Raw genomic sequence first — 144179 nt, forward strand, 5'->3', positions numbered from 1 at the left:
TCTTCAGAAAGTAAGTCTCTAACCCGGAGGATGAGGAACCGCTGCTGGGAGGGGCGAGGTGGGCGGGCTTTCTAGGACTCTGACTGCTTCTCTCACAGGTTCCCAGGCTCCTCCTCACGATCCTTGCCTCTCCTGAGCCTCGCTAGGGTTCCGGGGCTGGGTTCCCTGGCGCACACTGGTTGGCTTCGTTTCCTGCAGGTTAAGGTTTTGATCTCCTAAGTCAGGTAACTTTCAGCGCACGTCTGCGACGTTTTTGCCAGATTTCTCTCAATCGCCTACTTTGAAAAAAAAAAGAGAAAAAGAAAAAAGCTTAGGGGTGCCTGGGTGGCTCAGTCAGTCAAGCCTCCGACTGCAGCTCAGGTCATGATCTCATAGTTTGTGAGTTCGAGCCCTGCATCGGGCTGTGTGCTGACAGCTCGGAGCCTGGAGCCTGTTTCGGATTCTGTGTCTCCCTCGCTCTCTGCCCCTTCCCCGTTCACACGCTGTCTCTCTCTCCTTCAAAAATAAATCAACATTTTTTTTTAAAGTGTAAAAATCGCTTATTAAAACGGAAGGTAATGTTATGCTCAAAAAACCGAAGGTGACTTTCACCCAGCACACTCCTTGTCTTGTGCAACAGCGTCTGAACTGAGGAGCTTAATTTGGGGGAAGCAGGTGGGGAGCCGGGGACCTTGGGCTCATGTCAGGCCTTGACGGGCTGGCTGTGTCCCCTGCAGAGGGAAGACTTGCGACTTACTTGTTCTATTTGAGTAACACTTACCGGGCGCTTACTGTGTGCCAGGCACTTCTAGAAGTGCCTTCCAGACATTAGCTCTTTTTTTTTTTTTTTTTTTTTGAGAGAGAGAGAGAGAGAGAGTGCATGCAAGCAGGGGAAGGATCAGAAGGAGAGAGAGAGACAGAGAGAGAATCCCAAGCAGGCTCCACCCTCTCATTGCAGAGCCCCACATGGGACTCGATCCCACAACCCTGGGGAAACGACCTGAACCCAAACCAAGAGTCGGATTCTCCACCAACCGAGCCACCAGGTGCCCCAAAACATTAACTCTTTGAGTGCTCGGGACGAGTGTGCAGAGGGTCGTGTGAGGATTACCCCCTTTTCATCAACAAGGGAAGTGGGCCCCGTGGAAGGTCAGCGACACGAGGGAGTAAATCATCTTCTGGTTCCATTCACATGAATTTTGTGAAAGAATCATGGACTAACAAGACTATAAAGTCCAATTCTTGTTTCCATGAAAAACAAGACAAAACAAAAATCTCGGGCCAGGGGGTTAATGGCCAGAGCAGCCGGAACCCAGGCAAAGGCCCAGAGCTGGGGCAGTGACACCGCTGGGCCATGGGGGATGGCGTGACTCCAGAAGCCCTAGGACCCTGCTGGGGATGGAACAGCCCTGGACTGGGAGCCTCAGGTTCTCAGGTGAGGTGGCTAGGGCTTCCGGCTGCCCATGGCTTTCCCGTCAGTGCCCGACCCACCTCCCACCCCACTAGGCCCCCTCTCTGTCCCCCCTCCCTCCCTCTCTCCCTCCCCTCTGTCCCTCCTTCCCTCTCTCTATCCCTCTCTGTCCCCCCCACCTCCCTCTCTTTCCCTCTCTCTGTCCCTCTCTCCCCCCTCCCTCTCTATCCCTCTCTGTCCCCCCTCTACCTCCCTCTCTTTCCCTCTCTCTGTCCCTCTCTCCCCCCCCCATCCCTCTCTGTCCCTCTCACCCCTCATCCGTGCCCTAGATCAGCTCTGTCCAGTAGAATATTCTGTAATGATGGAGATGTTTTATAACTGCATAGTCCGATAGGGTATACACTAGCCATCTGTGACTACTTAGCTCTAGTAATGTGGTTAGTATATCCAAGGAACTGAGTTTATTGTTATTATTATTATTAATAGTATATATATATATATATTTATATTTTTTAATGTTTATTTTTGAGAGAGACACACAGTGAGAGTGGGGGAGAGGCAGAGAGAGAGGGAGACACAGAATCCGAAGGAGGCTCCAGGCTCTGAGCTGTCAGCACAGAGCCCAACAGGGGGCTTGAACTCACGAACTGTGAGATCATGACCTGAGCTGAAGTCGGAGGCTTAACTGACTGAGCCACCCAGACGCCCCTAGATAATTTGTATATATTTTTTAAGTTTATTTATTCTGAGAGAGACAGGGAGAGAATGACAGGCTGAGGGGCAGAGAGAGAGGGAGAGAGACAGGATCCCAAGCAGGCTCCTTGTCGTCAGCGTAGAACCCAACGTGGGGCTCAAACTCACAAAACTGTGAGATCGTGACCTGAGCCGAAATCAAGAGTCGGGCGCTCAACCAACTGAGCCACCCAGGCATCCTTTGATAATTTATATTTAAACAGCCACATGTGGCTAAGTGACTACATATTGGACAGTCCAACCTTAGATGTTTCATCTCTTAGAGAAAGACTAGAATCACCCACCCCAGATTCCCCTAACATCCTCCCCAGCGTACCTGACCGAGACCTTCGAGCTCCAAGCAATGGGGTCTAAGTGTTACTACTCTCAAGTATGTTTGAAAACATGATTTTCTTTTCCAGAAAAAGAACCTGAGGTAAGGGCAAGAACAAGCACAGCGCTCCACGCAAGAAAGGTAACGCCATCGCCACGTGGGAAAACACAAACGTTTTACATCTTTACTGGGGAGTTGTTACATCCGCAGAACCATTTTTCCAAATTTTCGAGCCAAGATTTATGCATTCCAGTGCGTTCAAAGCTTATCTCCAGCAAAACTGTAAGTAATAATAATAATTAACAACAACCAGTGGAGATGGGGTGGGGTGGGGGGAGCTGTGAAACAACAGGTGAAACAACACTGGCCAAATGTTGACAATTTTTGAAGCTTGGTAATGAGGACACGGGGATTCTTTATACTGCTCTGTTACTCTCTGTGTGTTGAAAAATTCAAAATAAAAAGTCTTTAAAAATAAGTATCCTTAGCAGGGGCTCAGTCGGTTGAGCATCCGACTTCGGCTCAGGTCATGATCTCACAGTTTGTGGGTTCAAGCCCCGCGTCGGGATCTGTGCTGACAGCTCGGAGCCTGGAGCCTGCTTCAGATTCCGTGTCTCCTTCTCCCTCTGCCCCTCCCCCGCTTGTGCTCTGTCTCTCTCTCTCTCTCTCTCTCAATATAAATAAACATTAAAAAAAATAATAAGTATCCTTAGACCTCACACATAATGTATAGAACAAAAGTGCTGGAAAGATGTAGCACAGAACAGAGAGTGGATCTAATTTTTAACATCACGTACTTAATTTTCTTTTTCTTATTTAATGGTTTGAAAAGGTGATACATTCAAGTACTAAAACAAAACGAAACAAAACCAATCTACACTGCATCTCTATCCCTGTCTCCCAGTTCTAGCTGCCCAGACCCCTTCAGAATTTCTCTGCAAATATACACCTGTATTTTCTCTTTTTTTACTCCTAAAGCAGCACACTGTAGGATTATTCTGTATGTTATCTTATACTTAACAACATATTTTCATTTAATTAAGTAATTAATTTATTATTATTATTTATTTTAGAGAGAGAGAGAGAGCATAAGTGGGGGAGAGGGGCAGAGGCAGAGAGAGAGAGACAGAATCCCAAGTAGGTTCCATACTCAGTGCAAAGCCTGACGTGGGGCTCGATTCCACGACCCTGGCATCATGACCTGAGCCGAAACCAAGAGTAGGACGCTCAACTGACTGAGCCACCCAGGCACCCCTGTTTTAAGAAATCTTTTTTAAGTAATCTCTATACCCAACATGGGGCTTGAACTCATGACCCCAAGATGAAGAGTCATACGCTCTGCCCACTGAGCCAGCCAGCCACCCCTCTTAACAACTTACTTAAGACATGTTTCCACCTCGGTACCTGGAGAGGGCATTCCTTTTTAAGCTGCATGGTATTACACTGTGCATGCGCACTGAAGTTTGATATGGTTCTGGGTAGTTTCCATTCCTTTGCTGATACAAACACTGCTTCAGCGAAACCCGTTCAAATATTCTGTGTTTCTTCCTTCTTCTTTTCCTTCTGGTATTCTCATTATGATATGTTACACTTTGTTTTTAATGTTTATTTGTTTTGAGAGAGAGAGAAAACATGAGTAGGGGAGGGGAGAGAGACAATCCCAGGCAGGCTCCGTGCTGTCAGCTCGATCCCAGGACCCATGAGCCAAAATCAAGAGTCAGATGCTTAATCGACTGAGCCACCCAGGGGCCCCTGTTACACTTTTTACAGTTGTTCCTCAGTCCTTGGATATTCTGTTCTGTGTTTGTTTAGTTGGTTTTCAGTCTCTGTTTTCCTTGCTTTTCGGTTTTCAAGGATTCTGTTGATACATCCTGCAGCTTTCCTCAACCAGGTCCAGTCTACTGAGAGGCCCATCAAAGGCGCTCTTCATTTCCACTGTGATGTGGGCTTTTGTGAGTTGCTTTTATCTCTAGCATTTTTTTTTTTTTTTTGGTTCTTTCTTAAGATTTCCATCTCTGCATTACTGCTGCCCATCTGTTCTTGCGGGCTGTTTTCTTTATCCGTTAGAGGCCTTAGCATTTTAATCATGGTTGTTTTCAATTCCCAGTCTGTTTTCAATTCAATGGACCCTGTCATGTCTGGTTCTGATGCTTGCTCTGTCTCTTCAAATTCTGTTTTTGCCTTTTGGGACGCCTTGTCATTTTTTTCTTGGTGGCTGGACATGGGGTTCCCGGGGAAGAAAGGAACTGCTGTAAATAGGCCTTTAGTGATATGGTGAGTGGGGGGGAGCAGGGCTGTACTATCCAATGACGAGGTCTGTCTTTAGTGAATTTCAGGAGTGTTTCTCACCTGTTTTCGCCCCCCTCGGGTGGGACAGGCTGGCTAGAGTGGGCTGGGATTGGGTATTCCCTTCCCCAGTCAGCTAGGCTCTGCTAATGCCCCAGGAGGTTAGGCTCTGGTTAACTAGTCTCCCCTGAGGGCGGGCCTTGTTAAGAAAAAGAGTGCTCAACCCTATTTCAGGAAGTACCTTGCCCCGCCCCCTGCTGGAAGCCTCTGGATATTTTCCTCTGATACTAGGAGAACCTAGAAGGAGGTATATTTCACAATATGGTGGGTGATGAAATTTGAAGTGGGGTTCGTGAGCTAAGAAAGAATTCTTGAGACTACTTTAGTGCAAAAAGGTGATTTTATTAAAGCACGGGGACAGGACCGTAGGCAGAAAGAGTTGCACTGGGGTTGTGAGGAATGACTGATTATATACTTTTAAGTTTGTGGAGGGAGGGGAGGGACGTATAGATAACAGAGGTCTCCAAGGAGTTTTTGGATGCTGAAAGCAGGGTCTCCCAGGACACTGAAGATTTAGCTATTGTCAAGGTAAGGTTGCTTTTAGTTTTTAAGGAAGTGTCAACATTAAGCATTAAGGCAGCCATGAACGTCTTGGGGAGTATTACACTGACATCTATCAATGGGCTGCAGGCTGTAAGGGCATTTAATTTAAATGACATTTTTCTTGCCTTTGTTTCCCTCATCAGTGGGGGTCCCCCTAGAGTTAACTCTCAGAGTTTTGGGCACTGAGCCTCCAGTGAGCGTTCAGATTTCTCTGCCCCAGCACTGGTTTCTACCCTAAACTTCTTTCTGCTCTAGTAAGATAAGACATCCTGTATCTGCCAACTGGTCTCTTCAGTCTGGGGGCGGACCCCACCTGTGCCCCACCCCCACCCCCACTTGTGGATCCAAGAAGACTGGCTGCTTTTTCAGTCTCTTCAGCTTTTACTTATCAGGACAGAGGGAGACTTCTGGGCTTACATCCAAAACCGGAAACTAGAAGTGTTCTTACAAACTTATTTACAGGGGCCTGGGTGGCTCAGTTGGTTTAGCCTCTGACTCGTGGTTTTGGCTCAGGTCATGATCTCACAGTTCGTGGCATTGAGCCCTGACTTGGGCTCTGTGCCAACTGTGTGGAGCCTGCTTGAGATTCTCTCTCTCTCCTTCTCTCTCTGCCCCTCCCCTGCTGGCTCCCTCTCAAAATAAATAAACTTTAAAAAATCTGATTCGTAAATCACATAAGTTTACGGAGTAAATTTAATTTAGGAAGTATGCTAATATTTTTGTAGAATAAATCTCCAGAAATGGATCGTAGGGTCAAATGGTTTGTATAGTTCTGTATTTTTTAAAATGTTTTATTTATTTTTGAGGCGGGGGGTGGGTCAGAGAGAGGGGGGACAGAGGATCTGAAGCAGGCTCTGTGCTGACAGCAGAGAGCCTGACATGGGGCTCGAACTCATGAACCATGAGATCATGACCTGAGCTGAAGTTGGATGCTTATCTGTCTGAGCCACCCAGGTGCCCCATAGCTCTGTAATTATTTCCAATCTGTAAATATCACCAAAGTGCCAGTGACCCAGTTTACTGTAATTCCCCCTAGCAATGGCTGAGGCTACACGCACAAATATTTTAGAGACACTTCAACATTGGCGTGGATCCTGTAACTTTGAGGGACATGTTTAGCTAGAGAGGGTAAGTCAACATATTAGGTAAAAGGAATCAAATGTGACATTTAAGACATAAGCTCTTGTCCTGCAACTTTCCTACTTAAATGACACCTACTCACCTGTTTAGAAGGTTCATCTAAACAGCTAAGTGATATGTATCTTCATGCCCAGTGAAATTTCTTCAAGTTTGAGACTGTTTAATTTTGCCAATTACAAAGAATTCAGTAACGTACACTCCAGTGTTAATGGGGCGCCTGGCTGGCTCAGTTGGTGGAGCATGTGACTCGATCTTGGGGTCATGAGTTTGAGTCCCACATTGGGCATAGAGATTACTTAATAAACAAAGAAATAAAATATCTTTAAAAAAACCCAAATTGGTGCTAATGCAAATAATCTGGTTTTATCTATCTCATTAACTCAAATCTGCCACTTTAAGGAAATTATATAAATTATGATATCCTCTGTCAAAACACCATTAACTTTAACAGAATACTTACAACTGTAAATGGATAAAGCTTTGAAATAAAGACTGATCTATACTAGTGAGATGTCAACCATCAGACATAATCCAATAATCTAGCCTACTGGCTCAGAAGCCAGCCCTAGAAGAAAGTCTGTCTGAGTTCAAATCCCATCTAGGCTACTTATGGGAACTCTTTACAGGCTGAATTACTTGCAAATTACTTAACTTCACAAAACCTTAATGCCTTCAGAGACTGATGTGAAGATTAGATAAAATAACCTGTTAAAGGTGCTGTAATCATCGATAAATGGTTCTCCAAAGGAAGGTTTGCATGTTGTTTATCATACTTGAATTTTTTACATGTCAAATATTTTGATTCTCTTTTTTAAAATGTTTATTTATTTTGATATATGTAGAGAGACAGAGAGAGAGCACGTGTGAGCGGGGGAGAATCCCAGGCAGGCTCTGTGCTGTCAGTGCAGAGCCTGACGTGGGACTTGATCTCACGAACTGTCTGATCAAGGATCAGACGCTTAACTACTAACTGAGCCACCCAGGTGCCCTAAATATTCTGATTCTTATTGATGGAGCCACATGTCAAGAAAATTTCATCTTCAGAAAATGTACAAAGAAACACCAATTTGAAAGAATTCTGTGTATTAGTAGTGGTAGGGTTAAAGGTGGAGTGTAGAGAATGTTGCTTTGGCGTTGAACAGACCTGGCCTTGAGCACTGCCTCTCGTGTTCAGTGGGGAGATGCTTTGGCCAAACAGCAACCTCTCTGTCTCTTTCCTTAGCTGGACAAGGACTAGAACAATTGCTATCTTCCAGAGTTACTGTGAGGGTCAAATGAGATAACGCCTGGAAAGGGCCCGGTGCAAACTAGGACCTTCATAACCGAGAACTGTCATTAGTTATTCGAATCATCCAGTCAATAATATTCATTAATCAGCATTTATCAAGTGTCTATGTTATGCCCAACACGGCTCTAGGGAAGCCAATGAGAAAAAATGAAATGCAAATATTCCGTATGTGTGGTGTGAGATTAAAACATACATGTGTTTCTCAACATAATGGGAATATATTTAACATACATATATCTTGCATGTCCCGTACAACTCTGTTAAAGAGTAAAATGGAATGGAGAGGAGGGTCAATGGAACACCTCCTTATCTCTTTTTGTAAGAGCTCTAACTGTCCTATAAGCTCAGAGTGGCTAATTCTGATTTGAGGGGCTACAAGCCAGCTGTGTCACACTGTCTGATTTTTCATTCTGTTTGGGGACTGAAAAAAATGAGAATGTGTCTTATCATTTCATTATCATTATTATCAGGCCCCGCGCACCTCATGAATGACATAAGCATGACAAAGCACACACACACCATCATAGACCGATATTGCTAATGGATACCGATACAAAAATGTGAATGAAGTCTTCATTAGAATCAGGCAGTATATTAGAACAATTATATATTGCAACCAAATAGAATTAATTCACAGGGTGTAAGTGTGGTTCAGTGTTAGGAAATCGATTTTAAAAACTTATCCAATTAATATGACGTAGAAGAAAAGTCACGATGAGCTCAGCGGATGCTAAGATTCATTTGGTATTTCAGAATCCATTCCGGACCTAAAAAAAATTAAAACAACTGTTAGTTAACATGAATAGGGAATCACTTCCTTAACATAATGACCAAAAGCCAATGTCAGGCTTCAATGGACAAATAGGAAAAACGCTCCTACCAGATACACATCCAGTATAATTCCTAATTCTTAGGTAGGAATATCAAGCAAAAAGAGTGATGTAACATAGTTCTGGATGTTCAACTTAATACAGATACTAAGAAAACTACGTAAGATGTATAAAAATTGAAACGAGGCAAAATGATCTTTATTTGCAGGTGATGTGATTATATACTTGAAAACTCCAAAGAAACAACCGGGAAACTATTAAAACTCATAACCTAATTAAGGCACTGGTTGCAATATCTGTAATTAAAAATATATTATTTTTTTTAATGTTTATTTTTAACATTTTTAACATTTATTTATTTTTGAGAGGGAGACAGAGCGATCAGGGGAGAACAGAGAGGGAAGAGGACAGAGGATCTGAAGCAGGCTCATTGCTGTCTGCACGGAGCCTGACGTGGGCTGGAACCCACGAGCCACAAGATCATGACCTGAGCCGAAATCAGGTGCCCAACAGACTGAGCCACCCAGGCACCCCCAAATGTAATGTATTATTAAAATGGCACTTCTAGTCGATGAGGAAAAAGGACAATTCAAAACTGTGAAAACAACGTGTTTATTGTGGGAAAATGGGATTCTTACATCATTCTTTAAAATGAACTATAAGTGGGAAAAAATCAAATATTAAAATGAACAAAAACATGACATTTTTAGAATCTGGGTAGGGTAAGAGTCTGAGTGATAAGGCCTTTCTAAGCCTGATGGAAAACAGAGAAGAAAAGAACCCCAGGTATACCTGGGTTCAATTAAAATTTGCTATACTACAAAGGTGCCTGGGCGGCTCAGTTGGTTGAGCATCTGGCTTTGGCTCGGGTCGCCATCTCATGGTTGGAGGGTTCGAGTCCCACATCCGGCTTTGCGCTGACAGCACAGAGCCTGCTTTGGTTTCTCTCTCTCTGCCCCTCTCCACCTGTGCTCCTTCTCAAAAATAAATAAACATTAAAAAAAATTTTTTTAATTTACTATTCTACGTAAGTAGATAAATAAATGACAGTAGGAAAAACCGACAGCATTTCGTACTCATGAATTTCCCAAGTATTCAATAGAATCCGGCAAAATGGTAACACAAAGATAATCTAAGAATGGCAAAGAACATAAACGGGTAGATTACAAAAATACGAAATTGCTCACCTCACTCATAAAAATTACAAACGAAACTAGGTACTAGTTTTTCACAGATAGGATTAGTAAAAATAAATTTTATTGCTAATAAGAATAATCTGATTATTTAAAACTGGATGAATAAATGTGGACAGGTACTGTACATAGTTGGGACGAGGTAAAATGGTTCAACTTGCCTAATGAGCAATTTGGCAATGTTTGCCTAAATTTAAGGTAGAGTTTGGTAGAGCAATTTCTAGAAATGCATCCTATAGACATATTCACGCATGTAAGCAAAGATATACGTACAGGGAACTTTTTTCAGGAGTTTTTGTAACATAAAAACCTGAGGCCAACAAAGTATTGTAATTGGAAAATGCAAAATCATGATAAATCCATCCAATGTGACTGAATACTGTTTAAATCACGGGAAAAAAAAAAAAAACCCAAAACCCAGTCGGTGTAGCTACAGGTATTCACGTAAGAGTCTTAAAAATACTGAATTGGTGAATAAAAGCAAGATACGGAACAGTAATGTATAGTACAATCTAATTTTTTTTCTTTTTTTTTTTTTTTAGTATTTATTTCCAGGAGCCCTATGTGGGGCTCGAACTCAATGAACTGTGAGATCATGACCTGAGCCAAAGTCGGATGCTCAATGGACTGAGCCATCCAGGTGTCCCCAGTCCAATTTCTGAGGGAAAAAAATGTACGAGAAACTCTTCTGAGTGGCCACCTCTGGTGAGTGGGTCACTGGGTCACCGGGCTTGGGTGCAATGACCCTTTTTACCTCACACCTTTCTGCGTGGGCTCAAGCTTTCTTAATAAGCATGAATTAATGACCCCACCTTTCTTGCCTCCAATATTTGAAACATCTTCCGTGTGTCCCTGCAGCCCATCCTAGCCTGTGCCTCAGGTACTCCCGTTTGTGTCCCTGCTCACCTTTGCTCTTCCTTTTCCTTTGTGCATTTAAATCTTGTCCATCCTTCAAGGGCCAGCTCAAAGGCCAACAAATCCATGAGGACTCTCCAAACTTCTCAAAACAATGCTGCCCTCTTCCTTCTCAGTATTCCCACGAAATTACTGAGCACGAAAATGACAACACACAGGGTTTTGGGGTTTTTTGCAATGCTGTCTGCACTCAGTTATTTAATTGATGTAATTTGCATCACACTGTTGTGTATTTCATTTACTTTCCAACCTATTTTCCAATTTTTTATTCTCTATTTTTTCCAAGTCAAGCATTTCAGAGAAAGCATGCTCAAATTTATTTTGTCCTCCCCACCCCACGTTATAGTCCATGTGAGGCACGGCATTCAACAAATACTTTTACTTTTTAAATCAGTCATATGTGAAAGCTCCCTCAGGATCTATATGTATCAAAAAACCAGACCCTTGTCATTTATGTTCCTAGGTCCTGGGTCACATGGCCGACATTACATTTCCTTCATTTAGGGATGTGCAAATGGCATCAAATCCACTTTTTAGAGCCCATTCACACTTTGTGTGTCTGAAATTTCCCATTCAAGAGAGTCCCCCAAAAACAGATCTGATTTGATCACAATTTGGATAGTAAGCAGAACACTTATTTAAATTAGCTAACAGCTTCCTACCTATCATCCCCATATACAAAAATAAACCAAAAAAACCCCCCAAAAACCAAAAAAAACAAAACCTGGGCTCATAAAACAGTATTTCAGTAACAAGGATGTAAGAATACTGAATCCTAATTAAAGAAGAGAGATATAACATTGTAATACCAATTTTATCCAGCGTAAGAAAAATTTTAAGCTTTATTTTGATAAAACATTTCAGATTCCCTCATACCACAGCATATCAATAAGCAAGATGTACATGTACTGATTTTATCCTACATGTCAAGCCCCAAATTCCCAATCCCAGGTAAGCAAGTTGCAAAATACAAGTGCCGATAATTTAACTATAGGTAGTATTTTAAAGAAAAGTGAGTGTTCAGCACTTTAAATTAAATGAGGCTTTAATCAAAGAGAGACTTAATACCACAGGGTGTCTTTTTTGCAACAGTAATGAATTCAATCAAGTCTGTGATTTCAAGCTCGAGCGACAGTGTTCTGTTTGAGGCAAACAAGCAAAGGCAATCAACTCTTCGGTGGTATATTACAGTATGTACTATATATTTTTGGACAATTTCATTCCATTTTTAGCACTTGGGAATCTAAGGAAACAAGAATTAGAGAAGAGCTCTGATTCCACTTTGGGGAATGCAATGTAATGGCTCTGTCTTGGCACAAAGGTACACTGTAACACTGGTGGTGGTCTTTGATCAACTTCCCACGGTAATTGAATCACCAACAACTATAACTCTGATCAAGGAACACACAGATTTTACCAGAAGAAAATTCTGTACTTCCAGTTTTAAAAAGCAAACGGTTCTATGAAGACGCAACCATTTGAATTATCTGAGTATATACATTTAAGTTTTTACAACTTCATGCCTTAAGTTTTGACTTCCAAAGTATCATTTCCTGGACCCAACATCAAATATTTACACGCTATGTGTTTCACACAATATAATTTTAGAAACCGTAAGTTGCACAAAGTAATCGTAAAAGTTTTTATCAAATTCATGTTTCCAGTGATCTTAAAAAAGACAATTTATAGTTGTTTTTTTGTTATCTAGAAAATCCTAACTGTATGTGAAAAATTAATCAAAGAAAATCTGTAACTCTGATAATTTTCCACCCTTAAAAGGCATCGCTAAAAATAAATAAAAGGGCTCCTCTGCCAATGAGTAATGACGTCAAGGAGCTTCGCAACCCTAAGCCACTCTTGAAAGCAATTTTAAGTTTTACCTAATTTCCAGTCTTAATATCACTATTTTAATTCAGGAAAAAGATATGACCTTTTGAAGTCCGTGGCATCAGAAATGGCACTTTTGGACAAGAATCACAACTGAAAGCTAGTGGAAAAATGAACCTGAGCACAATTTCTCTCCACGGATGAGAGATATGCTCAAGGTACAGTAGAAACAGTAGTTCAGAAACCTTGAGAAGCTCAAATATCTTGAGCCATTTTTGTTTCACTAAACAATCTGAAGTAAGCATTATACTCACTTTTAAGAATAAAGGAAAATATAAAACATGAAACATGCAGTAGGAGTCACCAAAAGTTCGTTTCCTCCCTTTGCTTTGGGCACACTGTCTCACTTTTTTGTTCTCTACTTTGTTACCAAAAAACCCAAAAGCAGATCTCTGCTCAAAGCAGTCATACTTGAGAACACTATAGGGTGTGCATATGATTTTTTCTCTTTTCCCATCCACCCAGACCTGAAATCTACATAAATATTTCCATGTATACTTTTCTCCCATTTGCATGAAGTCTGAGCCACTATATAATTTACACGGAAAAAATCGGGGGAGGCAGCTAAAAATCACTGGCGGTTGCCAGGTTCCTCAGTCTGTCCTGCTTCTTTAATCATTTTTATTTTTTTAATACGATAAAGACAAAAGCTCCAGCTGGAAATTCACACAGTTCAGGAACATGTTGAAAATGTTTTTTACCATAGTCCTTAAGATTCAAGTAAATGCTCCCAAATCAAGTATCATAAAGCTGCTAATTAGCAGCTCAAAATAATCAGCCATTCAAATGACGTTGGAAATGTTTGCTGAACTGTTTTTATGAAAGCTCCCCCTTGTATTCTAGAAGGTTCCAAGTACTGGAGTCCACAAACTAGCCACTTTTAAGAAGGAATTCTTTTGACCAAAATGTACCCTAAAACCAATCTTCTCAATTCCTTTCTTTTCCCAAAGTTGTTCAATCACATTTTAAGGTGGGGAAGTATATGAACCAGGGTGTTTTGTATGGAACTGTACTCTTTAAGAAACCTAACATTTTAGTCAACGGGGAAACTTCACAACATACTTAAACCCTACGTATTTTAGATATGATTTCTCTGTGCTGCATAAAATATACTGTAAGGAAGTGTGTTTTGACTCAAAGGATACACTGAAATGCTGCAGTATGACAACATATTCTTAGCATAACTTAAAAGGAAAGCATGTATTTTAACAATTCCAATGTTTTGTCATTGGGGCTTAATTGGAACTTTCTTTTCTTTTTCCTTTTGATTCTGCATTTCTGTTTGAGAGGGCATCTTTTATTTTTAAGCTGTGTTTGAGACTATAAAGAATATGCTAATGGAACTTAATATATAAATATAAATAATATATGAGCAACATATACGTATACATATACCCACGACGCGAGCATCAGACCACTGATGTTGTACTTTCGGGGTTCACACGAATGAGTCTAGATGCGTTCCTCAGGTCCTGGAGTTGCTTGGCGGGTTTCCCCACACCTTCCTCAAACCTTTTCTCCACCACGGGGAGGACGGTCTCATATAGAAAGGATGCATTCTGTCTGATAAAGGCCTTTTTCTCTGGATCCTGCTCACACCGAAGGCTATAATCCACATGCTGCACAGCGACCAAAATGATCTCCACCAGGCTCTCCAAAAGTACCATGTGCAGCTCGGGGAAATACAGCTTCAGTGCCTCTTCCAAGAAGCCCATGGTCTGTTTGGTAAAAGCAACCACCGTGTAGCTCAGGTTCACCCAGCAGTCGTCCCCGGTGTACTGCTCAAAGTTCCTCACCCCACAACTCTTCATCTCCTCTTTGAGCTTGCCCAGGGCCTCTGGAGTCATCAAGTTCATCCTCCTCCACATCTCCTCAGAGTTGCGATGTTTAGTGGCTTCGATGATAATTTCTTTGTAACTGTGCAAGGCCCCTTGGATGTCTTTCACCAGAAGGGCATGGATGATGAAGGTGAGGTCCAGTCCGATGTCACCCAGTTGCTGACAGTGCTCCTTGGCCACTTTGACACACTCAGCCGCTGTAGAGAGGCTCTCCTTACTATCAAACACCTGCTTGCTAAAAGCATCCACGAACATGCCCATGGCTGATCTCGCCCAGACCACAAAGGCAGAGTAGCAGCCACTGTCAGTGCCTGCAAAATCCGTCTCGAATTCCCTTGCAGTCTCAAGGAGGCTTGTAAAGAAGACGTGGCATAGCTTATGGATATAGAGTAAAGTGGCACCCTCGATGCGAAGCTGGCGGATTGCGGTATGCACAGCTGCTGCCCTGTTTCTCAAAAACAGCTCACAAGCCTTTGTGCACTGGCCAAGCCGGATTAGTTGAGAAACTGCCCTTCGAGTAGCCTTGGGACCACCTCTCAGGGAACGATCTGGGGAGAGTTCAAAAACTAGCACCTCCGTGAGCTGTCGGACGCGCTCATCCACTTTGGCCCTTAGTTCTTTAACAGGCGGTGGGCTGGGCTTATCTTCCAGGTAATGGTTCAATTTGTCCAGCAGGTCAACGGCCCCTTCAAAGTCCCTCTGGGCGATACAGACATCCAGGTCTTCAGGCAACTCCTGGATCCACTCCATTGAGAGGTCCACCTTCTCTTCTTCTACCTCAGGAACAGCTGGTTCGTCGTCTTCTTCGTCCTCAAATGGGTTACTGGCCTTGGAAGGCACCTGCGGTGGTCCTCGTGGGGCCGCTGCCTCCTCCTGTTCCCTGCGTCTTTTTTCACTGAGGGCCCTCTTGGTTTCCTCCAGCACTTCCAGCCACTCTCGTTTGATTTTAGCATTTTCCGCCTGAAAAATACGGCTCTCGGGAAACATTAGCAGCTTGAACATGTCTTTCATGGGCGGGTTGTCCTTGACATTGACCACGGCCAAACCATCCAGGGGATAGAGGGCGTTGTAGCGATACATCCCACGCCTCTGAGGCAGCCAGGTGGCCACCAGCAAACAGTCGTTCATGAGAAAGCCGTGCACCCGCTGCAGTTGGGCCATGTGGTCCGCCTCGTATTCCACCAAATCCCCGTTGTACACCAGGTACTGCCCCGGCGTCTCCAGCAGGTGCCTGCAACCTTCCACCTTCTCAAGCAGAGTGGTAAGAGTGCGCTGCTTCCCTTCCTCGCCCGGACCCGCACCGTCGCGGGAGGCGCCCCCGGGTGTGGGAAAAAAGCCAGCCTGGCCCCGCAGGTGGTCTCGGCCCCCCGCGCCACCTCCTCCTTCCTCTCCTCCAGAGGCCGCGGCGGCCCCGGCGGCGGCGGCGGCAGCCGGGAGCAGGGTAAGCGGGATGCTCTCCAGGCTGCTCTTCTGCTCCGTCAGCAGATGGCTGAGCTGATACATCTCGCTCTCCAGGTAGGAGATCTCGCGGGCAGTCTCTATGAACTGCCGGTAGTTCTGGTAGACGTTGCGCTTCAGGTTCTGCGCCGTCTCCTCCGCCAGCGCCTGGATGCGCTGCCGGTGCTCCTGCAGGTCCCGGTCCCCGTCCGACTGCTGCGAGAGCTGCTTCACGTACAGCCGGGCCTCAAAACCCCCCGATTCCAGCTGCCGCCGCAGACGGCTCGCCCCACTGTCCGACATCGCCATCGCCATTTCCCTCCGAGTCTCACGCAGTCGCTGTCACTACCGCCTCCGCGGGTGCCGCCGCGGTCGAGACCCACCCAAGTCCCGCGGAGCTCCAGGGCTGAGGAAGCAGGACGGAAGGGAGACGAGTACGCCTGCGCCCAGGTCTGAGTTTCAGACTGCGCCTGCGCAGGGGCCGAGCGCAGACAGCGCGCCTGCGCGGGAACGCCAGCGGCTAGGGCTCATGCGCCGGAGGCTCTGTGGCGGAAGAGAGTGGAGGGCGAGGCAGCGAGACGTGGGTACTGCGCATGTTCTGAGCGTGACGTTGGTATTTGAAGTTAGTGGCGAAGCGTAAAGGCGGTAACCGGTTTCTTGAAACCTTCCTCTAGACCAAGGCCTGGGAACCCACGTTTTGAGCCCACTAAGAGGTGTCATGCTGAGTTCTCTACTTTAAGCCGCAGAATCTTGGCTTCGGCGTTTGGGGCAAATTCAGTTCTCGTTCTCGAGCCGGTTATTCTTGAATTCTCGCGAGATCGCCGGGCTGCCTCGAGAGTAGCCCGAGAGCCGGTATCTCCTAGGAGCCGGGTCAGGCCGCCGCCGCCGCTTCAGAGAGGTGGAGTCGCGGCCTCCCCTGGGGGCCCGCTTAACGCCGGCGAACGCCGCCTGGGATCCCGGCAGAGATGGATGAGGATCTGGTGTTGGCACTACGGCTTCAGGAGGAGTGGAACTTGCAGGCGTCGGAGCGCGACCGGGCCCAGGCGCCCCTGTCGCTGGTGGACGCGTCCTGGGAGTTGGTGGACCCAACCCCGGATTTGCAGGCCCTGTTTGTGCAGTTCAACGATCGGTTCTTTTGGGGCCAGCTGGAGGCTGTCGAGGTGAAGTGGAGCATGCGAATGACCCTGTGAGTCTCGAACCCCATTGGGGAAAAGAGACCGGCTGGCAGCTCTTCTGCAGCCGCCGGCCGCGAACTTCTCCTCTTTCTCCGTCCCCAGTGGTCCCAGGGTCTGTGAAATGCGGGGGGTGGAGGGGAGTGTCGGTGTCGGTCTTGTTTTGGGCCAGCATCTCCTGGTGTATCTCTCCCTTCCCTTCTCTCTCTCTCTCTCTCTCTCTCTCTCTCTCTCTCTCTCTCGTGCTCAGACAACTTGAGGAAAGCTGTGTGGGCCATCTCGCCAAGAGTTTGATTTATAAAGGACACAGTGAGGGGCGCCTGGGTGGCTGAGTCAGCTAAGTGTGTGACTCTTGGTTTTGGCTCAGGTCATGATCCCACGGTTGGTGAGTTGCATCCCCCTCCCCCATTGGGCTGACAGTGTGGAGCCTGCTTGAGATTCTCTCTCTTTCCCTCTCTCTGTGTTCGCGCGCACGCGCTCTCTCTCCCGAAATAAATAAACTTAAAAAGCAAATAAAGGACACAGAGAAAAGGATATTCCTTTGTTTTTTGTTGTTTTTGAGAGAGAGTGAGCACGAGCGGGGGGGGGGGGAGGGCAGGGGGAGAGGGAGAGAGAATCCCAAGCAGGGAATCTCCACACTGAGTGTGGAGCCCCAGGTGGGGCTCGAACTCAAGGACCTGAGATCATGACCGGAGCTGAAAGCGGGAGCTACCCAGGGGTCCCGAAAGGATATTTCTCTGAATCTCCCGTCGCTTGAAAATCAATTAACACATTCCAGATTTGTCTTATGGTAGTGCTTTGGGACCCAGGAGGGAGAAGGGAGTCTGCCCCAAAGAAAGAATGCTGAGGACACAGGGAAGCCTCCCAAGGGTGGGTGTTGTCCTTTTCCATGCTCGTTAAGACACCACCACTTAGTAGTGAGCTCAGGTGTTAGAAGGGGGACAGGGTTGACCGTTTCCATATTGCTGGACCCAAGGGATCTTAGGGGATGCCTCTAAAAGGATCCCTTTCCCACCAAGGAGAGAAGTCCCAATTTGAAATCATCTATTCCTGCACACGAATGGAGCTAACAAGTTTAAGATGGGATTGTGTTCTATGTGCTTGTCTTTGAAGTGCTACACGACAGCCTTAAGTAAGCCAGGCTAAGAAAATGATAGAAAACTGTGTGTAAAGAACAAATCTCCTTCATAGAGGCTTCTGTTACCGCTTTGGAGACGTGCTCATGGCGACCTGGCTGTAATCACCGCAAACCGATTACAGTTTGTAGGGAGGAGACTGGGCGCAGCAGAAGAGGATGATCTTCTTTGGGCTCTTGCAGCCTGGCAAGGCCAAGGGACAGTCACTGCCTGGCTGGGGCAAGGGATGTCACTACCATTCACACATCTTTCTCCCTAGGGTGAGATGCAAATATCTCCTGACAAAGAGGGTGTCCTGGTGGGAACTAGTGTGAAGTGATTTACTCTTTCATTTCTATTTCCCTTTTGTGTATATTTGGTAAATAATGCTTTTGTGGTGGTTGTTTTCCAGGTGTGCTGGGATATGCAGCTATGAAGGGAGGGGCGGAATGTGTTCCATCCGGCTCAGTGAACCTCTTTTAAAGTTGAGACCGAGAAAGGATCTTGTAGAGGTATCCTTTGCATAAACTTGGTTCTTACCTCAGTTATTTAAAAATGCTTATTATTGATTTAGACTGATGTGAATTCACCTATACATGTAAAAAAAAAATTGTTTCCTCACAACTTTAATTGCAGGGCCAATAATAATGATTACCTTATATTTTTATGGTTCTTCACAGTTAAAGTTTTTCAGGTATAATACCGGATTTGAGCTTTACAACCACCTTGTTTATGTGCAGTGTGTGTTGTCCTCATTTTTATAAATGAAGAAATTTAAGGTTCAGAGAGCATAAGTAAGCTAGTTTAAGTTACATACTAAGAAGCAGAGAAAAATCAGGACTCATATCTTCCTATTGAGGCACACAAATTTTGATTGTCCTCTGTTCAGCCACAATGACGCTGTCCTCCCAGAACATCTAGCTGAGCTGGTAGAACCAGCCCGCGTGAGTGAGGGCACTTGACTAGCAAAATGGAGCCATAGGAGCTCCCAGATTATGGTTAGTTTGAGTTTAGAAGATGTCTGAAATTCCTCAAGATATACCCAGTGTGACTTGTCTTGCCCCAATTGTATAACTTGAAACGTAGGCACCAAGGAAGATAGAGTGGTAGAGGCTGGATGGGACATACATTAAAATATGCTTGGAAATACAAAAGATGCTGTTTTTAAGGATAATAAAAGGTAATGGGTTGTAGAACACTGTGAATATATTTAACACTCTTGAGCTGTACACTTAAAAATAGTTAAGATGTTAAATTTTGTGTTGTGTTTTTTTTTTACAATTAAAAAAAAAAGTAAATGGCTACTAAACGTAAAATGGTACAACAGGAATACTTGATTAATAAAAAAGAAAGGAGGAATAAAGGAACAAAGCCCTCCAAAAAGAAGGGTAGGTGTGAAGACGATATCAGTAATTATATTAAATGTAAATGGACTAAGCACTGGTTTAAGACATGGAGTGACATACTAGATTAAAAGAGGTGTGCTTAAAGTCACACACACGTTAAATGTGAAAGGTTCAGAAAAAGTATATCATCCAAAACCCTAACAGAAAGCTGTTGTAGCAAACTAAAGGTCTTAAGGGAAGAAGTTTTACTAGAAAAAAAAGTTCACGTTTTATAATGGTAAAATAATCTATTAAATAAAAATACATAATGATTCTAACAGTAATAATGTAGCTTTAAACTACATGAAGCATAAATTAGTAGAAGCAAAAAGAGAAATAATCGACCCATAATCATAGTTGCAGATGTTAAACACAACACTCTTGGTAACTCAGTGAATAAGCGGAAAAAAAACTGTAGACATAAAACAAAAAAGTTGAACATAATTAACCAAATCAACCTTCTGAGGAGCCCTAATTAGAGTAGTAGTTGCATAATGAATATTTATTGTGTAAATGATTAAGGAAACACACGAACAGTGTTCTTTTTAAAGGTAATGGGCGATGGGGGCGCCTGGGTGGCTCAGTCGGTTAAGCGTCTGATTGCAGCTCAGGTCATGATCTCAGTCTGTGAGTTCAAGCCCCACTTTGGGCTCTGTGCTGACAGCTCAAAGCCTAGAGCCTGCTTCGGATTCTGTGTCTCCCTCTTTCTGCCCCTCCCCCACTCACTCTTTTGTCTCTCTGTCTCTCTCTCTCTCTCTCTCTTTCTCTCAAAAGCAAATAAACATTACAAAAAAATTTTTTTAAAGTAACGGGCAAGAAGAGAACGGAAAATGTGTGGTAATGCTGTCAAGTGAGCATTTGCTATTGTTAGAAAGTTACAATCTCAGATCAGTGTAAGAAGGCCCACGGAGGAACAGTGTGACTCTGGCCTGTACATAAAGTAGCGACCCATATTATAATGAAGAGGATTCAGGGAAGGAAAGGACTGAGTCTGGTTGAGGACAGAGAAGAAAAGCTTCATACGCGTGTATTTTATTACTACCTAACATCACCACTCCTGCCTCTCACTCTTTATTGAGCACGTATTATATGCCAGATTTTGGACTAGTGTTCATCTAGTTAATAGCTAATCCAGTGTGTGCCTTTCCCGTAGCCCCGCAAGATTAGGATATCCCCATTTTAGCGACGAGCAGCAAGGTGTAACTTGTCCAAGGTCTTGTGCATAATAAGTGACAAACCCTTGTGGTAGGCTCTAGTTTCCCTGGCCCTAAAGCTCTTGTCCTGTCCCCTCATCGCTACCGCTGTGTAATTGCTGCTGCTGCAAATGAGAACGTGGAGCTGAGCCTCACGGGACAGATCGGATTCTGACAAGGAGAGATGGTACAGGAAAACTACTCTTGGCAGAAGGAATAGGATGCTGTGAGCAAAATTGAGGCGTGAATCTCGGGGCATATGGAGGACTAGAAGTAGTTGCTTTTGGCCAGGTAGAGAACCCAGTGGTGGGACATAGAGGTGTTTGGGGACCGTGTTGAGTAGAACCTTGAATCTAGCCTAAATGTGGAAAATAGAAAATACATACAAATAGAAACGTTCAGTGTGGTGCCGTGTGCCGCTTTCAGGATGCTTCCGTTGAACCCCAAATTAGGGATCTAAATTTATTCCTCCTTTGTGAGAATAGTTACTGATCATGACTTTAGAATGTTGGACAAAATTGAAATGTAGAATGCCCTTTGAATTTGAGTCCTAGTAGAGTGGCATTTACTTGAAAAGATTAAGTTCATTTTCAGAGATACGGAGTCGATCATTGTAAAAGGGGTGTTTTCACAATGACCAGGTTACAGTGCTTGACACACCCGTTTTTCTGTTCGGCATAATTTGATAAGCCTCCAATTCATTAATGGCAATCTGGTTCTTCTGCAGGAATTCTTTTTATAAAAATTATGAACAAGGTTTGTTCTTGAAGACCTCTATGACTTTCACTTTTTAAAAAACGTCTTCCTATCTGTTAGGACCAATTATGAAACAGCAGCTTTAAATACTTTTAATTCTGCACCTATACGTCTGCATTCGTGGTGTGGGAATGAGCAGGAGCGTGGTGATGGTGTTGTTTTAAGTCAGAGATTTTTGGAATTTCTCTAAGTACAAACTCAGACGAAATCTGGGCCAGCCACAGGATTTACCTTCAGATGCTATTCACCAGAGCAGTAGGTTTTAGTGTTTGTTTGTGTGTTTTAAAATTTTACATACTCAGAAATCCCCAAACTATGGAAAGCTGTACACAGAGAAATGTCCCACCCCATCCCTGCATCCAGAACTCCCCAATTACTGTATGATACTCTTGCCATTAGTTTCTTTTTTCTTTTATTGTTGTTTTGCAAATATTTATGTCCATTCTTATTCCCTCTCTTGATCACATAACATACTTCTTACACGATATATTGTGTACTGTCTTCTGCCTTTCGCCTTTTTCATTAAAACCATGTACTCTGGGGGCGCCTGGGTGGCTCAGTCGGTTAAGCGGCCAACTTCGGCTCAGGTCATGATCTCACACTCCGTGAGTTCGAGCCCCGCGTCGGGCTCTGTGCTGACAGCTCAGAGCCTGGAGCCTGTTTCAGGTTCTGTGCCTCCTTCTCTCTCTGACCCTCCCCTGTTCATGCTCTGTCTGTGTCTGTCTCAAAAATAAATAAACGTTAAAAAAATAAAATAAAATAAAATAAAACCATGTACTCTGTAGGTTCCTCCAAATGATTTCAGAGATCTTTTTCATTTTTTTTTTTTAACTCTGTATAGAATTTTGTAAGGATTTTCCATAGTTCAATCAACCAGGTCTCTATTGCTAGACACTTACTTGCATTGTTTTGCTACCATAAACAATGCCACAATGAAAATAACCTTGCACCTATGACCTTTCCTATTAGCCTAGGTATTGCTGGGTCAAGGGATAAATGCTTTTGTCATTTTGTGAGATGTTACCAAATTCTTTTCCGTGGGGGTTTATAAAACATTTTGCACCTCCTGCCAGAGACAGCTGGGAATGTTTGCTTCCCTTAGCTTTACTAATGGGGTCAAACTTGGGGAATTTACTCCTCTAGATAAGCGAGAGGTAGCATGAATTTGTAATTATTTTTATAAATGAAGTCGAACATTTCTTTTCATGTTTATGGGTCATTTACGTTTTTCTGTGAGCCATCTATAACCTTTGCCCACTTAAAAATTGGATTTTAGGTCATTTTCCTGTTGACTTCAGTCGGTCTTATGTTTGAAGAATTAGTAGCCCATGAGAGGCATTGCACGTTGTTCTGAATTTGTCTTTTCACTCAATGCCGCTTTCTCCCCCATGCGGAATTTTAAAGTTCTTATGTAGTTGAGCTCATTGATCTTTCCTTTTGGATTCTGAGTAAGAATTAAAAGGGCTTTCCTGTGACAGGAGTCCTTGACCTGGGATCTGCAGAACTTCAGATATCATGCGCTGAGTTTTGTGAATGTATGTGTATGTAATTTTTCTAGCAAAATGGTTCATGACTTAACAGTTTCTGAAAGGAGCCTGTGGTCCAAGGGAAGTTAGGTCCCCAGGTAGAGAAGGAAAATGCGTTTCTCTCTTCAAAAGCGCCCTAACAAATGCATTTGTATGTTTCTGTTTCAGACCCTCTTGCATGAAATGATCCACGCCTATCTATTTGTCACTAATAACGATAAAGACCGGGAAGGGCACGGCCCAGAGTTCTGCAAACATATGCATCGCATCAATCGCCTGACCGGAGCCAACATAACGGTGTGTAAAGCCGCGCGCGTTTATGATTTTTAGTCGTTAGTTACTCTGTACTTCCTGGGGCTTCACTAAAAATAGACAACAGGGTGGAAACGAATACCGACTTTGAGGATTTTCCACGGTGGGTGGTAAGACAGGCCGAGAAAAGCTGACTGGCTTGTTTGGGCCTCACAGTAGCGCCCTTGCTGTCGCCTCATGGCACATCTGGTGTGACATGTTGTGCATGGTTACCGCAGGCCCGCGGTACCTCTGGGTTATGACATTTGTCTCTTTGTTAACTTAGTTTTCCGGATTACGGCCTCCTCCTCCGATCGTTCCTGTGCTCTGTCGTTTCACGTGTTGTTACACTCACTGAAAGTCTTCCTTGATTCCTCTTTCTGCATAATATTGTAGGAAGCGGAGTCTGGGGTCAAAAAAGTGTGAGGAGTCCTGACTGCTTGGGTTGAGATGCTGGCTCTGTGGATGGTTAACTGGGGGGCCTCCTCCCTAACTTCTCTGCAACCCCGCGTACTCCCGGGCAGCACGAACTCATCTGCGGGTCCTTGGGGGGGGATCAGAGGAGAAAATACAAAATATTGTAGCCTGGTTTGAGCACAAGTTAAATACCAGTTGTTTTTATTACTGATGCATTTTATCAAGTGACCGTAATGTCTTTTTAGTTTTTTTTAAAAATTATTTTGAATGTTTATTTATTTGAGAGAGAGAGAGAGCACAAGCAGGGGTGGGGGAGAGAGAGAGGGAGACACAGAATTCAAAGCAGCTTCCGGGCTCTGAGCTGTCAGCACAGAGCCCGACATGGGGCTCGAACCCACGAACCGTGAGATCGTGACTTGAGCCGAAGTCAGACACTTAGCCGACTGAGCCACCCAGACGCCCCCGTACTGTCTTGTTTCAAAGTGAACTTTGCACCCCCTGTGCCTCTCCTCCTACATCCTCTTCCTAAAATAGGCCATTTCCTCTGTTTTCTGTCAAATGCACTTCATCTTTGCAGTGCGCTAGACCTTCTCCCTCCTTTGAATGTCCTCAGCAGCTCTTGTACCTTTTATAATATTTTATTCTGCTCTCAAACCTCTGAACACCAGGTAGCTCTTGTTTCTCTGTAGACCTCTGTATAAGGTGTGTAATGCAGTGCCCCGACGGGGCCTTAACAAATACCGAATTGGACTGAACCAAATAGAATCTTAGTTCCTACAAAGATTAAATTCTTTGGTGTGTTTGGTTATTTCCTGCCTTTAAAGGGCGGTAAAGACCGGTGTGGTGGAAAATGGAAATGTTCACCTTCTGTGTGTTTTTTTTTCTAGCTATTGGTTTTCATTTTTTCCAGAGCTCTTTTCATTATCGCATAGAGTTCCTTCAACGTCAAGAAAGTAGCTTGCATTAAAAACCAGTCCCATCAAATCCAGATTAGCAGAAGAAGTATGGAGCTGCTAGTACAGTACAAAAGGCTTTTAGTTTCCTCACTGGTGTTTTCACTTTAAGCAAAGTCCTGGTATACTTCCTCTTGTTCACTTGGAAAAAGAGCATCTATTCTTTTATCTCGGCCGTCTGTGTGTTTTCATTTAGGAGGTTTTATCGAGTGGACACCCCTTGCTTTTACAGGTTACATCCTGTTATAACAAACTCCACAGGGCATCCAGTTTCACAATTTTATTTTAGTGACTATGTCGTTAAAGAAGTCACATCCCCATGCTGGAGGAGGAGTTACAGGACTTGGAAGCAAAACAGATCCCACTCCCTGATCTTTTTGGCCAAGAAATGAAGCGAAGAAGCGGCCGGGCGTTCCAGATCTCTTTGCCCCTAAACCTCTGCCCTCCAGTTCCTTCTGTGCCTCATATACTGTGCGTTACTGATATGCTTGCCAAGTGATACGAGATTTTTGCTTAGGATGGAGAGGTGCTATAAAACTAGGTGTAGAGTTATGGAAGGCTTCACATTCCCTTAGGGGAATTTATTAGAAAATTCAGTCTCTGGTTAAGAAAAGTCTCATTGGGGCGCCTGGCTGGCTCAGTCGGTAGAGTATGCCACTCTTGATCCTGAAGTTGTGAGTTCAAGCCCCACGTTGGGTGTGGAGATTACTTAAAAATTAAAATAAAAAAGTCTCATCTACAGATGCTCCTTATCTTGTACAATAGTAACATTCCACTGAGAAGAGAGAAGAAAAAGGTACTCAGGGTTATTTAGGATCACACGCTTTTATTTTTTATTTATTTTTTTAAAAGACACTTTCTGGGGTTTTGTTGTTCTTAAAAAAATTTTTTTAATGTTTATTTATTTTTGAGAGAGACAGAGTACAAGTGGGGGAGGGCAGAGAGAGAGGGAGACACAGAATCCGAAGCAGGCTCCAGGCTCTGAGCTGTCAGCACAGAGCCCGACGCGGGGCTTGAACTCACGAACTCTGAGATCACAACCTGAGCCGAATTCAGACACTTAACTGACTGAGCCACCCAGGCGCCCCAGATTATCGGTTTTTAAATGGTGCCCTGCTATCCTCCAGGCCCCCAAGGTGGTAGGGCTAACTTTCCTTTCAGACCTCTTTGATCTGTCCTCTGCTTGGGTTCTGAGTAAGGTCCCATCTTGAAGGTGAAACGAAAGGATCCCATGTAAGGATCAAAAAGCACATTCGCAGAGAATTTTATTTGAGTCAAGGAGTGAAGCTTTCCACTCACCCAGGCAGCAAGCAGGTACTCACTGTGCCGGAGCCTAGGTTAGCCACTAGGGGAATAAAGATGAAAACGATCCTGGGGAGCCTTTGCCTTAACCAGATAAAATGCTGCCCTATGAGGCTCGTTACAGAGACCGGAGCAAAGAGCTGCAGGGCTGTGGATAGCGGGTGTGGCAGAGGCCGGGACAGCGCAGGGTGCTGGGTGGCGGGGGCCGAGAATTTGCAGCAGGTGGTCCAGGACCCTGTGGTTCTGTCACCTCTGAGGGCAAAGTTGCCACTGAGCAGTGGCAACAGTTCTTCCTTATCATGGCACTATGCACAGTTTTGTCTTTATCCAAATATTTGATCGTTTTACGATTTGGTCTCTAAAACTTCTAGCATGTGATAGAGCTTTTGGCGAGTCAGAAAATATTTTCTTTTGTCTTCCGATCTCACGGTTTTCTATCTTCACACAGTTCCTGGAGTATGAACTGCTGCCCTTCCATTAACGTGAAATTTCGAACAGAAGCTAAATCTAGTTGCCACCTTCCCCCGGGTATCCCTGCAGAGAGCTCTCGGAAGCTGCAAGGTTGAAACCGAGAAAAGGCTGCCCGTGTATTTTCTGGAAATCGTTAACCTGCCCCCCTAACGCCTACCGCGTTCTGTCCGCGCAGGTGTACCACACGTTCCACGACGAGGTGGATGAGTACCGGCGACACTGGTGGCGCTGTGACGGGCCGTGTCGGCACAGGAAGCCCTACTACGGCTACGTCAAACGCGCCACCAACAGGGCGCCATCCGCTCACGACTACTGGTGGGCAGAGCACCAGCAGAAGTGTGGTGGCACCTACGTGAAGATCAAGGAGCCGGAGAACTACGCCCGGAAAGGCAAGGGGAAGACAAAACTAGGAAGGCAGCTGGCGGCCGAAAAGAAAGGTACTTCTGTCTGTCCTTCCGCCTCTGCCGAGACCGCGGCTGATGGCCCAAAAAGCCAGCCCCGGCCTGGGGAGGAGCGGTGTTTAGATGAGCTTAAGGATTGTTGCTGGTGTAGATGTTTGCAAGTGTGGACCTCAGAAGATCACGTTTTTTTCTGAAATGGTGGTAGAAAAACGTATGCTGCTCTGTATGGAGGGGAGTTAAGGTAGAAATAGTTTGCACTGGCCATATCAGAAACTAAAAAGTCCCTTTGCCAGTGTGACTCACGCTGCTCTGTATGGAGGGGAGCTAAGGGAGAAATGGTTTGCACTGGCCATATTAGAGGCTAAAGTCCCTTTCCCGGTCTGGGCTCACCGAGTCAGTGGGAAACAGAAGGCAAAAAGATTGTCAAAATAAAAACAGGGATTCAAATAACAATGCCCGGAATCAGTCCTGACTCCACCCCTTCCTATCAGTTGGATTCTGTCCGAGTGACTTCTGTGGATGGACGTGTTTTCATTGGGAGAATGGGAAAAGGATATGACATGTATGTGCTGGTCCTTCATCTGCAAGATTTATCCGTTTCCTATGAAGTTCAGAGTCACTGCCTCTTGAAGAGGGAACCAGGTCGCTGAGTTAATGCTTCTTCCCTTGGCGAGTTGCTGATTGGATGCAGGAGCGTAATAAGCTGCCCTTCCCGAATCCAAAACATTAAGTGAGCGGAGGCGCTAGAGAACGTCCGTGGGGAGATGACGCATCCTCATTTTGTGCGAGCCGGAGGAAAGCGAAGCATGTGGGAGCCGACTTTTCCCCCTGGGGCGGAACTGCAAGACCGCTATGCGATTTTCAAGGTCCAAGTGCCTTTGCTAGTGGCCCTCGGATGGTAGAACCCCTGATCTAAATAGGAGAGGATGTTGTTTTCTGGCCTTTGCCCCACCAGCGCCCCCTGACTGCTGCAGATCGTCCCCCTCCCGATGAATAGGTAGTTGGTGCGGGGACCGAAGTTACAGAATAAAACCGTATTTCTTCATTTTGAAAAAAAAAAAACCTGTCCATTGGCTCGACATTTGTTACCGTGTTGATCTCGAGTCAGGAAAACCTCTGCTTTCTTTTGCAGATCAGCCCAACAGAGGTGAGACCCAGCTGTTGATCCCTTTCAGTGGGAAAGGATACGTCCTGGGAGACGCGAGCAATTCGCCTTCGTCCGGGAGATTTGTCGCTTCACACGCCGTCAATAAAACCCAAGATCTTTTAAGTCAAGACCGCTCAGCAACAGCTCTGAGACCTAATTCTAAAATGGAGGTGAACTCTGAACAGAATGGTCCAAGCAAAAAAACCTCTCTCGTCGCCCCTGTTCTTGCTGCCAGTCGCCAAAATGTCGTAAGCAACTACTTTCCTAGAGTGTCAGCTGCCAACCAGAAGGCCTGCAGAAGTGTGAGTGGATCTCCACCAAAAAGCGGGGCAGTCGGCGACCTCCCTAAAAACTCCGTCTCTTCCACGTCTCACAGAAGGGTCCCCTCCTCTAAGATAGCCCCGAGAAATTCTTTAAAAGCCCCGGAATCGACACCTGTGACCGCGGCCCTGGACGGGAGCGGGCCCGAAGAGAGATTGCCAAGTAAACGAGCCAGGCTAGAAGACCAGTCTGTTTCTGACGAGCTTTTTATCAAGAAAGAGCAAGTGCAACGTGGTGGAAGTGATTCTAAGTGGAGTTCACATCCTCCAGCTGCGGCTCAGAGCTCCAGCCCTTCAGCCAGTCAGAGCAGAGCGGTCAGTTGTCCTGTTTGTTGGAACGAAGTCCTAGAGTCGCAAATTAACGAGCACTTGGACCGGTGCCTTGAAGGCGCTAGCGTCGATGGCAAAAGTTGAAAAGGTCTTCGGAAAACAGACGGGTGTCACACGCCACCTGTATTACCTCACTAGTCTAGTGTCAGGCCCTCAGGAAGTTCTGGTACATACTCAGATTTGTCGGTTAGAATCTAGTTCTATTTTATATATACACATGAGATTATAATGAAAAATATTTTATGTTTTAAGGCGCTACCGTTCACTCCTGCCTTGTGTATACTGTAGCCCAGAGTTTACTCTGCATGTATACACGTAGAATTTTTAGATATTCGTGTTCTTGCAGTTAATCTTTTTATTTATACACCTTCCTCAGAATACTCCGTGAGGAATCCTGTCCGGTGTTTGGTTCACTGAGCATTTCTTCAGTTACATTAAAACTCAGTCCTAGAACTGATGTTAATTTCATGATGTCAGACATACTGACCATGTGGGGTACACAGCATATTAGTTGTTTCAGGGTACTCAGAGGCTTGTTTTGTTTGTTTTTGTTTTTTTTCAATCTTCACAGGAAGTAAATTTTCTCTGTTTTAAAGAATTTTACTTCTGTCATCACTGAAAGGTGGCAGCTGATTTTAGGCTCAAGTACATAAGGAGTACAGTAAAATAAACCTCTTTTAGAATGTTGCCAGTAACAAATAGCTACTGCAGTTTCGTAGGCCTGGGTTGAGCGGTTTTCTCAACGCGTCGCCGAGTGGATCCGGCGCTACCCACCTGGAACGTACAACGTCACAGAGCTGCCTCGGTGGTGTTCACGGTAGCGCGTTCTCTGGAAACAGTATTATGAGCCGTAAGCCAAAGTTGTAATCGTTCTAATAAAAAGGAATCCCATTTGTGCATTTTGAAAAGTAGAATTCTTTTCGGAAATACTCCTTTCCACCTCTGGCAAAGAGACGAAGATACTTTCGTCTGCCAACTTTCTGTCTCTGGCGACACCTCTAGCACGTTGGTTGGCATATTCCCGAGAGTTTAGTTCACGGGTTCTCCCTTTTCTCGACTTTGTTGCAACACGACCTGTGTGTTCCTAAGGGGCCAGATCCCCAGTGTACAGCGGGGTGAGCTTCCCCGGGGGGGCCCCTGGGTGCCTGCTGCCCAGATCAAGTTAGAGAACGCTGCGGTTCCCGCAGGAGGTGTCCTCAAGGGTGCCCACTCCTGAAGTCCGAACCCACAACCTCCAAAGGTAACACGGTTTTCATCTCCGTCACCGCAGATGGGTGGGTGAGCTTGTTTTTGAACTTCATAAAGGTACTCTCCTCGCTGCTGCTGCCGGTGTAGATGTCTGAGTTCATTGTTTCATTGCTCTGCGGCGTTTGTATGAATATGCCAGCGTTCATTCATCCATTCCGCTGCTGCTGGGCGTGGGAGTTCTTTCCGATCTGGGGCTGCCTATCAGGAATAATGCTGCTGAGAACGTGCTTCCTCATTTCTGTTGGGCGTATACCCAGGATTGGAACTGCAGGGTAGATGTACGTCTCGCTTTACAAAATGCTGCCAGGGGACCCTCGGGCCAGCAGTATGGAAGCGTTTCAGGTATCCATCTGTCTTAACTATTATCTGTTACCATCTATTATCTATTAATAGCTAATACCTTAACTATTATCTATTATTCCTTTTCATTTTAGCTTGTCTGGTGAAGTGTTGACAAGTTTTGATATTTCTTAAGTATGAAGTTAAAAAATAGTACTTAATATTTACAGATAAAGGGCTTCAAATATGTGTATTATGTTGCGTATATGCCGTTATATGCTTGCGTAGAGGATCATTTTCTCTTCATTTGGCAAATTATGTGCAGGTAAGCATTTTTTTGACTCAAAACTGTACAAGGTTCTGGGGCAACTAAGTAAAATGCCCCATGTCCGTAAGTTTTACAGCTTGGTTGGGGAGTGAGACGAGAGCGGATTAATTTGAACACAGAAAGTGCTCTCTGCTGGGTGCTGTGGGGACGTCAGGACTTCGGGGGATGTTTCCTGGATGAGACCACATCCAAGCTGGGTCTTCTAGGGTGAGTCAAGCTAGCCGGGTAAGGAAGGGTGGAAAGGGCCGAGCAGAGCGAAGGGGCACGAGAAAGGCGGTGGAGACAGACCACCACACTGTCCTGGGAGAAGTAAGCTGTTGCGAATGAACAGAGTAAGATGTGAGGGGTAAAACGGCAGAAGGACGGCAGGACGGCAGACAGACCTAGCTGAATAGAGTTTCGGGGGGGGAGACCCTGTCTGTCACTTTCTCCACTTCGTGTGGCCCCTGAGAGTGCACATCTTTTGATTCAGGTGGGGGTGGGGAGGGGGGGGTTGGAAAGATTTGTAAGCCAGAGAGTCAAGGACGTTTGAGAAGCGTTCAGATGGATTCTCCGGGGGCAACATCAATGGGCAGAGGAAGGGCACTGGCCGGGATGAGAGAGGGGTGGGCCGAGAAAGGGCCAGCTGGTAAAATCAAGAGGTGGTCAGGTTTAAGGGATGATGGAAGACTGTTGGCTGGCAAGAAAAGGGAAGTTAATTTTAAATTTGGAACTTAGCCTTCAATTCGCATTAAAACTTTTGAGAAAAAATGTTACCTTAAGAATTGTTACCCCCAACTCTGAGTCATTTATAACAAAGAAAATTTTGTTGTTGGTTTTGTTTTTTTATCCCTTAAAAAAAGCAAACTTCCTACCCTAATACCAGCTGGAAATTCTGGGTCCACCTTTAAATGCTATCACCCTTCATTCTGGGGACATGGGTTGCGGGTGGGGGGGGGAGGGGAGTAGACTTTATAAAAACTCTGTGTTTTCTTAGAGCCAGGGCTATTCATTATCTAGCAAACCTGACTTCAAATCTGGAAAGTCCTGTCTTGCTTTTTAGACTATAAATGTGTATCTAAGTGGAAGACACAAGAGCGAGCATCTCATGCTGTCCCATTGTCCTAAAGCACTGAGCTTGTATGTTTTCGGACTTCATAGGATTTTTAAGTCAATTTCAATGTCAAAGTGGAATAGCTGCTGTATCTTCTTACAGACTTGCTACCTCCCTGGGATCCTGCACCCGGGGCACGTGCAGGACCTCCTCTCATTGGGTTGTTTGGAGAAAAAAGCTGAGCTGTCTGTAGTTTAATTCCTACTGAAGAGCAAGGGTTTCCTGTTATTCTTTGTCTTGGTTTTTTAGCAATTTGTTGTAGTTGTTGTTGACTAGTGAAGTGAAACTCTAATGTGACAATTATCATTACAGGTTAAATTGCCCAGGGAGTTAAAATTAACAGAAAAGGACGTCACGTAATTAGCGCTTTTCTGACATTCCCCCAGAATGTTGTTACGTATCATACTTCATCATCACCTGTCTTTTGAAATGAAGAGCAAAAGACTTGCTCTTCTTAAATGACTCTGGAACCACATCATCATTAAGGCTCACAGTGTTGTATACTGTAGTACAGAAACCAGCTGCCGTTGGCTTGTTTCTGTGCTGGAATTACCCTTGGCCAAATTTACCCTCTCGTTTATTGAACACCAGGGGGCGCTCCTGGGAAGTTCAATATCTGAAAAACTGAAGGTGAAGCCAAAGGGAGGAAACTTGCCAGCAACTGGCATGACAGCTGCCAGTTCTGATTCATAGAAAGGAAAGGACAGGTTATGATCTCAAGTCCTGTGAGAAGGGAACGGCAGGCCAAGAATGTGTGCTTGTTCAAACAAACAAGGGCTGATGCACAAGGCACCCTCACCTCCCCAACCTTGTTTTCAGTTCGCCTTTCACTGGATACACTAACAGAACAGTCTTCTGCCAGAAAGACACCTGGAACAAACATATAGGGCCTAATGGTAATAATTCAGAACAGGAAGTCTTCCAGACAAGGTAAGACCTATATTTTCCTACTATTTCTGAAATTACAGTGCTGTTCCTTTGAGTCTGACATCTAGCACTTTGCTCCATATCATAGATTAGTCTGGAAGCTTCCTGGGACACAAATAATGTCGCTTGACCCTACATCAGCGGTCCAAAAGAACAAAGAGGAGCCTCTCAGATTCTTGGTGTTAAGTGGTGTTAAGTTAGACATTTCTCAAGTTCGTTTTTCTGTGCTTTTTCAATAATCCCTTTATGAACACGGACTCTTTCCGAAGAACCAAAGTTTGTGCATTTTCAAGCTAGAATACTCTTAAGAGATGCAAATCATTCCAGGTTAGCAGCACTGTTTACAAACTAAATATTCCTTACAAACGAAACGTATGAAAATCTGCATTTATACGAAAGAAATGGGGAGGGTATTTGTTTTATTGTTGTTCTTACAAGATTCCTCACAGGATTCTTTTTATGTATTGGTATACATTTTTTTTTTTTTTAATTTTTTTTTTCAACGTTTATTTATTTTTGGGACAGAGAGAGACAGAGCATGACAGGGGGAGGGGCAGAGAGAGAGGGAGACACAGAATCGGAAACAGGCTCCAGGCTCTGAGCCATCAGCCCAGAGCCTGACGCGGGGCTCGAACTCACGGACCGCGAGATCGTGACCTGGCTGAAGTCGGACGCTTAACCGACTGCGCCACCCAGGCGCCCCTGTATTGGTATACATTTAAAATAACAATAGAGGAGCGCCTGGCTGGCTCAGTATGTAGAGCTCTTGATCTCAGGGATGAGTCCCATGTTGGGTGGAGACATTACTTAAAATCTTCAAAAAAAAAAAAAAAAATTCAGTATATAAATGTGTGTACCTACACAGGTATAAATGGTTTCCGGGAACTCATTTATGAAGATAGACCCACCCACACTTGTTCAGTTGCATCCTAATGCCAGATATCCAGTTACCTCCATTCGATCTACAAGGGGAGGCTGTGTATCAGTAGCCTGTCCGTTCTTGTCACTGTGTGAGCACACTTGTGTGCACCCGTTCTGCTTCCTCTGTGTAACTTCTGCTGTGTACCCTTGCCTGCTCTCCTACTTTCCTTCACTGCCCTTCCCTGAATCTGTTCTCCCTTGTTCACCTTTTAATCATGAGATGATTTTGTCTTTTTCATTTTTTTACAGGTCGTTGAAGGTTTTCTTTTTTTGTTTCATTTCTGTGCTGACATTTTGAATGTTCAAGTTCCGGCGTGAAGTTTAATTTCTGCAAAGTCCTGGGTAAGGATATTTGACTCAGCCTGGCTCTTGTGGTTTTCTCTGCCTTCTGGTTGAGGAGAGGCTTTTCATCAGCTGGAATGGACTCTCATTTTGTCTTCTTCCTATGGCAGTGTTTATAAATGTTGTCTTCCTTTTTCTGCTCATTTTGAAAGGCATTCTTTCTCTTGACTTGCAGAAAATTGGCTCTATCTAGGCAGACATGAGGGGTTTGTGCGGCTTACTGGGTATGATTCCAGAGTGTTCTGTTGGTACCGTGACATGCAGTATTCCTCAGAGGGAACACTTTGCTATTTGAGCTGGGAGGGTGGTTCTCTTCTGATTCTGTGATTTCCCCCTGCCCATAGCCCCCCCACCCCTCCCCCCGCTTCCTTCTTGCACTTTACCATCCAGCCCCTCCTCCAACAAACAATACTTTCCCCAAACAGCCACCTGCAATCTCATGAACTTTCAAACTTCTTGATGACCCAGTGGCCAGTGCTCTGGTGAACTGGTGTCAACTTACAGTGGAACAAACCCATCATAAGCTGAAGATGCATTTAATACACCTAACCTACCCCACATCCTAGCTCAGCCCAGCCTTCCTTAGACGGGCTCAGGACAATTATGTTAGCCTGTGGTTGGGCAGAGTCCTCTAACACACAGCCTATTTAATTTAATTTTTAAATTTATTTATTTTTGAGGCAGAGAGAGAGCAGAGAAGGGGCAGAGAGAGAGGGACAGAGAGAATCCCAAGCAGGCTGTGTACCATCAGCGCAGAGCCCAATTTGGGGCTCGAACTCATAAACCATGAGATCACAGCCTGAGCCAAAGTCAGATGCTTAGCTGACTGAGCCACCCAAGCACCCCATAGCCTATTTTATAATAAAGTGTTGACTGTTTCATGTAATCAGCTGAATGCTGTGCTAAACAGATGGCTGTGTGGGTGCAGAACGGTATGAAGTGTGTCGTCGACCCTTGTGATTGCATGGCTGCCCGGGAGCCGAAGCCGCTGCCGTCATCCGGCATCATGAGAGAGTATGTACCTCGTATTGCTGGCCTGGGAAAAGATCCAAATTCAAAATTCGAAGTACAGTTTCTACTGAATGTGCATTGTTTTTGCACCCCTGTAAAGTCAAAAAATCATTTAAGTTGAACCGTCATCAGCCGGGACTGTATTTCCATCACTCGTGGTGGGGTCCCTGCCTTTTCCCCCCGTGTACTGCCACCACTCGGCCCCTCTTGCCCTCGTCCCCTTGTCATACAGTTTCCACCTGACTCTGCCTTCACATGGGTCCTGATGCTGGCCTCGGATGCTTATTTCTCTGCTTTCCTGAAAGCTGAACTTCTGTCTGTGTCTCCCACTTACACTGCAGGTATGCGTTATAGGGAACTTACTTGGTTCTCCTTGTCTGTATGGTCTTGGGAAGATTATGAGAGAGATTCAGATTTAGGTAGCTGCCAATATTTCTTGGAAAACCAGAAGCCCAGCTACCTCCCCTTAAATATGAACGCACAAGAATTATGACATCTGAGCAAAACTTACAACGTGAAAGAGAAAAATTAAACACAAAGTAAGGTTAAATACTGTATCTATTAAATAGAACAGCTTATTGTATCCTACACACACACACACATTAAGAGAAGAAAAGAGAGCTCTTGGAAATTAACACCAAACCCTCACTTGGCGTAACTGGAAAAGAGATGTAAAACAAGTAAAGGACAAAGACACACGGTAACTAAGAGCAATATGCACAAACCAGTCGATGCCCTGTCTGGACAACAGAAGTTCCCGAAAGAGCAAGACAACGGAGAGGAGAAATAATCTCCTAGTTTAAGAAAACATCCTCAAATGTGGGGCGCGAAGGTACAGTCTGCGTGCCTGCTACACTGGCTGAGAAAGAGGATCGTGCTAAAGCATGCTGTAACACTACAGAGACCCGGGGGCGAAGAATCATTCCAGGAGCTTCCACAGAGGACAAGCAGGCTACATATAAAGAGGAGTAGGAACGGCCTCGGATTTCTCTGCAACCACACTGGAACCTAAAACCAGTGAGGCGATGCCTTCAAAACGCTGAAGGAAAATGATTTCCCAACTTGAATGGTAAGCTCCATTCTAGTTACCAACGAAGCGTGAGGGCAAAATAAAGACACTGGTCTTGGGAAATTTACCACCCACATACTCTTTTTCCCAGGAAGACATGTGAAGGACATGCTCCACCAGACCGAGGAAATCAGCCGAGAAAGGGGAAGATAAGGGATCCAGGAAACAGGAGACCCAACAGGGAGTGGTGGAGGGGGTCTCCAGAACAATGGGCAAAGGAGACCTCAGGAAGACGGCTGTCTACCAGGCAGAGAGGACAGCCGCTCCGGACTGCTGCAGGCTAGAAGCCACAGGAAAAGTATGAAAAATCAGGACATCAGGATAAAAGCAAAAACTGTGGAAGAAAAGTCGTCACTATTTCCTCCGTGTAAACCATGCTCTGAGTATCACCAGTAGTCTTGACTATCAACCTGATCTAGGTTACGACAGAATTACAAAAGGAAGATGGGGGGATATGGAGGCGTGCTGTACATGTTTGGCGGGGATGGTGAGGGAGGCCGGATAGGAACCTACGTTTTTATCTTTCATGTGGGGAACCGGTCAGTACATAAGGTCTCACACTGAAGATCCAACATGGAGCAATGGGATTATGTTACTTAGACCTCTTCTGGCCACTAATTAAACCCAAAGAGTCATGTAAGAGTTAAATTCTCAGATGAAGAACAGGAGGGCTGTTTTCCTTAAAAACCCTTACAGAACAAGTTGACTTGGCTACATGTACATGTATAGCTTTGACTATGAAAACAGGGGCGCCTGGACAGCTCAGTACAGCATGTCACTTTTGATCTTGGGGTTGGGAGTTTGAGCCCCACGCTGGGTGCAGAGATTACTTAAAAAATAATTTTTAAAAAGTTACACAAGGAAAGGAAAGCCGATGCTCACTACCGCTTACTAGCTCCGTGACTGTGAGCCAATCACTGCGCTATCCTGTTGCAATTCTAAACGGAGATGAGGTTTGCTCGGCCTACTCTGCTGGTTCGGAGGGAAAAAAATGTAGAGGGATTTTATGGAACTCGATAATAACAGTAATTAACTTTGGCAGGACAGGTCCTAATCCCAATGAAAAGACCTGATCCAGTAACGCCCTATCTAATAAACTTTACACCTTGTTCAGAGTTAAAAGATCACCCGTTCGATAGAAGGCGCTTTGGCTGCTGGCAGCTGTTAGGGCTCCACCTGTCTTGGGAAGTGGTTTCTTCTTGTTTTCTCCTTACAAAACTTTTTCCAGCTCGTGAGGCCAGGCCCTTCACGAACATCACTGGTCCAATGGTTTATCCTTGGGCACTTGCCCTATTTCAAGTGAAATTTACTTGCTGGTGGATCAGGAAAAGAATATGCATTAAAACCAACAGCAGAATTTGGGGAACATATTCCTGACTTCAGATGTGGTAGTGGAGACTGGGCATTTACTCCTGCGTGGTTATAAACTAACAGAGAAACTCCAGTCTACAAGTCCATTATTAAATGTACGGTACAAATACTGACCATCGGAGTCCACAGCCACAGCGGAGCTCTCCATCCTTGGGCCATGTGCACCTTGGGAAATAATCTGTACTTCATTAGGTCTCACACAGCTCTGCAGGTCCGGAGCTACTGTGTTTATTTTCAGATGAAGAAGTCCCCAGCGGTCACATAATTAAGTTCCTGGGCCAGAACTGAAGAGAGATTTGTCAGTCCTGTGCTCTTTTCACAACACTATCTAATTTAATTAGTCTTCGTCTCAGACTCATCTGCCCTCTCCTTTCATCCACCCAGCTTTATTTCGGTACAGTTATCCAAATGCCCCAAGAGAGAGGCTGGAAAATAACGAGAACACCACACTAAAAGTTTCTTAGATAAGAGACAATGGAACGTGTCTACTGATCTCACACAAGAGCTCTTATATTTTAGTCCATGACCACACAAAGTAAACTTTTGTGCACACATAGATAGGACACCTGTGACAATTATAGATCTATGCCTGATGCCCCTTCTTGTTTGTTGCAGAGTGGGTGATACAGATATGCTCAGCAGCCCTGGTGTTAGGGTAGTTTTAAAAATTCTGTCGAAAGGGCAAGAATCCAATTGTTGAGAATCCAAACGGAGAGCTCATGGATCCCATGGACAGGCCAATCACCCCCAGGACGTCTCTAGGATTGTTAGACTCCTGTGTTTACTGTTCTCTCTTTCCCTCGTTATCATTTATAAAAAGTCATCCCAGACATTCTGGACTGAGCCAGAGATGTGTGATAGAAAAGCACATTATCTGATAGAAGGGCCCATTAAGACTGTCCGTGTAGGATAAAAGATTTAAAAACCGAAAGAAAAAAAAAAGACAGCTGGAAATAACAACCATAATTTTTCAAGAACATTTATACATCTTTTTAATTAGATTAGCTTTACAAGCAACTTGAGAGCTCTTTCGTAACGGAACACTGCTTTTCAAATTACATGACTTTCCCGTCTATCTGTATATGAATCCTGAAATTCTTTGCCTGCTGTTGATAAAGGTCTGTGTTTTACAGCCGGTTAATGTATTCAATGAAAAACAGCATTAGAAGCTTTGTCTTTAACTAGGATTAAACATATATAGGCCACAAGTAGTTTTAAATTTTGTTTTAAACAGAGTCCTGTTTGGTGACAAGTTAACGGTCCCGCTAACATGAAACGAACAGGTTTTAAATGGATATTAAAGAAATGGCTCTCCTGGATTCCTTGATCCTTTCACAATGATCTCCAAGGAATTAGATAAAATTTTCCGAAAAGTACAAATGTTAAGACCTGCCTGGAAAGCACAACCCACATAGAGTAGAATCTGACACTTTGCACAACTGCAGAGACACACATGTGAATGACACAGGGGCTCCCACCCTGACAATCACACAACCCCCCCTCCCCCCATCAACAGAACAGTCTCCACTAGACCTAAACATGACAGCGTTTCTGAGTCAAGGCCAAGTGCAGTGTGCCGCACGCAGACCAGATGGCAAAGACAGCTTGCTCTCCCAGGTCCGGCTGGCAGAGGCACTTACTAGAGAGATGTTACATTGCATTATCTGGAACAGAGAGAGGAAGTGGAACAAAACTGAACACGGGCAAGGAAAAACAACCATAAGCTCTAATTTTCTCCTGCAAGTTCTAAGTGAGATCACGATACTGAATATTTAACCCCACCCTAAGTCCACACTGTTGGTCTCACTAGATTTTTTTTTCATGTTTTACATGAATAGCAATCTTTTAATAAAAATTACTGAGCTTTCCATAGAAAAGGTCTCTAATTGAATACAAACTATACAGATACTAAAACTGTCATAAGTTGAAATATACAGAAATATTTCTGTACACACATTTTGGCAAAGATTAAGGACAGAGATAGAAAACTGAAGTGGGCAAGGTCTAGACCCTAATTCACGTTAAATACGGATACCACCCTCTAGGCTCTGCTAAAGACTCGCCCAGGAAAATGAAGTCTTATGTATCCATCCCAGTTCATATATCAAAAAACAGAAGTCTGGGAGGCCTTGTGTGATAGTGTAATATTCCCTCTTCTTCTGAAAAGTAAAAGAAAAATCATAAAACAGAAAAAATCATCTGGTTTTCCACTTCTTTTGTTTTTCTAAGCTAAACACACACTTTCCAGTACTGACAAGGAGGCGAGTATCACGCCTAGGGAATACCTGCCTCAGCACTGGTCTGCGCTACCTCGGCTCAGCCCTGGCGCTCTGTCCGCCCGCCCCCGCCCCGACGCCATCCAACAGAAGCAAGGTTCTGATCTGCACATCACGTGGGTCGCAGGAGGAGGAAAACATAACAGCAAAATTGGAAGTACGACTGACTGGCTGGGAAGAAGAGCTCTTAGGAAGGGGACGTTACCTTCTACATCTACAGAATATACCTGAAAGCGTGAGAAAGCCCTTTATCTCGGGAACTTGATGCGGAGGGCAGATCAAGTTCATTTAGTGCCAGTCACTTTAGTCTTGTAAAAATTCTAACTTAAAAAATAAAGCCTTCTGGGTATTTTTTCTTATAAAATGTGAACTGAAAGTTATTTGTAGTAGTAAATGGTGATGGTTTGTACTGTTATGTTCCATTAACAATGTCAAAAAAACGACAGCAGCAATTTTTAAGAGTTCAAATTAGTGTACAAGACGGGACTACAAAACAATCTGATTTTTTAGTTGGTGAGTAAAGTGCTCCTTTTCTTACGTTAGGTAAAAAGAAAATGAAAGGAATCATCAGTCACTGGCAACAATCATTATGAGAGGTCTTTTAGGGCAAAATTTAATAGTACGAAGAAGTTTACAAAAATAGATCGATGCTATTTTGGGGAATAATACTGTAATTTTTTCTCAATTCAGTTTTGATATATTGTACCTGATCATACAAAAATTACTTCAAATTCAAACTTGACTATATAAAAAAGGGAGCGATGAAATGAACTCATCTAGATGACAGATCTGGCAAAATATTAAGAATGAAAAAATTCTACCGAGGGCACTTATTTCATGTCCAGATGTCAATACCATTGTCAGCTGGTAGCTTATACTCTTCCCGTTAGCAATCACAGGTTTGGAGTCGATCATGCAGTACAAAGTCACGCAGTCCAGATCTTCCTTCTGATGCAACACAAAGAAGTTGTTTCTGTTTCCTTATTAAAATGCCAACTGGTTGTCTATTTGTCTTTATCCCACTTATTTGTATTCACAAGTTAACAAATCGTGTCAACAATTACTGTAGGTGAAGGGGGGTATTGCTGGATCAAAGGCTCTATAAGACGTCTTTACTGATTGAATCAGAAGGCTTATTGAGTTCAACCCTCACACCTTTTTCGCCTGCAAGGCAAAAAAACAAAAAAAAAAAACACAACAATTATTACTCATTCATTAAGCACCAGATAGCTTCTGTTACTGCTTCCCACTGAGCTAACAGTGTGCACCATGCCTCAGCTTTGCAAACATACATCCCCTGAAAACGATCACACTCTCACTCTTAAAATCTACCGGCAGCACTGTTGTAACTGGTGCATTACTCCGAAGTAGTAAACCTTCAAAAGGAAAAGCCATTCTCTACAGCGATCATGATTTTATCTCCTTTTCACTTCAAAAGCAATGTGAATTGCTACAAAATAGCAGTGTGTTGTCACTGAAAGCTCACCACTAGGGTTCTGCCACAAATAAGAACTTAAAAGCACAAACATCCAATGATAGGGTTAAAAAAAATTTTTTTTAATGTTTTATTTACCTTTGAGAAAGAGACAGAGTGTGAGCAGGGGAGGGGCAGAGAGAGAGGAGGAGACACAGAATCTGAAGCAGATTCCCGGCTCTGAGGTGTCAGCACAGAGCCTGATACGGGGCTTGAACTCAGAAGTTATGAGATCACAAGCTGAGCCAAACTCAGACACTTAACCAACTGAGCCACCCAGGCGCCCCCAATTTTATAGTTTTATAAAAGGTTGATGTGGGATTATCGACGGCTCATGAAAATACAGCTAATCAGTAATGTGAGCACTGAGCAGCCTTTGGAGATATAGGGTAGGGTTAAAGAAGGAAGTGGTCCATCTGTTAGAAAAGTAAGACCCACTTCTCCTGGGAGAGAGTCCGTGGTAGGGACGGCGGGGGAGGCCAGCACACCGAAGGATCTTCAGATCTGGTGCAAGTGTGTTTGGTCCATGGACACCACTGGCAGGTACAGACTCAGCACGCCTCACTTAATGGTTTCAGCATTTCAATTCATCTCCTTTGTATTAATGTTCTTCACAAATTCACATTCAATGTGGAAAACCTGGATTCTTTACGTATTCATTAGAGCACGTACTTTTAAAAAGGAAAGGGTACTGGGGCGCCTGGATGGCTCAGTCGGTTAAGCATCCAGCTCTTGGTTTCAGCTCAGGTCATGATCTCATTGTGGGCTGGAGCCCCGTGTCGGGCTCTGCGCTAACAGTGCGGAGCCTACTTGGGATTCTCTCTCTCTCTCTCTCTCTCTCTCTCTCAAAATAAATAAATAAACTTTTAAAAAAAAAAGTAAAAAATAAAAAGGAAAGCATACTTATGAACTGCCTGCTAAAAGGAGCATGAGAGGAAGCCAAATGGCAGTTATCAAAAGTGTTTGGCAGCCTGCGATTGAAAGGGATATAATCACAGAAAAACTCAGCTTGTGTCTGAATACTTTTCTGAAGGTTTCTTGCCTCAAACTTTCCTAATCTTTGAATAATTTTGTCGGTTAATGATAACAATGAAGAGAGCTTCAGAGAAGTCCTCTTTTACCTAAGGGAATTAAGGAATCTGACAGAAACAAGGAGCAAGTCTTTGTGGTATTAATAAAGGCTGTGTCTGCGCTCACACTCACGGACAGCACCGCCTGACTGCGGGCGCTTTCCCTGCGGTAGACCCTGGCCCCAAATAATGTTTACCTGTTAGATATTTTACTTTAGCTCGCGCTCTCTCATCTGCATCAAAATACCAAACAGTTATTGCGTACCTACAAGAAAATTTAGAATAGGGTTAAGAATGATCACACCGGGGGGAAGAAAAAAAGTGGTAAGCTCTTCCAACAGCCTATTAAAACGTGTAATGCCAAAGTAATGCCTAAATTGAATGATCTCAGAGGATAACAACCCACCTCTCCAGGAAGCTCAATGCTCAAGAGTATAGCAGAGGGCAAGAGCACCTAACAGTGATGTTGCCAAGTTGATGAGTTTTTATGATGTTCTTACCACCTACTTAACCTGCTTGATTATCTGTTTTGCAAGCCCACAGTAGATCGGAAACAGACAATCAGAAGGTAAAAGAACTGGCTATTACAGAAAAAGCACACTATCAATAGCATTAAGTTCCGCAGAACAGAACCCCAGGCCTGGGGTCCTGTGGAGAGGAGGAGGGCTAACAGTTTGAACCGCTTCTGAGGACGTCGCTGAATTACCGCAAAGACTGAGGGACGTTTACAAGTTTATAACCTGGAGCCATCAAGAAAGACTTCAAATTATGCTAAGAGTTCTCAGGATTTTTACCAAAACAATTACACTCTGTTTTAACATTTCAAGTTTATTTAGCTAAACTCCATTCCTCTGAAAACTTCACTTAATTGGAAGAGCTCATTCCACAAATAAAGGAAGAATCTCTGGTTTATCAAATACTACAGAGCACAGTTACAGCTTCTGGTACCAATAATGGGCAAAGTGCACACGCACACACAGGAAGTAAAAACACCCTATAAATGGTAATTCCTTAGAACACAACAGTGAAACCATCATGCAGATTCTGGCCAGGGCTCCCTGGTGGGGGAGCAACACGGATCGAATGAAGAGCCTGTGAATGTGAACTGAATGAGAACTGAATCGTGTAGGCGTCTCAAGGAAGGAGTCAAAGGCAGAGGAGAGTCAGAGTCTGGGAGTCTGGACAACTGGGCAAAGTGAGGTTCACAGATCACTCAGCTGCTGAGTGACAACAAGGAGGTCAAAATGAGGCCTCCTGACTTCCAGATTCTGCTCCTTCCAGAGCTCCAGCACCCTTCTAACCATGTAGCCTCTTCTATTTTTCCCAGTGGCCTTGGCAATGGGAAAGGTGCACAGATATTGCCCCAAATTTTCAGTTACTTAGTAATCGGAGTCCTCCCATCTGGATCAACCCCTTCTCTAGCCAGTAGTCCTCACCAGAACACAGCTGGAAACTCACACGCCATTCTATTCTTCTGCCCTGATCTCCCATCAACCTACTCAAGAGTCCTCCTCACATTAACTCTGCGCTTCTGGTCATTCTGGACCCAGCTGAGCTCCTCTCTTCACTGTGACACCTGGCTCATCTAGTCCATCTTTTCCAATTAATGCCACTCTCTCCCTCTTCCAACGTCCTGTAGCATCTACTCTCCACAGCTGTTTGGCATTTACTACCTAAAAATGTCCACTCTCTCTTTATCTAGAAATGATACAAGCAGACCATACTCAAGATTCCATAAAAAGGAAGGTCTATGAAGCCGTTTCTAGGTCAAAGGGGTTTTAAAGAAGCAGCAGGAGCAGAGACGGGCACCGGGTGCCAGCAGGAGAGATGGGAGAGGCAGGACGGGCACATCATCTGATGGGACAGGATCCCCCCTGGTTTCCATCTGTGGCTTCTTAGGATCTCTTACCACAAACTACTAGGTTTGCTACCAGCTGTGTGAATCAGGGTTAAAGGCAACACAGCTCAGAAGGAAGAAAAGAGGGGCACCTGGCTGGCTTAGTCAGTAGAAAATGCAACTGTTGACCTCGGAGGTCGCTGGGTATAGGGATTACTTCAAACAAAAAAAAAGCAAAGAAGGAAAAAGAGAGATGAGAACAAAGTCTTTGGAATTGGAGCCACACCGGGGCTGGCCCACGCCTAGCATCACCGGGTAAAGCCCGCTCTTCTGTTTTATCTGAGGCTAGGCCTCCTCTGCCCCCACCTACCCACTGAATGCCGGTAATTCACTACCATGATGCTCAAGGTCCCTTCCGTAATGAAAAGTGGGTATCTGAAAAACAGTGCTATTTTTCTATAAATATTTATAATGAGGTCCGCAACATCTTCCATTTTAATACTCTTAACATTTCAATGTAGGAAAATGGCAGAAAGAATATATAATAAGGCTCACAGATGCTTACTATTAAAGCTGAAGAGTTACTTGGCTAACGTGAACTCCCACACATGGCAACTTTCTCCTCCTCACACTTCTACTCTGAGTGCTTCTGATTTTTCTGTTTTGTAAAATTTTTCTACATTATCCCTCTTTTTCCTCCCTCACTCTCTTTTAAAAAACTGCCCTTTTCCTTCTCTGTAGAATCCTTCTATCCCCCAAATGACTATCACAGAATTGCAGAATGGATAGTAGTTAGAGATACATAAGACAAGGAGACAGGGCTGGAGACAGATGGCCTGTATTTCCATTTCTTAGCCTAAACATAAGTGGCTGTGCAAAGAAAGTCACAAACGCTTGGCACTGAACTGGGAATAAATCATATAAAATTATCCAAATTAAAAGTTATGACTGAAGCATTATGATAAAGATTACTCGAGAACAGGAAGATAGCAGAAAACTTTCAAGTATATCCTATCTATCCCCTCCTCTTCTACCACAGTCTTTTCCAAATTTTTCTTAAAAGGAATACTACCTTGTAGCATATGCTGGTTGTACTTCATGAGGGTTGCGACGGTCAGACCAGAAAAACAGCAGTCTATCAAATTTGGGTTCAATGTCAGCAAACTGGGCTTTGCCTTCTGGAAAAATTCGAAGTATACCTCCACTTACCTAAGGAAAAGAGCCAAATATTTGAGTATGAGAGTAAGAATACTATAAAATTAAATTGATGGGGGGCAAGGGGAGATCATTTCAGAATCAAAATTCTTAACTGGATTATTCACAAATACATTCCAATTAACAAGGTATGAAAAGGAGCTGAGATTCCAAGTACATGCAATGATATGAGGAAAAATTCATTTTTTTTAGGGACTTTTTTGTAAATATTTGGTGAAACAGATGAATATTCTGAATTCAAAAGGCTTAAACATGACACTTGGAAGTTTTAAGAACTAGTCATTACACCTTTCTGATTTAGGTATGCTAATGATATGCTTAATTAGCCTATTCTTTAAAAATGTGTCCGTTTCAATTACTATAAATGGTTAAGTATGTCAAATAAAGGGCTTACTGTGTTTTAACGTTCAACAGTAATTAACAGGACAGTCACAAATTTAATGGCTCTTACTTAAGGAATTCAACCTATCAGTAGAAAGTGTCCTCATTTATGATCATCACTGCGGTCATTTTATTAGAAATGGGGGCTCTCCCTTGCAAGACTGGGCCTCACACATTGATGGCTAGCAGCTTACAGCACTGGATTCCATCCAGAAAGGATAATTACTATTCACCCAAATACACATCCTTCTCTATCTGGGATCAGATGGACTCACCTATTTATTCCCATACCAACCGAGTGTCTACTGTTCTGGGACCTGTGCCGGGCCCTCAGGACAGAGGAGGGAACAGTGCACACAGATGCTGTCCTTGTGGTACTTACAATCTGGGGGGAATTAAAGTGAGGCAAAACCCACCCAACTGAGTAGCTCTTTACCCTTGAAGAACTGAACTCCTAAGCAGGTAGATTCTAAAACTGAAAGGAACTCATACTTAATCAAGACATCAAGGAGGTTGAGCCTATGCCCAGAATCTGTAGACAAGCTGTTTATCAGGCTCATCCTTAAGTTAAATTTGAGCTACTGTGTACCCTGGCCTGCCTTCCTCAGGCTCTCTTCAGATGGATTCCCGTGGCACTCATGCAAACATCTAAAGAATCTCTAGACTGTGACCAAGAACATATCCTTTCTTCCCCTTGCCCTTTGACTGGAGTCACTGGGAATATCACAGGTGATCTGCTGAAAATATTTGAAAACAGGTAATTAAAGCTTCCAATCCCCCTGTGGGAAACCTTCCCTGAACCCTGAATTAGGTGGCCCCCTACGTGGTCCCACAGCAATCTATCCTGCACTGGGCATAAGCAATTGTTAATGTACTCATCTGTTCCCTCCACTAGATTCCAAGCTCCATGAGGGTTATTTCTATTTCTGGTCTATTTCCAGCATCCAGAATGATGTCTGGCATGCTGTACATACTCAGTGTAATCTTGCAATGGAAGCTTTTAGATCTATATACAAAAATCCTAATGACTTTTTTCTTCTTATGTACTAATTTAGAAACTACGTATTAATGACCTTGGCTAGGTCATATCAAAATTAAAAGGAGATCAGCCTAGAAAGAACCTAACAAAATACAGAAGTTAGGAGTTGTTCAAACATATTTCTAGCTGTCAAGATATTCACAGAATTGGGGAGAAATATTTTTTAAGTTTTAACCGAAGTTATATCAATCTGTTTTGTATGTTGGGCTCAAGGTGAATGACCAAATTTCTTTCTTTTAAACTTTGAAAGCTGTAATAGAAAAACCATGCACGTTGTAATGCCTCAACATCTACTTAGTAGTAAAACTTACCTTCATTTTGAACTTGGGCAAAACCAGAGGAAAATCTTTAAATCAGTGTAACACAGATTACTAGAACAACACTGTGAGCATGCCTTAGGTTTTAGGGTATGATTTAGGATAGGACTAGGTTTTTACATAATTAAGACTTGGTGCTTTCCATTTCTGTGTATATGTTTGTTTGTGGGAGGGAAGTGTTTAAAGGTTATTTGATTTTTAAAAATTACTGGGGCACTTGGGTGGCTCAGTCAGTTAAGCATCCGACTTCAACTCAGGTCATGATCTCATGGGTCATGAGTTCGAGGCCCATGTCAGACTCAGTGCTGACAGCTCAGAGCCTGGAGCTTGCTTCAGATTCTGTCTCCCTCTCTCTCTGCCCTTCCCCAGCTCATGCACACACGCGCGCGCGCACACACACACACACACACACTCACTCACTCTCTCTCTCTCAAAAATGAAGAAACATTAAAAAAAAATTACCCTGGCTATACAGGTGTGTTCCCTCTGAAAATCCACAGGGCTATTATATACAATGTGTTCATTTTTCTATTTGAATATTTTGCTTCAATAAAAGTAAATACAGATTTTAAAAAAATCAACCCAAAATTAGTTTAAACAACCTACAAAGCAGTAACAAAGCATGACATACTTCTGAGGTTTCAATCATTTAAACTCAAGTGAAACTCAGGCTAATATAAGGAAATAAATATTTAAAAGAGAAAATGTACTGTAAACTCTAGTAGGTTTTACAGGATTTGTCAGCACTGATAAACTTCTAGTTTTTCCATAATCAGGAGAGAAGGAATCCTGCCTCCAATATTCAATTCAATAACCCAATGCCAGACAGTATCTCTGCAACAAGAAGTAGGAAATAACCCATAATAATTATTTATATATAATCTCCCTCAAAAGCCGTTATAAAACAAGTGTTCTCAGAAGTGTTTTTTATAAAAGCCACTAAAACGTATATATTTTAATTAAATACATTTTGGTATCGGTTAAATTTGGGGGGGCACCTGGCTGGCTCCATCAGTAGAGCATGCGACTCTTGATCCCGGGGTCGTGAGTTCGAGCCCCCCGTTGGGAGTAGAGCTTACTTAAAAGAGAAAAAACAACAACAACAACAAAATGTTACATTTGGATGAATGCTCTAATATCTGAAAACAAGGGAATCCACTTTTTGAGACATATTATTAGATTTCACTTACAAAGATCCACTCCTAATACCCAAGACTAGAACAAATCTAAGAAATTTTAAACTATTCCATGTGTGAAAGACAGTCTCACCTAAGAGGAATCTGAGTCTTAATACCTATGAGAAAAAAAAAAAAAAAAAGAAAAAAAAAAAAAAAAAGAACGGTCAAGCAAGCTGCATACCTTGGCATCCCAGTCTTTATTAAGATAATATATACACGTCACACATCTTCCATCTCCATTTGGATTATCAACGTGACGTACATAACCCGTTCCGTTGCCTGGATAACAAGCAACCATAGCCTGTAATAATAACGATGATGGTTTTAAAAGTCTATACATACATGAATAAAAAAGAAAACATTTTATAAAAGAAATCTCTGATTTAGGACTACTTTTACACTTACATTCTCCTAAACAAAAACCGTATTTTGTAGGTAAGAAAAGGCGAAGATATTCTACGTTGACACAAAGATTACAAAGGTAGGTTGGTGAGTAATCCAAAGCCTGGGGAAATCTGCTTCACGGTGAAGGGAAGAACTGACATCGAAGAATCAGAGAGTATCACCTGGCTGTTACAAGCCATGTGCCCTTGCTTAAAACCCCAAAGGTCAGAAGGATTCAGGAACTACTTTCACGTTCATTCGTACTGATAATCAAGATCAAATGAGTCTTTATTCTGCTCCAGGGGAGACTTCTATCATCCATCCCAGAGCTCAACCAAAGAACACTTACATTATTACTGTCTGACGGCCAAACACCCAACCTGACACTGTCTCTGAATTTAGTTCAACTCCAAACATTAACTCATTTGTCAGTGACTTAAAAAAAAAAAAAAAAAAAAAAAGGCTAAGTGTAAAATTAGCACGTGACTCACTCCTCCTCAAACCAGAAAGAAAGTCGTTTTTTCACTCAGATTATAACAAGATGTAGTTCAGAAGACCGTTGGGTTAATAAACACGAAGGTGAAGAGAGGTCTAAAATAGGAAGCACTAAAAGAACTCATAGGTTCTACGACGACCGTAGTACATAGTAACCAACTGAAATTAGAAAGAGTGATTAAAAACAAAAAACCTCAGGAATTATGCAAAAAACAAAAATAAAGATGGTCACACTTATTCCTGAAATCTTTCACTTCTCCAATCTCTTTATGGATTGAAGTCAATAGGGTCAGTATTTTTTTTTTAATAGGGTCAGTATTAATGTCAATGAATTAGTATAAAGTTATTACACACTAATTAAGTTACATTATTTAAAGGATAAATGGCAAATGCTAATTTTTATTTATTTTTTATTATTATTATTATTATTTTTTTCAACGTTTATTTATTTTTGGGACAGAGAGAGACAGAGCATGAACGGGGGAGGGGCAGAGAGAGAGGGAGACACAGAATCGGAAACAGGCTCCAGGCTCTGAGCCATCAGCCCAGAGCCTGACGCGGGGCTCGAACTCCCGGACCACGAGATCGTGACCTGGCTGAAGTCGGACGCTTAACCGACTGCGCCACCCAGGCGCCCCATGCTAATTTTTAAAATTCATATTCAACTGATTAGTGAATAAGTAACTCAGTGTTCCATCTCTGAGAGACTAGGAAGCATTTTAAACCTGAAGGCTTAAAAAAAAAAAAAAAATCACATTTTCATAAACAGCCTGGACCTACAGCTCTTTCAGAAGCAGAATTTTTGGTAAACATTCCATACGTCTCTATTTTTTCTGATTCCAGATAGACTTACATGCTTTCTCTTGGGACTTGAGGTTGGTAGTAAAAGGCAGAACAGCATGAGCTCAGTGGATTGAATAAACCCAAATAATTTCCTTGTCACTAGCAGCTAGGAAAGGCATGTGTAGCAGACCTTGAACAGTAGTATAAGAAGGTACCAATTCAGGGTACCTGCGGGACTCGGTCAGTTAAGCGTCCGACTCTTGGTTTCGGTTCAGGTCACGATCTCATGGTTTGTGAGATCAAGCCCCATGTCAGGCAGGCTCCATGATGATAGCGGGAAGACTGCTTGTGATTCTCTCTCTCTGCCCCCCCCTGCGAGTGCGTACACACACTCTCTCTCACAAAATAAACTTAAAACAAAACCAAAACACCCAACCTGAAGCCTTCTCTAAAGTGATCTCATCTTAAAAAAAGTTCACTGAGGCCTCTCCAGCTATCTGGTAACCTGACCATATCTTGAGCAAAGAACAAAGGGGAAAATCTTTCTTTGTTCATCCACCCACCACCCCACCCCATCCATCCCATAGCAAACACCCCCTGAGCATCAACTATGTACCTGAAAGGCCTTGGTAGGGAGGAGCTACAATGATGAACAAAACAGAGTCCCTTGTTTTCATTTATTATGGAACTTAGTGTAGTGAATAAATAACCAATAAACAAACAGATATAATGTTAGGTAGTTATCTTTTCATAAAGTTGAAGGACACAGAAAACAGGATGATTTCTAGAACAGAAATCAAGGAAGACCTCTCTGAGGAGCTCACATCTGAGCAGAGACTAAAATGAAGGGAGTGGCAGGTTGTGCAAATATCTGTGGGTGAGCACTGTGGCTGAGGGAAAATGAGAGCAAAGGCCGAAATGGCTGGGCCAAGTGGAAAACCATCGCAGGCCAGCTGGACTAGAGTGAGCAAGGGAAATTAGGAAGGGTTCAGCAAGCCATGGTAAGGACTTCGGATACTGCTCTAAAAGGGACACAAAGCCAATGGAAACATATCTGATCAATGTTTCAAGAAGGTCGGTTTCAGTTCGGGATGCATAAAACATGGCAACTGCAATAACCTCAGTATCACCTACTAGCTGACGTTTGCCAGATGCTGACCATCTGCCCACACTGTTCTAAGAGATTTGCGTGTAAGAACTCCTCTGATACAACCACACGAGGTAAAAAGTATCATTATCCTGGTCTTCATTTAACTGTGAGGGAAACGGAGTCCCAGAAAGGCTAATTAACACACTCAGGGTCATGTGACACTCAGGGCCAGGTATACTGCAGGCATACCGAACCGCTACATGAGGCTGCGGGGAAGAAAGAGTGAGAAAACAAAGGCGGCCACCTGGCCGCTGTAGTTTCTAGCAGAGAAACAGAATAGGAGGCTGCCCAGGCAGGCAGAGTGGGGCATACTCTGAAGGCAGAAAAGCAAGGTGATTTGCTAACAAAGCGGAAGTGGAAATCGGGAAGAGCCAAGGATGACTTCAAGGTTCTCTACCTATATCATCGGATGAATGGAGTTAAGTCTTCCCCAAAATAGAAATACTAGATGAAAGAGCGGTTTTTATTAAAAAGGGGAAAGAAGTTTCTCAGCAATGGCCAGGATGAGCCAGACACCACAGAGCAGAACAAAACTGCACAGCGGGATTATGGCTCAACGTGGGATCTGTTTGTACTGGTCACTTCTAAACTGCTTTCCTTGGAATCCTGGGGTTATGTAGAGGTAAGGGAAGGGGGGGTGGAGGAGGGGAAGTGAGTGGGGGAGGATGGGGGGAGGCATTGAAATGAGAAGAGACCTGGGCACCTGGGTGGCTCGGTCGGTTAAGCGTCCGACTTCGGCTCAGGTCATGATCTCACGGTCCGTGGGTTCGAGCCCCGCGTCGGGCTCTGTGCTGACTGCTCAGAGCCTGGAGCCCGTTTCAGATTCTGTGTCTCCCTCTCTCTGTGACCCTCCCCCGTTCATGCTCTGTCTGTGTCTGTCTCAAAAATAAATAAACGTTAAAAAAAAAAAAAATTAAAAAAAAAGAAATGAGAAGAGACCCAAGTAGGCGGTTCTGCCCCAACCTTCAACTAGGGGCAGCATTTCCCCGCATGCTGGTTTGCAACTGAGGAAGCAAGGCCAGGAGTGAGTCCCCAGAGCACATCCCTGCAGGCAGACACTAGGAAGGTGTCTAAGCATACCCAGAAAAACCAGATTGTCACAGGAAACCTGTGAGCCAGGCGGGGGGGGCACTCCTAGAGGTTCTGGGGAAAGAGAAATCCTGTAGGAAACCTGCAAAGGTCTGGATGAATTCATTCAAATACTGATATGGGGACAGTGCATTTAGTAACTGACGCACGTACCAAGACTCCTCTCATGTGGACTGTAGAAAACACAAAAAGGTATTTCTCTAGGGCTCGGGATTAAGAAGGGCACTTGTCTTGATGAGCACCGGGAGACCTGTAGAACTGGTGAATTGTTACATTGTACACATGAAACTAACATAACCCCGTATTTTAACTGGAATCAAAATAAAAACTTAAAAACGGTAAAAAAAAAAGGTATTTCTCTAATCTCATGAAATCTGGCAGCTACAACTGTCTTCAGCCAGTATTCATATTTAAACACAGTTATCCTAAAAGATCTGAATTATCAAAATTTAAAGTTCCTTAAATATGGAGCACCTGGGTAGCTCGGTCAGTTGAACGTCTGACTCTTGATTTCGGCAAAGGCATGATCCCAGGGTTGTGGCATCAAGTCCCAAAGGTGGGCTCTGCACTGGAACCTGCTTGGGATTCTCTCTCTCTTCCTCTCTCTGCCCCTTCCCTGCTCACTCTCTCTCAATAAATAAATGAATGAATAAAGTTCCTCAAAAGTAACATAGCTTTTCCAGTTCTTCCAGTTTTGAAATAATATTCATGCTCTATTTCTTAATTGGTACTTTTGTTTTCCTAGTGCATTTTATATATATTTGTGTAAAAAAGACTCTGATGTTGCTGTTCTTGTTTTGTTTGCTTTCAATATGCACCTAACATGCTCTTATTCATAATACTTTTAGTAAACTCACTTTTTTTTTCTATGAATCAGTTGGTAAAGCAACTAATAGCCACTCATTCTAATCTACATGTCATCAGCAGCCTTAAAAAATATTTATGGCACTGATTGGAATTTAAACAAAAACTTTAAAAAAGGAATTTAAAAAAATGTTATTTATGGCACACCTACCATATTGCAACTACAAAAAGGGCTGCTATGGTAGCTGTCTCAAAGGACTTAACTGCAAAGAAAAAAAAAATAGGCACACAAAACAAATAAACTGATTCGTATAAATAATAAACAGAAAAAGAATCCTGAAAAAAGGAAGTATTTGTGTAGGATAAAGTAAAATGAGGGGATGAGGCTTTGAGCTACACATAAGACTGAAGCTTATCTTTGAAGGACAGATGTGATATGAAAAGGTGACAGGAAGAAAAGCAGAGTGTAAGAGCATAACAAATACAGCAGTTAAGTGACTGTGGGGTATTTTATTGATCTGCTCCACTACTTAACTACTTAAATGGTGAAGTTCATTTGGTGGAAACAGGATGAAATCTTGAAAGTTACGCAGAGGAAGTAGGACATGAAAGGGAAGCAGCGGTGGGCCACTGTGGTCCTTGGGTGGGTATGACCACTGTGAAAGCTTTTAAGAAGGCAGCTTCTTTATTCTAGGATTTATATGAAAGATTATTCTCAGATAAAGCACACTGCTTTGGTCTGAATGTCTGTGTTCACCCCAGATTCATGTTGAAATCCTCACCCCCAAAGATGATGGTAACAGGAGGGGCCTTTGGGAGGTGCTTAGAGGTAATGAGGGCGGAGCCCTCAGGAATAGGATTAGTGCCTTGTAACAGTGACTCTGGGGGGATCCCTGCCCCTTCTGACCAATGTGAAGACACAGTGCAAAGCAGCTGGCCATGAACCAGGAAGAAGGCCCTCACTAGGCCCTGCTGGTCACCTGGATCTGGGACTTTTCAGCCTCCAGGACCGTGAAATACATTTCTGTGGTTTAAAAACTACCCAATCTGGTTTTGCTGTTGTTGTTGCTGTTGTTACGGCAGTCTGAATGGACCAAGTCACATCTGTAAAAGATAAAACTGTTCCAACAGATTTATGTCAGATGTACTAGTTCTAAGGATAAGGAAATGCATTAAAGTCTATCAAGAAAACTCAAAATGAGGCTTATCAGGGATTGAAGTGGCACTCCCTGGTTGTCCTCTGTCCTTTCCCAGGAGAAGCAGGACTAGACTTGACCCTGCACTCGTCTAAGGTTTGGGGTTGAGGATAGCAGAAGAATCTACGCATTTGCCCAGAAAAAAAAAAAAAAAAAAAACAATGCAAATGCTCATTTACAATTCTGAGGTATGATCCTAATCTGCCATGTCTTTGAGATGCCAGCTTTAAATATTTCAATTTCCCACTGGGAAAAGCCTATTTAAACATAAGCAAAACAATTAAATACTATTTTTTCCTTTTTGATATGAAAATATACATGATTGAGGATGTTCTTAAGATAAGAAACACCATAAATTTGTTTTTCACTCTGAGAATAAAAGGAAGGAAGAGGTTTGTGATACCTCTTTGGAATCTGAAGACATTTATTTCTGGCATTGGAAGACGTGTATTCAATATGAAGTTGAACCAGGAAACTTTAAAAAAATTTTTCCTTTTTGAACAGAATTATTTTAAAACATGGATTCAAAGCTAAGAGAACTAGGGGCGCCTGACTGGCTCAGTCGGTAGAGCACGCAACTCTTGATATCGGGGTTGTAAGTTCGAGTCCTGAGTTGGGCGTAGAGAGCACTTAAAAACAAAATCTTCAAAAAACAAAAGAAAAAAAACGAAGCTAAGAGAACTAAAATTTTACGGGCTATCAAAGTACTATTTTCCCTGGATGAAGGGAAACTGTTCATGCTCTGAAAATCTATCCTATTACAATGTACCGCCTAAGGGTACACAGCCCTCTGCCCTTTGTCCATGCTGACAGCTAACACTAGCGGTCCCTGCCTGCAAGCCAGGTGTGGACGATCTCCTTTAGACTTCACAGCAAATTTATGAGGAAGGTACAATTAATCTCTCCATTTTAGAGGTTAGAAAATTGAACTACAAGGAGAATAAAAATCTTGCCAAAGGCTCTCAGCGGTGGAGGTGGGACATAAATTGAGGCAATCTGGAGGGAAAAATCACTCCGCCTATTGTGTTCTTCAATTCTTGGCCCCAGTGAGGCTTGTGTTCAGTCTGAGGGGTTCAGACGGGATCGGTAACACAGGCTCCTACGTGATTCCCCGGCCTGCTATATGCCACAGACTCTCGCATAATGCTCAACTCTCAGACGTACAGATGTTTTCCAGCTCTATAGGACACCTCACCTTTTAAGTCTCTTCCCCATCCATTCTGAAAGCACACCCCCGGCCCCATCATCGCTACCTCTGCGGTTATATACATCTAATTCAAATATGGGGAAAAATAATTGGTCATCAAAAGAACTGAAGTAAGAGCACGTACTGTAAGAATAACCTAATTTTAAAACTGCAGACTTCAATTACACCGGTTTAGGTAAATCTCATTTCCAAAAAAATACCACTAAAAACTTTATAGATAAAGTCATGAATTTTGTTCACTGCTTTAACTACTACAGAGGGAGGGGGTAATGAAAGAGGGCACTCTACATGCATTAACATTTTTAATCTCTTATTTGCTAACCTTAATGTTATAAATAAATATCTCACCATAAGTAAACCCAGACTTTACGTTTTGGGAGGCAAATTTTGCAAATCCATGTCATGGCAAAAACGAAACTAGCACTGAAAAACAGGGTTGGGCAGTAAGAACAAGGCCAGTTTTTCTCTTGGTACAAAAGCCTCCAGTCCACATGGGGCAATAAAGACCTTTTAGAAGATCAACATTCGCTGAAACTCAACTAATTCTAAAGAGGAAGAGAGGAATGGTAAAGGAGGTCCTGGGAAAGTGTTATGGCAGATCATGGCAGAGTTTATGGGAGAAGTCGTATATGAACTAAGCTTAAAAAGGAAATCTGTAAGGTGGAAAGTGGGTACTTCCAACAGAATGAATTTCACAAGGGCAGTTTTAATCACGGGAAAATAACAGAACACGTTTGGTGACAGGGAACGTTCAGATTTGCTAGCGCACCGAGTTCTTGAGAAGGGGGAAGAACCCCGAAGAGGTAAGAGGGGCCAGACTGAAGACAAACTTGAGCACCTTTTTACTCCACAGGTAGAGGAGAGCCAGCATCCTGGGCAAGGGAGCAACATAATCAGAACACGGCAAGTTGAATGTAAGATGGATTCATTCAAGGGAGCAGGAATAAACAGAACACTGAGAAGCCTGGTCAGAACACACTGAAACACGCAGAACTGCAACTCATCAAGAAAGGAAAAACAGTGTGATGTGGAGGAGGGTCTCTGGGGAGGGTGGAAAAGAGGGAGCCAGGGCTGGGCGCAATGGGGAGGAATCCTGGCCAGGAAAAAGGGAAAGGACTTGGTAAGGTTTTCACAGACGGTGGGCGGGGGAGACACGGCTGAACCAAAGCTGGCTTACGAGGGTCTGTGTCTGGTTGAGATTAACAGACCATGAACAGAAGCAGGGAGCATGGGCTTGGGAGAGGCCGGTTCCTTTTTTGGACATACTGAGTTTGCCATGCTGATGGGCCATCCAGGCGGAGATGTTCAAAAGGCAGTTGGAAATGCAAGTCTGGAACTCCAAAAAGAGTCAGGGCTGGAGATGCAGACTTAGGCGGCCTCTTCACAGGGGCTGAAGCCATGTGGCTACAGACACTGCCAAGGAAGAGAGTGTAGGGAGAGAAGAAAACAAAGCACAGATTCGTATGGCATAAACTCATCTGGAATAAAAGCTCATTAAATTGCTTTCCTGATCACAGCAAAAACAGTTAAATAACCAGGCAAAGGTTGATAACTGTAAATAATTTATGACTGATTTTTCTTGAGTAATTATTCATTGACTAATTGTACATGATAAACACATACTACAAAATGGGATTAATAGGGGCATTTAGGTTGTTTCTTTAAAATGTTTTAAGAGGTTTTTACTATTATTGGGTTGCCCGGGTGGCTCAATCGGTGAAGCATCCGACTTCGGCTCGGGTCATGATCTGGTGATTCACGAGTTCAAGCCCCACATCAGGCTCTGTGCTGACAGCTCAGAGCCTGGAGCCTGCTTCGGATCCTGTGTTTCCCCTCTCTCTCTGCCCCTCCTCCGCTGATGCTCCATGTCTCTCTCTCTCTCAAAAATAAACATTAAAAAAAATTTTTAAAAAGTTTCTTGCTGTTATAAACAATATTGGGATCAACAACAGTTCTCGGAGCTTGTCACTGTAAACATCCTCAATACTTTCCTAAAATTAAACTCCTAAGAGTGAAATTATAAGCCTTTAAAAATTTGTTATTGCCAGAATGTTCTCCAGGATGGTTATATTAGCTTCCACCCCCACCCGCTCTGCTGGGAGTATACACATCCTCCTACTCATTTGCCAATCCTGGCTATTGAATTTTATTCTTTTAAAAACTGCTCAATTTGATAGGTAAACATGTATATTAATATTTTAATTACATCTCAATTTATGAAAGCAAACATTTTCCATATTTTTATTGGCCATTAAATTCTTCTTTTGTTCACTGCTCACTCACATCGTTTACACGCTTTCCTATCAGGCGGTTATCCTTTCTCTACTGAACTTTAGGAGTTCATTAGCTACTACTAGCCTTCTGCCACATGACAGGACAATTTCAACATTTTTACTGTGCTCCTACAGAATATTTTAATACAAAGTAGTTATTATTTGTGCACGAAGGCAGAGTATGGCCGTATTATTAACATAAACTGAAGTTTTAAAAAGTCCAAGAGACTTTCTGACTATATTCATAGGAATGTGAAAAATGCAGGGAACAAAAGCAAAGATAATAAATAGCATTGTTCCAAATTACTCCCCACGTGGCTCAGGAATGACGGACTGTTTAACACCACACACACTACTTTCCTTCCTGGGCCCTAATTCTATCCTAAGAGAAAAAAACTTCAATAACTTTTAAAAATCGGCTTGCTGAAGGGCAATGCTCCCAGTAGGCAGCATTACTGGATTACTCCAGCAATCTGGAGCTGTACAATGATGCTGCCTTACTAACTCTCCATTTCCCTTTTAGGAATTGTGAAGTTATACTTTATAAATTAGGAATCTATCTGGTGAAGCAGTTTCTATTTGAGCTGCCTAACCCTGCCATCAGAACAGAGACCTATAATTTGCTAACCTTGGCTACAATCTCACCAACTCTGCACAACTCTTCCCCCAGGCTCCTAAGCAGGGCTCTGTATTTATGCCACTCAACCACAACGCCCCTGTCCCCAACCAACCGCAAACTTGAGGAGGAGGATAGAGCAACCTCTTACCGCAAGAAGGCTGGGGATCCCAGGCAAGCCTCAGCTTGATCCCCACCCAGGGAGGGAGTTATGTGATTTCATTCGAGCCCATGCAAGGAGGGGTCAGTGGTAACATACATACTCAGACAGCTATGGTAAACTTGTTATGTTATTAATAGAACTCCCTGGCAGAGTATGCAATTTAGCATTAAAAGAAAAATAAAAACAGAACAAAACACTCAGCTGTTTAACATTACAAACACCTGCCTCAGCACTTCCCTAGGCCTCCTGAGCAGGCACTGCAGTCCGCATGGGGACACCAATGAAAAACTTCAATTCCAGAGTCTACAAGAGAGTTGTGATTTTAAAACATTATTTAAATGATTTCAGCACAGAGTGTAATGCGTGTTTATTTTAGTGGACTGGAGGGCATGGACTGAAGGTTCCTGATATTTGTCCTGGAGCAAGGGGTTAACCACTACTGGATATACACAATCATTGGTTAATGCTGAAAGCTTCTAATAAAAAACCTCTAGGGGCGCCTGGGTGACTGGGTTGGTTAATCATCTGACTCTTGATTTTGGCTCAGGTTGTGATCTTGCATTTCCTGAGATGGAGCCCCCTATGGGGCTCTGCACTGACTAGCTTGGAGTCTGCTTTGGATTTTTCTCTCTGCCCTTCCCCTGCTGATGCATGGGCTCCCTCTCTCTCAAAATAAATAAACTTAAAAAAAAAAAAAATCTTACTCCAGTGAGATTAAGTCCAGTTTCCTCACCTCAAATCCAGAAGGTAGGCAATTATTAGCGCAGATATCAGAAATGACTACAGTACTAGAAAAGAGAGGTATAAATATACTTATATATTTATATATATTTACACTAAACAAAATTTAACAAAAAAAGAACCGAATACCCAAATAACTGAATCAATTCAAGATGAATCACAACAGGGAAACATCATGCAAAAGCATCCAGGCCAGTGTGATAAACACAACAGTCTTATACAAGGTACCCACGCAGCAAAGATCATGAATGCTCTCGTGGGAATGGGGACTCAGAAAAGACTTTGTGGAGAAAGTGACAAATGAGCAGAATTTGAAGGATAAAAGTACACGGTTTCTAGAGTCAGGGGAAATTCCCAGCAGAGGAGAGGAAACAGTATCTACAAAAAGAACTACCAGGGCATCCCAAGAGAAATGCACCTGGGTAAACACTTTGGGAGATGAACTGTGTGGTGCAGAGCAGATGATGGGGCAGAAAAGATGAGCAGGGGTCAGGAAAGTTCTTCCTGACTTGCTCAGGAGCTTTGTTTTGTAAGCCAGTGTGGCCAAATATGTTCAGTAAGAATCACTGGATGTACTTCTTAACATACGCTGCCCAACCCTCCACTTGAAATCATGAGTTAGCAGGCACAGAATGAGACCTGGGAACCTAGAATTTTAAACACGCACTCCACAGGATTCTGATTAGCAAGTGGCCAAGTTTTGAATAACAACAGCACAACAACCAAATCAAGGTCTTGACCTCAGGGTTGTGAGTTCAGGCCCCGTGTTAGGCCCTGCACTAGGCGTGAAGCCTGCTTAAAAAAAAATAAAATAGAGGCGCTTAGGCGCTTCAGTCAGTTAAGCGTCTAAACTCTTGATTTTGGTTCAGGTCATGATCTTGCAGTTTGTGGGTTTGAGCCTCGTGCTGGGCTCTGTGCTGACAGCACAGAGTCTGCTTGGGATTCTCTCTCTGCTCTTCCCCCGCTCGTGTGCACTCTCTAAATAAATAAATAAACAAATAAATAATAAAACTAAAGATCAAATAAAAAATGTGAAACAGGATTTGGTGGTGGTGAGAGAGAAACAAGAACTCATTAAAAAAAACCAAACAACAACCAAGGCATGTGGCTGGCTCAGTCAGAGGGGCATGTGACTCTTGATCTCAGGGTTGTATGTTTGAGCCCCATGTTGGGAGAAGAATTTACTTAAAAAAAAACAAAAAACAAAACAAAAAACAAAAAACCCACAACTTAAAATATATCCACTATTTGTTCATTCAGCAAATATTTTCGAAGCACCTATTCCATGCCAGGCATTGCTCTAGATCCTGGGGATACAATAATGAACAGAACAAAGAAATGACCACCTTTGGGTAATACATGTCAGAAGATCAACACTGGGGAAGCACTGTAGGGACTGGGGAACACAATGCTGGGGTCTCATTATCAATAGGGTTGTCAGGTCAACCTCTCTGAGAAGCTGACAGCTGACAAAATTTTAAGAGATGAGGAAGTGAGCGTCCCATGCACACTGTGTCCAGCATGTCTAAGGAAAAGGAGGGTCAGTGTGGCTGGAGAGGAGAGCAAAGCAGGGGATATGGAAGATGACATCAGAGAAACAGGGTTGGAAGCACAAATCACGTCGAGCTTTATAGAGGCCACTGTAAAGACTAAGCCACTGGAGGGTTCTGAGTAGCCTGGCCACCATGTAGAGCAGGGACTGGCAAACTACAGCTAACTGCCTGTTCTTGTAAGTAAAGTTTTATTGGAACACTCATTCGTTTACATTTTGAATGGCCGTTTTCATGTTACAACAGCAGATCTGGGAGGCTATGCCAGAGACTGTGTGGTCCAGAAAGCCTAATATATTCACCATCTGGCCGGCCCTTTGCAGAAAATGTTTACTGACCCCTGATGTACAGAATGGATTGAAAGCTGGCAGAGTGAAAGGCTGAAGACTGGTTAAGAAGGCCACTGAACTAAATCAGGTGAGGTATAATGACTATCTGGGCCACGGTGGTTAAGAAATGATTGGATGAGTCAAAAGGATTTCCAGAAAGACTGACATGTGGTATGAGAGGAGGACTCTGGGTATGGGGGGATGTGGGAGATCAGGGGTTTCATTCCGAACATGTCCAGTTGGGGCATGCATAACGCACAGTTTTAGGAAGACAGTCCCTGGTCTTAAAGAACTTATATTCCAGTGGAACAGAAAGGAAAACTAATCATTTCAACACAACCAACGAAACGACCAGGCCAGGCACTGAGTATTAGTCCACTGAAGGGGAAGCTGGGATCAGAGAAAGCTTCTTGAAAAATGGGTCTTGGAAGAAGTATACGAATTAGCCAGGCAAAAGAGATGTATGCATATACACAAAGAAAGTTACTAAATTACTACACAGACTGGTTTTCATTCAGTACCATATGCCTTTATTTTGGGCCCATGCACAGCTTATTTTTAAGAATGTTCAAATACGGGGGATGCCTGGCTGGCTCAGTCTGAGGAGCATGCAACTCTTGATCTCAAGGTTGTGAGTTCGAGCCCTACATGAGGTGTAGAGATTACTTAGATTTAAAACTATTTTAAGGGAAAAAAAGGTGGAGGGGACATCCAAGTAGGGGCACCTGGCTGGCTCAGTCAGTAGAGCATGCGACTCTTGATCTCAGGGTTGTGAGCTCAAGCCCCACGTTGGGCTTGGAGCCTACTTTAAAAAAAAAAAAAAAGTTCAAGTATACCTAGTGAACGGTTTAGAAAAAGAATCTAAATAAAACACAAGATTTCTACAACAAGTATTAAGAAGTTAAGTTCTGTAAGCCTTTATACCTAGAGACTTTCAGGCATATTGCCAGTAACTAGCAACCTCCGGGATTTCTCTCCAACCCTTGTTCCCACTGCCCACCAGACAAGCATCTATGCCACTCTGCTGCTTCTCCCCTGTTCTTCAGAGCCACCTGCTTCTCTGATCCACAGTTTTCTGCTGGCCCAGGCTGTCTTTATGTCACAATGTTTACTGAATCCTATTAATAACCGATCTACCCTGCTCATCCGATCAACATGACATGTCAATCGACTGTAGGCAAATTCTTATTCAATATTATGTGTAAACGTGCTGTTGGTAAAAGAGGAAGTTTTATTTTGGTTCCAGATGGGGCCCAGTGGCTCTAACAAAACTGACCTATGGGCCATAAGATAAAATCTGAGGACCATTGCTATAAGGATAGGAATTTGAAGAGGATGTTCCATGTTGCAAGAAGTCTTAAGCTGAAGTATTAAAGGCTCTACTTGTGTGTGTAATCTGAGAGAATTTTCAGTAAATTAATTATGGAGAACCAACCAGATACATCTAAAAGAGTCTTGAAAAAAATCCTCACATATCTGGCTAATATGCTGTGCTGCACAAATAGCTCACTTCTCTATGAATCCACATCTCAGCCTTTGTCAGCCTGGAAGGGGAGTCTGCTGCCATTAGCCTTTAACTAATCTACATTTTTATCAATGATTTTGAATCAAAGACATGTGTGATTTATCAGTGTGGCTTTTGTGAACAGGAAAAGTGTAGGTAAGCACACTCGACAGGAAAACCGCCAGCAATCACTGCGGAATTACCACATGCCAGTCACTGCACCAGGAACTTTACACTTTTTTACTGGATCCTCAGAGTCCCTGTGAGGCAGGTATCATGCTCCTCATATGGAGTGAACTACACAATGTGGATAAGACCGGTTGGCAGAATAGACACCTTAAACAAAACAAAACAAAACAAAACAAACCCAGTAGGGCTGGTTGACCATAAATTTCAAGTGTTGCTAAAAAGCTCTGGCTACCTTAAGCCACATTAAATAGTTAACTAGATTCTGTATGACTCAGGCCCTACTCATTTCTGGGGATACATTACAGGAAGGATACTGATAAGCTAGAGTATTTTTTTTTAAGTTAATTTATTTATTTTGAGATGGGGGGGGGGCGTGGGATGGACAGAGAGAGGGAGAGAGAATCCCAAGCAGGCTCCACGCTGTCAGCACAGAGCCTGATATGGGGCTCAAACATGTGAGTGACAAGTGAGATCATGACCTGGGCCGAAATGGAGAGTCAGATGCTTAACCGACTGAGCCACCCAGGTGCCCCTGGTGTAAGTATTTTGTAAAAAAAAAAAAAAAACAGCCAAAATGCTGAGAGCAACGTCCAGTAAGGAAAAGGCACAAGAAGTGAAGAGGTTCAACCTAGAGAAGATGTTCCCAGTGGGCTGCAATCTCCGGAATACAGGGCCCGAGTCAGATAAAAATAGCACCACATTTTACATGGTGCTTTCCACTTTGCAAAATGTCTTTTACCTTCCCAAAAGGCCACATGAAATAAAGGAAGCACACTGAGATTAACAAGACAGGGCTATGAAGCCAGACTGCCCATTACTCACACTCCAATTTTGCCCCTTCCCAGGTGGGTCACTCTGCACAAGTTATTTAACATTTCTGGGCCGGATTTCCCTTGTCTGTAAAATGAAAATAACAGTGGCGTATCTGCACGGCTGATACATTAGTACATAGAAAATTGCTTACAAACACTGCCCAGTGTGCAAGCAGCATTAACATTAGCTAAGACCATTAGCTATGGGGCACTGGAGAAGTCCCAAGCCCCCAGAGCTGTGACCTCACTTGAAAAATTAGGATTATCACTATTTACTCATAGGGCTAGGAATGAAACAAGACAACAGGTGTTTGGTAAATCTTAACTCCTTCCTTCTTTCATAAACACCTTTGTCATAATCTCTGAGAGAGCCTACTATGCGCCAGGCACTATGCTAAGCATAACCTTTATTATCTCATGTAATCCTTGCCACAACTTTATAAAAGGCCTGCTTCTAGTACCCTCGCTTTACAGACAAGGAAACAGGCTTGGAATGGCTAGTTTACATGAGGCCGCAGAGCTAAGTCATCACGAAGATTGGGAACCCAGGTTTGTTGTCGCCCAGTTTTGAGCCTCCATTATATATGGCTTTTCATACACGTTCCTTCATTTGTATATCTCGGCAACTAATAACATGTCTAGTAAAATGCCTTAAATGGATAAGATGTTTAGTAAGTGTTTCCTTCATCAAATAAATGAATGCTAGCTGTCTTCAACTCAGTACAGCTGTAAGGAAAGCAAAGCTGTAGAAAACCTTCTGTCTCTGCTCCATGTGCCGCTAAGTGGGGAGAGATCGTGGGTCACATAATCTGGGCCAGGTTTATTTCTAAGGTATGGAACCTGGACTGCACAATCTTCCAATCTCATCCGAAGACTATATGGTTCCATGTGGCAACACTTCTGATATGGCAGAGGTTTAAAACAAAAACTCTGGAATTTCAAAACTGGAAGAGACCATACAGGCCTGACCCAAACTCTTTAAACATGGGAGTCCCAAAGGACAAGAATCTGGGTTTCCCAATCGATTTCCAAACCTACATTGCTACTTTTATAATGACACAGAGCAGACATTTCAAACAGGATTAAAAGAAATATTACTGGGATCACAAAGTCCAAAAAACATGGGTGCCAAAAGTAAACAGTACTTAATAACTTCTATTTTCTAAAAACTCACTTTATTAGTCACTACAAAACACCAAGTTTTACTGCTTAAAATAAGCGTTTCAAATAAGATAATAGTATCTTTCAATTTTGTGAATACCCAATTCTAATAAATGAACAAGGTAACCTCAGAATAAATTTTTTATAATAACAGCCTTGCAGTAGCACTAGCTTTTTTATTTTTTAAAGCATTTATAGAAATCCTGGATAAGATTCTGAAACTATTGTTATAAAGGCTAAACACAACAACAAAAAGTTGTCACAGTCCCTGGAGACATGTTAAATGCAAAACTTCAACTCGAATTTTATATATTCAAGGATGGTATCCAGTCTTTAAAAAAAGAGTACTGGGGCTAAATATATAAAAAAAAAAAAAAACCTTTGAGATGAAACTATAAAATATCACAAAATATTTCAAAGAGAAATAAATAAGGTTCTTTAAAAAAAGCAATTTCTACTCTAACACTTAAGGTAAATGTTATTTAAGTCACACTATAAGTTATTTCTTAAGCATATTATATAGAACAAATGTCCTAGACCCATCTCATTCAGCATGCTTTCACCCACCATAAATCCTTAACTGTAATACACAAAAAGTGGACAATGGGAAACCTACAAAAAAATGTTACGGTGGCAGACAGAGGGTAAAGCAACATGCAGTAAAATGGTCTAGTAAGGTTCGGAGCTAGCAGCCTGGATTCAAATCTCAGCTCCACAACTACTACCTCCATGGGGGGATTAACAACCACATACACCCCAAAGGGGTACTATGAGGACTGAAAACAGAATGCACATAAAGGACTGGCACTGCACCTGGTACTCAGTAAACATCTGATAAATGTGAGCTATTAGCAGCACTGCCGATATGCTCCTCAAACACTGACACAGGAGGATTTCATCCCTGCCCACGTGCTGACACCTGCTTTTGTTTTCCCAGTTCCCATTCCCCACCCCCACCCCCGGCTTCCTTGGGCAACCCCGATCTGCTGTCCTCAATCCTATGTTTGGGTGAGGTTCACTCTCTACCCTCCAGGGTGAGCACGAGGCTTAAGCCTGGTCAGAGATTGGTTCAGAAATGGGCACACGGCCCAAGCCATTTGGAGCCAGTGGGACTAAACCCCAGGATTTTATTTGGAAACTTCTGGTAAAGAGAAGCTCTCTTCCTATGTATATCTCTAGGTTGTAAAGCTAAAACTTTTGGGGCCAACTTGATGTCACGTGAAGAAAGCTTACAGAAGAGTAACAGAAGAGCTGAGAGAGCAAGTTTTGATGTGTATAATTTGCGCCCTTGGTTCCAACTATGCCAGAATGTTGATCACTGGATCTATAGTTATGGGGACCAATAAATTTCTTTTTTGGTTTGCTCAAGCCCATTTAAGGGATATTTCATTTTGTTTTTGATACCTGCATCTGAGATCTGACACATGTGGTCCCAATCACTTTCCAGAAGCTGGTGACGCAGGGTGTAGTCGAGCTTTCCAGCGAAGGGCACAGATTTGAAATCAGCGACATCTGGTTTCGAATCCTGGTTGTAGCACTCAAGAGCCGTGTGAACCATGGGTAATTTGTTTAAGTCTACGTCTTCATCTATGAAGCAGTTTGATACCTGCCTCAAAGGGCTGATAAGAAGGGCGCCTGGCTGGCTCAGTCAGAAGAGCATGCGACTCCTGATCTCAAGATCGTGCATTGGAGCTACACGTTGGGTGCAGGGATTACTTAAAAATAAGTAAATAAAGTGGCAAAAGAAAAAAAGGGCTGATGAGGGGACAAATATGACAATGCCTATAAACTGCTCAGCCTTCCACCTACAGGCAGTAAATACTCAATTAGTAGAAGCTATTATTATATCATTGATCCTCAAATCCATCTTCATATCTGACCTGAGTCCCAGGTCTTTATTTCTAATGGGTTAGCCCCCTGGCCTCAAATTTAACATTGTCAAATCTCATCTTATCCTATCTCCACACTGCCCATCACTCCCTCTGCCCCTCCCAAACAACCCTCACTGGGGATCAATGCTTCACCGATTAATGTGTTCTAAGTGGTCTCTGATTCCAGAATCCTAGGAGTTATTCCAGACTCATCCTTCTCCTCGGTTACCCAATCAATCACGGAGTCCCGCCAAGTCTCTGTAGCCCTGACAGGAAAGAATGCTCTTCTTCCCGGTGGATGAGGACAGGGCAGGACCCCTCTGACTCCAGGAGGTGCAACCTTCTCATTGACTTTTCAAGGAAGCCTCTAATCCTCTTACCCCTCCTGTTCCTCATCTTTTCCTTGTGGCCTCATGCCTTTCCATATCCAGGATAGATTTCTTGCTATCCCTCTTTATTTTTTCCTTAACCTCACCTTGCAAATGGGAAAATTTAAATGACTCCAATCTTTGCAGCTCTTACGCCCACCGCAGGCTGTCTCTGCCATTATTTCAGCCCCAACTTTTTAATTCACTAAATGGAGATGTTTCCTCTTTACCTGAGGTAATTAAGGCAACCAGGTAGAAACTTCCTCAGCTTCTTACTTCCACATTTCTTAAGGCATCTGAATCGAAATCTAAAAGCCCACCACCTCATTTGCCTTAATCAGAATGGCTGGCATGTACAAGATACATGTATGGTGATGGGATAAGTAAAAGAGGTGTTCTTTCTCCTAATAGGGCTCGTGCTGCCTCCCAAGCTGCTTCTGAAATTTTCACATGCATACACATCACCTGGGGATCTTATTAAAATCCATATTCTGATCCAAGAGGTCTGAAGCTGGGGCCTGAGATTCTGCATTTCTCCCAACAAAACAGTGCTGCTGGTTTGGAGCAACATTTGGAAAAGCACGGTGGGGTGCCTGGGTGGCTCAGTCAGCATCGGTTAGTTAAGCGTCTGACTTCAGCTCAGGACATGATCTCATCATGGCTCATGAATTCGAGCCCTGCATTGGGCTCTATGTTGACAGCTCAGAGCCTGGAACCTGCTTCGGATTCAGGGTCTCCCTCTCTCTCTACCCCTCCCCCAGTCACAGTCTGTCTGTCTCTCTCAAAAAATAAATAAACGTTAAAAAGCAAGGTCTAGGGGTGCCTGGGTGGCTCAGTCAGTTAAGCACCTGACATTGGTTCAGGTCATGATCTTGCAGTCTGTGAGTTCGAGCCTTGCATCGGGCTCTGTGCTGACAGCTCAGAGCCTGGAGCCTGCTTCTGATGATTCTGTGTCTCCCTCTCTCTCTGCCCCTCCCCCCAACCCCTCTCTACAATCTCTCTCTCAAAAACAACATTTAAAAAATTTAAAAAAAAGAAAGAAAGAAAAAGCAATGTCTAGATCCATCGTATTTCATCTCCTCAGAGACCTTTTACTCCAAGTACTTGTTTACTTCCTGTATCTTCACATCTGCTTCTCTATCAACTACTCCTTTCCCCAGCATTTAACATATCTGTCTCCTCGACTTCAAAACAAACCTTCCTTTCCTCTTCCATTAGCTACCATCCAATGTTTTTAACTGCTTGGCTCCACAGCTAAGTTTCTATGAAGAACATAGAAACATTCAATGGTTCTCAAACTATCTTGGTTCACAGAGTAATTAATGTCTCAGTAATTTTTTCACGGCACGTCTAAGCCAAAAGAAATATCTATTCTCTTCGTTAAGTAGTATGGGCCAAACCACCTGGCAAGCATTTAAGTCCTAACAATTTTGCACCTTTGGGGCGCTGCACAACTTTCCCAACCTTGGAATCAGATTGGACAGACAGCTTCATTTCCTGTTTCACATTTATTTTTAGGTGGGACTTACTTTTTTATCAGAGCAAGCACCGAACATCCACCTTCCAAAGGTATGACATCAACAAAAGGAATATAGTGATTTCACACTGTAGCATCTAAGAGACATTGCTGTATTTCTCTTGAGACTTAAAAACATTCCATGGCACCCCGCAGTCTGCCCTGGGGTGGGTGCCTTGGTGTGCAATTAGTGGTCCTTGAGATAGCAGCATTCTCCTTGCTTGGGAGGGAACCTGGAGATTTACCCCAGGCTCACTGATTCAGACTACTTTAACAAGATCTCCAAGTGACTGAGACACCACTAAAGTGTGAGAAGGCTGATCTAGAGTGCTTGGCTACATCTTCCTTTTTTGTTTTTTGGGGGTTTTTTTGTTTGTTTTTTAAGAGAGACAGAGAATGCCTACGGGGGGGGGGGGGGGCAGGGAGGGAATCTGAGCAGGGGTGCAAGCAGGGGAGGGGGAGAGGGAGAGAGAAAATCTTAAGGAGGCTCCATACTCAGTGGGGAACCAGAAGTGCAACTTGATTTCACCACCCCGGGGATCACGACCTGAGCCCAAATGAGCCAGTGTCAAGAGTTAGAAGCCCAACCAACTGAGTCACCCAGGTGCCCCTTGCCTCATCTCCTCTGATCACTCCTGCTCAGCTCACCGCTTTCTGACTTGTCTCAACTCCAGTGAAAGTGCCGTGGGCAAAGTCCCAGATTATACCCACCCCCTTTTTAATTTATTTATTTTGAGAGAGACACAGAGAGAACGTGAGCAGGGGAGGTGCTGAGAGTGAGGGAGAATCCCAAGCAGGCTCCGTGTGGTTAGTGCACAGAACCTGAGGGGGGGCTCAAACCCACAAAACTGCGAGATCATGACCTGAGCCTTGTAAGTCGGATGCTTAACCGAGCTACCCAGGCGCCCCAGCCCTCCTCCTTTTTTAATAAAAGCAATACACATCTTTCAGTTCCAATCCTAATGAAGCTTCTCTGCTGTGTTTGATACTATTGAACATCTTGCACCTCTATTCTTTCTTGTTTCTAAAATAGTCTTCTGGTTTTCTTTTTCTTCCAACAGTACCGCCCCCCCCCAAAGGAGAGTTTTGTTTTCCCTAAGGCTTCTGTAATTAGCATTACTCTTGCTATGTAAAACTCTTCCCTCAGGGGACTGCACTCAATTTTGTGGTTTTAGCTACTGTCTATATGCCAACCACCACAGTCCAGAAGGCTCTCTGGAGTCTTAGGCCTCTAAAACCAATTTCTCCGAGCATAGGAGCATTTCCACAGGCACAGGAGGCTCCACAATGCCTAAACACTTCACTTGCCTATCTTCCCTGGCCTTCAAGTGGCTCTTCTTCAATACCCTTTCCTTTACCAAATGGCACCCTTGTTCAACCAATTTCCCTAGAAAATCTGAGAAATCATCCTTGACTCATCCTTCTCCCTGTTCCTTCTCCTATGCAATCAATCCAACCAAACATCCTTGCTTTGTTTCCAATCTGTCTGAATCTCTCCATCTTCATTAGCTCTATCTTAAAAGGGGTCCTTGTCTTTTGCTCAGGTTCCTATAACATCCCCCTAAACTCGTCTCCCTGCCTCCAGGATGGCCACATCCTGCTCCAAACCCTTCTCCATGCCCCACCCAAGTTAGCTTTCCAAAATTAAAATCTGGGTGTCACTGCTTTCCTCTAAATCCTTCGATGGCTCCAATGCTCAGCAGCACTTTTCAAACTTTTCCAACAAATTGCAGAAAAGTTTGAGATCCAGATCTAAGAAGCACATTATAAACAAGACACTCCTTGCAAGACTCAGTTTCACCTTAAACAGTCATTTCAATTTTACATTCTAGTCCATGAATAGCCACTTGTTATTAAAAGAATCTTTTAGGGGTGCCTGGTTGGCTCAGTCGATTTACTGTCTGAGTCTTGATCTCAGCTCAGGTCTTGATCTCAGGGTCATGATTAAAGCCCCACGCTAGGCTCTGTGATGGGTGTGAGGCCTACTTAAAAAAAAAGAATCTTTTAAATTACTTACCAATTAAACTACTTAAATTTTTCCACATGGTAGAGTAAAAGTGACACTCAAGGAAGATACACTGGTTACCTGTAGTTTCAAATATCCTTTGGCACAACGCCACTATGCCTGACAGGCTGGCAAACTACAGTCTACAAGCCAAATCTGGCCCATCGCATGTTTTGCAAGTAAAATTTTACTGGAACACAGCCAAGTTCTATCATTTATGTATTGCTTATAGCTCTTTTCAAATTACAACAGCAGAGTTGAGGGGTGCAAAAGAGATCATGTAGCCCACAAAGCCTAAAACATTTACCATCTGGCCCTTTGGGAAAGCCTACTGACCCCTGCATTCGACCACGAGGACTGTTAAGGCTAAGCCCATTTTACATGTCTTTGTGTCCCATATTTAACTTAAGAAATTAGAATACTGCCAGGAAGATTTCCGAGGGCTCATAAGGGATGTGCCCACAAAGTTGATACAGAATGCCCCCAAACCCTAAGGAAGAGATGTTCCTTCATCATCCAGTGTAATATGAAAGGATGAGATGAGGTAGGGAAAATAGAAGACTACTACACAGGTTGAAACAGGTTCCGAAGAAACAGGCCCATCAAACCTAAAGCTGCCTTCCCAAAGAACCTCCATCCATACAGCACTGTATCACTAACCTGTGTCTGGTAGCATCTAAGAAAGAGTTAGAAACTATCATTCAGGGCAAATGCTGTAAGAGCCAGTGTTTCTGGAACTTTGGCAACCGCATCGTATTTTTCTTCTCCAAATGATGAGCAGCAAAACTATACTTAAAGCCAAAATATTTTAGTTAAGGGTAAGAAAGCAGGGCACCAGGAAGACTGTCCTACATTGCAATCAGTATTAAAAAAGAGAATCATCTGAAGAAATACTGTATGGAGTGGTAATTAGGGAGGTAGGGAAGAAAAGTAGAGTGCTTACTCTAGGACCTTAACCAACAAAAGAGCCATGAGATACCGGACTGAAGCACGGCACGTCCTAGGAACAGGAGGTAGTTCCAGTGGATGAGGAATGCATGATGCGGAGAAGAGGAAAATAAAGTGAAACGGAGGCCCCATAATAGCAGATCTTACATACAGTGCTGAGGAATTCAGACACCATTTTTCAAGCTACTGAATGCCTGAAGTCATGTAAACAAGCACAGATAACAATCTGAGCTATACTCTGGCCTGTGGGTCAACTCTAGCCCACCACCTGTTTTCTAAAATAAAGCTTTACTGGAATATAGCCACATTCATTCATTTACATATTGTCTAAGGCTGCTTTCCCAACACGACAGCAGAGTGGAGTAGTTGCAACAAAGACTGTATGGACCACAAAGCCTAAAATATCTGCTATTTATTTAGCCTTTTGGGGAAAATCTGCTGATTTCCCACTTTGAGACGATGACTCTGATAAAGGAAAATGAATGTAAAAAACAGATTAGGAAGGACAAGGAATAATGGAGGTGGGATGATGACATTCATGGCTACTGAGAAAAAACTCACAAACAAGGTAACGAGTGTCTAAACTATAGTAGTGAGAACTACAAGCCAAATACGGGTTGAGTCTCAGTGTGGGTAAGAATGGAGCCTGCACAGCGAGAAGCCAGAGACAGACTGAACAGGAGCACAAATCAATTCAAGGCTAAGTAGTACCATGACTAGGAGGACGCCAAGAACATGCATTTTATTTTATTTTTTTTAATGGGGTTTTATCTAAAAAAAATTTTTTTTAAGTTTATTTATTTTGAGAGAGACAGCACAAGAGGGAGAAGGGCAGAGAGAAAAGGAGGGAGAGAGAATCCCAAGCAGGCTCCACGCTGTCAGTGCAGAGCCCGATGTGGGGCTCGAACCCATGAAGCCACAAGATCATGACCTAAGCCGAAACCAAGAATCAGATGCTTAACTAACTGAGCCAGCCAGACGCCCCAGAACGTGAATTTTAAAACAGAACATAGGGGTGCCTGGGTGGCTCAGTCGGTTGGGCGTCCGACTTCAGCTCAGCTCAGGTCACGATCTCGCGGTCCATGAGTTCGAGCCCCGCGTCGGGCTCTGGGCTGATGGCTCAGAGCCTGGAGCTTGCTTCCGATTCTGTGTCTCCCTCTCTCTCTGCTCCTCCCCCGTTCATGCTCTCTCTCTCTCTCCGTCTCAAAAATAAATAAACGTTAAAAAAATTAAAAAAAAAATAAAACAGAACACAGGACAACGTTTCAGAGGGAAGATGAAAGTTTCTAAGGGATTAGTTGATCTCAGATTTGAAAACTGCAGGATATCAAAAGACATACAGAAAGCACACCTTTGCAGTGTATAAAGGAAATCCAACTAGAGAAACAGCATTAAGGAGCCTCAGTTCAGCGATGATACCTGAAGATACAAAACCGAGTGAGACTAAGTGGATGAGACATGCTAGAAATGACGGCAGGAGGAGCAGAGCCTATGGACTCAGCAGCTGCATGTGTCAGACCCTATACTGGGCACTGGGTTCTCTCATCCTCTCAACCGTCTTGCAATACAGAGATCACCCCAGTTTTACAGATCAGAAACCTGAGCTTGGAAAGGATTCAGGTTAAATTCTGAGGTCACACAGCTAGTATGTGACAGGGGAAGAATTGAAACCCAGGTCTACTTGATACCAAAGCCAGTGGCCAATCTCCCTATTACAGGTGAAGAGAAAAATGTTGACACCAAATCAGAGGGAAATACCCACATTTAGTGAGAAGAAAGGAAGCCAGCAGAAGACTGCTTCAAGAGATTACAGAAAGCCAGGGCAGTGCAGCATGTCAGCCAAAGGGGGAGAAAAGGAAAAGGAAGAGGGTGCCTAACAGTCGGGAATTCTGATAGCTTATGACGTGTCAGGTACGATGTGCTACATACATCAGCTCATTTAATGCTCTCCACGATCATGGCATAAGTACTATTGTTTCCCATAAACAAATGTGAAAAATAGGCAGATAACTTGCTAGCATCACACAACTAGCCAATGGTAGAGCGAGGTTGTGAATCCAGCCATTCTGATTCTGAATCCTACACTCCCCAACCAATACACCACACTAATACTGGGGTTAAGCGCTACAGGGTAGCTAAGGAGAGAAAAGGTGGGAAAGAGAAAAGGTGGGAGACAGAAAAGGACAGGTCCTCTTGTAGGAGGGGAATAACAACTTTCAAAAGATGAATTTCAGAACAGTGCCTGAAGGCACATGTCAAGTTATGAGAGAGGTTAAGAATAAGTAAGTGACGAACAAGTAAAGGCAGATAGTATCATCTACTTGTAGAAGACATGGGGGGGGGGGCAGGGGGAGGTGAGAAAATAGCAATTTATGGGATTAATGCAATCAAGAATATGTAAACCCATTATTTTAGTTAATGAAAAGATCTTTTTTCTTTGCAAATCGTTGGGTTAAGAAGTGTTCAGAATAGTTAATAAACATCCTTTGGGTATCTGATATATCGGACATTACATTTTTAAGATCCCTTACTGATTAACAGTATGTCCTATACTATTTTCCTCAGACCCAAATGTGAATCAATTTCTGTGAAGTTCTACGAAGTTGTCTGGCCTTCACTCTGGATTCAAAATCTCTGATTCAGGAGATGTACAGCAGGCCCGACATTAACGTGATTCTGGTGCAAAACTTACACGCCAAAAGGACTACAACACCCTCTGCACACACTGCCTATTTGAAAACCTTATCTTGGGGCGCCTGGGTGGCTCAGTGGGTTGAGTGTCCCACTCTTGATTTTGGCTCAGGTCATTATCCCTGGGTCTTGGGATCGAGCCCCACATCAGGCTCCGTACCGAGTGTGGAGCCTGCTTGGCATTCTCTCTCTTTCTCTCCCTCTGTCCCTCTCCCCTGCTCATGTGCGTGCACGCTCTCTCAAATAAAACAAAAAAAAACCAAAACAACAGTATCTTGATAAGTGTTTGAGGTTAACATGGATTTACTATCTGATACCTTTATACAATTTGCATGAAAAAACCAGCTCAAAGAATTGCATAGTATATTTGTATACTCTCAAAAGAATGTTCCTTTAAGTGAATGGTTGGTGTTTTCATTGAGTATGAGCTTGTCTTTGTTGAAATTAAACAACATTCCAATGGTACATTTCTGAAATTACTTCAGTAAGGAAAGAGAAAGACTCATTTGATAAACACTTGGCTTATCCTCAACTTCCTAAAATTAAGAAATTTCTGTAATGCACAGAGCAAGATCAAGTAGGGGACCTGAAAACAAATACAATACCCTCAAAACATGCATAAATGGCTCTGTAAGCACACTATCCTGATTTGTGCCCCGGCTCTCTAACTTCCTAGTTGTGTGATCTGAAACAAGTTTTTAAAAAAAAAAAATCTTTCTGTGCCTTAGTTTCCTCTAGTGAGAAATGAGGGAAATAATAGTACCTCTACTTTCTATGGTTGTTAGAGAACTGAACAAGATAATCTGGGTGGAAAGAGTACTTACAAACATGCTTGGTACATAAGCATTCAGTGATGCTGGCCATATAAACATATAAAAACCTTCTCTAACCCAGCAATTCTACTTCTGGAAATTTTTCTTACAAAAACTGTGGGTATCTTCAAGGGTATCTAAGGCCATAGCAAAAAATCAGAACACAAACTTCCATTACAAGTAGCGAAATAGCTGATAGTACAATCTCTCCCTTGGCACAGTGTTTCTGAGATTTATCCAAGTTGTTGCCCAAGAGTACAGTTCGTTTCATTCTATGGCTGAACAGGATCCCACTGCATCACGCACTACATCTTATTTATCCAGTCACCAGATGATGGCCCCTCGGGTTGCTTCCTGTTTTTGACTATGATGAATAATAATACTCAAGTCTTTGTGTGGACATGCTTTTATTTCTCTAGGTGGGTACTTAGCAAATACTTAGATACGTGGGGCCATAAGAAGAGTCTATATTTAGACTCTTTAGAAAAACGGCCGACCTGTTTTCCAAAGTGGCATTCCCTTTTGCATTCTCGCAAGTAATGAATCTATCAGTGTAGAAGGATTCCAGTTGTATTTGCTACATCCTTACCAAAATTTGGTACTCTCAGGATTTTAAGTTCTAGCCATTTTAGTGTATGTACAATGGTATCTCGTTGCACTTTTAATTTTCATATCCCTAACAACCAATGATATACTGAGAATCTTTTCACATATTTGGTCATTTATATATCTTCTCTTGTGAAATACCTGCTCAAATATTTTGTCTATTTTCTCCTAAGTTGTTTCACTTATTACTGAGTTATAAGACATATTTAAACCTCTCACCCTCTCTCACTTGCCCACTCTGAGGGAAGCAGCTGCCACACTGTGAAACTGTCCATATTTCCTACTCTATAAAAGATCAAGGGAAGGAGAAAGTCCTCCAGCCAACAGCCAGTGAGAAACTAAGGCTTTCAGTCGAACAGTCTGCAATGAACTGGATCCTACCTACAACCAAGGAGAGAAAACAGAGAGACATTTACGGGAGAATGGAAAACACGACAGGATTTTTCTCTACCAGCTCTCTGTTGTTACCTAAGCGAGCAGACTCATCTATCTCCATGACTCCAATATCTAATGAATCACCTTGACTGCTGTTTGCCTTAAAAAAATTTTTTTAATGTTTACTCATTTTTTGAGAGAGCGAGTGAGCATGAGTGGGGGAGGGGCAGAGAGAGAGGGAGACACAGAATCCAAAGCAGGCTCCAGGTTCTGAGCTGTCAGCAAAGCCCGACACAGGGCTTGAACCCATGAACTGTGAGATCATAACCTGAGCCAAAGTCAGAGGCTCAACTGACTGAGCCAACCAGGCAACCCCTATTTAAAGAAATTTTTCATAAAAGAACACAAAAACTAAGTAACAAAAACTTAAGAGCAAATTATGAAGAAGAACAGGTTAGCCATAATAGCAAAACCCAGAGAGAGAAAAAAGTAAATATTAAGACATTAACAGTGGTTATTTCTTTCCTGTTTTATGTCTGTATATGTAGATTACAATATATGTTTATATTTTTTAAAAAGCATATATTCCAGATTTATTAGATATTATGTTTTACAAACATTTTCTCTCAAAAGAGAGAAAATATCATCTTTTTTTTTTTTAAGCGGTATTTTTCTATAAGCAAAAGGCTTTCATGTTTAGAGTCCAATTTGTCAGTTTTTTCTTTTATGGTTCATCTTTTTGTTTTGTCCTGAAAAATCTCCGCCTATCTCAAGATCACAAAGATTTTCTGTTTTCAACAGATGTCAATTAGGTCAAGTTGGTTGACAGTGATGAAGTCTTCTCACCCTTATTGATTTTCCTCTATTTTATACATAACTGTTATAGCTATAACAATGACTAGAACTAACCACTGAAATCTTCACCTTTAATTTTTAATTTGTCTATTGCCTTTTTCTATTCCATCAGTTTCTGCTTCTTGTATTTTGAAGCACTGTATTATTTTTCATCAGAAACACATAAAGCTGGGGCGCTTGGGTGGCTCAGTCATTTAAGCGTCCAACTTCGGCTCAGGTCCTGATCTCACGGTTCCTGAATTTGAACCCCATGTCAGGCTCTGCCATGACAGCACAGAGCCTGCTTCAGATCCTGTCTCCCCCTCTCTCTGCCCCTCCCCCGCTTGCACACTCTCTCTCAAAAAAATAAATGAACATTAAAAAAGTCTTAAAATTACCACATATTTAAGCTATATTAAATTATTAAATTATCCAAAGTATTTGTAAAATTCAAAGCAATTACTCTTCTATAATATCTGGATAGATATATTTCTATAAGAAAAATTCAGTTATGGACACATGCCGTTTGACTTCACTCGCCCTTCCATTCCTTATTTTCAAATAAGTTTTATTTCCTTTGTAAACAACTAAAATAATCTTAACCAGAGTCAAAACATAGTAAAGCTGCTTCCTATAATATGCAAAGTTTCAATGGTTTCAATGGTTTCATGTTTCAACTGTCAAGAACGATCAATTTTAGAAAAAAAAAAGTGTGGAATCTACAAGCAATTTCTTAATGTTTATTTATTTGTTTATTCAGAGAGAGGGAGATTGAGAGAGAGAGAATCCCAAACAGGCTCCACACTCGGTGCACAGCCCAACAAGGGGCTCCAATCTCACGATGGTGGATCACAACCTGAGCTGCTGATCAAGAGTCAACTGACTGAGCCACCCAGGCATCCCCAAGCAATTTCTTAAATCAAGGGGAACACAGGATTCTTAAAATGCATCTTTCACTATAAGCACAAATATCATGAGTCAAATTCAACAGAGCAGACACCAAAGTAACTCTAGGGATTGATGACAGCCACAAGATGATATGATACATTAAGGGTAAAAAGAAGCTATAAAGCATGGCTGAAAATAACTAGTTAACGCCAAACACTTTCCATCATTTTAGGGAATTAAGAATTAACTTTTAGGATTTTGTTTTAAAAGCTTTTTGTTGGGGTGCCTAGGTGGCTCAGTTGGTTGAGCGGCAGACTTCCGCTCAGGTCATGATCTCTCATCCTGCATGAGTTTGAGCCCCACGTCAGGTTCTGTGCTGACAGCTGATAACCTGGAGCCTGCTTCGGATTCTGTGTCCCAGTCTCTCTGCCCCTCCCCTGCTCACGTGCGGGCACTCTCTCCCTCTCTCAAGAGTAAATGAACATAAAAAAATAATGAAATAAAAGCTTATTAAGCCATAGACACTATGGTAAATAAAAGAAATACTAATACCAACAAATTACAAAACAACCGGATCTATGTGTACATCACCAATAAAAACTATAAAATAAGTATAAACTCACTTGTGTGAGATCTGATCCAATCATTTTATAGGCACTAGCTAATTTGTATGCATGACTAGCTTCTGAAATTAACACCTAAAAGATTCAATTTTTTAGATGCACCTTAAGTAATTAAATTAATAATAAATAAAATATTCACTACCATCTGACTTCATTCTGCTAAGAGGACATAGAGTGGCAGAGTGAAGAGAGTGGGGGGGAAAGAGGGCCAAGAGAGAGAGAAGTGCTTTGATCAAAGTGTCCCTGTCTGTTATTTCATTATCCATGATGTAACACAACTACCTGAAATTCAGTGCAAGATGCCCTTATCAACGGACCATTTCTTTTTTTAGTGTCAAGGCTATGTGCCAACTGCCTAATCAACATTAAATACATTTTAATTAAAAATAAGATTCTGCAAATGGTGTTGGAAAAACTGGTCAGCTACATGCAGAAGAATGAAACTGGACCACTTTCTCAAACCATGTATAAAAATAAATTCAAAATGGATTAAGAACCAAAATGGATTAAATGTGAGACCTGAAACCATAAAAATCCTAGAAGAGAACACAGGCAGTAATTTCTCTGATATTGGCCGTAGCAACATTTTCTTACATAAGTCTCCGGAGGCGAGGGAAAAAAAAAAAACAAAATAAACTCTTGGCACCACATCAAAATAAAAAGGTTCTGCACAGCAAAGGAAACAATCAACAAAAACTAAAAGACAACCTACTGAAGAGGAGAAGGTATCTGCAAATGACGTATGTGATACAGGGTTAGTATCCCCAAAATATAATCCAACACCAAAAAACCCAAATAATCCAATTAAAAACTTGGCCAAAGATATTAACGGACATTTCTCCAAAGAAGACATACAGATGCATGAAAAGATGTTCAACATCACTAATCATCAGGGAATTAGAAATCAAAACTACAATGAGGCATCACTTCATATCTGTCAGAATGGCTAAAATCAAAAACACGAGAAACAAGTGTTGGTGAGAATGTAGAGAAAATGGAATCCTTGTGCACTGCTGCAAGGAATGCAAACTGGTGCAGCCACTTGTGGAAAACAGTATGGAGGTTCCTCAAAAAATTAAAAATAGAATTACGCTAAGATCCTGTAATTCCACTACTGAGTATTTTCCCAAAGAATACAACAATACTAATTCGGAAAGATATATGCGCCCCTATGTTTATTGCAGCATTATTTACAATAGCCAAAATATGGAAGCAGCCCAAGTATCCATTCAGCTGATACATGAATGGACAAAGATGTGGTGTGTGTGTGTGTGTGTGTGTGTGTGTGTGTGTGTGTACGTATATATATATAATGGAATATTACTCAGCCATAAAAGAATGAAATCTTGCCATTTGCAACGACATGGATGGAGCTAGAGAGTATAATATAATACTAAGCAATGTAAGTCAGTCAGAGAAAGACAAATACTATATGATTTCACTCCTATTTGGAATTGAAGAAACAAAACAAATGAACAAAGAAAAACAGAGACAAACCAAAAAACTGTAACTACAGAAAACAAGCTCATGGCCACCAGAGGGGAGGTGGGTGGCGGGGACTGATGAACTAGGTGAAGGGGTTAAGAATATACTTACCATGATGAGCTCTGAATAATGTATACGATTGTTGAATCACTATATCATACACCTTAAGCTGATCTAACAGTGTATGTTAACTAACTGGGAATAAAATAAAACAAACAAAAAAGAACCCCAAAGTAAAAATACGGTTCTGGTATCCCATTAAAGACAAGTCAAGAATTCAGAATCTACAACTGAACTTTAACTTGTGATGCTAATGTTAATCAACATGAGGCAGGAGAACAAAGGTCTAGAGTCAAGGCCAAGTCCTAACAATTTGAAAAGGTGCTGCAGAAAGCTAAAAATATAATCACTTTTTTAAGAGTTTCTTACGGTGGTTCCTGGCTGGCTCAGTTGGTGAGAGCGTGCGACTCTTGATCTCGGTCTTGTGGGTTCAAGCCCCTACACTGGGTGTGGAGATTACTTAATAAAATCTTAAAAAAATAATAATAATTAAAAAATATTAAAAAAACTTCTTACAATAATCAATTATTCAACATATCTCCTTTAACTAGGTCAATATGATTCCCACTGCATCGATAAAGTAACTGGGAGAGGTGCTGAGTGATTTGCTCAGCACTGAGAGACAGAGGACAAGAACCCAGAGCAGGGTGGCCAGTCTATTCCCATTCCTGGCTCCTGTCAACAATCACCTCTTTTCCCTACTGTCCTCCCTTTCTCGAGACAATTCTAAGACAAAGAAACACCTGCAGGAACCTTTACAGTAAGTATACATTAGAGAAATACCTCACTGTTGTCATGCAACATCAAAACACAGTTCCTGGAAACCAGCAATATGAACAAATTGTTCTTACATATTTTAAAGATACTTTCTACCAAAACTATCAAGAGATGCTTTAGATCTTAACAATTCTAGGAACTATTTTTAATATAAATAAAACCAACCAATAAATTCTAGTTTCATTTTTGTTAGTAAGAGAGTACCCCTACTCCTGGGCCCCTGGTACACTGTTACTGAGGTTTTTATTTTTTAAAAATTCAAATTAATCTTACTGAAATGCTAGTTACAAGAAACCAAAATAAAAGCAAAAGACACATGAACACACGCAATGGGAGCAGGGAATAAGACAGTATAAAGGGAAGAGAAAAGAGAGAAACACAATGCAGTGTTAATCATTTCTGGTAAAGGTTCTCAGTCTTATGGAACTGTACATCTAGAATACTAAAGCGAGGCTTAACCCAGCACCTGCTTAGAGAAGTACTAAGGTTATGGTTTCCACCTTGGTACATGCCAGTTAACTTTGTTTTGTTTTATTATATTCAGATTGTATGAGGCAAACATCTTTCAGAAGTCCATACATATACACCACTAGTTTTAAATTATAATGTATAACCCATTATCTGGGTCTCTACAACTTGAGTACTACCATGGGGGGAAAATCCAAGGCACAGTTCTACAGACACAGGGGAGGAACAGCAACTGAATAAATAAAGAAACCTGGGGGCGCCTGAGTGGCTCAGCTGGTTAAGCGTCTGACTTCAGCTCAGGTCACGACCTCATGGTTCCTGAGTTCAAGCCCCGTGTCGGACTCTGTGCTGACAGCTGGGAGCCTGAAGCCTGCTTTGGATTCTGTGTCTCCCTCTCTCTCTGCCTCTCCCCTGCTTGCACTGTCTCTCTTTCTCTCTCAAAAATAAACATTAAAAAAAATTTTAAATAAAAAAGAAATCCACTCTACCATAAACATTTCATTTTTAAATGCTTAAAAATGTTTGTTTTACTCTTTTAGAACCCTTCTTGTAACAAGTGTTCTTAATGTTGGGTCTATGATGCATGTTATAATAAGCAAAACTTTACATGCATGTTCTTCATTAGGGTAAAAAACTGCACAGCTTCCATTAGATTCCCAAAGGGGTCCAGAAGCAATACAAAGTTATAAACCACTAACATGCATAATTACTTTGAAAAAAAAAACAAAACTCCTAAGCTATTGGGGAAGGATGCTATTTTATTATTATACATGATTTTTAGTCTAAGTTTTCTTTATTCAAAAAATACACAATACTCCAGGCTGTATGCACCAAAACTACAACCATTCTTTCACACATGAATTATCTGCAGTAAATATGAAATCTCAGGTTCCCTTCCTTACCAACCCCAAGACTGTACTCAGAGAAGGAAAACACATTTTAAGTACCAAAATTCAGCAAAATTAGGAAATGCAACTCTTTTTAAGCATACGAATGTCCGAATACATTTCAAGGCCAAATTCAAATGACCATGACACTGACAGGTTTCCATCATCGGCACTACTGGTGCCCTCTTGGAACAGTTAAGTCGACGGTTTCCCCCAAACTGATCGAATGCTTGAATGTGGCTAAAGTCACAGGTTTTCTGATCATAAAGAAGTATGTCTCACCTTGTTTAACCCATGTCCTCTCGTGTTAAATATCACTCTTAAACCATCTTTAATGTTATCTGAAATTCTGAATATAGTTCTAAAACCAAATCAAAAGTAGGATAATTTTAGAAGTTTCAAAGTTCGCTCTTGAAAATTTTTACTTTGTGTATTAATCACGTGGTATCGATGTCAACTTGAACTTCGTGTCAGCTTGCTAGCCATAAGCCTCTCTCTTCCAGGTCATGCAGAAGAATACACAAGGGGTCACTTTCAACATCATGTTTATTATGTTGCTTTGTTTTGAAGTGACGCGTGTTCCCTGGGGATTCTCATGCCACTGGTGGGGGAGAGGGAGGGAAGATACGCACGCAGGCCCGTCCCCCTTGAGATTCACGGACGGGCAGGATTCTACAGCCATCTGTAACCCGATCAACTGACTTTGGGCCCAGGCAATGGCATGAAACTTCATTTTATCTTCACAGCACCCAGACTTAGGAGTTAAAAATAGTTTAGGCCATATTGGCCTGGGTTATTTTTATCTGGAAAAATAGGGACTAGAAGCAGCACAGTAAGCACAGAAAGGAAAGCTGACCACGACAGGACAGAAACCCTCACGGACTTTCTAAACCCCTTACTGTAGATTTAGAAATGAGACGGAAATAAGGGGGAGCAGGGTGAGGTGTGCTGTGGTGCAGGGCAGTCGGGTACGACTAAGTGTTCATATGTGAATAATAAAAACCATGAACAACAACACGAGGTGCTTTGCATAAGTCAGAGCGCTATATAAACAGCCCCTCTGCCCTTCTTTCTGGAGAAGATACGTCAGGAATAAATGGTGTACAAAGTGTCTGAGAAGAGAGATCGGTGGAGGCACAGTGTTCAAGGAGATATTTGGGAATGGGATTTAAGCCAGGTCTTAAAGAACGCAAATGATTTAAATTGCTGGAGCAGGGTGTGAATTCACAGATGTGCTGGGCGGAGTGAGAAGGGCAACAGGAAGAAAACAGGCTGGCAGAAGTAGCGCATTTGTCAAAGAGGAGAAGCGAAGACCAACGGACAGATGGTGTGGTTGTAGGCCATCGGTGAGCATTATGTGCATAAGAATCAAACTGTCTCCTTTAAGTAAAACTCAGGAGATGGGGCGCCTGGGTGGCTCAGTCGAAGCGTCCAACTTCAGCTCGGGTCATGATCTCACAGTTCACGAGTTCAAGCCCCGCGTCGGGCTCTGTGCTGACAGCTCGGAGCCTGGAGCCTGCTTCGGATTCTGTGTCTCCCTCTCTCTCTGCCCCGCCCTCGCTTGTACTCTGTCTCTCTCTCTCTCTCAAAAATAAATAAAAATATTTAAAAAAAGTTTTTTTTTAAATGAAACTCATTTCTGAGTAAGCTTTTGACAAATGTTGAATTTATAAAAGATGGATACAAGTAGTACGTGGAAAAGAGTGAATTAAGAAACAATAATACTGTGTAACAATCCAGGTGCAAAGTAATCAAAACCTCAATCAAAATAGGGCAGTGGAAATTTAAATATGATACTTACTGGATGCCTCACCTGATGAGCATTGTGCAGCACGGATAAGACAGGGGTCCCATCCTCAAGTGGCTCACGTTTAGGACAGGAGTCCCACCACTGTAGAAAGCACGCTATCATTGATAAGAAGTGTCACAGCAACAGCAACACATAGGATAGAATTGTAACTCTGCTTAGCGACTGGGGCAAAACTCCACTCACAGAAACCCCCCTACCACCTTTCCACATAGAAAGAGCCAGGGAAATGGACAGAGGCAGAAAGCAAATGCAGGTTCAAGGAACCTGCCAGAAGCCTCCGGTGGCAGGAGTAGAAAATATATGATGAGAAATGATGTTTTTTTAAAAAAAAATTGTATGGCATATCAAGACTCTGGAGGAAACAAATATTTTCAAGCAGGACAACAACATGATCTGTGTTTTCGAAACGTAACACCAAGAGAGAATGGACGGGAAAGGAAACACACGAAAAGAGAAAAAAAAATAGACTTTTGTAATAATCTAGACAGAAAAGAAGATGGGTCTCAGCAGGGCAGTGTAAATGGAAACAGGGACAAGACACAGGTAGGAAATAATTTTTAAATAGGTAAAATTCCCATAGTCATAAAAAAAGGTATGTTCTTCTGAAACATCATGCTCTTTTCAGACCTGGAGACTTTCAATGGACTTCCTCCACTGAAATTGACTGAACTGCTGGAAGCATCAGTCTAAAGAACTGCTTCTTCCAGGAGACCTTCTCTGGCATGCAGGCTATTAGGGCCCCTCGAACAAGCTCCCACAGGATCTTGTACATCTGATCAACATCCACCACACATGGTATTGCTGGCTCAAGGTTGTCTCCCCTCGGACCATAAAACTCCAGAATGGCAGAGAGAATGACCTTGACTTGCCTAGCACTGACCCTGGCATATACTGGGCACTCTGTAAATAGTTGTTGAAAACATAAATGCAGTTCAAAGACAGGACCAGTTTTAAACCTACTCCCCCACTCTCCCCACCACATAGCCCCACCAACCCTCATCCCCTCCAAGAGGAAACTTGGGAGGGCACTTCAGTCTTAACCATGCTGAGTTTGCAGTACTTCCAGAACATTCAGGTGAAGGTTTCCATTAGTCCTCTGCAGATGCCAGGGTAAGGCCAGATCAAGGACTCTGACAAATCCTACTAGCTGAAGTCATGGTTGTTCCTCTCCTCGTCCTCCTCCTTCCATTATTATTACAGTTACAACTAATATTAAATGAGCACTAACTGATCACCTGCTGAGCATTTCTCATGCATCATCTCATCTATCTACAAACAAACATTATTGAATTAGGCGCTATTAACTCCTATTATACCAATGAGGAAGCTGATGCTTTAATTGTTAGAAAATGTGCCTAAAATCAGAGCACAATTAAGTAGCTAAACCAGGCTTTGAACACAGGCAAACTACCCTAAGAACCTGTGAGCTTCCCAAGCGCAAAGTGATAATCAGCCAGGGAGAAAAATGTGTTGACTAGAGCAAAGAGAGAAGACAAACCACAGACCATGAAGGACAGTAACATTTAAGGGGCACACGTGGCAAAGGAAGAGACAACTTAAGAAATGGCATTCACACCCTGTGTAATTCCTTCCCCTTGAGTGTGGAATCAATCTTGTGACTTGCTGCTAACAAAAGAATCCTGTACAGGTGATGGATGTCTCCGTGGTTAGGCTGCAAAAGCCTGTGACTTCAGTCTTGCTGGGGCATTCTGGGCTTGCACGCTTTGATGAAGCGAGTTCCTGTGTTGGAGAGACCCACATGGCAAGGAACTGAGGCCCTCAGTCCAAAAACCCATGAGAAAATGAATGCCCCCAACATCCAGAGAGCGAGCTTGAAAGCAGACACACCCCATTCAAGCCTTGGTAGGAGAGTGCAGACCCTTGCCGACATCTTGAGGAACAGTGAAGGCAAGGATGAAGCTAGGCTGTGCCCAGATTCCTGATTTACAGGAATTGTGAGATAATAAATCCGTACTGTTTTAAGTCACTACGTTTTGGGGTAGTTTGTTATGTAGCAATAGGCAAGAGAAAAGTATAGAAACAGAGATGTTTCAAGTTCTTCCTACCTGTGTCTTCTGACAGAGATGAGGAGAAAATTAAGAACTGAACTTCAAGAAAAAACTATAGTCAGCGCTGCCTGGGTGGCTCCGTCGGTTAAGTGTCTGACTTCGGCTCAGGTCATGATCTCACGGTTCCTGAGTCCGAGCCCTGCATCAGGTTCTGTGCTGACAGCTGGGAGCCTAGAGCCTGCTTCAGATTCTGTGTCTCCCTCTCTCTCTTTCTCAAAAATAAATAAACATTAAAAAAAAAAGTAACTTTTAAGACACCTATTTCAGAGGAATAGTGTGAAGAAGTCAGAGGAAGGCACAACAGAAGGTAAAAACTTTCTAGAGCTAGAATGAAGGATAATTATAAGACAAAACTATAGACTCTGAACTTCTAGTTACCATTTATAGATGAGAACTGAGTACCTATACTGAGAAAAAATTCAGATGCATGGCCAATCTCTGATTACTCCAAAATCCTTATTAGACCTTTCCAATTAATTGGCTAGATCTGCTATTTCCTACCTAGGTTTTATTATTTAGTCCTAAACTGAAGTTGTTTGAATTAAATTGAGAGTACAGATTCCTAGATTCTATAAGCTCATGTTCGACTCTTCAGGTTTAAAAATTTTAAAACCATTTCATACACAATAACCTAATGTTCAACCATACTTCTGGGCCCTCCCCTCACCCTGGAGTCAAAACCAAGGCTTCTTATCCTTCAAAGTCCTGGATACAATATTCTAATGGGAACTTATCAATAAGGCTATGGGAACTATTTCTCTGGCCTCTTTTCAGACCACTGAATATGGTCCCCAAGCAATCATAAATTTATCCCCTCCTTCCTTACTACAGGAAGCTATCACATCATCCTGTGTTATCTCTATATGTCAATGGGATTACTTTTGATATTTTATATTCCTTCTAGCTCTTCTCAATTTTCTATTGTCGTTTGAGTTTCCACAGCATATTTACATGAAGGTGTTTTATTTCTGACTTTATCTGGACATTTAATCTACATCTTTGCTTGTCTCTCACATTGAACCATTCAATTTTCCCCAGTGTTTCCCTAGACTTTCCCAATCCGTGTAATTCTTTTTACGTGATTTGTATCTGTAAGCCATCTTAAGTGAGCAGTTCATGCGAGAAGGCACAGCCAGGCTTGCGGACAGCACCAGAAATGCGGCAAGGTTTCCCGCAGCAATCCCTGCAGGCAGCCCCCGCGGTAGGGCTGACGGGAGCGCACACTGTGCAAGGAAGCCATAAAGCCTCTGGAGAAGAAAAGATGGGCTGTAAGGTCAACAACGGTAGCAGCAAGCACAGCCAACTTGAAGGAATGTGCAAAAGAAGAGCGCAGAACTTTTTTCTGTAGCTCTGGCTGCAAAATAAGTGTCAACAAGCTGCTATAAATAGAAACTAAAAAAGTGGGGCAAGAGAAGAAAGGCAGAGAGTTAGGGCAAAACAAAATAATAATTATTTCCTCCCAATGCTCAAGCCAAAACCCTTGGAGTCACTCTGACGCCTTCCTTTCTTTCACACCTCACGTCAAATCCATCAGCGAATCTCACTGACTCTACTTTGAAAATATACCCAGAACCCAACCCATTTTCACCATGTCTGCAGTTGCTACTCTGATTTAAGCCACCGTCTTCTAGAGCCTAGACGACTACAAGGATTTCCTCACTGGTGTTCTTGCTCCCCTCCAGTCTACTCCAACCCGGCAGCCACAGAGAGCTTTTAAAACAAATTCCCCAATGGCCTCCCCATCACCTAGGATAAAACCCACCGTTCCTGCCTACGAGGCAAAATCCTACATGAACTGCTCTTCCTTCTTCTCCCACTGCTTCACTGATTGCATCCTTACCACACCCCCTCCCTCGCTCTGCTTTAACCACAGTATTCCCAACACGCCGAGCACTGTTGTATCTGCTCTGTAGTATCTTTACTTGCAATGTTCTTCTTGCATGTATCCACATAAGCCAGGTCCTTGTTTTGTTCAAGCGTCTCCTTAAATATCATCTTACTACTTTATGGATCCTAAGAGAGTACCCCCTGTTTACTTTTCGCCTTAATGTTGGCCTTGTTTACCTTCTGCCTTAATATTTGCCACCTAACGTGTTGTATATTTACTTACACACTTGTTTATTGACAGTCTCTCCCCACCTTTCACCCACCTCAAGTAGAATGTAAGCCCCGTGAGAACGAGGGCTTTTTTGTTGTTGTTAAGGTAATCCTAACTCCTAGAACCGCAAAGTACTCACTTCGTATTTGGTGAATGAACGAAGGACGGAAGAGATTATCAAAACAGGACTCAGAGGACAGGAATAAGGGGGAACCAAGAATACATACACTTCACTTTTGTAAAGAAATGGGATTTGGGACACTGAGTAAGGAAAATGAGGACTCCAAACACATGAAAAGGTTCTAGCGGTGTTAATGAGCATATAGAGACTACAGATACTATCTAAGCTCTTTGGAAACAGAAATGTGAGTTGGTTCTGGGAAAATGTGATAACAAAGTAGAAGACATTCCCATAAAGGTGGCAGAACAGTTCAGAGTTTGGACCAGGAAATACAAGTGCAAAAAAAAAAAAATAGTTTAAGGGAAGACTTGTTTGTTTTTGTTTTGTTTTGTTTTTCAGAACGGAAGGCTTTCAGCTGGAATAAGAGTCCAAGAAAAGCTAGGAATATGGTTCAATAAATGACAGGAATGCCATCCCATAGTTACAGGGTTTCAAGTACAGAAACAAGGGCACAGTGGAAAAGGAGATAGCACACAAGCATGGTAGCAAAATGCAAGCACAGTAGTAAACTGCATCTATGAAAACCCTCTAAGCATGGATTCAAATGAAAGGGACTGAAACATTTGGTTTCACTTTAAAGTCTAAAGCAAAAAAAAATGAAACAGGAGAAAAGCAAAACATTAAATAGGAGCACCCGGGTGGCTCAGTCAGTTGCGCATCCAACTCTTGATTTCCGCTAAGGTCATGATCCCAGGGCTGTGGGATCAAACCTACATCAGGCTCTGTGCTGAAAACAAGGAGCCTGCTTGGGATTCTCTGTCCCTCCCTCCCTCTCTGCCCTTCACCTGCTCACATGCTCTCTCTCTCTCTCTCTCACACACACACACAAAATAATAAACATTAAAAAAAAAAAAAGATTCTCTGTCTCTCTGCCCCTCTCCCTTATGTTTTCTCTCAAAAAAAAAAAAAAAAAAAAAAAAGACTAAGCTGATAACACTATCCAAAGGCATACCAGCAAGGCACAGCCTTCAGAAAACATTGGAGAAGATGAACAAACATAGATTTGCAGTCTGATAGTGAAAAAAGGAAGGGGGAGGAAAACAGAGAATGAAAGTGTAAATCAGAAATGCAGAGTATGGAAAGACACTTCCTACTAAGGAAACATGAGAGGGTAGGCCTCCTTCAGGAAGATGGCTTGAATGTTGGAGGAGAGAAAAGAAGGTGAATAAAGAACATCTGGGGAAATTAGGGAGGAATTAACCAAAGGAGGAAAATTTTAAATAGGTCAGATAAGCCAAAGCGTACAATGAGAGGAATAAGAGGGAGAAGAAAAGGGAAGTTATAAATGTTCAAGCAATTCTCAAAAATGGTATAAAATACACCAAAATTAGTTAAGTAGGAGTATGTCCATTTTTCCAAGAGATGCAGCAAAAAGTTGCAGGTGTAAGAAAGAAGTGAATCAAACGTCAGTCTGATTTGTCAGTAAGGAGCTCTATGACCTTGAACAAGTCACTTAACCTCTCTGGGACTTATTTCCTCTGTTTAAAAAAGAAACGAATGTGTTGGTGGGGGGTAGTGGTAGTGGTCATGTCAAACATGGGTGATCATTCTCGGTCTCTTCCCCTCTGGGTTATAAGTGGGGAAAACACAGGAAAAGCACAGAACTCTTCCAGAAAGAATCAGAAAAACTGAAAACTTTTATGATGAGAAGAGTAATAGTTAACAAAGGTTTCACAACCTTGCTTTAAATTTTAAAAAGTGCCTTTATATGTATAATTATGTGTACTCCTCACAGCAAGCCCGCAAGGCAGAAAAGGCAGGTATGGATTTAACGCCACTGTGCAAATGGAGTCATTCACCGAAGCTCAGAAATATTAAGCAAGTGGCTCAAGGACACAGAAACAGTGGCTGATCCAGGAGCCCAGCCAGACTGAACAGCAGCACAAAGTCCAGCCTCCTTCCACGTTCAGATGCTGTCCTCTTGTGTGACTAAGGTCTCATGGGATATTTTTGCAGCTTACTAGGTAATAGATGAGTGAAGAATTATCAACGTGCAAACAAAAAGCCCCTTTTGATTTAAAGTTGTTTTTTTGTTCAATTCCTAATTTTGAGAGAGAGAGCGCATGCGCGAGTGGGGGAGAGAGGGAGAGGGAGGGAGAGAGACAGAGAGAGGGAGGGAGGGAGGGAGGGAAAGAGAGACAGAGACAGAGAATCCTAAGCAGGCTCCATGCTGTCAGTGCAGAGCCCAACACGGGGCTCAATCCCATGAACCATGAGATCACGACCTGAGCCGAAATCAAGAGTCAGACGCTTGACTGATTGAGCCACCCAGGTGCCCCCAAACTCCTTTTGATTTAAAATAAAATTCCTTAGGGCACAGGGGTGGCTTAGTTGGTGAAGCGTCCAACTTCGGCTCAGGTCATGATCTCACGGTTCCTGAGTTCAAGCCCCGCATTGGGCTCTGTGCTGATGGCTTAGAACCTGGAGCCTGCTTTGGTTTCTGTGTCTCCCTTTCTCTCTGCCTCTCTCCCTCTCTCCCTCTCTCTCTCTCTCTCTCTCTCTCTCAAATGAATAAACATTAAAAAAGATTTTTAATGAAATTCCTTTACAGTTAAAGGAGTTACGTTATATGTGAACTACATGCAAACTAACTCATTATACATTTTCCTACAAAGTTGACCTTGATTCCGTAACAACCTATGAAGACCACTCTTTCAGTCCAAACGAATCTCTTTTAACTGTAAAGCACTACAGTGAAACTGCAGCTTATTACTGCAGCTGCCATATTTTCAACCTTTCTGCATACAGAATAATGGACTTTGATCTTTAAGACTGATTTAGCTATTAAGACATTGAACAGGCTGCTCCCCTTTATACATGGTGGATGTCAAGAGCACAGAGGAAAGTGGCAGAAGTGGATTGAGAAGTTTGGTTTGTAACATCTAGGACTGTCACATGTCTACAGCAGTGATGATAATCCTCATCCTATTCTTTGCTCTAAAAGCCATAATCAGCCACAGCAGACCAACTACGACATAACAAAAAATCTTAGATATATCTGGCCTTCTTCGTAGCCTCAACCTATCTTATCACTCCCTTAAGGTTCGGCATTTCCCCGTGATCCCCGCAATCCCCGCTGGTCTGCGCTTCTTGTCTATCTCCACCCAAGTCAAGGCCCTTATGATTTCTTAAGTCCACAAATCAGCAGACCATGATTTCTCCTGCCTGAACACCACTGCCAGCTAAAGAAAGGGTATGAGAAAGGAAAAAGGATCAAAGGTCAGTCTAAGGGCAAAAGAGGGGAAAATCCCAATAAAAGGACCAGAGAAAGTGGAAACTTGACGCGGGTTACATCAGTGTCCTTGTGTATTACTTCATCCTTCCCTTGCAATTCCTCTTTTAAAGCAGTTGGACAAACAGTGAGCCAGATAAGCATGCCTGAAGTAGAAACTTGGGGGAAATCAGAGTCTAACGCTCAATGAGCCACAACCAATTATACCTCATCTGACTATCAGGCCCTCAGACACACAAAGACCACACAGTAGATAATAAAAATAAAAAAGGACATCAGAATCTTGGTCAGTAAACTTCAGTTTAAGTCCTGGTATGCTGCATGATTTCCAACAAGTGCACGATTCCCTGAGACTCACTTTTCTAACCTACACACAGGAATAACATATCAACAATCTATTTTACAGAGTTGCTGTGAAGAGCTAAGTGAGAAAAACACTACACGTTTGACGCAAGTAACTTTTTAAATCACTCTAGTGTTGTAAAGGACAACAGAATTCTTCATTGAAGACCCTCTCTCTAATCCCATTGTGTACCCATATTCTGCCCCTCTTACAAGTTATCCCGAAATGACCAACACTGAAATAGCTAGTTTTAAAGTGGCTTTGCAGTCACTGAAATAAACATTTGAAATAAGCATTGTGTAGTCACCTAATAAAAAGTTTATAGAGCCTAACCATAAAGTACAGTTATTCACATACAAGACTACCACTGTCAATAAAATCTACCAAATTTTAGTTCCAGTATGCTAGGTAATCTACATCTTATCTATATCCTACCTACATGCACAGTAGTAGAAAAGCCTGGGGCTTGATATCTGAAGGACCTAAATTTGAATCCCAGTGAGGTTATCATTAAGTGGTAGGCCTTAGGCGAGTCAGACCTGAAACCTTCTCAAATGGAAATTAGGAATACTACTACCTACTTCATAGGATGAAGATTATTGTGATCATGTCTCTCCTGGGCTTAATCTGGTGCCTAGTCCACTGTGCTAGCTCAATGCACGGTGGCTAATAATCTGATTGCCTTCCCATTCCCTCACAGCAAGATATTTGTTTTTGGTGTTTTTTTAAGCAATACTAAAATTACATGATTAAACACGCTTAACAAAAACTCTCTCAACCAAATACAATGAAGGGGATTCCCAACAATAACTCACAGATTTTCAAACTGTGCCCTGAAAATTAATGTAAGGAAAAATCAATCCAAAGAGCTTAACAGTCTGACCGGCCTTCAGCAAGTCCTTTATCATATGACAGTATGCGCAGTCAAGTGATTTAAAACCTCAACTACTGCTCCCTTCAGCCACTGGGACACCTGAGGAAGGAGCTCCCCATGACAAGCAACTTCTCTAACAGCTGGGCTGACTAACAGCTCTAACACCTGTCCCTTCCCTGAGGACAGGTGAAAACAGGGAGAATAGGAGAGGGCTTAGCTTAACTTGGAAAGCTAAATTAACTAAGGAAAGCAGATCAAGGAACATTTAGGACATTAACTTCTTCAGGACTTCACCTTAAGCTTATGCCTCAACTAACTACTCTGGTCAGTCTGCACAGAGCTATATTAATATCCCTTCAAGCTAGTTCCTGTCCTGCTCTAGAGTCCGTGACTGTATTCAGATCTGATCTATGACAAAGTTTTTTGTTTTTTTTAAATATAAATGAAATTCTCATTGAAGACCAAGACTGAGGTCTAATCAGACCCCTTTTTCTCTTCCAGCTTAACATTAAGAAACTGCTCAGTTTTTCAAACTACATGACCTTCAGACATGTGCCTTCATCCACTAATAAAGCGGCAATATATAAATCAGACTTGGCGTTGTATTTTCCCCCACAAGATTTTCATGTTTAAACTTTCCTCATTGCCTTATGCTCAGCCTTTCAGGCAGCCTGAGAGTCACCCACAACGACAGCTAAAAAAGACGCCCTGACAACACACAAAAGAACCAGAGGCAAGAGTCAGCATGCGTGCACAAACACACACATGTGATGATCTCCTAAGACAAGCTCTCAAAACTCAAAAAATCAGACAGAGATTGATGGTGGAGGAGGGTGGAGCAGGGTGGCCTGGGGAGGAGCCGGATACAAAGAAAAGATTAAGACCTGGGAAGTAAAATGAAAAACAACTGGGAGAGAGTATTAAGGAGGGAAGAGTCTCCCATTTACCATCTAGAGGAGAGAAGAAGGATTAGAGTAGGTACGAACTAAAGAATCTGTTGGGGAAAAACAAGAGAAAACAAAGAGATTCCACCAAATTGAGACTTCAGAACCAGCCCTCCCTCCTGCTACAATTCCGTGTTGTTGTTGTTTTTTTCTTCCAGGAAGCTACAACACAGCTTTTTCAACAGGAGGATTACATTAACAAAGCAAATAAAGGAAACCTCTGCTAAAAATGTAACCTACCTACACTGAAAGGTCTAAAGACGGAAATACTTCTTTCCCCGTTTTTTGTAGTGGGTTTCAAAACAGAAGGGACAGGAAGGGGGGAAAGAGCAATAGTGAGAGGGGAGCAGCCAAGCTCCCGAATATGAGGAGTCTTTGGACTACATGCCTATTTTAAGTTTATCTTTTCGTGGGCAAGTTGGCAGATTCTTAAACTAAACACAGCATTCCACTCTGTAAACCACAATCTGACCCCTGGCTCCAACACCACAGAGAATTGAGGGGCATATGCAGACACAAGGCATATCCAGAACCAGCTCTTGCTTTGGGTCCTACCCTAATATCCCCAAACCGGGAGGCTAAAACTCCAGTCAGGTTTGAATGGACTAACAGTGCAAGGGAAAAGGAGGGGGAAGAAAAAAAGCCAACTGAAAGGGAGGGCCTAAGTTTAGCCACAAAACCATGCACTTAGGCTTGTCAACGGGCAGTTAAGTGGAAAATAGTGGGCACAGAGAAAGCAGCTACCTAGATAAGCACCTACTGCACGGATTATATCCCTTTTTCTTATGGGGGTGCTACACAAGAAGGAAATTACTTTTATACAGAGAAGCCGTGCTCCTCTGCCCTGAGCGGCTCCCGTCGCCGGGCAGGGGGGCTGCCCGCCCAGTAAGAGATGTCCAGCGCCACCCTCTAGCACTCACTTACTTTCGTCCGGCCATTGATTTTGTAGTTGCCCAGCTTCCCGTTACAGTGGCGGATCAGGTCGTCCATGCTGCTCATGAGCCGCCCGATGGTTTCGCAGCCGGGCTCCTTGCCCTCGATCCAGGTGATCTTATCGCCTCGGATGTCCTTGGACGAGTCACTCTTCTGGCTGACCAGCTGCCCGTCCGTGAACTTGCCGGTGTCGTGCAGGGCGCGCACCTCGTCGCCGATCTGCTGCCCGGTCTCCTTGCCCAGGAAGTCGTCCACCACACAGATGCCGTGCTTGTTCATGCACGGCACGATGTACTCCAGCGCCAGCTTCAGCGCCGGCAGGGGCTTCGTCTGCCCGTTGGGCCGCAGGCCGCCGCCGTGGCTCAGCCCCTCGCCCGGCGTGTTGCTCGGCGGGTACAGGTTCGCCTTCTCCTGGTACTGCGACGCGCGGGCCAGCGCCTCCTCCTTCGCGGGCTCCACCTCGGCCGCCGCCGCCGCCGCCTGGCCCTGGCCGCCTGCAGCCGCGCGAAGCGGGGGAGCGGCCGCCGCGGGGTCGGCCGCGGGCTTGGCCTTTGCCTTGGCCGCGTCCCCGGCGGCCCGCGCGCCCGCATTCTCGACGGCGGCGGCGCTGTCCCGGCGCGGCACTGCCTTCCTGGCCTCCCTGGCCCCGGCCCCGCCGGCCCTGGGCGGCGGCGCGGAGGCGGGCGGCGCGGAGCCGGGGTGCCGGTGCTGGCCCGCTCCGGGGCCCGGGGCGCCCTCGCCGCCCTGGCACACTAGCTTGTGCTTCTTCCAGTCCTGGCGCTGGTGCTCCTTGCTGCAGTAGAAGGAGCTGCGGCAGCGGCTGCAGCGCAGCAGGTTCTCCATCTTCCCGCACAGCTCGCAGTACTGCCGGTCTCGCTCGCTCGGGCTCGGCCCGCCGGGCCCGCCGCTGTCATTAGCCATGGCGGCGGCGTTGGCGACGGCGGCCGAGCAGGACGGGTGGCGGCCGGAGGGCCTCGCCCGGGGCCGGGGAACGGGCGGAGCGGCAGAGGCCGTCACTGCGCCACGCACCCGCCACTCCTCGCCTGAGGGAGGCCGGCGCCCCGCGCTCTCGGCCCGGCCGCTGCCTCGTCCTCGGGTCCTGCCGCGCAGCGCCGGCGGCCGCCTCAGCGCCTCATCGCTGCCGCGAGCTGAGGGACCGCGGCCTGCGCGGCGGACGGCGACCTCCGCTCGGGCACGCGGGCCCGGACGCGCGAGATCGGCCGCCCCGGCCGCCGCCGCCGCCGCCGCCTCACCGTCCGGGGCTGCCCGGCCCGGCCTGTGGAAGAGCGCAGGGAGTGCGGGCGCCACTCGCTCTGCGCGCTCTGCACGTACACCACGGCCCCGCCGCGACCCGGGCGGGCGGCGCGCGAGGGCGGAGGGGGCCGAGGGGAGGGCCGAGGGGAGGGCCGAGGGGGCGGCGGCCGAGCACACACGCTCGGGCGCGGGCGGCGCCGGGGCCGCCTCCGCTCCCCCGCACGCGGCTCGGCGGGGCTGGGCCTTGGAGTCGGTCCCGGCGCCCTGCCCCCGCCCCTCTGCGGGCTCCGCCCGGGGCGGGCTCGGGACGCGGAGGCCGGCGCGGGGACGCCGAGGGGCAGGCCCGGGAGGGCGGAAGGGCGGGGCCGCTCGGCCGCCGCCGGGCCCTACGCCGCGGACGGTGCCTACACCTGCTGGGGGTTGCGGCGCCGAGCGGGGGACCAGAAGATGGCTGCTATTTGTTTAGGGCCCACCCGGTGTGCGCTAGGCGCGCTCCAGCCTACGCTGCAAGGTGGCTCTCGCCTGGTTTTTTGCCTAGGAGGAAACGGAAATTCAGAGAAGTAAAGTAACTCGCCCAAGGTCACGCAGGACTGGACGGAATCCAGGAATTAGACTCTGTCAGATTCCAAGGCTGCTTTTCCCATCACACCAACACAGCCCCCATTTCGAGGCCTGAAATGGTTAAAAGTACTAATTATTGCTGCGGTGTTCATCCAAGCCCCTATGCCCCGTTCGAGCTACATTTAAAGGTGCTAAAGTTTTGTTTAAATTTTTTAAAAACCATTTCTAAGCCCTGTGAAATCTTGGCGAGTGTCAAACCTTGTGAAGAAATTTTTGGCTACCAAGTCCGATGAGTTAATGCGCATTCCGGTATCCACATTCAGGCACTTAAATTCAAACAGATGAAACTACTGAGAATTGGACTTTGATGGTCAATGAACACTGCTACGTTAACGTCTTAAAAGAAAAAAAAATCTCGTATTGACAGTCGCTGGTACGCAGATGAATACAGTTCTTTGTTTTATATAACGTGAAAACCTTATCAGAAATAAGCCAAAGATTTCTTTCCGCACGCCATTTAAGAATAAAAAGAGCTGCGATTTTGATTGTCAGAATTTTTATTGAACACCTGCTAATGTGGAAATTCTGTGCTGGGCTTTCATATCGTCTGAATAGATTGCAAATAACGTCGTCAGTCCTTGAGGTGATGGTCTTTCAGACAACATAAAAGTTGAAAGGTGTAGGTCAAAGGCAGAAGAATATAAGGAATAATTATAAACCACTCTGTAGAATATTTTTTAAGAAATTAGCCTGAATCCAAAACATCAAAGCTCTTCACCAACTATACAGAACTTAAAAGTGTAATTAAGTTCCTCTGTATAAATGAGCAGTTTCCTGGGAATCCAGCCTGGTGAAAGAGGACAGTAATTCCAATTAGTTTGGACTTTGGGAGACCGAGGTAAATGTTATACTCACAGCTTCAAATTCTAAACCAAACTAAAAACCCGACTGTCTGTAAAGAATCTAGATCTGAATCAGTCTCACTTGTGTATCCCAGAGCTTTATTAAATAGAGTAAAATATTGTTTCAGATACTACTAATTAGGCTTTTCAACAAATGTGTTAGGAGTGTGCTACATGCCATAAGTCCTTGGCATACAAATGAACTAGTTACACTAGTTATACTCAGGAGGTGTATATGTAGTCCAGTGCAGGGGGTAGACTTGTAAATGAAAAAGGACAACCTAGAATTTGGACCAAGTGTCCACAAAGAGTGGGATGGATAGGATGGAAAGGGAACAAAGAAAAAGGAATTGCTGGGTCCGCCCTTTGCACTAATCCAGATTCCAAGCAAATTAGTTTAGAAATTCTTTAAAATGTAAAGAAACTATTTAATGGCTTAAGAAAGCAAACTTTTCAAACATTTTTGATATACATAAATTATATAAAGTATAATTTCAATACAAGTAAAACCAAATACTTCTTAGGCCTCCTTTTGCTATGGTAATTATAAATGATTCTTTTTTTCTTGCAATTTTTTAAATGCTTATTATTTATTTTTGAGAGAGACCAGTGTGAGCAGGGGAGGGGCAGAGAGAGAGGCAGACACAGAATCTGAAGTGTGCTCCAGGCTCTGAGCTGTCAGCACAGAGCCTGATGTGGGGCTTGAACCCACGAACCATGAGATCATGGCCTGAACCGAAGTCAGACGCTCAGCTGACTGAGCCACCCAGGTACCCTAATTATAAATGATTCTTAACAATTCTCAAGGGCAGGAACTTTACTGGAGAACACTCATTCCACAAACACTTGATTCTTCTAAACTTAGTTATTTGTAGGTACTAAAAGTAGTCCAACAATTTTGTTAAGAATTACTATTTGTAATTTGTTAGAATTATTATTTGTTAAGAATTACTATTTGCTCTTCTGGCAATGTTTACATAAGAATTACCTACATAGTGCAAATAAGTGTATTTACATCTCCATATGCTCTTTTCATTATATTTTCGTTGATACCTAGTTAAAAGAATAGACGTCCATGTCAAAACCTTCATTAGCTTTCATTTTCCAATTAAGTGTACTAAATCACAAATTGAACATGTACACCTTGAAAATACCTAATCAGGGGTGCCTGGGTGGCGCAGTTGGTTAAGCGTCTGACTTCAGCCAGGTCACGATCTCGCGGTCCGTGAGTTCGAGCCCCGCGTCAGGCTCTGGGCTGATGGCTCAGAGCCTGGAGCCTGTTTCCGATTCTGTGTCTCCCTCTCTCTCTGCCCCTCGTCCGTTCATGCTCTGTCTCTCTCTGTCCCAAAAATAAATAAATGTTGAAAAAAAAAATTTTTTTTTTAAATAAAAAAAAAAAAGAAAATACCTAATCAGTCAAATATGACACTTCCAAAATCTTCATAGGCAGAAGTCAAATATGAAGTATTGTTTCAAGTATTTCCAAAGATCCACAAGTTCTGAATTTTCATTCATTCAGGCTCAATAGTCTGTGAACGAATTCCAAGTTAGGGAGGGTTTCACCAAACCGTCTGCTGGCAACGCAACAGCCAATGACAAGTTCACCGACAAGATTCTGGAACTCTACCAGCATTGTAGCAGTCGCCGTGTATTCAGATGTTATACAGAAGAATTACATTGTCATGTGGGAATTTATCTTATAAACACGTACGGTGCTTAATACTATGTCAGTCTCTGTTCTAATCATTTTGCAAATATTCATTTAATCCTCATAAAAACACTGTCGGGTGGGTACTATTGTTATGCCCATTTACAGAGGGTGAAACAAGAGTAAGGCAATGAGTGTCCCTCCCAATTCTCAGGATTATATGATTAGTAGCATTAGGTGTGTTACCGAATACTCTGGGGAGAACAAAGGCTTGTGCCTCCCAAAGCCAGGAATTATTACAAGTTGTTTCCTGCCCCGAACCTAATCAAGATCTCGAAACCAGAGGATGAATTAAGTAAAAGTTCTGTCATCTCCATATCACACTGGATTGGGTCAAAGGTAACTGACCACCTATCTGGCTTCCCTTTGCTCTCCTGGCAATGTTTACATAAACTGTAAAGCAGTATCCACTACAAGCTGACAAGAGACTTAGTGAAAGATCAAGGTGAAGCTGAGAGTAAATACACAGGACAGAGCTAAGTGAGGAAATGAATTTAGAAATGGCTGTGTTGACTCGAGGCAAGCCCAAGGAACAACTTAACCTTCAAGGGACTACCCCCATTTCTCCTTTAAAAACATGTTTAAAATTCACAAGAGAGTATCTTCGCCGCTCAGGAAATAAAAATCAAATATCGGATTGTTAACTAACGACCTCTTGTTTCCCCATCGGTGACAATTTTGTTTTAAAATGTTACAGAGAACAGAAAAATCACAAGTTATCACATAGGCATCCCACCAAGATAAACAGGAAGACGATCTTTGAGTTCTGGGAAAGCAACTAAAAATCTGAGCTGTTTTCTAACTATAGTTTTGGGATGTGCACAAGTAGGTGTCGTTGGGAAATAGCACCTGCTCTTCTCTGTACTGGGGGTTCTGCCAGATGCACACATAAGCTGTGTGCTTCCCCACGTACGTGGGGCCAGCTTTACCGTCTACTAAGGTTTCCTCCGAAAATAAGGTATTTAAAAAGGTTTTTTTTATATACTCAGGAAAATTTGTCTATCACCTGACTTTATCAGTTTATTACTGTAAACTTATTCACCAATCCAGTTAAAAATTGATCATCTCATCTCAAGAAACATAAAACTTTAAACCATTTCTCACTATAGTGAATTTTTGTGTTACTAACGAACATGGGATACTGTGTTGTGTGTTAATATCATTACACAATGAGGGCTTTTGTTTCCCCCCAACAAACATTACTTAATGTTGAACTGACTTTGAGTGTATTCCCAGTAAGTAGCTTATACCAAGCTAGGCAGGAGACAGCTAAATAATTTTTTCTGTAGAATTTTTTTGTGTGCAAAAAATGTAAACCTACACAAAAATATTGGTCATTGTATAATCAACCTCGACCCTGATTAGCTCAACAATTATCCACATTTTTACAACCTAGTTCCACCCCCATTTTGCCTTTTTAAAAATTTGTTTTTATTGCGATATAATTGATGTAGAATATTGTATTAGTTTTAGGTATACCACGTAATAATTTAACACATGTACATATTGTGAAATGATTACCACAATGTGTTGGGTTAACATCAATCACCTCACATAGTTAATTTTTTTTCTTGTGATGTGAACATTTAAGCTCTACTCTCTTAGTAACTTTCACATATACAGCACAGTATTGTTAACTATAATCACCACATGGTCCATTAGATCCCCAAGACTTATTATCTTTTAACTGGAAGTTTGTACCTTTTGACCACCTTCACCCATTTTGCCCACCCCACCAACCCCCACCTCTGGAAACCACCAATCTGTTCTCTGTGTCTATGAGCTTAGTGTTATTGTTGTTGTTGTTTTCATGTAGACCCCATATATAAGTGATATAATACAGTATTTATCTTTCTGTCTGACTTATTTCACTTAGCATAATACCCTCAAGGTCCATCCATGTTGTCACAAATGGCAGGGTTTCCTTCTTTTTTGTGACTGAATAATATTCATATATATGAATATTATATACCTTCTCACAACTTCTCTATCCATTCATCCAGCGACAGACACTTATGCTTCCATATCATGGCCTTTGTAAATAATGCTGCAGCGAACATGGAATGAATGTATCTTTTTGAGTTAGTGTTTTTATTTTCTTTGGATAAATATCTGGGAGTCAAATTGCTGGATCATGCGGTAATTCTATTTTTAATTATTTGAGGAAACTCCATACTGTTTTCTATAGTGGTTATACCAATTGACATTTCTACCAACAGTGTATGAGGATTCCCTTTTTGCCACATCCCTGCCAACACCTGTTCCTTCTTGTCTTTTCTAAATTAGCCATTCTAACAAGAGTGAGGTGGTATCTCATTGTGGTTTTGATTTGCATTTCCCTGAATTAGTGATGTTGAACACCTTTGGATGTACCTGTTGGCCATCTGTATGCCGCCTTTGGGGCAATGCCTATTCAGATCTTCTGCCAATTTTTAAATCAGATTCTTTTTTGCTCTTATGTTGTATAAGTTCTTTATAATTTTGGATATTAATCCCTCATCAGATATGTGATTTTAAAATATTTTCTGCCATCCAGTAGGTTGCCTTTTCATTTTGTTGATGATTTCCTTTGCCCTGCAGAAGATTTTTATTTTGACATAGTTCCACTTAGTTTTGTTTTTGTCACCTTTGCTTCTTGTGTCAAATATAAAAAGTCATCCATGAAGACCAATGTCAAGTTGCTGACTGCCTATGTTTTCTTCTAAGTATTTTATGGTTTCAGGTCTTATATTTAAATCTTTAATCCATTTTAAGTTAATTTTTGTGTGTAGTGTAACATTTTTTTTCTTTTGCATGTGGCTGTCCAATTTTCCCAACACCATTTATTGAAGAGGCTGTCCTTTACCCACTGGATATTCTTGGCTTCTTTATTGTAAATTAATTGGCTCTGTATGTGCGGGTTTATTTCTGTGCTCTTGATTCTGTTCTATTGATTTTTTGTAATGTTTATTTATCTTTGAGAGAGAGGGAGAGACAGAGTGCAAGCAGGGGAGGAGCAGAGAGAGAAGGAGACACAGAATCTGAAGCAGGCTCCAGGCTCTGAGCTGTCAGCACAGAGCCCAACGTAGGGCTCCATCTCATGAACTATGAGATCATGATCTGAGCCAAAATCGGATGCTTTAACCGACAGAGCCACCTAGTCACCCCTATTGATCCTTTTTTTCTTTTAAAGGCTAATACCATACTATTTTGATTACTATAGCTTTGTGATATACTACTTTGAAATCAGGGAGCAGAAATTTCTACTTCATGATTCAGCCTTGGTAAGTGGAATGTTGCTAAAAATTTATTCATTTCTTCTAGATTATCCAATTTGTTGGCATATAACTCATAGTAGTCTCTAAATTTGTCCTTTTTTTCTTTTGGCTGAAGTATCATAAAGCGAATCCCAACTTCAATATGCAGGTCTAATAAGGAGGGGGTTTTTTTCTTTATTTAAATTCTAGTTAGTTAACAGTGTGATTTTGGTTTCAGGAGTAGGATTCAGTGATTCGTCACTTATATACAACACTCAGTGCTCATCACAAGTGCCCTCCTTAATACCCGTCACCCATCTAGCCCATGTCTGATAAGGACTTTAAATAAGACCATATTCGCAATGCCATTATCACACTTACAAAATTAAGAAAAACTCGATACTATCCGTAAGTATTAAAATTTTTCTGATTGTCTCAAAGATTCTCTTTACAGTTGCTTTATTCTATTCAAGATCTAAACAAGGTTAATGGATTGCACTTGGTTAAGTCCCTTTTACTCAGTTTTACTAGCACCTTACCCTTTTGTTCATACCATTGATTTACTAGAGAAGTGATATATTCCATATTCTGGATTTAGCCGATTCTTTCCTTATTATATTCCTTCCTTAAGATAGTCCTCTTATTTTTGTAGATAGGTAGTTAGAGCGAAAATGTTTGTTAAATTCCGTTCCATATTTTATTTTTTATTTTTTTTTAATGTTTATTTATTTTTTTTGAGACAGAGAGAGACAGAGCATGAACGGGGGAGGGTCAGAGAGAGGGAGACACAGAATCTGAAACAGGCTCCAGGCTCTGAGCCGTCAGCACAGAGCCCGACGCAGGGCTCGAACTCACTGACCACGAGATCGTGACCTGAGCCGAAGTCGGCTGCTCAACTGACTGAGCCACCCAGGCGCCCCCCATATTTTAGATGAGAATATTCCATAGTACTTGCTATATGCTTCCTAACGCATCACATCTTGAGGCATATAATGTCATAGTATCGTTTTTTTATGGTGAAATATTGATCATAGGTTCAAGTGGTATCAGCTTGATTCCTGTATTCAAAAGTTATTCATCAACCCTTCACTTAATTGTTTTTGCATCAATTGATGATTATGATTCAATATTTTATTAGAGGTTTTACAATAATGAGTTTGTTATTCTGTCATTCCTTGTGAATTTACCAGGTACCCTAGAGAACTTTGTATCATCAGCTGTTGTTACCTTGAAATACAATTTGTAGATGACGGATAAGATCAATGCTTGGTTCTTTTTATTTATCTATTTTTAAAATAATGAATTGGTGCCCTTGCATCTTCGGTTGTGACAATAAGGCCTTTTAAAAAATTGTGATGAATGGATTTTCATATATTTGAATTATTTTACTCTTTTTGATGCTTAAATATTTTGGCCAATAGAAATTATTCAAGTTGGTTCCTGTGTATTTTAGATGTGATCACATTAATCCTTGAACATTTTCTTGCCTTCTGGCATAAGATGGCCCAGACTCATCTTGTACATTTCCTGCTCCTGACCTCGAATCAGTCATTTCTCCAAAAAGCACTGGTTCCTTTTGGTAGGAAATGGCAGTTAGAAACCACCAGCAGTAGTACTCATTGCCACTGAGTTGTTATTGTTCTAGATCTTTCCAATGAATACAGCTAAGAATTATCTAATTATTTCAAGAGACAAAAATGTTGAATTCATACCAATATTCCAGTTCAAATGTAACATAGGGTTGTATCTTAATGTATTTGATTTTATATTTGTGTTTCATTTTCTCATATGAAACCTTTTTTTCCTAATGACATTTACGAAACCACTTATCTATTTTATACTAGTTAACAGTTTATTGCATTCCTTTTGTCTGTTGTAATAAGTGTGTTTTAAAGTCATCTGATCTGGGGTGTCTGAGTGGCTCAGTTGGTGGGATGTCCAACTCTTGGTTTCGGCTCAGGTCATGACCTCATGGTTCCTGAGTTCCAGCCCCACATCGGGCTCTGCACAGACAGTTCAAAGCCTGCTTGGGATTCTCTGTCTTCCCCTACCCCGTGCTTGCTCTCTCTCTCTCTCTCTCTCAAACTATATAAATAAACTTAAAAAATGTTTTTAAGCCACCTGGTCTAATTATTTTCTCTATATGGCTGTGCCATCAACTTGAGATGTAGTTAGTTTAGTTTCAATTCTGTTTTCAATTTTTAGGGGCTTGATTTGTTTCCTTTTTAGAAGAATTGCCTTTTAATTATACAGTGTATGGCATATAGCTAGACATTGTTCTAAATTCTTTTCCTGCATCATCTAATTTATCCCTCAGGGTAAACCTGTGCTGTGGGTATTACCAACTCTGCTTTACATTTAGGGAGAGTGAGGTACTAAAAAGTTCCATAGTTCCCAAGAGCACAAGGGGCAAGATAAGGATTTCAACTGAAGGATCTGGGGGTGCTTGGGTGGTTGAGTGGGTTAAGCAACCAAGTCTTGATTTTGGCTCAGGTCATGATCTCACCGTTCTTGTGTTCGAGCCCCACGTCCAGTGCTGCACTAACAACAGAGAGCCTGCTTAGGATTCTCTCTCTCCCGCTCTCTCTGCCCCTCCCTCTTTCTCTCTTTCAAAATAAATAAATAAACTTGAAAAAAAAAAACTAAAGGATCTGATTTATAATCCCTGGCAAAATATAAGTTCCATGAGAGAGAAAAATGCAAATCAATATGGGGAAATCAGAGAAGAGAAAATTGCATTTTTTAAAAAAGTTTACTTATTTATTTTGAGAGAAAGAAAGTACAAGTGGAGGAGATGCAGAAAGAGGGGATAGAGTGAGAATCCCAAGCAAGCTCAGCGCTACCAGCATGGAGCCCGATAAGGGACTGGAACAGTAAACTGTACATGACCTGAGCCAAAGTCGGACACTTAACCCACTGAGCCACCCATTGTTTTAATTACAGCCATCCTAACAGGTGCTAAGTGATATCTCATTGTGGTTTTGGTTTGCAGTTCCCTGATGTTTAAGGATGTTGAGCATCTTTTCACATACCTGTTGGTCATTTATATATCCTCTTTGGAGACATTTTTATTCAAGCCCTTTGTCCATTTTTAAATTGGATTATTTGTTTTTTTTTTTCCTATTGACTTGTAGGAGTTCTTTGTATATTATGGATGGATATCAGATACCTAGTTTGCAAATATTTTCTTCCACCCATAGGTTGCCTTTTCACTCTGTTGATTGTTTCTTTTGCTGTGGAGGAGCTTTTTAGTTTAATGCAGTCCCCCCACCCCTGTCTATTTTTGCATTTGATGCCTGTGCTTAACATGTGATATCCAGGAAATCACTACCTAGATCAATGCCAAGGATCTTTTTCCTTACGTTTTTTTCTAGGAGCTTTTTTTTTTTTTTTAATTTTTTTAATGTTTATTTATTTTTGAGAGAGACAGAGATAGAATGTGAGTGGGTTAGGGGCAGAGAGAGAGGGAGACACAGAATCCAAAGCAGGTTCCAGGCTCTGTGCTGTCAGCACAGAGCCCAACGCGGGACTTGATCATGACCTGAGCCGAAGTCGGATGGTCAATCGACTGAGCCACCCAGGCACCCCGTCTAGGAGCTTTATGATTTCAGGTCTTACATTGATCCATTTGAGTTAATTTTTGTGAATGGTGTTAAGATAGGGTTCCAGTTTCATTCTTTAGCATTTGGCTGTCTGGTTTTCCCAAAATCATTTGTTGAAGAGACTGTCCTTTCCCCATTGTGTGTTGTTGGCCCCCTGTCAAAAATCAATTGGCCATATATGTAAGGATTTATTTCTGGATTCTCTATTCTGTTCCACTGATCAGTGTGTCTTACGTTATGCCAGTAGCACGCTGCTTTGATTGCTATAGCTCTGTAATATAGTTTGAAATCAGGTATTGTGCTGCCCCCAGTTTTATTTTTCTTTCTTAGGATTGCTTCGGCTATTAGGAGTCTTTTGTGGTTACACACACATTTTAGGGTTGTTTGTTCTATTTCTATGAAAAAAAATGCCACTGGAATTTTGATTGAATCTGTAGATTGCTCCGGGTAGTGTGGACATTTTCACCATATGAATTCTTCCAATTCAAGAACATGGGACACCTTTCCATTTATTTGTGTTTTCTTCAATATCTCTCATCAAGGTGTTACAATTTTCAGTGTACAGGTCTTTCACTTCTTTGGTTAAATGTATTCCCAAGTATTGTTTCTCATGCTATTTTAAATGGAATTGTTTTCTTAATTTTTTACTTCATATGGTTTTGTTATTACTGTATAGAAATGCAGCTGAGGGGTGCCTGGGTGGCTCAGTCGGTAAAGCGTCCAACTTCAGCTCAGGTCATAATTTCGTTGTCTGTGGGTTTGAGCCCCACATCGGGCTCTGTGCTGACAGCTCAGAGCCTGGAGCCTGCTTCCAATTCTGTGTATCCCTCTCTCTCTGCCCCTCTCCCACTGGTACTCTGTCTGTCTGTCTGTCTGTCTCTCTCTCTCTCTAAAATAAATAAACATTAAAAAAATTTTTTTAATAAAAAATAATTTAAAAAAAGAAATGCAGGGGCGCCTGGGTGGCGCAGTCGGTTAAGCGTCCGACTTCAGCCAGGTCGCGATCTCGCGGTCCGTGGGTTTGAGCCCCGCGTCAGGCTCTGGGCTGATGGCTCGGAGCCTGGAGCCTGTTTCCGATTCTGTGTCTCCCTCTCTCTCTGCCCCTCCCCCGTTCATGCTCTGTCTCTCTCTGTCCCAAAAATAAATAAACGTTGAAAAAAAAAAATTTAAAAAAAGAAATGCAGCTGATTTCTGTATGTTGGTTTTGTATTCGGCAACTTTACTGAATTCATGTGTTAGTTCTAACAGTTTTTTTGTATTTCTTTTTTTTTTTTTTAAGTAAACTCTAAGCCCAACATCAGGCTCAAACTCATGACATAGAGATCAAGAGTCGCATGCTCCACTGACTGAGCCAGCCAGAAGCCCCAGTTCTAACAGTTTATAGTGAGGTATTTAGGGTTTCTATATATAAGAGCACATCAGCTGTGAACAGAGATAACTAATTCTTCCTTGCTGATATGGATGGCTTTTATTTCTTTTTCTTGCCTAATTGCTCTGGCTTGGACTTCCAATACAATGTTGAGTAAAAGTGCCAAAAGTGGGCATCCCTGTCTTGTTCTTCATCTTAGAGAAAGATTTTAACTTTCACCATTGAGTATGATGTTAGCCGTGGGCCTGTTATATACGGCCTTTATTATGCCGAGGGACATTTCTTCTATACCCAATATGTTGAGTGTTTTTATCATGAAAAAATGTTGTACTTTGTCAAACGCTTTTTCCGCGTTTGTTGACAGGATCGTGTGATTTTTGTCGACAGGATCGTGTGATTTTTGTCATTTGTTTTGTTAATGGTGTCTCAATCACATTGATTGATTTGCAGATGTGGAAACATGCTTGCATCCCAGGAATAAATACTACATTCTCATGGTGAATGATCCTTTCAATGTGCTGTTGAATTTGGTTTGCTAATATTTGGTTGAGAATTTTCACGTTTACATTTGTCAGGTCTGTAATTTTCTTTTCTTGCAGGGTCTTTATTTGGCTTTGGTATCAGGGTGATGCTACCCTCAGAAAATGAGCTTGGGAGTGTTCCTCTTCAGGTTTTTTGGACGAGTGTGGTAGAGTTTGCCAGGAAAACTATCTGGTCCTAGGCTTTTTTGTGTTGGGAGGTGTTTTGATCGCGAATTCAATCCTGTCCCCTGTTTATCTGTTTAGATTTTCTATTTCTTATGATTCCTTCTTGGTAGTCTGTGTGTTTCTAGGAATTTATCCATTTTTGTTCTCATTTACCCAGTTTGTTGGCATATAATTGTTTGTTGTAGTCTCTCATAATCCTTTGTATTTTTGTGGTATCAGTTGTAATTTCTCCTGTATTTCTTTTTATAAAAAAATCTATAAATATAATAATAATAAATTTGTAAATTTCTTTGTAAGCAGATTTATATATGTTTTTTAAATTTTGTCTTATAAAAGGTAGCATACTTTATGTACTGATTTGCATTTTACTTATTGTACTTAACATATTCTGGAAACCACTACACATTTCTTCCCCAGGGATCTTCCTTAATTTTTACTATAACTGTATGGGTTTCCAACATGTGAATATACTGTAGTGTATTCAACCACCCTCCTGTGTTCAAATCTTTAGGTAGTCCCCTTATATTGGTATTTTATTTTCTCTCTTTTTTTCCTGATTGATCTAGCTGATGTTTTTAAGCATTTGTTGATCTTACAAAAACAATTTTGGTTTCATTGATTTTTAAATTAAGTTAAATTTATTTTTATTTTTTGAGAAAGAGAGATCATGCACAAGTGGGGGAGGGCCATAGAGAGAGGAAGGAAGAGAATCTCAAGCAGGCTCCAAAGCCAGCATGGACCCTGTCACGGGGGTGGATCTCATGACTGTGAGATCATGACCTGAGCTGAAATCAAGAGTCGGATGCTTAACGAACATACTGAGCCACCCAGGCGCCTCTCATTGATTTTCTTTACTGTTTATTTTCTATTCACTGATTTTTGCTGTTCTCAAGCAAACAGCTGTTTGTTTGATTTCCTTTTACAATTCACTCTAGATTTAACTGTCGTTTTCTGGTTTTGTTAAGGTGGAAACTTGGGAACGTGTTTAAAGTTTCTTCTTTTCCAATATGAACACTTAAAGGTATAATAAATTCCTCAGGGTGCCTGGGTAGCTTAGTCGGTTAAGTATCCAACTTCGGCTCAGGTCATGATCTCATGGTCTGTGAGTTTGAGCCCCACATCGGGCTTTCAGCTGTCAGCGCGGAGCCTGCTTGGGATTCTTTCTCCCCTTCTTTCTCTGGTGAATGGTCCCTATGTGCTTGAAAAGAAAGTATCTTCTACTGTTGCTGAGTGTTCTGTAGAAGTCAGTTGGGTCAGTTGGTTAGTAGGGTTCAAGTTTTCTCTATTCTTACTTATTTTCTGTATGTTATCAGTTGGTGAGAAAGGAGTGTTGAAATCTCCAGCTATACTTACGGGTTTTTCTTGTTCTGTCTGTTCTGAGAGTTTTTGCTTTTGTATTTCGATGCTCTGTTATATTAGATACACAATTGAAATCGTTATTTCTTAGTGCATTGATCCTTTTTTCTTTAGGAAATACCTCTCTTTATTCATGTTAATTTTACCTATCCCAATGTTTACTTTGATATTAATATAGTCACTTTAACCAACTTATTGATGTTTGCCTAAAACAAACAAAATTGATGTTTGTCTAAAATTGATATCATTTTCATCCTTTTACTTATGTCCCTGTGTTTCAAGTGTGTCTCTTGGGGATAATATATAGTTGGATTTTGCTTTTATATCCAGTCTGATAATCTCTATCCTTTAATTGAGATATATAATCTAGGGTTTAGCAAACATTTTCTGGAGAGCCAGATAGTAAAGTGGTCTCTGCTCTGCTGTTGTGGTGTGAAACTGTCTATAGGAAATATGTAAAAATATTCACATGTTCCATTTATTTACAAAAACAGGAGGCTCTCTCTGCTTATGAAGCTCATTCTGCTTCTCTTCCTCATCCTTCTCTTTCTCCTCTACCTCCTCTTTTCTTCTATTCCTCTCCCTTTTCCTTTGCCGCCTCACTTCCTCTTTGTTCTTCTTCTTTGGTAGAGTGATGTTTTCTTGGTGTAATTTTCCTTAAGCCCAATAAACTTCCATAAATATTTCCTTAGTACAATCTGGCTGGCAAAAAAAAAAAAAAAATGTGTGTGAGAGAGAAATTCTCTCAGTGTTTGTCTGAGAAGTCTTTATTTTGAAAAATATATTTTAATGTTTATTTTATTGGATTTTGGGGGGGAAGGGGCAGAGGGAGGGGGAGAGAGAATCACAAGCAGGCTCCATGCTCAACACAGAGCCCTATGTGGGTTTCTATCTTACAACTGTGAGATCATGACCTGAGTTGAAATCCATATTTGGACACTTAATCGGCTGAGCCACCCAGGCTCCCCTTGAAAACTATTTTTGCTGGATATAGAATTGTAGGTTGAGAGTTTTTCTTCTGGCAAAATAAAGGTGTCATTTCACTGTGTTCTGACTCCACTGTCTCTGAAAATAGTCTTTGATGTTTCTTGCCTTTGGTCTACTACAAATGTGTTTTGTTTTAAATGTTTTTTTAAGTTTCTCTTTTTCCACTAGTTTTTGGCAATTTGATGAAAACATGATGGTGTTGTTTTATTTTAAGCCTGATTAAGTCTCATCGAGCTTATTGAATATATTAGCTTATAGTTATCATCAAATTAGAGAATATTTGGCTGTTCTTTAAATATTTTTCTGGGGCGCCTGGGTGGCGCAGTCGGTTAAGCGTCTGACTTCAGCCAGGTCACGATCTTGCGGTCCATGAGTTCGAGCCCCGCGTCAGGCTCTGGGCTGATGGCTCAGAGCCTGGAGCCTGCTTCGGATTCTGTGTCTCCCTCTCTCTCTGCTCCTCCCCCGTTCATGCTCTGTCTCTCTCTGTCCCAAAAATAAATAAACGTTGAAAAAAAAATTAAAAAAAAAAATAAATAAATATTTTTCTGCCCCCATTGTTTGGAGATTCAAAATATACATATATTAGATAACTTAATATTGTCCCACAGATCCCTGAAGTGAAGTTCTTTTCTCCCCCTAGCCTTTTTCCCCCTCTCTGCTTCCATTTGAAAACATTTCTATTGCTATATCTTTAGTAGATGATCTTTTTTTTTTAATTTTTTTTTAACTTTTTATTTATTTTTGAGACAGGGAGAGACAGAGCATGAACAGGGGAGGGTCAGAGAGAGGGAGACACAGAATCTGAAACAGGCTCCAGGCTCTGAGCTATCAGCACAGAGCCCGACGCGGGGCTCGAACTCACGGACCGCGAGATCGTGACCTGAGCCGAAGTCAGCCGCTTAACCGACTGAGCCACCCAGGGGCCCCTGTAGATGATCTTTTCTATGCAGTGTCTAATCTTCTGATAATCCCATCCAGTGAATTTATTCATTTCAGATATGTCATCTTTTTCAGCTCTGGAATTTCCATTTGGCTTTTTCTTCCAGTATCTTCCATTTCTCACTTCATTATGGCATTTTCCTTTATGTCCTTGAGCATGCTTATACAGATTTTTTTTTTTAACGTTTATTTATTTTTGAGACAGAGAGAGACAGAGCATGAACGGGGGAGGGGCAGAGAGAGAGGGAGACACAGAATCGGAAGCAGGCTCCATGCTGTCAGCACAGAGCCCGAAGTGGGGCTCAAACTCATGAACAGTGAGATCATGACCTGAGTGGGAGTCAGATGCTTAACCCAGGTGCCCCGACTTTGCATACATTTTTGAAGCTTTTAAAGTTCTGTATGTTGCTCTTGAGAAGTCTGGTGCCAGCCTAATTTTCTTACCTTTATAAGTAATTTTTTGTGCCTGGAGGCTCTGTGGTGTTACCTTTGTCTTTAAAATTTAGTGATTTTTCTAAGATATGTCTCAGAGTTCATTATAACAGGTCATTTTCCCCACGCATGTGGTGAGCCCTATCAGTATTTATATTTAAATACTGGAATATATTTAGGGGCACCTGGGTGGCTCAGTTGGTTGAGCATCTGACTCTTAATCTTAGCTCAGGTCTTGATCTCAGCGTTGTGAGTTCAAGCCCTGTGTGGGGCTCCAAGCTGGGCATGGAGCCTTCTTAAAAACAAACAAACAAACAAACAAACAAACAAACAAACATTAGAGTATATTTAAATTCACTTCTGGACACTTTAAAAAATTTTTGAACACTAGTTTTATTCTATTATTTCATTTTGCTCCTTCAGAAATTCCAATTATGTGTATTTTGATTTGTGTGTGTGTCTGTTTTCCATCCCCACAACATGCTCTTGATCACTTTTTTTTTTTTAATTTTTTTTTCAACGTTTATTTATTTTTGGGACAGAGAGAGACAGAGCATGAACGGGGGAGGGGCAGAGAGAGAGGGAGACACAGAATCGGAAACAGGCTCCAGGCTCCGAGCCATCAGCCCGGAGCCTGACGCGGGGCTCGAACTCATGGACCGCGAGATCGTGACCTGGCTGAAGTCGGACGCTTAACCGACTGCGCCACCCAGGCGCCCCTCGATCACTTTTTAAGTATCTTTACCTCAGTTTCATTCTCTTGTTATTTTAGTCACTTTCTTCAATGTTTCTGTTTTTGTCTTTGTGATGAGAACCCTTAGGTTTACTCTTAACAAATTTCCTTTATACCATACAAGCAGAGTTAGCTATAGTCATCCTGCTGTACATCAGCCCCAGGACTGATTTATTTCATAACTGGAAGTTTGTACCTTTTGACCACCTTCCTAGTTCCCCTTCCTCTGCCCTCCACCTCTGACAGCCACAAGTTTGATCTCTTTTTTATGAGTTTGGTTGTTTTGTGTGTGTGTGTGTGTGTGTGTTTTAGATTGCACATGTAAGTAAGATTATACAGTATTTGTCTTTCTCTATCTGACTTATTTCCTTTAGCATAATGCCTTCAAGGTCCATCCATGGTATTGCAAATGGTAGAATTTTCTCGATTTTTTTATGGTGGATAATCCATTCTTCCATCAATGGATTCTTTTAAATTTTTATTTGAATTCCTTCTTTCTTGGGCATGTTGTAGTTTATCCTTCATTTTTTAGACACGTATGCCTTTTTTTCCCATTACTTTCCTGAGTTTAATCAATTCTTGTTGCCTTTCATTCTGGGTTCATTTGTTTGTTTATATCTCTTCTTAGTGTTGGAATTTATGATTCTAAGTGCTTTTAAAAAATTGTCTTTACATGCTTGAGACTATATAATTCAGTGTAGAGTTTTGTGTTACAGTATACTACTTTGTGGTTGGTTTTGGGGGGGAGGGGAGACTTTTCATTGGCTAAAAGTATTTTTTTTTTGTTTGTATTTGTGTTTTTATAGTTGCTTTGTATAGAGTTGGTTTAATATTTTGCGATTCCTGGAAGATGGAGTTCAGCCAAGATGGAAGTACAGGTTTTTGGGGTCTTGGGGTTTTTTTTTTCATGAATTTGTGGTAGTGTGGAGGGCGGAAGTGTTTGTACAACCTATTTTTCAAGATCCTTAATTTAACTTTCTCTCTTCCTTTCATTGTGGTATCTCCAAGGCTTTTGTAGTCATCCAGACAAGAGATTGTGGTGGCCTGGACAATGGTGGCAGCAGTAGGATTGGTGAGAAGTGGTCTCATTATTTTGAAGGTAGGACTGACAGGATTTACTAACAGATCAGCTGCAGAGTAGGAGAGAGAGGGAGATGAGTCCAAGTCAAATGACATCAACATTTTTATTTTTTATTTTTTACCAAGCAACAGTAGAATAGAGTAGCCATTCACTGAGATGGAGAGAACTGATGGAGATGCTGTTGGAAAGGGAAGCTATCAAGAAATGAGTTTTAGGGGCGCCTGGGTGGCGCAGTCGGTTGAGCGTCCGACTTCAGCCAGGTCACGATCTCGCGGTCCGTGAGTTCGAGCCCCGCGTCGGGCTCTGGCCTGATGGCTCGGAGCCTGGAGCCTGTTTCTGATTCTGTGTCTCCCTCTCTCTGCCCCTCCCCCGTTCATGCTCTGTCTCTCTCTGTCCCAAAAATAAATAAACGTTGAAAAAAAAAATTTAAAAAAAAAAAAAAAGAAATGAGTTTTAGGGGTGCCTGGCTGACTCAGTCAGTCGAGCATGTGACTCTTGATCTCAGGGTCATGAGTTTGAGCTCCTCATGGGGAGAAGAGATTACTTTAAGAAAAAAGGAAAGAAAGAACTCAGTTTTGGACTTGTAAAATTTGAAATGGATGTTACTGATCTAAATGGAGATTCAATCAGACAGTTGGATAGACAGGTATGGAATTTGAGGGAGAGGCCCAGGCTGGAGATATAAAGTTGGGAGTCACCTGCATATAGATGATATATAAAATCATGAGACTCAACAAAGGTCACCAAGTGAATGGGTATAGATAGGAAAGAGAAGAGGACCAAGGGCTGTGGTAGAGGAACTAACATTTATAGATTACAGAGAAAAGAGGAGGAATATGAGAAAAGAAAAAAAAAAAAGACTGAGGAAGAGCAGGCAGAAAAATGGGAAGAGGACCAGGAGAGAGCAGTGTCCTGAAAGCTAAGAAATGTAAGTGATTCAAAGAGGAGAAAGTAACTGACTATGACAAATGCTGCTAATAGGGTGAGTAAGATGAGCCCTGGGAAGTGACCAGTGGCTCTGAAAAGGTGGAGACTATGGGTGACTTGAGATGAGCAGTTTAAGAGTGGATTGGGTGCACACTTGATTGTAGTAGGTTTGGGAGAGAACAGAAGGAGAGAATTGCTGATAATGAGGATAGGACCTTTATTCTAGAAAGGACAAATAGGACCGTAATTGAAAGGGGTAGTGGAATGGAGCAAGGGATTTTTTTTTTTTTTGACAGATGGGGGGGAAGTATTTTCTGGTAGGAATAGTCTAAGGAATCCTTATAAAAAGAATGTCTAACAGTGACCTTTGAATTTCCTTGAAATTGTAGGATGACAGTAGAGGCAGGGGAGAGCGTTTAAGTGCAAGTCAGCTCCTGAGGGTAGCTGCATGTGTACCGCAAAGAAGCTGGGGTTGTGGTTGTGGCTGGTGATTAAGATTTCCCTCACAATTAATCATGGCCGCTTTGCTACAGAGCCTTACACACTGTGTAACGCTTAATCATTTGTTATTGCCTTATTGCGGTTTATAAGACGAAGTGAGGACGTTTGCGTTTCATCTACATTGGAGGTCATTATACATTGCTATACTGCATGCCTGTGCATGTATATATCCTATATGTATTGTGCATATGGCAGTGTACAAAGCAGACCGCTATCTGTACACATACATCTCTGTGTGTCTATATATACATAGACACACATTATATATATGTATATATATAGACATGCGTGTGTGTGTGTGTGTGTGTGTGTATATATATATATATATATGTATGTATCTCCCAGTATAGCAATGTATAATAATCTTTAATTATAATGTGTGTATGCATATGTATGAAATATATAAAAATGGGATTCCCATAACCATACACACACACACACACACACACACACACACACACAATGGATCCTATATTGCTGTGGTGGGTGCTAAATAATATACATTGCTATATGTCTGATACAAATAGTTGAGAATTCAAAATTTCTTTCCAGTTCTTTTTTTTTTTTTTTCCTTTCCAGTTCTAGCAGTTTTTGAGCTTATCACACCACATAAAACATATAGGTTACTTATTTAATAGCCTGTATTAAAGTGATAAATGGGGGCACCTGGGTGGCTCAGTCAGTTGAATGTCTGACTCTTGATTTTGGCTCAGATCATGATTCCGGGGTCATGGGATCAAGCCCCATGTCGGGCTCCGAGCTGAGTGTGGAGCCTGCTTAAGATTCTCTTTCTCTCAAGAGGGACCCTTTTGCACTGCTGGTAGGAATGCAAACTGGTGCAGTCACTCTGGAAAACAGTATGGAGGTTCCTCCAAAAATCAAAAATAGAACTACCCTACGACCCAGCAATTGCACTACTAGGTATTTATCCAAAAGATACAGGAATACTGATTCAAAGGGACACACGCACCCCAAAGTTTATGGCAGCACTATTGACAATAGCCAAAGTATGGAAAGAGCCCAAATGTCCATCGACTGATGAATGGATAAAGAAGATGTGGTGTGTATATATATACAATGGAGTATTACTCAGTGATCAAAAAGAATGAAATCTTGCCATTTGCAACAAAGTGGATGGAACTAGAAATAAGTCAGTCAGAGGAAGACATATATCATATGATTTCACCCATATGTGGAATTTAAGATACTAAACAGATGAACATAAGGGAAGGGAAGCAAAAATAACAAAAACAGAGAGGGAGACGAACCATAAGAGTCTCTTTAATACAGAGAAAAACTAAGGGTTGCTGGTGGGATGTTGGGTGGAGGGATGGGCTAAAGGGGTGAGGGGCACTAAGGATGACTCTTGCTGGGATGAGCACTGGGTGTTATATGTAAGTGATGAATCACTAAATTCTATTCCTGAAAAAATAAAAATAAAAAATTTCATTTATCCTATAAAAAATAAATATCAAGAGTAGAAATTTAAAATGTGAAGGACGTGGCTTTATTTAAAAACCAATATTGCATGCACACACGTGCACACACACACACACGCACACGCATACACAGGAGCTGAATGTTCATAGCCTAGAAGTCCTCTTATTTAAATACTGGTACAGAAAATCAAACATTGTTTCAGTGAACAGTGAGCCAGTAGATTCATAGAAGTGTCAAACTAAGATTATGTACTCCAAATGTATGTTTTTGTTACAACTGAATGACTCTAAAAAACTTCCAGTGAAGCTTATCACATCAACAATGACATTCTGAAACATCAGAGTCTCCCAGATTGTCAGTGGAAATAATTGATAAACAGTTACATTAAGTAGCAAAATATCAATCAATATAATATTTTTCAAAAAAGTATCGTTTTATGTTATTTCATTATTAACCCAATCTGTTTTTGAAATTGCAATAATGTCAGACTTCTATTTTTTTATTACTAGAATAATGGAGTTGCATTATATCCACAGAGGTTAGAGAGAAATTGTTCCCTTAGTTTGTAACTTGACTGAACAGTTACAGATTTTTTCTAAAATAAATAAGGACATTTCTAAAACAGCAAAAACCTATTTACACTCCAACTATCATTTATTCTTTTCTCAATTATTCTTAGTATTTCTCAGAAACACTATAATGAAAATAATGATACATATAGTCTGCTATAGTTTTTTTTTTTCTGCTATACATTTAACATGGCTTTACATATGTGAAAAAAAGGATAATAAAATCATAAAGTCATCTAGGGGCACCTGGGTAGTTTAGTCGGTTAAGCATCGGACTTCGATGCCAGGTCACGATCTGCCAGTTTGTGGGTTCGAGCCCTGCATCAGGTTCTGTGCTGACAGCTCAGAGCCTGCTTCTGATTCTGTGTCTCCCTCTCTCTCTGCCCCTCCCCGACTCATGCTCTCTCTCTCACAAATAAATAAACATTTACAAAATAATAAATAAAATCATAAAGTCATCTAAAAAAAGATTCTCTGTCTCCCTCTGCCCCTTTCACCCACCCCTCCTAAAATAAAAAAAATAAAATAAAGTAAAATAAAATAAAAAAGTTATTTGTGATGCAAAGCATACAATTAAAGCAATCTTCAACTACTCAGGTCTACTTACAACTCCTTTGAAGCAAGCAGGGCAGGCATTATTTATCAGCATTTTTAGGGACAGTTGATGATAAGGCAGTCTGTAACTTAGGGGTGGGGGTACAAACTGGTTGGCCAAAGAAGGCCAAAGGAGATACCAAGAGCTAGAGTATGAAGCTAAAAGGTTGAAATGCTGAAGAACCCATAACAGAAAAACAGAGGGCACAGCACCTTCTGTCAGTGTTTTAGACAGGAAGCTTCTGGCTAGGCTTTTACATACTGTCTGACATGACATTTGGGTATTTGGCTCCAGATAGAGGGTTCCAAGTGGAAAAGACAATATCAGTACTTCCAGCAGGCATGTCAAACTCCAAAAGGTTAAGAAAGCTCATTTTTGGGGTGCCTGGATAGCTCAGTCACAGAGTGTAACAGCTCTTAATCTCAGGGTTGTGGGTTCAAGCCCTGTGCTGGGTATAGAGATTACTTAAAATCTTGAGGTGCCTAGCTGGCTCAGTTGGTAGAGCATGCCATTCTTGATCTTGGGGTTGTGAGTTTGAGCCCCACATTGGGTATAGAGATTACTTTAAAAAAATCTTTAAAAAATAAAATATTTTTTTAAAAGGCTCATTCCCCCCTCCCCCCCCAACAGCCTCCTCTTTCAAGTCTTTGCTAATCATGCAGTTGTCTGAGAAGGACATGTTAGAGCCACCATTGGCTTCTTCTGGTTTATCTCTACATCTGTTTCAGTGTCAAGTAAGCCTTACCAATCATATTAATGAAAGGGTTCTCAAGTCAGTCTTCCTGTGTCTCCATCACCACTTCTTTACCTGATACAGTGTAGGGGCTGCACAGACAGAAATTGGGAAGACATTTGTAGTCAGCTCTGGTTAATGCACAAGGGGAGCATGCATGTGACCATGGCTCATGAACCAGAATGTACGAGAGTAGCAACAGCTGGTAACAGGGGTCAGGACAGTCAGAAAGATCTAATTCTGTCAGGAGAGTGTCTTGAAGAACAGTCAGGCCCTAGTCAGGCTACCAAGAATTGGGTCTACATCCAGTTCTTTCCAGGGACTTTTTCCACCCACTCATTGCCACTCTAGGTTGGGCCTCTCACATGTGGATCACTGGAGCATTCCCCTTCAGTGTTTCAAAGATGCTGCTTGGGCTGGAACACAACTGACCTTCCCCAGTTCTCCCTAAATTATTGTCACTATCTCCTGACTGTCTCTCTCCTTCCAATACCTATCTTCCACACCATCAATCCACCTTCCGAAACAACTGGTTCAGAATTGTGTTTCTCAACATGGAAATTACATACTGCTCCTGTGTAAAAACAAGGAAACAAACTTAGATGTTGTCCATTCAGCAACCTAAGTCAGACTCCTTAAAGTTGGACCATATTGGACACTCCCCACATTTGCTGCACGCTGATTCTCCAACCTCAGCTCCTGTCACCTCTCCTATGATCCTCATGGGAGTTCTTCTACAAATAAGTGCAGTTTCTTCATGCCTGTGTCTGGTTACATGCTTTCTCCTGCCTGGGATTCCCTTCACTTTTTTCCCTGCCTGGAAGAGAAGGAGAAGGAGACAGAGAGGGAGAGGGAATAAGGGAGGGAGACAGAGAGACAGAGAAAGAGAGAGAGAGAGAGAGAATAGATTTATTAAGTATATAGGAATTTGCTAGAGTAAAAAATAACTCCATGGAAATAAAAATTTTCAGCCTTACTAAGAAGCCTAACATAGAATTCTGCTAAGTATGTCATGAGGACTTGGAGAAATTCATAGAGAGAGAAAATCAATCAGCTCAAAGGAACTTAAATATAACCTGATTATCTGCCTCTATAGCATAAAGAAAAAGTAATCCCATGAAATCATTGCTTATAATAAAGACATCCTATGTTGACAAATGGACTATATGATAGTTCAAGAAGTGTATTTTCTCAACATTTCTCCTAATTAAAGTCATGTACATACCATTAAGCCAAAGTTAACTTTGGTCTAGGAGGAATGTCTACCCAATAATGTGGGAAATAACTTGGACAAGAACTTCAGTTCTTTAAAGAAATTCATACTGGATGTGGTGAAGAAAATTTGAAACTCCAGAATATTGAAAAGTCAAGATCTGGGGTTTGATTAAAATTCTGGAGGGCAAACAAATTTTTTTAAAAAGATGGAATATTATGAGTAAATATTTAAAGAAACCAATAAAAATACAGATATCTATGATGGAGGGGCTGGGATTAAAGATATAATCCATGAGCTTGAAGAAGATGGCCAAAACATGTTGAAATATATGCTTGTCATCTTGAAACCAAGAAAGAATATTGTGTAAAGAAATGGGAGAAAATATTGAAAAGACAGAAATCCATATAGATGTAACAAGGAATTACACAAACTTTTCAAAAATATAAAAATATCCCTAATGAAGACATTAAAGGGAATGTGAAGTTTAAAGTCCTCTTTCCTATGGAAGAAGAAAATGCAAGATTGAAAAGGAGCATATAGGAGGAAGTAGCAGCCTGAAATGCAGAACTTACTGAGAGGACAAACTTAATGAATTCAGAAGTCTCAGACACAGAAGAACTCTTGTTCACAAGCAAAATGAAACCGAACATTTTAATCATTGCATTGTGCACTTGAAACAGCCAGGTCTTCATCCTGAATGAGGCAGCAAACACGATATAATGAAAGAGAAAATGAAAGATGGAAATTCATTGACAACTGGTAAATCATTGGAATGTGGTGCTAAAAGATCAGAAAAAAAAAAAAAAAGATGATGTATGTCCTGTGTGCGGAAACTATACGAATATTAGTTGAAAATGATAGATTCAAATCACAATTGAAATCATAACCCAAAAGGAGTAATAGGAAAAAAAAAAAAAAAAGGAGTAATAGGGTGTGAGCAGGGAGAACAACAACAAAGAGTTGTGACTTGACTTTTGATCTCTGCAGTTAACCAAAGCACAACTGGAAAATAAGTACAAAGCCCTCTAGCTGAAAATAGAATCTCTTAAGGAACTCCCTGAGCAGATATACATTCTTTAAAAGAAACGGACTCAGGAAGACTATAAGGACTAAATAGAAACGGCCAATGTAGAGGAGACAAAAATTTACAGGCAGAAGAATTCAAGACATGGAGGGTGATTTCAGAAAACAAAGAGTCCATGAATAGCAATTTGCTATCATTAAGAGAGAGCCCATGACAACTGACTCCCTGTTGATGCTATGGAACGAGCCCTTTCTGGAGAGAAGAAAAAAGTAATTGGCCTAAGATAGGAAGAAAACCAAAAAAATCACTGAGCTTCTAAAAGCAATGATCAGGAAGACCTGATCCTCTAATCCCTTCATAGAGAAGTCTTCTGAGTCGATTCTTTTGACTCACTCCTGTGTCAGCCTACACCATCCTCATCAAAGCCTGTTTCACGGACTCTCATCCACTCTTAGTTAAACAGAGTATAAGAAGTGATTTGGAGACTGTGAATGGGACTCCACCTACTCTGAGATCTTCTTAAGAAAGGTCTATATAAACATCTACCTCTGATTCATGGTCTGTTTAGCTTCATCAATGAAGTTGGTGACCAAGATGTCCACCGTCCTCCCACCTCTTAGTGGTAGGGAATCCCATCTGCCCCTCCCCACCTGCACCTTAATCAAAGGGATGAGACTGAAAGTGACTGGGAAAATCTTTGTGATCCTGAGATCCTGAGGCAGGGAAAGGACATCCACCACCTGCTCCTATGATGATAAATGAGTAATCTGCCTCAGAGGTCAGCAAACTTTTTCTGTAAAGAGCCATAGAGAATATACTATAGACTCTGAGAGCCCTGTGGTCTCTATTGCAAGTACTCAACTCTACTATTGTAGGCAACAATGTGAGTGGGTGTGACTGTGTTCCAATGAAACTTTATTTACAAAAACATATGGTGGTCTGGATTTGGCCCTCAAGTAATAGTTTGCCAAGCTCTGATCTTTCTGACAAAAACTTTGCCTCATAAACTTCATTTAGGAAGACTGATCACGATATCCCCGTTAGCCCACCCTCCAGGAATGTTAGAGAATCCTATCCTCTACTGATCCTGGAGATAACTGTGACCATATGGCCTACTTGTAATTGAAGAGAGGTGGCTAGTAATGGCTGAGAACTTGAGAACTAAGTCACCATCTCATAAAATGGGGCCTAAGGAAGATTTATGTCTTTTCCAACAACAACAACAACAACAACAACAACAACAACAACAACAAAAGACATACATGCTCTTCCAGATACTTCATCTCACCCAATTAATTGGTGGAAAGTCTTTTATCCTTGAATGTGGTCATTCTTTGTGATGACCTCAGAAATAAGCCTCCAAAGTTAAGTCATAAAAGACCAACAACTCCAATCTGGCTCTTTCTGTTTAGGAAGTGTACCCTTAAATTTCAGTGCCACAAGTAAGGAACCCCAAGCCACACAAAGAGGCCACATGTAAGTGTTCCAACTAATAGCCCAGGTGCTGGCCAGATGACAGCCAACATCAACCACCAGAAATGTGAATGAGGAAGTCTTTGAGATGCTATCAGCCCCTGTCTGACTATATGAGAGATCTTAAGCAAGAACCCCTGAGGTCATTCAACATGTCCCCAACCATTAGAAATGATAATACAATAATTGTTTTTTTAGGCCATTAAGAATATATGTTAACTAACTTGGATTTAAATTAAAAAATAAAATATTAATAAATTTAAAAAAAGAATGGGGTGTTCATTATGCAGGATATGTAACTGGGGCAGATTTTGCTAACTGAAAATGGGGTGCTGCTATAACAAAGGGCCTCGAAGATACCGGTCGCTGAATCCTGATGGCCCTCCAGGTGAAGGATTAAAGGAAAGTGAAGAAAATATTGTTGGAAGCTGGATGAAAAGAGACTTTTGTTATGTAGTGGTGGAAAGTTTAGCAGTGTTGCTACCTGTAGTGATGTGGCAATTAGATGGAGTACCTAATGAACTGATAGATCCAGCTAAGCAGATTTCTGGTCATATGTCAAAAGCGTTACCTAGTTTCTTTAAGCTGCTTATCACAAGGTACGGACAGAGATAAGCAAAAGAAGGAATTGTGAGGGGTGCCTGGATGCCTCAGCTGGTTGAGTGTCTGACTCTTGATTTCGGCTCAGGTTATGATCCCAGGGTTGTGGGATTGGGCTCTGCGCGTGGAGTCTGCTTAAGATTCTCTCTCTCTCTCCCCTTCTGCCCCTCTCCCCAACTCGTGCTCTCTCTCTCTCTCTCTAAAAAAAAAAAAAGTCTATTAAAAAAAAGAATTGTGAAATATTAAGGATTGAGCAAAATTAAAAATAAAACTACCATATGATTTAGCAACCCCACTTCTGGGTATATATCCTAAAGAACTGAAAATAGGATCTTGAAGAGATATTTGTACCCCCCATGTCCACTGTAGCATGATTCACGGTAGCCAAAAGGTGGAAGCAATCTAAATGCCCATTGATGGATGAATAGATATAGAAAATACGGTATTTATACACAACGGACAATTATTGCCTTAAAAAGAAAGGAAATTTTGTCATGTGCTATAAAATGGAGGAACTTTGTTTGTCATGTGCTACAAAATGGAGGAACTTTGAGAACATTACACTAAGTGAAAAAGGGCAGTCATGAAAGGACAGATACTGCATGATTCCATTTATATGAGCTAAAGTAGTCAAACTCATTGGAACAGAAAATAGGATGGTCGTTGCCAGGAGCCAGGGGGAGAGGGAAGTAGGGAGTTGCTCTTTAATGAGTGTACAGAGGTTTAGTCACCTAACATGAGCTGGGGGTTCTTGGGATGTGTTGCACAACAACGTGCATGGGGTTCACAGTATTGTACTGTATATTCAGAAATTTGGGGGAGAGTGAATTTTATGATGCTTTACCACAGTAAGAAAATATTAAGGATCCAGGACTTTATGGGTTAAAACATTACAATGTTTCTTATTTTCAGACTCTCCAAGTGAAAAACATGTTGAAGAAATGGGTTTCAAGGCAGAGATCAAGTCAAGTGCACTGTCATGTTTTCATGGTGTAGACATGAAACCAAGAGTGTGACTATAAAACTTTTTGTAAAGGTCTCAGAAAGATTTGGGGTGCCTGGTTGCAGAGCATGTGACTCTTGGTCTCTGGGTCATGAGTTTGAACCCCACATTGGGTGTGGCACCTACTTTTTTTTTAACCATTTCTTCCTTTTATTCAATAACATCTATAGCTGCTAATAGCTGCTGACAGAATAGTTAGCCCTTTTCTCTTTCTGTAACATATTATTACCTTAAATAATTACTACTTATTATAAACAAATATTAAGACAAAAAATAGACAAATTAAATGTAAGTGTAATAACCACCCTAATATCTCAGGTTAGAGCCTTCCAGAAATTTCCTATGTAAATATATTCATATTGTTATATTTTCAAATAGGGAACATTCTTTACATGTTGTTTTTCAAATTACTTTGATAGCTAAAAACTTAAAACAAAACTTTTTATCTCAATAATTGTAAATTTGCATCAACATTTAGGTACTATGTAATATTTCTTTTCGGAGCATTCCATTATAATTTGAAATCAATCCTAACAGTTGAAACTTTGTGATTTTTTTTTTCATTTAAATTGAAGTTAGTTAACTTATAGTGTAGTGTTGGTTTCAGGAGTAGATTTCAGTGATTCATCACTTCCATATAATACCCAGTGCTCATCCCAACAAGTGCCCTCCTTAATGCCCATCACCCATTGAGCCCATCTCCCCACTCACCTCTCCTCCAGCAATGCCCCCATTCTCTGTATTTAAGAGTCTCTTACGGTTCGCCTCCCTCTCTGTTTTTATCTTATTTTATTTTCCCTCCCTTCCCCTATGTTCATTTGTTTTGTTTCTTAAATTCCACATATGAGTGAAATCATGATATTTGTCTTTCTCTGACTGACTTACTTTGCTTAGCATTATACACTCTGGTTCCATCCACATTGCTGCAAATGGCAAAATTTCATTCTTTTTGATCGCCAAGTAACATTCCATTGTATATATACCACATCTTCATCTGTTGATGGACATTTAGGCTCTTTCCATAATTTGGCTGCTGTTGATAGTGCTGTTATAAACATTGGGGTGAGTGCAAGTGCCCTTTGAATCAGCATTTTTGTCCTTTGGATAAATACCTAGTAGTGTAATTGCTGGGTCATAGGGTAGTTCTATTTTTAATTTTTGAGGAACCTCCATAATGTTTTCCAGAGTGGCTGCACCAGTTTGCATTCCCACTAGCAGTGCAAAAGGGCTCCTCTTTCTCTGCATCCTCGCCAACATCTGTTGTTGCCTGAGTTGATAATTTTACCTATTCTGACAGGCGTGAAGCGGTATCTCATTGTGGTTTTGATTTGCATTTTCCTAATGATGAGTGATGTTGAGCTTCTTTTCATGCGTCTACTGGCCATCTGTATGTCTTCTTTGGAAAAATGTCTATTCATGTGTTCTGCCCATTTCTTCACAGGATTATTTATTTTTTGGGTGTTGAGTCTGACAAATTCTTTATAGATTTTGGATATTAACACTGTATCCAATATTTCATTTACAAATATCTTCTCCCATTACATTGGGTGACTTTTAGCTTTGTTGATTGTTTTCTTTGCTGTACAGAAGCTTTTTATCTTGATGAAGTCCCAATGGTTTATTTTTGCTTTTGTTTCCATTGACTCTGGAGACATGTCTAGTAAGGAGTTGCTGTGGCCGAGGTCAAAGAGGTTGTTTCTTGTTTCCTCCTCTAGGATTTTGATGGTTTCCTGCCTTACATTTAGGTCTTTCATCCATTTTGAATTTATTTTTGTGTTTCACGTAAGAAAGTGGTCCAGGTTCATTCTTCTGCATGTCGCTGTCCAAGTTTTCCCAGCACCATTTGCTGAAGAGACTGTCCTTTTTCCATTGCCTATTCTTTCCTGCTTTGTTGAAGATTAGTTGGCCATACGTTTTTGGGACGATTTCTGGGTTCTCTATTCTGTTTCATTGATCTATATGTCTGTTTTTGTGCCAGTACCATACTGTCTTGATGATTACAGCTTTGTAATACAGCTTAAAGTCCTGAATTGTGATGCCTCCAGCTTTGGTTTTCATTTTCAACATTACTTTGGCTATTTGGAGTCTTTTCTGATCCAATACAAATTTTAGAACTGTTTGTTCTAGCTCTATGAAGAATGCTAGTATTATTTTGATAGGGATTGCATTTAATGTGTAGATTGCTTTGGGTAATATAGACATCTTAACAATATTTGTTCTTCTAACCCATGAGCATGGAATGTTTTTCCATTTTTTTTGTGTCTTCTCCAATTTCTTTCATAAATATTCTATAGTTTTCAGCATACAGATCTTTTACGTCTTGGTTAGGTTTATTCCTAGGTATCTTATGATTTTTTTGGTGCAATTGTAAATGGGATTGATATCTTGATTTCTCTTTTTGATGCTTCATTATTGGTATGTAGAAATGAACCTGATTTCTGTATGTTGATTTTATATCCTGTGACTTTGCTGAATCCATGTATCATTTCTAGCAGTTTTTTGGTGGAGATGTCGTCACTCTGTTTGCAGAGTGAAAGTTTGACTTTTTCCTTGCCAATTTGTATGCCTTTTATTACTTTTTGTTGTCTGATTGCTGAGGCTAGGACTTCCAGGAGTATGTTGAAGAGTGGACATCCCTGTCATGTTCCTGGCCTTAGGGGGCAAAGGTCTCAGTTTTTCCCCAATGAAGATGATATTAGCTGTGGGTCTTTCATACATGGGCTTTATGATATTGAGGTATGTTCCTTCTATCCCTATTTTCTTGAGGGTTTTTATCAAGAAATAATGCTGTATTTTTTCAAATACTTTTTCTGTATCTATTGAAAGGATCATGTGGTTCTTAGGGCATTGAGCCTACTTTAAAAATCAGCATCACCATTGGAGCACCTGGGTGACTCAGCCAGTTAAGCATCTGACTCTTGGTTTTGGCTTGGATCATGATTTCACCTGTAAGTTCAAGCCCTGCATTGGGCTCCATACCAACAGTGGGGAGCCTGCTTGGGATTCTCTCTCTCTCTCTCTCTCTCTCTCTCTCTCTCTGCCCCTCCCCTCATCATGCTCTCTCTCTCTCTCTCTTAAAATAAATAAATAAACTTAAAAATTTTTAAAAATAAAAATCATCATCATCATAATCTTCATCGTCATCATCTCAGAAAGATTTAAGTGGTGCATCAAAGACCCTTTCAAACAGACAAAAGTCTCTTTGAAATCTTAAACACATGCCTTGGGGATTCTCTGTACTAAACAATAAGGCTTCTAAGAATCTTAAAGTTGTAGTTCCACAGCAATCTTACAAGGAGCCAAGGTAAAAAGAACTTATCTTTGTGATATTTTTGGGTGTGGTTTTTGTTGAATGTAATAAACTCCAATAAGATTCTTAAGAAGTCCACTAAGTTTTTAAGAGAATTGCATTGGTGGAAATATCACCAGCTTGGTTTAAGAGGGACAGAGACATTACAAAATAAAAGAAGGCCTTTGGATCTCTGAACTACCATGAGCAGGAAGCAATGTATAAAACAAAAACTCCAAACCAGGAAAAAACCCACTCAGCTGAAAACACTAGTTCTTTCTTTCTTTCTTTCTTTCTTTCTTTCTTTCTTTCTCTTTCTTTTCCTTCCTTCCTTCCTTCCTTCCTTCCTTCCTTCCTTTCCTTTTTAAAGTAAGTTCAATGCCCAATGTGAGGCTTGAACTCATGACCCTGAGATCAAGAGTCCCATGTTCTACTGACTGACTCAAGAAAGGATGACTCACATAGAACTTGCAGAAATAGTACAGAGAATTCCCATGTATCCTTCACCTAGCTCTCCCCAGTAGTAACATATTACATAAAAAGAAGCACAATTATGAAAACCAGGAAATTGATATTGGTACAATACTATTAACTAAACAACAGATCTTATGTAGATTTCACCAGTTTTTACATTTTGTATGGCATATCTTTTCAATATTTCTATGACTTTATACTTGAAACATATTTCTTGTAAACACATAAAGTCTTGCTTTTTGTCTATTGGTTAATCAATGCCTTTGAATAAAGCATTTATTCCATTTACATTTAATCTAATTATTGATATGGTTGGGCTTAAGTATCCCATCTTGTTATTTGGGTTTTATTTTCCCATTTGTTCTTTGGTTTTCCATTCTTCTTGTATTGTATTCTTTTGTGTAAATAGTATTATTTTGTATTTTATTTTTATTTTATTTTATTTTTTTAAGGTTTATTTATTTTTAAGAGAGAGAGAGAGAGAGAGACAGAGCGCAAGTTGGGGAGGGGGAGAGACAGACAGAGACACAGAATCTGAAACAGGCTGCAAGATCTAAGCTGTCAACACAGAGCCTGATGTCGGGCTCGAACTCAAAATTGGTGAGATCATGACCTGAGTTGAAGTGGGATGCTTAACCAACTGAGCCACCCAGGTGCCCCACTAGTATTATTATTATTTTTTTTAATGTTTATTTTTGAGACAGAGAGAGACAAAGCATGAAGCGGGAGGGTCAGAGAGAGAGGGAGACACAGAATCTGAAACAGGCTTCAGGCTCTGAGCTGTCAACACAGAGCCTGACGCGGGGCTCGAATTCACAGACTGTGAGGTCATGACCTTAGCTGAAATTGGATGCTTAGCCGACTGAGCCACCCAGGCGCCCCCCACTAGTATTATTTTTTAGCATTTTATTTTACCTTACCTATTCACTTTTTAGTGTTATATCTCATTTTATGTAATTTTTAGAGGTTGCTCTAGAGATTGTAATAAGTATTTTCCAGTTACCACAGTCCATCTTCAAATAATATTAACTGTATTTATAGTATAAGAGCCTTATGATTGTTCACTTTCATTTACCCACTTCCACCTGTGTTCTTATTAACTTATGTTTTCCTTCTACATATATCATAAACCCTACAATTATAATTAATTTGTTTTAAAACATCAATAATTTTTAAAAGGAAAATTAAAATATATTTAAGAGATTGAAACAAATTTTGAATTTGTTTATTTTGAGAGAAAGAGTGGGGGAGGGGCAGAAAGAGAATCCCAAGCAGACTTTGCACTGCCTATGCAAAACCTGATGCAAGGCTTAAACCCAGAAACCATGAGATCATGATCTGAGCCGAAATCAAGAGTCAGATGCTTAACCAACTGAGACACCTAGGCATGCTGAAACAAAATTTTAAAAATATTTTTTTAATGTTTATTTATTTTTGAGAGACAGAGAGAGACAGAGCATGAATGGGGGAGGAGCAGAGAGAGAGGGAGATGCAGAATCTGAAGCAGGCTCCAAGCTCTGAGCTGTCAGCAGAGAACCCAACTTGAGGCTTGAACCCACGAACCGTGAGATCATGACCTGAGCCAAAGTTGGACGCTTAACTGACTGAGCCACCCAAGCACCCCCCAAAACAAAAAATTTTTAAGCCACATCTACCTTTTCTGTTCACTATTCTTTCCCGCCAGATGAGTTTCATCTGCCTTCCTTCATTCTGGAAAATCTCATAATTTTCCTTCATCCTGGAAAATCTCATAATACAGGTCTGCTGGAGATAAATTGTCTCCACTGTGATCTATTTGAAAATGCCTTTATTTCTCCCTGGTTTTTGAAGGATATTTTCACTGAACATAGAATTCTAGATTAAGTTTCTTCTTTTAGTATTTTATTGTCTATTTTCATCTATTCACCACTGTTTCTATGAAAAGTTAGCCATTGTTTCCTATATTTAATGTGCCATTTTTTTCTCTGCTTTTTATATTTGCTCTTTATCTTTGTTTTTCAACTCTTTGATTATGATGTACCTAGATTTTTTTTTCCTTTGGGGTTTATTCAACTCTTAGATTTGTTAGTTGATGCCTTTCACCAAGTTTTAGAATATTTTCAGTCTTATCTCGTTATATATTGCTTTTGCATGCTTTCTCTCTCCTCTCCCTCTGAGGCCTCAATTACCCATATGTTAAAGCATTTGATGGGCACTTGGGTGGCTCAGTCGTTTAAGTGTCGAACTCTTGATGTCCGCTCAGGTCTTGATCTCACTGTTGAGTTCAAGCCCCACCTTGGCTCCTCCATGCCCAGTGTGGAGCCTATTAAATAAGTAAGTAAGTAAGTAAATAAATAAATAAATAAAAAGACGAAAGCATTTGATATTGTTCCACATATATTGAGCAGGGGTTTTGAGGGGTTTTGTCACTGTGTTTTCCTTAGGTTGGCCACTTTCTATTGTCCTGTGTTCAAGTTCATTGATCCTTTTTTCTGCTATGTCTGGTTTACTGTTAATCCTATCTAATGAAATTTTCTTTTCTGATACCATACCTTCTACTTCTCACTTTTCCATAAGGTTATCTTTGTATGTTTCTGCTAAATTTCTCTACTTTTGTATGCACAGGTTTGCCTTTTCTCCTAGATCCTTAAGCATTTTAACAAAGTTATTTTAAAGTTCTTGTCTGTTCATTCCAACTTCAGGTCCATCTCTGTATCTGTTTCTATTGACTTCTTTCTTTGCTTTCCATGGTTCACATTTTCTTGCTTCTCCATGCATCTTAATTTCTGATTGCATACTGGGTGATATGTATAAAGAAATCACAAAGAGGGGCACCTGGCTGGCTCAGTCAGTAGAGCATGTGTCTTGATCTCGGGGTTGTGAATTCAAGCTCCATGTTGGATGTATAGGTTACTTTAAAAATAAAATATTTTTTTTAATCATAAAAAACAAAGCAAACAATATTTTCTTCTAGAAAAGTGCATGCCCCTTTTGTGTCAGGCCACTAGATTTGGCGGTTGAGTCAATTTGTTCAGTAGTTAGCCTGGGTCTGAGCTTTGTTGCATCGTTAGTTGGATTTAGTTCACCATTGTTTCTAAATGTTTTGATGGTAGAATCAGGACTTTCCATTCTGCAGGGCATAAGATCTGAGCAATGGCAAGTTTCCAGAGATCTCTTTGTACTTTATAGCTTGGCTATTAGTTCTTTAAACCATGGGTGATCTCTTTCTGCTTTACAGCTTGGTTGCCAACTTTTGGGGTTATTGAAGAGTTCTTTGTTCCCTAGTACTTTGTTCTCCAGCTTTCTATACCTTGGGAAATCTCTGTCTGTCCTTCTGTAATGATACCAGCCTTTGGATGACAGTTGCTTTCCACTCTGTAGAAACCTATATTTCTTAAGCAGAGTTTCTCTCAGTTCTTTTCTCCTCCCCTCAGCATTTGTAACTGAAAGTCATAGGTGTCTATTACCACACATATTTACAATCTTTTTTTCTTGTAATGGGAACTTCCAAGATCCACTCTCTTAGCAACTTTCAAATATGCCATATGGTGTTGTTACCTGTAGTCACCATGCTATAATTACCTTTCCATGATTTGTTTATTTTATAACTGGACGTGTCTATCTTTTTACCACCACCAATTTTCTGCTATTGAGTTGTATGAATTCCTTATATATTTTAGATATTAACCCCTAATCAGATACATGATTTGCAAATATTTTCTTCCATTCCATAGATTGCCTTCTCATTTTGTTGATGGGTTCCTTTGACATGCAGAACCTTTTTACTTTGATGTTGCCCCACTCATTTATTTGTTGTTTTTGTTGCCTTTGTTTTTGGTGTCAAATCCAAAACATCATTGCCAAGGCTAATGTCAAACAGTTTACTGCCTATGTTTTCTTCTAGGAATTCTATGGTTTCAGGTCTCACATTCAAGTCTTTACTCCATTTTCAGTTGATTTTTGTGTTTGATATAAGATATTCATCCAGTTTCATTCTTTTGCCTGTGGCTGTCCAGGTCCCCGACACCATCTATTGAAGAGAATATCCTTTTCCCATTGTATATTCTAGTCTCCTTTTTTTGTGATTCAATTGATCATATATGTGTGGGTTTATTTCTAGACTCTTGATACTGTTCCATTGATCCATGTGACTGTTTTTATGCCAATACCATACTATTGTGATTACTATGGCTTTGTAATATAATTTGAAACCAGGAAGTATGATGTCTCCACTTTGTTTTTTTCTCAAGATGTTTTGGCTGTTCAGGGTCTTTTGTGGTCCCATACAAATTTAGAATTTTTTCTGTTTCTGTGAAAAATGCTACTGGCTTTTTTTTTTTTTTTTTTTTTTTTGAGCAATTGCATTGAATCTGTAGACTGTTTTGGGTAGTATGGACATTTTAACAATATTAATCCTTCCAATCCATGAGCATCCTTCCATTTATTTGTGTCTTCTTCAATTTCTTTCATCAGTGTCTTGTAGTTTTCAGTGTATAGGTCTTTTACCTCCTTGTTTAGATTTAATCCAAGGCATTTTATTCTTTTGGATGTAATTGTAAATGGTATTTTGGGGAGGGGGAAGAAGGAGCATGAGTGGTAGAGGGAGAGAGAGAGAATCTCAAGTAGATCCACACCCAGTGTGGAGCCAATTCAGGGCTCGATCCTACAACCCAAAGATCTTGACCTCAGCCAAATCAAGATTTGGACGCTTAACCGACTGAGCCACTCAGGCACCCCTTCATTTGTATTTTAAAATTTAAATTTTTGGGGGCGCCTGGGTGGCTCAGTCGGTTGAGCGTCTGACTTCGGCTCAGGTCATGATCTTGCGGTCCATGAGTTCGAGCCCTGCGTCGGGCTCTGTGCTGACAGCTCAGAGCCTGGAGCCTGTTTCAGATTCTGTGTCTCCCTCTCTCTCTGACCCTCCCCTGTTCATGCTCTGTCTCTCTCTGTCTCAAAAATAAATAAACGTTAAAAAAATTTTTTTTTTAAATAAAATTTAAATTTTTTAAGATAATCTCTACACCTTCACTCGAATGTACAATTTTGAGATCAAGAGTCGCATGCTCAGGGGCGCCTGGGTGGCGCAGTTGGTTAAACGTCCGACTTCAGCCAGGTCACGATCTCGTGGTCCGTGAGTTTGAGCCCCGCGTCGGGCTCTGGGCTGATGGCTCAGAGCCTGGAGCCTGTTTCCGATTCTGTGTCTCCCTCTCTCTCTGCCCCTCCCCCGTTCATGCTCTGTCTCTCTCTCTCTCTCTGTCTCAAAAATAAATAAACGTTAAAAAAAAAAAATTTAAAAAAGAGTCGCATGCTCTACCAACTGAGCCACGCAGGCACCCCCCCCCCCTTTAATTTGTCTTTCAGAGAGTTCATTATTAGTATAGAAACAACAGATTTTTGTATATTGTATGTTGATCTTGTATATATAATATTTGTACATTGATATTGCATCCTGCAAATTTACTGAATTCATTTATTAGTTCCAACCATTTGTGTGTGTTGGGGGGGGTAGCCTTTAGGGTTTTCTATATATAAAATCATGTCATCTGCAAATACAGATAGTTTTACTTCTTCCTTTCTGATTTTGATGCCTTTTATTTCTTTGTCTTGCCTAATTGCTCTGGCTGGGATTTCCAATACTATGTTGAATAAAAGTGGCAAGAGTGGGCATCTTTGTCTTGTTCTTAATTTTAGAAAAAATGCTTTTAGCTTTTTCCACTCTTGAGCATGATGTTAGCTGTGGGCTTGTCATATATGACCTTTATTTTGTTGAGGTACATTCCTTGTACACCCACTTTGTTGAGAGTTTTTAGTCATAAATCTTTGGTAGAAGGGACACCTGGGTGGCTCAGTCAGTTGAGCGTCCGACTCTTGATTTCAGCTCAGGTCATGATCCAGGGTTGTGGGATCGAGCCCCACATCAGACTCTACGCTGAGCATGGAGCCTGCTTAAGAGTCTCTCTCTCTCCCTTTGCCTCTCTCCCCCCTCATGTGTGCTGTCTCTCTTTCTCTCAAAAAAAAAAAAAATAAATAAATAAGAGGCACCTGGATGGCTCAGTTGGTTAAGCATCCAAGTCTTGGTTTCAGCTCAGATCGTAATCTCACAGTTCGTGAGTTTAAGCCCCAGGTCAGGCTCTATGTTGACTGTGTGGAGCCTGCTTGGGATCCTCTGCCTCTCTCTCTGCCCCTCCCTTGCTCATGCTTTCTCTCTCTCTCTCTCTCTCTCTCTCTCTCTCTCAAAATCAATAAATAAACTTCAATCAATCAATCAATCAATCAATCTTTGGTAGAATTCACCAGTGAGGTCATGTGGTTCTGGACTTTTTGGTGGGGAGGTTTTTGATTACTGAATCAATCTCCTTACTGGTAATCTCTCTGTTCAGATGTTCTATTTTTTTGTGATTTCAGTTTGGGTAGGTTTTATCTTTCTAGGAATTTTTCCATTTCTTCTAGGTTGTCCAATTTGTTGGCATGTAATTTTTCTAGTTGTTTCTTAGTTCTTTGTATTTCTGTGGTATCAGTTGTAACATCTACCGGTTCATTTCTGTTTATTTGTTTGAGTCCTCTTTTTTTCTTGGTGAATCTAACTAAAGGCTTGTTGGTTTTGTTATCTTTTCAGAAAACCAGCTCTTAGTTTCACTGATATTTTCTTTTGTCTTTTTTAGTCTCTATTTCATCTATTTCCATTCAAATCTTTGCTATTTGCTGCCTTCAACTAACTTTAGGCTTAGTTTGTTCTTTTTTTATAGTTCCTTGATGTATCAACTTAGATTGTTGTTTATTTGAAATCTTTCTTGTTTCTTAATGTAGGTGTTTATTGCTATGAACTCCCCTTTTAGAACTGCTTTATCTGTATCCCATAAGTTTTGGTATGTTGTTTCTAATTTCATTTGTCTTAAGATTTTTTTTTTTAAGATTTTTTTTTTCAACTTTTTTTAAATTTATTTTTGGGACAGAGAGAGACAGAGCATGAACGGGGAGGGGCAGAGAGAGAGGGAGACACAGAATCGGAAACAGGCTCCAGGCTCTGAGCCATCAGCCCAGAGCCCGACGCGGGGCTCGAACTCACGGACCGCGAGATCGTGACCTGGCTGAAGTCGGACGCTTAACCGACTGCGCCACCCAGGCGCCCCTAAGATTTTTTTTAAAAAAGTAATTTCCACACCCAATGTGGGGCCCAAACTTACAACCCTGATATCAAGAGTAGCATGCTCCAGGGGCACCTGGGTGGCTCAGTTGGTTAAGTGTCTGACTTCAGCTCAGGTCATGATCTCACAGCTGGTGGGCTCGAGTCCCCCCATCGGGCTCTGTACTGACAGCTCAGAGCCTGGAGCCTGTTTCGGATTCTGTGTCTCCTCTTCTCTCTCTGCCCCTCCCCCGCTCACACTCTGTCTCTCTCTGTCTCAAAAATAAATAAATATTTAAAAAAAAAAAGTCGCATGCTCCATTGACTGAGCCAGCCAGGTACCCCTTAAGGTATTTTTTGATTTCACCTTTGATTCATTGGTTCTTCAGTAGCATGTTGTTTCATCCCCACACACTTGTAAATTTCCAGTTTTCTTCTTGTGATTGATTTCTAGTTTTTTAACATTGTAGTCAGAAAAAAATGCTTGATATTTCAATCTTCTTAAATTTACTAAGACTTGTTTTATAATCTAACATATTGACCTGTCCTGGAAAATGTTCCATGTGCTCTTGAGAAGAATGTGTTCTCTTGTTGCTTTTGTTAATGTTAAGCTAGAATTTCTGATTGTTATCGTGACTGCCGTGTTCATGTGATCATCAGGTCAGTGGTCTTAGAAATAGCAGCCTGCCCCATAGTCATACTGTAAGTTTGGCATGTGGCTGTTACAGAGATGGTAAATAGTGGTAGGCTTACGCTGGCAGAGGCAAGGAATCTTTTAAAGTTTTTTCTCTGAGAATCTATCTACTTTGATAAGAGCACTATTAGTTTATATTTTGTCAATTATGTACAGAACAGTTTGTAAAAATCTGGAGGAAGTGACATAACAGTTCTAATTGTTGAAATGGTGTGTTAGCAACTCTTTATTGATGGGGGACCTGGACAGCTGCCCTGCTGGTCTGTATCTTAATCAAATTCTGGTTTTACTTCAGGAAGTTCCCTCAAATAAATTCTTTCCTTCTTCTTCTTCTTTTTTTTTTTTTAAGTTCATTTATTTATTTTGAGAAAGAGAGAGAGAACAAGTGGGCAAGGGGTAGAGAGAGAGGGAGAGAGAGAGAGAATCCCAAGCAGTCACCACACCATCAGCACAGAGCCCTATGTGGGGCTCCATCTCACGAACCATGAGATCACGACCTTTGCCGAAACCAAGAGTTGGATGCTCAACCAACTGAGTCACCCAGGTGCCCCTAAATTCTTTCCTTCTTTATTAGTCCTAGTGATCTCGTTTAAGTCCATAGTACTCTGATCTGGGTTATGATAATACTCCTCTCGTTAGCCCCTGTCACTTCCCATCCATCATGCATATCATCACAATAATCTTTCTTAAAGTATCAGTTTATAAATCAATCTTTCCCACCAGACTGTGAGTTGGATTTTATTCATCCAGTGTTTCCCTAGGACCTAACACTGATCTGACCATAAGACAGATGTTTAAACATGTTTGAATAAAGAATAGACAAATTAGTGAACCAATATTTAATAGTTGATATTTAATTTTGAAATGTTCACAGACATCCACCCAACCCCTTTCCTCCACCACGCAAACTAAATTTTCTTTGTGTAGGATTAAAACACAGTCTTGGCTTTCCCTAACTCTCAATAGTCCAAAATTGGAAACTATAGCCTAGACATGGGAGGACATGGCCAACTAACAGCATGGATGGGATGGGGAGAAAGTCGAAATAAGGAAAAGTGCCTCTGGGTTTACTCAGACCATCCCAGTGAAAATCTACTTGCAAGAAAGTGAGAATTAATTGCACTAAGAATTAATTTTACTGAATTCTATAGTTCCTTATCTTGCCTTTGTTTGTCTTTAGTTTTTAAAAAATAATTGATAGCCCTTATTTGGACTACTAAAAAGAACTGATCTAGAATAATACCATTGGGACTGTCAGAATTCATAGTTGTTGTTGTTTTTTTTTTAACGTTTATTTATTTTTGAGAGAGAGAGCAGGGGAGGGGCAGAAAGAGAGAGACACAGAATCTGAAGCAGGCTCCAGGCTCTGAGCACTCAGCACAGAGCCTGACGCGGGGCTCAAACTCACAAACTGTGAGATCATGACCTAAGCTGAAGTTGGACGCTTAACAGACTGAACCACCCAGGTACCCCCAGAATTCATAGTTTTATCTCTTAACTGTCTAGAGTGGTATTTATCCCAGGGACTCTGCAATATGCACTGATTAGCAGGTAGAATGTTTTCTGCGGTCCGAGTCTCCCACCCCTAACTAAGAGCTCTATCTAATTTTACAATTTTATATTTTACAATATTGTTTATAGATTTATACTAGCTTAACTTCAAAGTTAATATAATCATTAATAGGGATAATAGCATGTAATACATTATTGAGATTTTCTTCTCTTATATTTTGGCCTTCATGCCCCTTTCCTTAGCTGAAGATGGCAATCTGCAGGAAATCAGGGACTGTCAGTTAGGACAGTGTCAGAGGAATGTAAAAAGAAAGTAAAGAGTTACTATTTAGCTTGTGACATTTAAGATGAGATTTCACACAAAGGCAATAATGTTACAAAAGAGGCTTGTTAAAATAGAGAGTTTTTCAAATTCCTTCATTTCCCCCTTAGCATATCTGTTTTTTTTTTTTTACACCCAACGTGGGGTTTGCACCCACAACCCCAAGATCAAGAGTTGCATGCACTTGATAAGATAATAAGATAAGATAATAAGACAGCCAGGCGCCCCACCCCCACCCCCCTTAGTATATCTAGATCCAGTCCTGAGGGAAAGACACCACAGAATTTTAGGAAGAGGAAAATGGAAGCGGGGGAAAGCTTGCCTTTGGTCTTGGAGCCTTGTGGGGAAAAGGAGAGAGACAGAAGTGGGGGTGCTGGTGACTCCTGATCTCTGTCCCTTTTTACCAACAAACCTGGTCAACGCCATATCACATTAACATTGGTGGAGGAGTTTGGTGAGGCAGATGAAGGGCAGCCCTTTAGCTTCCCTTAGCTCTCCTTCATGCCTGGATCATTTGAGAAGGACTCGGAGTCCCTACAAGCCCCCAGTAGAGTTTATGGCAGGTAGCTGCACTGGGGGTTATGGGAGCCTAATACGTGAAAAGCAGTCATAGCTGAGCGCTGGATTACCTGGGCCAAAACATAAAGGAAGACAGAGTAAAAATGCAGAAGGATCTTCATTATCAGTGAGGCCCAATTACACAGGGAGCTCCACTTGCATCACAAAACTAAGAGCCCCAACTATAAATTACACCGACTGCAGACCTCGCCCCAGGGTTCTGGGAAGACCAAATGTAACCAGGAGGATGCTGTTATCACTGCAGAGGCCAGAGAAAAGAGCACATTTCCAAGGAAGCTTTTCCCTCCTGGCCGCAAGGCCACAGCAAGCCACACCTTTTCCTTTCTTCGAGAGAATCAAGGGAAGGGCAGAGAGGAAATCTGAGACTGGTGATTTTTATCTCAAACACACGAAAATTTATGAAAAAGCCCTCTTCAAAGTACTGCGTCAGGCAACGATTACCATTTAAATAAAATTTAAATTTTATTTCATACTACTCAAACAACGCTAACTTGTCAAGACCAAATCAGTTAGTTATAAAGAAAAATAAACCTTTTTTCTGATCATGCAAGTTACAGTGTGAATGAAATTTACAGAACCCCCCCCGCCCCGGAAACATATATAATAATATTTTCTTTTTTTTTTTCAAGAACACCGTAACAAATGGTTATTGTAGAATTGTACTTGTATTACAGTTCTTGCTAAAATCAACTCTTTGTATTACAAATATAGAAACCATTTAAATATGGGATTTAAAATACTGTACCTGTGTATTGAGCTATACATCGAAATAACATTATTTTCTCCAAACGTGTTCTCTTTCTTTATTTCCCAAATTTAATCCTAGCTATTATTATTTATTTAAATCCAAGTTAGTTAACATGCAGTGCAGTATTGGTTTCAGGAGTAGAAGCCAGTGATTCATCTCTTACATGTGACACCCAGTGCTCATCCCAACAAGTGCCCTTCATGATGCCCATCCCCCATCTAGCCCAGCCCCCCACCCACCTCCCCTCCAGCAACTCTCAAATTGTTCTCTGTATTTGAGAGTTTCTTATGGTTTGCCTCCCTGTCTGTCTTTAACTTATTTAGTAATATTTTCAAAGTTTCACAGTATGTTGTCTTCTAAGCAACTAAGTAAACTCTGAAAACTCATTTTTAACCTAACTTATAGAGTACAGGGTTCACCAGACATGAGGCAACATATAATACTGGAACAAGTTGTGGTAGGTGCTAAAACCCTAAGCTTTAAGGACTTCAGACTGGCCATTGTGAGAACAAGGATGGATTTTCACCCTCCAGAATGTATTGTTCTCTTTGAGAAAAGAACAGATATCAGCTATTTCCATAGACACTATAAATAATCTTCCTTGAAATGACAAAACAAGACAGAGATATATCATAATATTCTTTAATTAGGGAGATTTAAATCAGTTCATTAAATTTTTAATGGGTTTATAGACATTCATTGGGTAGGGGCAAGATTAAATAGGATCAGAATTTCTATTTCACATCAAGTCAATAATTACTTAAGAATTTATTACATGTAAGGCATCTTTCCAGGTGTTATAGAGGATCCGATAATAAGAACTCAGTTTCTATTTTAAAATAAAACAATAAAATAGATGCTATAGGCAGCAGATAGTTATTGTTAAAAGAAGGTGATATATGAAAAAAGATAATGAAAGTTCAGAGAGGGGAATATGTCTCTAGCACTGAGTATAGCTCTTTGTACTCAGTGAAGACTGAATATGTATTGTCGAATGAATGAATGGGCCTCATCTATGAGATTAACACAAGACCCTACAGATAAGGTTTAATTTGAACAGGATTTTGAAATGCAGAAAGGATTTGGATCTGAAAAATGAATGGGGAGGGCATTTGTAGGGGAAGAGGTATATTTCAAAGGAGTAGAAGAGGCACAAGATATGTTTAATAAGCAGCGATAAAATCAGTTTGGATGGAGTGGGATTTTATATACCACAGTCATAGGCAACACCAGAGAGCTTCAAAGCGGAATTGACCTGGACTAATCTGACTTCTATGGCTGGTCTGAGGAGTTTGGACTCTATGTTACCGATACAGGAGTACCACTGAGATAATTGGGTGGGTGATGTGATCAAAGGGGTATTTCAGGATGATGAAACTAATAGCACGTGCAGTATGGGTTGAAGTAGGAAGAGACCAAAGAAAAGAAGACCAAGGATAGAGCTTTTGCTATAGTAGGTTCACAGCTTTTTATGGACCCTACGCTCTTTGAGGAGAGAAACTCCACCTCTGTCTTTTTAACTCACTACATGCCTAAACACCATTGTTACTAAATTATGTTCATTTCTGCCTGATCTTGGTTAGTGTTGGGGGCAATGGAAAGAAAGGGATCCCTTAATTTTTTTAATTAAACAACCAACAGCTAGGGGCAACTATATTCTTGGCACTATATTTAAGAGATATTATAGAAGATGGTCAACAAGACTTAAGAATATTGAAGATGAGGAGAAAGGACGTTCATGTTCTTATATATGTGGACATCAAATGTGGTAGATCTGGTGGAAAGATTGTCATTTATCACTTCTTTGAATTGTCATAACCCTTGGTTTTCTAAACCATCCACCCTGCAAGAATGAGTAAGGGAGTAGGTAACAACTTCATTGGTAACGAAAATTATGCTTGATTCAGACTCCATAGTCATCAGGGTGACCAGTCTAGACACTGTAATTTGGCCCAAGGAACTTGTAAGTTCTAATGAGCTCCATTTGGGTTTTCTTGATGTTTCACTCCCAGAAATGCTAGATCTGTTGCCATGTTCCATTTCAGACTTACCTTAATCTGGCCACTGTGGTCACCTGTGACTGCTTCCACAACTTCCATCGAGCTCTCTCTCTGCACCTGGATTGTAATGACCGTATTAGCCTCTGAGAAAGCATTACACATTCTTAAATTCCTCATCATTTCTCTGGGGCGTTTTAGGAAGGTGTCTGAGTGGCATGGTAAAGTCAAGTCCCCCCATATCCCTTGCCTCCGTAATCAATCTGTGCCCTAGGTATGTACATTCCATTCTTCTCAGAATAAAATGTCATCTCTCCATATGCTACATTGTTGGCTTCTTGCATTTTGAAGTCTTATACTTGATGCAAATTGGATGTGATGTGCCAGGCAAGTATATACATGAGGTTCCCCCCTTCTTGGACTCATGCTTAATAAACTACTTTAATACAATATTCCTGGAGACAGATGATAGTTTTTTTGTTTTACATCAGAGGAACAACTATAACAAGTATAATAAGAATAAATTATTTGCTTTATATGATTAAATTATTAAAGTTCATCAATTATAAGCTTGACTATGTAACACTGTCTCCCCCATCCCCCATAATTCTGAGCATAGTCCCTGGCAACAGTAGTGTGCTGATAAATGCTTAACAACCAGCTCTTGGTGAGAATCTGGGTGCAATCTGTAGCATTTCCCAGTTTTTGTGGTATAAATACTTCCAACATGGCTGACGTCAAGCTACCAAAGCGATGTCACTGAACTTGGAATTGGAGAGAGGTGTGGACAGTCAGCTCCTACAAGCTCCAGCGTACCTCTGCCAGCCTCTAGTGGGAATTTAGAATTTCCTTTTCCCTCCTTGAGCATTTGCCATCACAAATAGCCGGTCACAACACATTTCTTGTAGCATATCTGCTTTGGGCATCTTGTTTTTGATTCTAAAAGCCAACCTTGGGGAGGCACGTGCATTGCTAGTTGCTGGTTAATTCTTTTCCAGAGATAAACAGCATTAATTTAGGTACAGGCAGTGCAACTTTGCCCAGTTTTTCAAATAACTAGTAAGACAGTAGGTGGGAGAATATAAGACTGTCTTTAACAACTTTTAAATTCAAGCAAAAGAGGGGACGGATGTTCCCATCAGGTGGCCACAGGGGGGGCCTGTATGAGAGCCACCTCTCTGAACTAGGGGTTCAGAGGCTTGGGGTCTAGTCTCAGTTCTGCTGCAAACTAACTGTGGGACCTTATGTACTAAAGCCTGCTGGATGTTAGTTTCTTCACGTGAAAAATGAGAGAGTTGGGCTAGATCTATAAAGTCCCTTACAACTCTGTAATTCACATCACACAAAATAATATAGAATATAATAATGAGGTGAGGTTAAAAATTATACACATAGAAATTGTATGAAAATTATAATAATATACCCAAGATAATTGAAAACAGACACACAAAGAGATATTTGTGCACCTGTGTTCATAGCAGCATTATTCATGATATCCAAAAGGTGGAGGCAACACAGGTGTCCACAGACAGATGAATGGATACATAAAATGTGTTATACACATACAAGAAGGATTACTCAGCTTTAAAAAGGAAGGAAATTCTGGGGGCAGCTGGGTAGCTCCGTCGGTTAAGCGGTCTGACTCTTGGTTTCAGCTCAGGTCATGATCTCACAGGTCATGGGTTTGAGCCCTGAGTTGGGCTCTGTGCTGGCAACGCAGAGCCTGCTTGGGATTCTCTCCATCTTTCTCTGCCCCTCCCCCACTAATGCTGAGTTCACCTTTGTGTGTATGTGTGTGTGTCTGTGTGTGTGTGTGTGTGTCTCCCTCTCTCTCTGCCCCTCCTGCTCTCTCTCGCTAAATAAATAAACATTTTTTTAAAAAGGAAGGAAATTCTGTTATATGCTACACATAGATGAACCTTAAAAACATCACGTTAAGTGAAGTAAACCAGTCACAAAAGGACAAAAACTGTATGATCTCACTTATACGGGGCACCTAGAGGAGTCAAACTCATAGAGACAGAAAGTGGAAACTAGAGGTTGCTAGTGGCTAGAGGGAGGGGAAAAGAGGGAGTTGTTGTTTAATGGGTATGACAGACTCTGGAGATTGGTTGCAAAGTAATGAACTGTAAACTTAAAAATGGTTAAAATGGTGAATTTTGTGATGCATATTTTGCCACAATTTAAAAATTATATAACCCAAAAAATCATGAGGACATTTTGCAAAAATTTTGTAGTGATCTTGGGGCTTTGCCAAATCTGGTTCCTGAAATAGCTCTTGGAAGGTGATAATGGAGTCATGAGTATAAATTAACATCCTGGGGATTTCCAGTGAAGTTGTTAGGAGACACTGTTTATATGTGATGACTAAACATTAACTTTCTGAATTTTAAACATTGTAGACATGTTGATGTGGGGATTAACTAAAATTTTAAATATCCATTTTCTCTGATTACACTAAAGAATGTACTCAAAGACAAGCCAAAGTAAAAGAAAGAAATCCAGTTGTAAATGATGGAACCAGTGGCTGCCCCCATCTGCTGCGATCTGTCTTTTTCTGAATGATCCTTTAACCCTCCCTGGAGCTCACAAATTTCTAGAGGGCAGCCCAAGCATAGGACTGTGCCAGGCAGCCTGGCTTCCCGGAGGAGATGCAGTGGGAGAGGAAATTCTGAACATCTGGCTTTGTTTCCCCAGTGGTGCATTCCTGAGTCACCTCTGCTGTAACAAAATGCTGAATTAAAAAAAAATTTTTTTTCTTGACGTTTATTTATTATTGAGAGACAGAGAGAGACAGAGCATGAGCATGGGAGGGGCAGAGAGAGGAGGAGACCCAGAACTGAAGCAGGCTCCAGGCTCTGAGCTGTCAGCACAGAGCCGGCGCCAGGCTCGAATTCACGAACCGCGAGATCATGACCTGAGCCGAAGTTGGACACTCAGACTGAGCCACCCAGGTGCCCCAAAATGCTGAATTTTTAAGTAATACAACATTGTCCTGCATTTTATTCTTCACTGTCTTGCAAACTGAGGCATATAGGTAAGGGGAAGTGGGAAATGTGGGTGACAATTCCCAACAGTTTGCTATTAACTTTCTTTTCCACCCAGAAAAGCAGTGGTTACACAACCATTTAAGGCGATGTAAGGTCAAGGCCCTTCCTTTGAATATAGACCCCACTGATGGGTGGTTCCTGTCACCTTTCTTGCACAAACTACATTTTATTTCCAGTTTTAGTTCTTGAAACTACAGCAAGAGACAAACACTGTGAAGCATTTTGAACAGAATTTATCCAGATTTTCATTTTTTCCAAATCTCTTATAGTTATCCTACTTATACTTAGTTCTACAGAATTAAATTTTTTTTATTAAAATATTTTTAGGGGCACCTGGCTGACTCAGCCTGTAGAGCATGCAACTCTTGATCTCGGGGTTGTGAGTTCGAGCCCCATGTTGGGTATAAAGATTAATTAAAAAATAAAATCTTAATTTTTTTTGGCATTTGTCATTGTTGAAGATATCTAAAACTTTCAAAGAAACGGGTCTTACTTTAAATGAGTATTAATCAGTTTTTCTAATGTTCACTTGAATGTTAGAATTATGGAACTGACATAATAAGTTTGGGAATAAATTCAGCTAAGTGATTTACAAGTCTTGGTATATTTACAAAACTCACAATATTTCCAAGAATATTTCTGCTCTGGTGGGAGGAGAAATTTGTGGCTATACAAAAGTTGCCTGCTAGCCCAGCAGCAAGCAGCCAGCCCACCCATCTCTTCTGTACCTGCACTCGTTGCCTAGATGACCTCTTTCCTCTCATGGCTTTAAATGCCATCTACATACACTGATGCCTTCCAGAAATGTATCTTTAGCCTTGGTCTCTCCCTTGAACTTCAGTCTCCTGTAGCCAATGCTCCACTCTACATCTCTACTTAGAGACCCATTTAGTAGGCATTTCTTCTTGAATGTGTTCAAAGTGAAACTCTTCATTCCACGTCCCTCAGACTTGCCCCTTTCCCCTTCTTTCCCATCCCATAAATGGTTATTCCATTCTTCTAGTTACTTAGGCTAATAACCTGGCTGTCACACCATACCCTCAACCTGCAAGTATATTCTGTCAATTTTACTTTGGAATTATATCTCAAAGCTAACACTTCTCTCCACTGCTGAGAGATTAGTGCAAAGCATCTTTACCTCTTGCTGAGACCATTGCAATAGCATCCTAATTGGTCTTCCTGCTTCTGCCCTCACCCCCTGTTGTGTATTCTCCCTAGAGCAGCCGGAAAGATCCATTCTAAAATGTTGTTAGATCTTGCTGCTCTTTTACTTGAAAGCTTTCCATGAACTC

General features: G+C 41.8%; 3 protein-coding genes across 8 annotated transcripts; 1 reads left to right on the forward strand and 2 right to left on the reverse strand.

The window, feature by feature from the left end:
- Window positions 1-8362: 8362 nt before the first annotated feature.
- EXOC8 (exocyst complex component 8) lies at window positions 8363-16302 on the reverse strand. The gene is made up of 2 exons (XM_030334464.1): window positions 13998-16302; window positions 8363-8540 (listed from the first exon to the last, which is right to left on the reverse strand). Exon 1 carries the CDS (start codon window positions 16186-16188, stop codon window positions 14008-14010), a length of 2181 nt encoding a protein of 726 aa, XP_030190324.1. The 5' UTR covers window positions 16189-16302; the 3' UTR covers window positions 8363-8540; window positions 13998-14007.
- Window positions 16303-16444: 142 nt separating this feature from the next.
- Window positions 16445-39876, forward strand: SPRTN (SprT-like N-terminal domain). 4 transcript variants are annotated; one of them, XM_030334015.1, is made up of 8 exons: window positions 16445-17059; window positions 18573-18672; window positions 23189-23317; window positions 26630-26891; window positions 27988-32530; window positions 33698-33790; window positions 34681-34804; window positions 39471-39876. In XM_030334015.1, the coding sequence occupies exons 1-5, from the start codon at window positions 16839-16841 to the stop codon at window positions 28734-28736; spliced, it is 1461 nt and encodes a 486-aa protein (XP_030189875.1). In that variant the 5' UTR covers window positions 16445-16838; the 3' UTR covers window positions 28737-32530; window positions 33698-33790; window positions 34681-34804; window positions 39471-39876. The 4 variants fall into 4 exon arrangements, with proteins under 4 accessions (XP_030189875.1, XP_030189876.1, XP_030189873.1 ...); XM_030334016.1 differs by having other exon boundaries at window positions 34701-34804; XM_030334013.1 differs by lacking the exon at window positions 34681-34804.
- Window positions 38205-95367, reverse strand: EGLN1 (egl-9 family hypoxia inducible factor 1). 3 transcript variants are annotated; one of them, XM_030334017.1, is made up of 5 exons: window positions 94164-95357; window positions 48210-48329; window positions 44971-45107; window positions 42259-42326; window positions 38205-40681 (listed from the first exon to the last, which is right to left on the reverse strand). In XM_030334017.1, exons 1-5 carry the CDS (start codon window positions 95091-95093, stop codon window positions 40617-40619), a joined length of 1320 nt encoding a protein of 439 aa, XP_030189877.1. In that variant the 5' UTR covers window positions 95094-95357; the 3' UTR covers window positions 38205-40616. The 3 variants fall into 3 exon arrangements, with proteins under 3 accessions (XP_030189877.1, XP_030189879.1, XP_030189878.1); XM_030334019.1 differs by lacking the exon at window positions 48210-48329 and having other exon boundaries at window positions 94164-95367; XM_030334018.1 differs by lacking the exon at window positions 42259-42326 and having other exon boundaries at window positions 94164-95366.
- Window positions 95368-144179: the final 48812 nt, after the last annotated feature.

The sequence above is a fragment of the Lynx canadensis genome, chromosome D2, assembly GCF_007474595.2.
Source record: "Lynx canadensis isolate LIC74 chromosome D2, mLynCan4.pri.v2, whole genome shotgun sequence".
Classification (NCBI taxonomy): Eukaryota; Metazoa; Chordata; class Mammalia; order Carnivora; family Felidae; genus Lynx; species Lynx canadensis.

Excerpts from the sequence above, each read along its gene's own strand:
- EXOC8 (XM_030334464.1), bottom strand. The coding sequence starts at position 16,188 with ATGGCGATGGCGATGTCGGACAGTGGGGCGAGCCGTCTGCGGCGGCAG.
- SPRTN (XM_030334015.1), top strand. The coding sequence starts at position 16,839 with ATGGATGAGGATCTGGTGTTGGCACTACGGCTTCAGGAGGAGTGGAAC. Across the intron at positions 17,060-18,572 it reads TGGAGCATGCGAATGACCCT|GTGTGCTGGGATATGCAGCT; the intron begins GTGAGTCTCGAA and ends GTTGTTTTCCAG. Across the intron at positions 18,673-23,188 it reads CGAGAAAGGATCTTGTAGAG|ACCCTCTTGCATGAAATGAT; the intron begins GTATCCTTTGCA and ends TTTCTGTTTCAG.
- EGLN1 (XM_030334017.1), bottom strand. The coding sequence starts at position 95,093 with ATGGCTAATGACAGCGGCGGGCCCGGCGGGCCGAGCCCGAGCGAGCGA. Across the intron at positions 42,327-44,970 it reads CAACCAGCATATGCTACAAG|GTACGCAATAACTGTTTGGT; the intron begins GTAGTATTCCTT and ends ATTTTCTTGTAG. Across the intron at positions 40,682-42,258 it reads TAAAGTAAAATATCTAACAG|GCGAAAAAGGTGTGAGGGTT; the intron begins GTAAACATTATT and ends TTTGCCTTGCAG.